Source organism: Copidosoma floridanum, unplaced genomic scaffold (genome assembly GCF_036245765.1).
Source record: "Copidosoma floridanum isolate Cflo_tuat_1 unplaced genomic scaffold, Cflo_Japanese_pri ptg000025l, whole genome shotgun sequence".
Classification (NCBI taxonomy): domain Eukaryota; kingdom Metazoa; phylum Arthropoda; class Insecta; order Hymenoptera; family Encyrtidae; genus Copidosoma; species Copidosoma floridanum.
The window spans coordinates 4,057,071-4,198,754 of NW_028321902.1; the positions used below are offsets into that span (position 1 = coordinate 4,057,071).

The 141,684-nt window shown below is 40.1% G+C and overlaps 11 protein-coding genes across 19 annotated transcripts; 6 read left to right on the forward strand and 5 right to left on the reverse strand.

Moving 5' to 3' along the window:
• Positions 1 to 1,647: 1,647 nt before the first annotated feature.
• Positions 1,648 to 50,580, reverse strand: Axn (protein axin). 6 transcript variants are annotated; one of them, XM_089595246.1, is made up of 12 exons: positions 49,948 to 50,580; positions 6,817 to 6,972; positions 6,127 to 6,733; positions 5,648 to 6,048; positions 5,352 to 5,553; positions 4,987 to 5,154; positions 4,282 to 4,560; positions 3,846 to 4,196; positions 3,526 to 3,734; positions 3,117 to 3,436; positions 2,676 to 3,025; positions 1,648 to 2,584 (listed from the first exon to the last, which is right to left on the reverse strand). In XM_089595246.1, the coding sequence occupies exons 2-12, from the start codon at positions 6,881 to 6,883 to the stop codon at positions 2,458 to 2,460; spliced, it is 3,081 nt and encodes a 1,026-aa protein (XP_089451372.1). In that variant the 5' UTR covers positions 6,884 to 6,972; positions 49,948 to 50,580; the 3' UTR covers positions 1,648 to 2,457. The 6 variants fall into 6 exon arrangements, with proteins under 6 accessions (XP_089451372.1, XP_089451371.1, XP_089451367.1 ...); XM_089595245.1 differs by having other exon boundaries at positions 3,526 to 4,196; XM_089595241.1 differs by having other exon boundaries at positions 3,526 to 4,196; positions 4,282 to 4,563.
• Positions 50,581 to 57,628: 7,048 nt separating this feature from the next.
• On the forward strand, positions 57,629 to 59,241 carry mRpL39 (mitochondrial ribosomal protein L39). The gene is made up of 3 exons (XM_014362305.2): positions 57,629 to 57,873; positions 57,952 to 58,452; positions 58,545 to 59,241. Exons 1-3 carry the CDS (start codon positions 57,860 to 57,862, stop codon positions 59,074 to 59,076), a joined length of 1,047 nt encoding a protein of 348 aa, XP_014217791.2. The 5' UTR covers positions 57,629 to 57,859; the 3' UTR covers positions 59,077 to 59,241.
• A 326-nt stretch (positions 59,242 to 59,567) lies between these two features.
• On the reverse strand, positions 59,568 to 61,316 carry LOC106640954 (uncharacterized). The gene is made up of 5 exons (XM_089595476.1): positions 61,111 to 61,316; positions 60,622 to 61,038; positions 60,175 to 60,536; positions 59,823 to 60,024; positions 59,568 to 59,736 (listed from the first exon to the last, which is right to left on the reverse strand). Exons 1-5 carry the CDS (start codon positions 61,314 to 61,316, stop codon positions 59,568 to 59,570), a joined length of 1,356 nt encoding a protein of 451 aa, XP_089451602.1.
• Positions 61,317 to 61,849: 533 nt separating this feature from the next.
• Positions 61,850 to 62,557, forward strand: LOC106646263 (centrosomal protein 20). Its single transcript, XM_014362306.2, has 3 exons — positions 61,850 to 61,941; positions 62,015 to 62,224; positions 62,335 to 62,557. The coding sequence occupies exons 1-3, from the start codon at positions 61,914 to 61,916 to the stop codon at positions 62,469 to 62,471; spliced, it is 375 nt and encodes a 124-aa protein (XP_014217792.1). The 5' UTR covers positions 61,850 to 61,913; the 3' UTR covers positions 62,472 to 62,557.
• On the reverse strand, positions 62,318 to 84,346 carry LOC106641006 (something that sticks like glue). Of its 3 annotated transcripts, none has more exons than XM_089595362.1 (19): positions 83,941 to 84,346; positions 82,654 to 82,839; positions 82,308 to 82,542; positions 81,983 to 82,222; positions 81,723 to 81,889; positions 81,281 to 81,640; positions 80,964 to 81,192; positions 80,560 to 80,731; positions 80,100 to 80,472; positions 79,257 to 79,298; positions 78,473 to 78,539; positions 78,075 to 78,380; positions 77,864 to 77,986; positions 77,444 to 77,773; positions 66,006 to 66,173; positions 64,537 to 65,785; positions 64,024 to 64,458; positions 63,320 to 63,949; positions 62,318 to 63,236 (listed from the first exon to the last, which is right to left on the reverse strand). In XM_089595362.1, exons 2-19 carry the CDS (start codon positions 82,817 to 82,819, stop codon positions 62,967 to 62,969), a joined length of 5,562 nt encoding a protein of 1,853 aa, XP_089451488.1. In that variant the 5' UTR covers positions 82,820 to 82,839; positions 83,941 to 84,346; the 3' UTR covers positions 62,318 to 62,966. The 3 variants fall into 3 exon arrangements, with proteins under 3 accessions (XP_089451488.1, XP_089451486.1, XP_089451487.1); XM_089595360.1 differs by having other exon boundaries at positions 80,560 to 80,782; XM_089595361.1 differs by lacking the exon at positions 79,257 to 79,298 and having other exon boundaries at positions 80,560 to 80,782.
• A 2,649-nt stretch (positions 84,347 to 86,995) lies between these two features.
• On the forward strand, positions 86,996 to 94,441 carry LOC106640955 (uncharacterized). The gene is made up of 3 exons (XM_089595477.1): positions 86,996 to 88,311; positions 90,661 to 91,505; positions 93,976 to 94,441. Exons 1-3 carry the CDS (start codon positions 87,061 to 87,063, stop codon positions 94,439 to 94,441), a joined length of 2,562 nt encoding a protein of 853 aa, XP_089451603.1. The 5' UTR covers positions 86,996 to 87,060.
• Positions 94,442 to 99,830: 5,389 nt separating this feature from the next.
• Positions 99,831 to 102,760, forward strand: LOC106640994 (lysosomal aspartic protease-like). Of its 2 annotated transcripts, XM_014355194.2 has the most exons (9): positions 99,831 to 100,035; positions 100,801 to 100,912; positions 101,021 to 101,144; positions 101,212 to 101,330; positions 101,416 to 101,618; positions 101,944 to 102,069; positions 102,135 to 102,294; positions 102,396 to 102,488; positions 102,570 to 102,760. In XM_014355194.2, exons 1-9 carry the CDS (start codon positions 99,971 to 99,973, stop codon positions 102,726 to 102,728), a joined length of 1,161 nt encoding a protein of 386 aa, XP_014210680.2. In that variant the 5' UTR covers positions 99,831 to 99,970; the 3' UTR covers positions 102,729 to 102,760. The 2 variants fall into 2 exon arrangements, with proteins under 2 accessions (XP_014210680.2, XP_089451394.1); XM_089595268.1 differs by lacking the exons at positions 99,831 to 100,035; positions 100,801 to 100,912 and having other exon boundaries at positions 101,027 to 101,144; positions 101,927 to 102,069.
• Positions 102,761 to 103,056: 296 nt separating this feature from the next.
• LOC106640993 (lysosomal aspartic protease) lies at positions 103,057 to 106,090 on the forward strand. The gene is made up of 8 exons (XM_014355193.3): positions 103,057 to 103,253; positions 104,359 to 104,606; positions 104,675 to 104,793; positions 104,861 to 105,060; positions 105,136 to 105,258; positions 105,344 to 105,491; positions 105,569 to 105,661; positions 105,761 to 106,090. The coding sequence occupies exons 1-8, from the start codon at positions 103,183 to 103,185 to the stop codon at positions 105,920 to 105,922; spliced, it is 1,164 nt and encodes a 387-aa protein (XP_014210679.2). The 5' UTR covers positions 103,057 to 103,182; the 3' UTR covers positions 105,923 to 106,090.
• A 163-nt stretch (positions 106,091 to 106,253) lies between these two features.
• On the reverse strand, positions 106,254 to 122,815 carry PHRF1 (PHD and ring finger domains 1). Its single transcript, XM_089595237.1, has 15 exons — positions 122,114 to 122,815; positions 120,569 to 120,738; positions 120,408 to 120,485; positions 120,261 to 120,315; positions 119,844 to 120,178; positions 119,475 to 119,761; positions 119,266 to 119,385; positions 118,809 to 119,214; positions 117,659 to 117,930; positions 108,597 to 116,592; positions 108,094 to 108,487; positions 107,865 to 107,962; positions 107,656 to 107,784; positions 107,366 to 107,493; positions 106,254 to 107,245 (listed from the first exon to the last, which is right to left on the reverse strand). The coding sequence occupies exons 2-15, from the start codon at positions 120,689 to 120,691 to the stop codon at positions 107,227 to 107,229; spliced, it is 10,440 nt and encodes a 3,479-aa protein (XP_089451363.1). The 5' UTR covers positions 120,692 to 120,738; positions 122,114 to 122,815; the 3' UTR covers positions 106,254 to 107,226.
• An 858-nt stretch (positions 122,816 to 123,673) lies between these two features.
• Positions 123,674 to 125,072, forward strand: RpS13 (ribosomal protein S13). The gene is made up of 3 exons (XM_014355157.2): positions 123,674 to 123,766; positions 124,288 to 124,415; positions 124,657 to 125,072. The coding sequence occupies exons 1-3, from the start codon at positions 123,744 to 123,746 to the stop codon at positions 124,959 to 124,961; spliced, it is 456 nt and encodes a 151-aa protein (XP_014210643.1). The 5' UTR covers positions 123,674 to 123,743; the 3' UTR covers positions 124,962 to 125,072.
• Positions 125,073 to 125,224: 152 nt separating this feature from the next.
• Positions 125,225 to 135,784, reverse strand: LOC106640979 (uncharacterized). The gene is made up of 14 exons (XM_089595248.1): positions 135,581 to 135,784; positions 135,290 to 135,435; positions 135,155 to 135,215; positions 134,900 to 135,082; positions 134,648 to 134,810; positions 134,322 to 134,565; positions 133,686 to 134,241; positions 133,200 to 133,609; positions 132,977 to 133,110; positions 127,547 to 127,692; positions 126,334 to 126,543; positions 125,984 to 126,258; positions 125,607 to 125,915; positions 125,225 to 125,518 (listed from the first exon to the last, which is right to left on the reverse strand). The coding sequence occupies exons 1-14, from the start codon at positions 135,663 to 135,665 to the stop codon at positions 125,432 to 125,434; spliced, it is 3,009 nt and encodes a 1,002-aa protein (XP_089451374.1). The 5' UTR covers positions 135,666 to 135,784; the 3' UTR covers positions 125,225 to 125,431.
• Positions 135,785 to 141,684: the final 5,900 nt, after the last annotated feature.

Here is a 141,684-nt window from a genome sequence, read left to right on the forward strand (position 1 = left end):
ATTCGTGATGATAATCAATGATGATCGAATTGCATTATTCGTCGTATAAAAAAGATCGAAACGAACAAAGAGAGAAAAAAATGACGTCGTTAATTACAAAAAAAAAAAGAAAAAAAAAGTGAACGAAAAAACGTTTGTTACAGTGTCTTTTATACGCAGCAGTCCGACGAGTTGGACCGTTTATTGTACACTCGAGTAATATTTTCTTTTTTTTTGCGCTTAGTGTAATATTTTGTACAATTAAGAACTCGAGAAAACGGAATCCTTTTGTTTATTAATTAATTTATTCATTTTTTGTACAAAATAATAATTATTAAAAAAAAAAAGAGAGAGTTGAAAACGTTATAATTTATATATGTAAATACATAACGTTTTGACGGAGCATCGACACACTCATCATCTTCATCACACACTCGCGCACATTTTTTCCATCGATGAAAGTCACTCGATCGTTTATTCGTTATAAGAAGTCTTTTTTTTTATATATATACCTTTATACAATCAACATATACGTCTTCTACTTAAAAATTCTCTTTTGTCTTCTTCGCTTTAAATAAAGGATTAGGCGCCTCGTTTTCGTTCGTCTTGTGCTTTAACTCTTTTTACTTTTATATAAAATAATACTAGATACAAAAGTCGTCGCAAGATATTATTATTCCCCGTTTATAAAAATCGTTTGACAAAGGAAAAAAAAACGTAATCATTTGGATCTGCAACCGAAAAATTCGAGCAAACGCACTCGGTAAAGCAAAGAGAACGCACATACACACATCCGCAGTTTGGGGTTCAAAGGTTCGACGGCTTACTGCACTATAAAGGCACAATCTTCCTTTTTTTTGTTTGCATTATTTTTTTATTTTTTCATTTTTTTTTTTTTTTGTCTCTTATCACACCTGGGATTTCCATCTAATAAAATTAAGCTTGAAGAGATGTCATAAATTTTTTATTTTATTGTTCAGCTGCTAGAGTCGGCGAATCAATTGTTTCATTCAATCATCCTTATTTTTCCCTTGTATTTTATAAAATCAATTTCAAAGCTGAGAGTACACTGAGTTTAAATAACGTTCAAAAAAATAACACCCCAGAGCCACATTTTTGTTTTTTTTGTTTTTTTGTTTTACGAAAAAAATCATTATTTTCTCTCCTGGAAAATGCGTATGTATACGGTATGTTACAATGTCCTTTTATTCCGACTAGGCTCATTAATGACGATATACGTGCCAGTCAGCTTTCGCGCATCGGTTCCTGACTCTTTCTTCTTTCCTTTTCTTGTCTCGTTTGGCGGGGCTTTATTTTTTACAAATTACGCACCCGAAAAACGAAAATACAAAAAAAAGCCGTGAATACACGAACATATAAATAATATATTATACACGTTATATAAAACTTAGATAATGTATATTTATATATATTATATACATAATATCGATGTGATATCTTTTATTACACAATTGTTCCATTCCTCATGATTTATTAAAATTCTATTTATTTTTTCGAAAAAAATTTACGGTCCACGGGCAGACCTACTTGATAAGGCGATTAACTACAGCTGGCTCTTTGTACAGTCGATTGGAGACGATATATATATATATATATATATATATATATATATATGTATTTATATATTTATAAATATTTTTTTTTCAATTCGTACGTATAAATTAGTCGTTAAAAAAGAGTGGCGTTAAACGCGCCTTTTGTTCAAGTCTTTCACACACAATGAAGAGGAAAAATTAAAAAATTAATCAAAAAAAGAGCGAAGAGACTTCGACTTTTTTTGGTTTTGCTTGATCCTTTCAAAGTTCTCAATATCTTTCTTTCACGGGTTAAAATTACAATATCTGCCTTTTTGTTTATTTCGTTGTATTTACATTACTGATTGAGGCCTACGCACAATTTCGGTGCTCATATTTTTTGCCAACCACGTATATCATTTTTACATTTAAAACTATACAGTCGATTGTCCGTAATGCTGAATTTTAAATAATTAAACGCTAAACAATTTTTTGTCACGTAAAAATACTTAATTAAAACAAAAAAACCTTAACGCATGACGTTGTTATTATGTACAAACAGTGGTGTTTCGCGATCAAATAATAATAAAAACAGTACAGCCGCGAAAAAAAATACTTCGCACCGAATCTGATTATCTCTCGTCTGTACTACACGCTCGTTTTTTTTTTTTTTTTTTTTTCTTTGAAAAAATAATTAAAAAAAAAACAATTGAGAAATCAAACAATGAATTCTGCGTACGTTTCTCACTCGATGTACATTAATTAGACCGTTGATCGCGGGCGTTCCTCTCGAAGGACCCTCGTATGGAAGCGCTTCGGAAAAGAATAGAGCGAGCTCCTCCTGGAGTCCACCGTCCTCTTTTTTTTTTTTTTTTTTTTTTCGTTTGTTCAAACAAAAATCGACGGTGAAGCATGTGTACAAAAATGGCAAGCGGCGATTACTTTATTCGAGAGCCTTCACCTGTGCCATTACTTTGCCCTCCCACAGCGGCAATACCTCGGCGTCGTCCGTTATCTCCTCCTGGATGACTTTCATGTCCAAGTCTTCGCACTCGGTTTTAAAGAAATATCTGCAACACACGTGGAAAAGAATCAATAAATATTCTGCTCAGCTTACTAGTCGTGAAATCAAATTGAAAAAAAAAAAGACGAGATCCCTACCTGTAGCTGCCTTTCTTCGGAAGGACGTCCTTGAACTGCTTGAGGGTGACGTTGTAACCGGGTATCTTGGTCCTGTAGGGCACCTTCTCCTCGCAAAAGCTGAACACAACGGTGGTGAACTCGCTCGGGGCGTCTTGTTTGCCCCGCCTGAGGGTCGACTGGCTCGACTGCATACACGACGACAAAGCCGGCTGCATCGGGGGCGGTGGCGGCTGCTGTTGCTGCAACTGCTGTTCGTAATCCGACAGCTGCTTCGTACTCGTGCTCGAACCCGGGTATCGCTGTCTATTTCGATTCTGTTCGTACTTCTCGTACTCGAGCCGTCTGCTCGCCTCTTCCAGCTGCGTTGGCTGTAACAACAATGGGCAAAAACGTTAACTTCGTTTTTTTTTTTTTTTTTGTTTGTTTTCTTGTAAAAATTGCGGTTACACGTGTACTCACAATGTGCGGTTGCGGAAGCAAAGGCATGCCTGGATCACCAACAAACGGTTGTTGGGGCGCGTTACTGAACTTCTTGCGGCTACTGCTGGGCTTGGCGCTAACAGCTATGCTGCCGCCCATCGACGCGGCGTCCGCCTTACACCCGGCCACGGCGCCGTCCGTTTCTTTCAGCCAATTGAGCAGCCGGCTGTTGTTCTCCTTGAAGCCGGCCGGCGGCGCGTCGCTCACCACCGACACTCCGCTGTCCGTCAGTTCGGTCATCGACTTTTTCGTCGCCGACGAGCGCGCCGCGTCCAACCTTCGATACCTCGGATCTTGGCCTGAAATCCAAAATAAAAGCGTTAGTTTTCTTTATTTTTTCCATGGCGCACGCAACAATCAGAAACGGGACGTCGGTGTCGCTCTCTACCTTGGAGGTACAGATCCTGCTTGTGGAGCGAATCGGCGTAATCCGAGGGCACGGATTTGCTCTTGGGTATGTGGTGCGAGCCCAACGAGCTCATACTGCCAGCTGCGTGTAGCTCGCCCGCCTCCGGGAAATCATGTACGTTACCACTGTCCCCGGAGAAGGTCGAGAACACGTCCTTCTCTTTGCGCTGGCTCCTATAAACCGGTGGCCTCGGCGTCGCTCCCGCCATCGACATCTGCTGGTGCATCTGCATCTGGCTAGTCATCATCTGCTGCTGGAGCTGCTGCTGCTGCTGCTGCTGTTGATGATGTTGTTGCTGCTGCTGCTGCTGCTGTTGCTGTTGTTGTTGTTGTTGCTGCTGTTGTTGTTGTTGTTGTTGTTGTTGCAGGCGGCGACACTTGTCGGGGGATCTTGGCCGGGGTGACGAGAGCTTGGGTGAACGCGAGGGCGTTAGGTCCGACCAGACGCGCGAGACGTGCTGGTCGAGGATGGCCTGGTCGCTGTCCTCCTCGAGCTGCAGCTTCTCGCGCAGAGCGTCGGCGAAGTTGCGCGACTGGAGCCCACCCGTGCTGCCGCTGCCCATACTCATGCAGCTGCTCGACAGTTGCTGGTGCTGCTGTTGGTGGTGAATCGACACGCTGTTCAAGCTCGAGCTGTCGCACATGCTATCGCTACAAGGGTAACAAAAAAACACGGACGATCGTAATTAGCTCGTGAGCATGAACCGTGAAGGATTGCATAAGGGTAAAAACGTACTTGTGGCTCATGGGCGGTTCGACTTCTCTGAGCTTGTGCACGAGCTTCTCGTGCTTCTCCCTCTCCACCTGCAGGCGTTTCAGCTTTTCGATCAGTAGATTGGCGAAAACCTCGGGCTTCATCGGCTGGGTCTGCTCGCGGGACAACTTTTGCGTTCGTTGCACGAAATTGTCTTGGGGCATCGCGTCCCGGTTCATCGTTGCCGATCTCTTCATCTGCTGGTACTGCTTGGCGTACTGTTTGCGCGTGGTCGGTCGTCTTGACATCGATGCGCTGTCGCTGCTGTTGGCCGGATTGATAAACACACTTATGAGATTCACGAACTGCTTTTCTTTTCATCCCCAAGTTGACGGTACTTTTTTTATTTATTTTTTTTTCATTACACTCGTATTGGGACTTGAATTTTTTTTTCCATCAACAATAAAAAGTTGGGTTTTACACGAAACCAAACACACATAAAGGATAAAAAACAAACAAACGAAATGTCACGTTTGTGCTAACCATAATGTTTTTACCTGTCAACTTGGGATTCAAGTATACGTTACATGATGTATTTTGTTTTGTTTGGACATTGAGACATCCATGCAAGACATAATCATAAAGTGACAAAAAAACGTCAAGCATTGATAAATACATCAAAGTAAGGATGTAGAATGAAAAAAAAAAAAAAAAAAAAAAAACCAAATGAAAATGATAAAAACTTACAGAGACGCGTCGGTGAGCGAGAGATTATCAGACTCGGTGCGAGCGTCGCTGCTCAAGCTCTGGAGTTCCGAGTCCTGTCTCGAGACCGGATTGTACGAGCAATATTGGGCGCGCGGTCTCGTTGGCACCGACGCGTGATAGGGACTAGCTCCGTGTTGCAGGTAAACGCTACACTCGCCACGTCGCACAGTAACAACAATCACAAACAAGAACGTAACGACGGCGGGTGCAAGCGGTAGGTGCAGTGTGACACAACGATCAACAACATGAACAAAACAACAACAAAAAAAAGGAGAAAAACAAATGAAAAAAACGAAATTTTAGGGGCTGAGTGGCTCAGGCAGAAGGTGCAGGATGATACATACCCAGCATAGGCCTCGGGCTTTGGCCTGACTCTGACGTCGAGAGCCCGGTACTGCTGCGTGGCCATGAGTATGTCTTTGGTCAGTCTCATCTCCGCCTTGGCAAAATCTTGGCTCACCGGCATCGCCGAGCTCTCGCTTCGACTTTCCGACGACGCTTGCTGCTGGTGATGAAGGTGATGCTGTTGCTGTGACGAGAGCTCACCTAAAAAAAAAAAATCAAACAATTATAAACCATAATGATCGGTAAATGAGCACAAGAAAAAAAAAAAAAAAAAAAAAAAAAAAGCAAAACTCACTGTCTTCGTGTAAAGTGGGCAGCAAGCTGGACGCGCACGACAACGAGGGCTCGTCCGGCGAGCTCGGGCACTCGTTGTTGTTGTCCGCACCACCGGCACTACTGGCGACGTCCTCGTTGCCGAGCTCGCGGTCCTTCGTGGACGACGACAACGACACCGAGGACCTGCCAATAGCGGCGTTTTGCTCGGCGCACTGGCAATTGCGCACGTACTGGAGGTAAACGTCCGAGCGCAGGAAGTTTCGATAAGCCGTCTCCTCGAGTAGACGCTCGATCTCCCGCTGGGCTTGCTCGAACATGCCCTGGTTGAAGCGCTTCTCAGCGCGAGCCTCCAGGTAGCGTTGCGTCACCTCCTTGCGCAACTCTTCCGGCAGTAATTCTAGCTTCGATTTCTGGAAGAACCTACGACAACCGATGGAAACGACCACATACATACAGTTGGTCCAAACGATGTTGACGGAGGGTAGGCTGGCAACTCACCTTCTGTAAAGGACCTTGTAGAGAGTCTGGAGTTTTTTGGGATCCCGCTCCTCTTTGAGACCCTCGCAGGCGAACCAGAACGACAGGGCCTGGTTGTCGCCCTCCTGCTGCAGGTAGTGGTTGAAGAGCTGGTGGCCCCGGTTGTCCTCGAGCAGGGCGCGCAAACTTCGCGTCCATTGCAGACACGCCAACGACGAGGCCGACGATGGCGTGCCGCTACTCGTCGCCTCGTCTTTTCCCTTGTTGTCGACCACACAACCGACCTCCATGACGACTGGCTGTTGCTGATGGTGTTTGACACTTGGCCTACCGCCGTTGACGTCGTCGTCGTCGTCAGCGGCAGCGTAGCAGCAGCCACGACCCTCCAGCTCGAAACCCAATGGGGCTGAGTTACTACTGCTGCTGGCCGAGACGATGAAGCTCGTCGTTTTGTGATTGGCATCGCAGCTCGTGCGCCTCGACTGCTGCAGCTGTTGTTGTTGTTGTTGTTGTTGTTGTTGTTGTTGTTGTTGCAGTTGCGATACAGGCGCATCCGGATGTTGTCGATTGTTGCTGATGCCGGACAACGACTGCTGACACCTGCCTTGGTAACCACCCCTTTCCTCGCCTGTGGGCACCAGCAAACACAAATTTCGTGAGAATTAGCTTCGGGGATGGAGAGTTGGGAGGGTTGGTGTTATTTATACTCACCAGGAACAGGGGGCCTGGGAGAGTTCTCGTTGAAACAGCGCGATTCGGATGGTCGAGGTCCACTCATTCTATTTATCGCGACTTGCGCGTGATCCTTGCCTGTCTGTGCTGAATTTCGATAAACGGCGCCACTTACAGGACATGGCTAATCTGAACCTGCAACAAAAAATCAAGAAATGGATCTTTAGTTTTGCCCTGGCTCATGTCTATTTGGTGTGACCAATCGAGTTGGTTGTAATCAATGAATGGTTTATTTGTGCATCGTTTGATTTATACATCAATTTATTTTAGGATCCTGTGTATACATTTAGGCTAACAATTACATATCATATCAAGACTATTTGATTGAAATGCCCAGTCGTTTATACTCAAGAGCTGATAAACTTGATACTTTTCACACAAGTCAAAAAGTTGCTGCAATATTAAACCTCCAACTTCCAAATCCAAGTGTAAGAACCAAAAGAATGAGTATAATCAACCATCAACAATGGAAATTCATCATAAAAAGGAGCTTCCTGCATCCAACAATGAATAAAAAGTCCCTTCACTCCGACATAAATCCATACAGCTACATGAATTCATCAGAAAACGAGTGAGTGCTATGATGGCTGTTCTACGCAGAAGCATGGATAACAAAGAGAGAAGGAGAGTACAGCTTCAGGCCTTCGATCGATGGAGCTGGACTCCCAGAGCAATGGCTTCGGGGGCTGACTTGCACACCCAATTATGGAAGCCAGAGAGAAAGAGAGAGAGAGACCATTTTTCTCACGAAGGAGGAGCATGAGTATACCAAAAAAAGAAAGGGGGTGTAGTACAGGGTACAGCTCTCTGGTGGGTAGTGCCACTGCTGCTGCGCATCTACAGCCTTCTCCTGGGCTTGTTTCACATCATCTTACCCCCACAAGTTCCTGCTCTGGCATACTGCACTGCGCAGCAGCCTTTGTGGTTTCCCTGTGATATTGATCGAAGGCTTCGAAGAGAGAGAAAGACCCAGGCTTCAAATGTTGCTGCTGCTATGCTTCCACACAGAAAAATCAAGCTGCCATTGTATTGATGGCTGAACTAACATGGGCATTAATAATTTCTTGTTTTTTTTTTTTTTTCTAAGGTAAGGGTGCATGAAATGAGAAAAAAAATACACACACACATGTATATGTATGTATACAGGAGTGCATTATCCTGGAAAGGTAAAAGATCCTATTGTTCTCTCAATAGGCTGGCTATTGTTAGCGGTAAGCCTATAGAAATATGATTTCATAACTGGAACACATAGTATGGTGGACTCAATGAATGTTAAAAGTTAAATGCCTTTTCACAAAAAGTAGGGTCAAATCATTGTAAATATTTTTTATTTGCTCTAATGATAATAATTTCTGTTATTAAAAAACATAACTATACATATAAAAAAACAAAAAAAAAGGACAAAGAAAAATAATCAGCCAAGGTCTCAGCTCAAGCTTCTGTTGAAGAATCTTAATTAAAAAAAGCATGTAAAAAGGTACAATTGTTGAGAATTAAATTTTCACACACTAATAAATAACTTGAAAAGATGAGAATACAAGTGTATATTAATTAAAAAAGTCACAGCTAAGTAACAATAATAAAAAAAAAAAAATTACTCTTACTCCTCTCTATTTCAATTCTATGCTTCAAACGGCACAGTAGTGCAAATTAAGAAGTGAAAGGGAACTCATCCAAGCTCTCATGTTTTGAAATTTGATCCAAGCGTGTCTAAATGAGTATAAAAAAGAGAGGAGGAAAGGAAAAATCCAAGTACAAGCAGGGGGTAAGAGTGAAAAAAAGAAAGACAGCAAGCCACACATATGAAAAGCTGTCATAATGAATCATCTCAGTTCAGTGCATTCATACCTGAAGACTGAGGGAGGCTCTTCTAGAGCCACTGGTGTACATACCATTTTTGTGCCGCAGATGCCCCGTAGGGTAGATTTTGGAATTCTTTTTTCTACTAACACAGCAATCCCCTATTATTATTATCTCAAGTGAAACTATTATTAATAAAGAATATGATACAGCATACAATAAATGTTCTTTAATGTAGAAGTACAAGAGTAACTGACTATGGTAGAGAGTACAAGAGCAAACTGAGCCGAATGAACAGACTGTGTGCTCTCAGCGTCCTGGCCAGGACTGATGCTGGATCGATGAACACATACAACATTGGGGCGGTAGCAGCATTTGGAGGAGGGGTTGATATACCCAGGACTCCCAACCACTTGCAATATGCCAGCAGAGAATTCTACGCTGGTTGGCCAGCTAGCAGCTTGGGCTGGATTGTACACACTACCCCTTGCACAGCCCTTTTTTTTTTTACTCTGCTACACATTATTATTCATACCTAGCTCAAGTACTCTGTCAAGATTGAAAAAAAAAAAAAAAAAAAGCTTCAGACGTTGGTTCAAGTTTGTCCAAATAAGATTGTTACTACAACTAGATACAAGGTAAATGAAATCAAATAAAGCACATTTATAAAATATATTTATTAGATTTGTAAAAATAGAGTTTTACTTTGTGACAAAGTGAGCTATTGTTTGTCCACAATAGCCTGTGATTTTACATCTATGTGATTTTTTTTCTTATAAAGCAAAAGAAAACATGATTCAAAGCATTATGTGCTCTCTTACTATTGATTGATGGTGAATAAAAGAGCTGATGGGTATTCTTGCGATAAAGAAAATGAATGTGTACTACATGGAGTTTTACGGAGGCTTATTCCTCTCCAAACCTTCACAATGAACTTTTGTAACTGACAGCTCACACACTTGTAAAAACAAATTGAAATGATCTACACCACTTATTTAACACTTTAATGTAGTACACATCTTATCTCTCAATTGTATTATCTTGAAGGAATGTCAAAATCAAAATAAATAAGCTTCAACTTTCAACAACTGTCACTGGTAGCAAACACAAAAAAACGTTACATTCTGAAAAAGAATGTACATAATATTAAAATAACCGTAAATGAACGCATGTAACCAAAAGGTAAATAAATAAACTGAAAAGAAAAAAAATTTTATGCACAAAGATGACTTAACCTCAAAACTGTGCAGTTGGGTGGACTCACGTGGTAAAGCCGCAGCCACAACACAATGCGCATGCGAGGATGCGAGAGAGATACCCCAATAGATAAGTTGATAAAAATAAAATTGCGATGAAAATAATCAAATTACACACTGTCAAAGTAAGAAATTCGGCACTTTTTAATGACATAAGTGTATTATCTTTTAATTAAATACAAAATGATAATAAAAGGGTACAGTTTTGAGGGAAAAAGTAAAATAAATTACTGACTGGGAGAGAGGAAAGGGTGGAGGTAAGAAAATAGGTTGGAGATATAGGACATAGAAGCTTTATGAGGATGAGGACTGTTTTGAGTTAATATTAAGATTTATAGCATGATAACTTCTAGTGCTGGAACCAAATTTTACTTGAATTATGAAAAAAAGAGTAAGTACAAGATGACGTTGAATTCTATACAAATGGTTTGTTGTATAAAGTAAAAGATACAAAATTGTAATTTCGAAAAATAAAAAACAGAGTAGCTGCTAGGCTACTTTTTTGTTTATATTTCTCTTCATTCATTATAATCTCTTTTGTGTTGGCGGCGCCGATTGTTTCAGCCAAAGTGTCAGAGTATAATGTCCAGATGCAGAGAGAGAAAAAGACACACCCCAAAAGAGATATTGCAAGAGGAATAAAAAAAGGTAACGCGTTAATTAGAGAGCTTAAACTTTCCTGCAGCTTAGCGTTCAAAGGCTTTCACGAGTTTTCAATCGAGTACACTTAATTAGGACGCCTTTTTGCTAGGTTCCCTTTCCGTGACTCGTAGCTTTTCAAAAGGACTTTTGAGATGTCGAGGTTATGATAATTTTTGGAGGACTTGAAGAAGGTGCTCTTCTATCAAAGGTACGTTATTTATCGCTTATTATTTATTCAAAACTATTATGATCATCGAGTATACTAGTAGTATATTAGTTTTATTAATAAGTATTTCGACTTGGCAACTGATTGGGAGTTGATGTCTGAAAGCTACAAGCCCAAAAGAGGGTGGTGTGTGGTGAGGAAGACTTGTGTATACACAATACACATGACGATACCAAAGGACGTTTTCCATAAAACGCAAACACATAAAAATAGCCGGTATCCTCGTAAAATGCAAAAAAAAAAGAAAAAAAGAATGACAATCAAGTAGGTACACATAATATCTATCCGAGGCCGACATCACCGCGAAGAGAAGAAGAAACCAGATTTCGTCGGCGTCTGACTTTTTCCTCGCCTGAGCGCGCGTTAAGTCGCCGTAAAAAACGATTATCGGACCCTCTCGCCCAAAAAAAAAAAAAAAAACCACGTACAGAAATCCCATATTCGCATATACGTGCTTGGCGGAGGGGAAAAAAATGTATTCGTGGTAAAAGTTGGATATGAAAGATAGAAAAGACGCGTGTGGCATTTCTCAAGGGTGGCGGAGCGAATATTTGCGCGAAATACTGCAAATCGCTCATAAACGTGCGTGTACGTGCTCGCTCGGGCGTATACATATATAACACGAAAGGGGGGGGGTTGCAGAATCGTCCTATGGACTGTGTTTTTGTCGAAGAATTTTTATTGAATTTCACCGGTGCTCTCTCCGCGAGCGCAGCCGAGATGATGAAAAATATTGCAGGAAAAATGCATTTGTCGATTCTGTAATGGAACCTAGTTTTTTGTCGTACGTACTTTTTTTGAAAAATTCGTACGTGTAGGGTGTGTACAAAATATCAGTTGATAAAACACCGAAAATCCCAAAGTTAGCATGACATCTTGTACCGCCATCACTCGACGGAAGCTCGAAAACTCGGCCCTTTTCATACCCTGACAATGGTATACAAGTTTGCGGGGGGTGCGCGCGAAACTGCCAGCAAGTATGTGCCATTGAGGCATGAGCAACGACGGATGCACTCCTTTGCTCGTCGAGTGCTCGATAATGCACGCGCCTTGAGATAAGGTGGTTCTTGGTGTAGTACAAGCACCGACTGTCGAAAGCAGTTTCCTTTTACCGACTGTTATTTCTAGGATCGATCAAACAGGACGAACTCGCCGGTTATTGATTTTATTTGCTATTACAGTTTTGCTTTATATTAACGTAACAAACAAGTTTATGATGTATACAAATCATTCATTGTATTTTCTCTCGTAATTCGAATTTTATTTAAATTCTGCATGATTTTTTTTTATTTCTTTAAATACTTCTTAAAGCATCAACTATGGTCATTTTAGAAATTACTTAACATTGAATGATTGTTCATAAGAAATGTGATGAATGATAAGGGAAGCTTAGTAGAAGGGATTAAAGAAAACCTCGCAGAAATGGAAGTTTAACGTATAATTACAAAAAAAAATATTTTTATTCACTTACAAAGTACAACCCCAACATTCTTCAAATCATCCAACCAAATCTAATTGTATCAATTGTATAAATATCGATTAAAACTTAATGTCGAAGCAAACAATTAAAAACTGCAAAAAAAAAATAGCACACGGTTTAACGAAGTACTGCAATCAATCTTCATTTCATTTCCAGTCCAAAATTTAACCTCAATACAAAAAAAAAAAAAAACAAAAAAAAAAAAAAACCATGACCGTCTATTAGTTTAAAATATCCCTTTGGGGATTCTTATCATCGATAATTTACCCCGAAACTCTCAAAAAAAACCGCACTCCTTCCCCTCCCCTTCTTTCCTTCCTTCATTCTACCCGCAGAGCTATAAACATTATTTTCGTTTTCGCAACGAAAACGCAGCCGGCCGGCCGTTTATCTCGAATGCGGTTCGAAAGCACCTCTCCTCTGAATATATATATATATACAGAATATGGAAGAAAAGGAGGAGGAAGGCCCGCGCGTACATATATATATACACAACATACAGCATCTTGCAGAAAGAGAGAGAGATAGAGGCTGTCGAGCGGCATTCTTACATGGGGCTACTAGTTTTTCAGGGCACCGGCCTCTCCTCTTCTTCGTTCTCCTCCACCTCCTCCTTTTCTTCTATATGCCGCTCTTTTAGCGCTCCCTCTTGCACACACACACACACACACACACATCCTTCTCTTGCGGCTCGTCGTCGCCGACTTCCGTCTTCCTCTTTATACTTATATACTTGTACGATACACCGAGAACAGTCTCTCTCTCTCTCTCTCGCACTCTTATGTCCTGGCTGGCTATCTTTTATCGAGATACTTAAGTACAAAGCAACTGCTATATATAGAATGTGTGTGATTGTTACATCGCAACTCGTAGTCGGATCGACCGATTCGAGGAAACGACGGTTAAAGAAAAAGAAATCTCAGCTAACTTTGAATTCCATCTCTCCTTTTTTTTTTTTTTTTTGGGTTGGAACACTTTGAATAAAAAACGTTGTAAGGGCGCAATCGTCGAAACGCGCAAAAAGATAACTCATTGGTCTCATTAAGAGAGATGCAATATCACGAGTGTAGTCGTCATCACAGAAAGAGAGAGAGAGAGAGAGAGAGAGAGAGAGAGCGCGGGGCCTAATAATTACAGAAGCCCGTGTGTATATATGCTATAGATCAAACGGCGGCAGCACGCAGGAGAAGGAAGAAGAGGAGAGTTGAACCGGCCGGTAGGATAGATAATGAATGGAGGGAGGGCAAAAAGAGGCCGACAAATCAAAAGCGAAGAAGAAGAAGAGGGAATGCACCCTCGTGTTTTCGTATATATACTGTTAACTGATCGGACAGCCGACGGTGGTTTGAGCGAGAGAGTATATATAATATACAGCGGAGCAAAAAAAAATGAAGGAGCTATACATGGGGGGGGGGGAAAGAGGAGCGCCGGCAGTTGTGCATTGGCGACCATCTCTCGGCTCGACCAAAGGCACGTCGTCGGATTGTGTGCACCAGCTTATATTTGTATCGGAAAAAGGGATACGTGTAACATAATATAGTGGTGAATGATGATGGGCCGCAAAAAGTATTTGTTGCACTGATAATAATTGAGTCTTGTTTTCGCGTCGCTGCGCGCAATTGTTGTTCTGGTATATTCGAGGGTATATTCGCTTGTAATGGAACTAAAGGAAGGGGATAGATAAACAAAGCCGATTGTAGCTATGCGTATTACCAACAATATCAAAAACATAACTTAACAATGTCGAATGATTGTATAAATAATTTTGTCATAACTTCTTTGAGGTTATTCGATTCAGAATTCAATTGTACGTCCCATGTTGAAGAGTTGCACATACTTCGACACTTCCGAAGTCTTTCCATGTTAATTACAAGAGCAAATTCTCAAGTTTGGGCCCGACAGGTGTCGACAGCATTCTAGATGTCACCAATGGCGCTGTACTATGGACAAAAGGCGTAACTTTCATGCGAACGGAGGATGCTTTGATCTTGTACTTTAGTGCTCTCTAACGTATATATCTGTACCACCAATAAGATTCACGAGCTCGATATTATAATCAATTGTATCGCTCGAGAATTAACTATGGGAAAAAAACTTATTTTTGTTGTTTCAGAAAACCGCTATTTGTGGTAAGCCAAGATACGAGCTAGGATTCCGTTGTCTTCCCTTATTGACCAAAGATAAAAACCAGACGATAAGAATACACCCGCAAGAGACTAATCCTCTCTTCGTGCCATTGTTTATCCAAGAAATGAAAAAAAAAAAGACACAGTAAATATATGCATATAAGAAATAGGAAGAGCACCAGCGTCTGTTCTTTCTTCCTCTTTTATCCGTGGCTATATAATATATATTATATACTCTCAGAGCCACAGGTTTAGTTGGTGTGTGTGTGTGTGTGTGCCGCCGACTCGAAAAAGAAATCCGTTGCGCCGCTCTCCTCCGAAAAAGTATATATATATATATTAGGTACAGCCTGCACTGTCGGGCAACCAACAGGTATAAGTCTGTGTTGTGAGCGCGCCGGAGGAGAGGCAAGCGCGAGAGAGTCGGTAGAGAACAGAGGGAAGTGAGCTAAGCGAGGGAAGAGAGAGAGAGAGAGAGAGAGGAGCCGGGAGAGTGACGGAGACGAATAAACAGGATCGGAGAGAGGGAAAGGAAGTTAGAGAAAAACATAGAGGAATGAGGAGGAGGAGGAGGAGGGTAAAAAAATAAGAGATATACGAAAGGTAAGAGGGGGAGAGAACTGGATGTATATAGGCATGAGCTGCGGCCTGGCGGCGGCGCCGCTTGATGTGCGCCGGATCCGTAATTACAGGTTTTCGGAACGCCTTGCGCTCTCTCTCTCTCTGTACCCGAGAGGAGAAAGACGGACGCAGCTAGTGGCCTTCCCTTCGCCGCCTGCTATATATGCTACGGGTGTCCAAGATGCACTCTGTATATACCTACGTTCGTCGCTTCGATTTGCTTTGGTATAATATACATTTGGCACGGAATTTTACACACGTAGCAAAGATGAGAGAAGGAAAGAGATTTTATGAAGAGTAGCGTAAAATTTTCCGTCACGTAATTATTGGAGGAAAAAAAAAAAAAAAAAAGAGGGTCTGTGTGGAGGATTGTGATGTATATTGGGGGTTGTTCAGGGTTATGGTTGGAAAGTTTAGGAGGGAAGGGGAGAGATACCAGTGCTTTTGTTGAAAAATGTGATTTAGGGTGTCTCGAACCGAGGACGATTGTTTCGACCACAGTGCTCTAACTGTGCCTTACACCGTGAGGTCGACTGGTGATCATTGGGAGGGTTGTTTCCTTTTTAGGTAATATTATTTTTACACCGGGTGTTGGGAGAATCAATTTGAAGGTTGGTATTGTCGCAATAGATGTAGAGGAATAAAAAAAAAAAAAACAAGAAAACTAGAGTAAACAAAATAGCCGAGTGAGAAAATGAAAAAAAAAAAAAAAAAAAAAAAAAAGGAAAAGAGAGAAAAAAAAAAAAAACGAAAGTTTGGAAATAATAGGTATCTGTGGTTGGCTATGGATGAAGGAAGGCCGATGCACCGGAGGAGGCATAGTCAGACTTCAAGACCACCCGATGCATGAAAAGAGAGCCGCCGCCGCTCACGAATGCAGGATGTGCAGCTGGAAAGAAAAGAGGCTCCAGCCGCGGCGTGCAGCTCTTCTGAACGTTACCGTGAGCCGGCGCGTGATGGATGGACAAAACATACGATTGACACAAGGAGAGGAGGGGGGGGAGGGAGGATCTCTACCTTTTTCTTCTTTTGCTTCGTCAACCGTCGATTCCTCATGCATACAATGTTTTTAAGGGACACACGAGCAAGCGCCTCTTGTGTATCTACTTATATACATGTATACGTGTCAGCAAAGTTTGCACGCTTACGTTTTTGTATAAACAGTCATCGTTGACGTTATTGTATGTAAAAATGTCTTGAATTTCAGTTTCAGTCAACTTCTTATCAAGGGAAGGTACGTTTGTACATCGGCAAATTCATTAGGAAGAAACATAATTAACAAAAATTGCTCTGAAAAAAATTTGCAAATCTTTGTGAAGTGCTTGGGCATTAAAAATCCTGAAATCCATAACGAACGTGAAATTTCGGGAATACTGTATGCGTGGTCCTCGGAGTTTTGTATTTTCCCTTTCCTCCTTCGCCCATCTTTTTAATTCACCCTACCCCTCGTACATATTGGGTCCCTTGGAACATTTTTCTGTTTTTATTTTCATTCAAAGTCGGAAATAAAAATTAAAAAAAACACGCAACGTGACTGCATTGCTTAAAGGCGGAGCAACCGATCAAAGAGGAAATAAACAGTAATGATCCCCGTGGGCTTTGAGTTTTTTTTTTTTTTTTTTTTTTTTTCATGCTAACTTTTTGAGTTATTTACCAAAGTTTAATTAAACGTGAAAATACGTAAGTTTTGGATCCTCGTAGGCTTTGATGGTTCATGTATCTACATTCCGTTCGACAAGTTCAATTACACCTTGGTTACCGAATCTCTAGTCACGAAGTTTCACAAAAGAAAAAAATGCCGAATAGTCCGTAATGAACAAAAGAATAAAAGCCCCCCTCCCCCCCCCCCCCCGAGTTCAACTGGCCAAAATTCACCATAACATGACTTCCAAGCTCCAAGAAGAGTAGACCCGCAGGAAAACCCGCTGGGCGAGTCAACGCGGGGGGATTTTCTTCTCCCCGTCGAGACGACGATAAATAACCGTATGATCGCAGCCTAGAATCCACCGTCCGCTCGTGTTTCCCCGTAATCCGTTGCGGCCCATTTCTTCGAGTGAAGCTCTCCTCGTCGCGGCCTCGCACATGTATATAATATGAAGCAAGCGAGAAGGAGATAGAAGACAAGGTGAAGGTCGAATTTCCAGGAAGGACCACGAATACAGGAGAGAACGAAATACTGTGGTGCATATACCTGGCGCACGTACATATATACGTGTACACACGCGCGCGCGTGCTGCTTTTTTTTTTCCTCCCTCTTGCGTCGTATACGTTGGGCCCTTTTTCTTCTTCTCTTTCGGGTTCTCCTCCCGTGCCTTTTTGGATCGAGATTCAGCGTAACAGGAGCTCCAAGCTCGACACTTTTTATCAGAGGGCCCCGTTACCACGCTACGCACGAGTATACCACATAAAAACCTGTAAGCGTATGTAAAAAGGAAGACAAAAAAAAAAAAAAAAAAAACGATTCAGCTCTAGAATGTTTATCGTTGCTATTGTACGCGTATATATCCGAGGTTTCTACGTATCACTATAGGAGGACTTCTCGGAGTTTGCAGGCTAGAAATAGAATGCAGTGCGCGTGGCTTAAAAGAAGTTCATTCAATGAAGGATGTAGTGTTAAGGATTTGGCGATCGATGATTTAGGAGGAATGCCATTATTTTCCAAAAATTCAAAGGGAAGGACGATATGCCGAAAATCCTTCAAACGAAACAACGGTCCCTTAATCTTTAACCCGCGGCACTTGTAAACGGGTTAAGCACGCCCGTTCGGGAAAACTCGTGCACTTTTCATGCCGATGAAATTCCTTTAAGCGGGACTTCAAACGAAATTCCTCCGACGTTTTTAGCCACCAAACGATATCTTTATACGCGCCTCCCTCTATTCGCGAGGAGTTGAACAAACTCAAGGGCTTTGTTGGCTATAAGTGGGTGTTGCAAATTTTTTGTTGTCCACAAACAAATTGGATGAACAAGAAATTAAATAACCGAGTGTCAAGGTTAACGTTGACGTTCTTAAAATAGCATTGAGGAAAAGTGCCGTCTGCGAGTGAAAAGCGTGACTGGAGTTTAGAAGTGTATAGACACGACGCCGGTGGACTTGTATATGGAACCGTCGACCGGAAGTTACGGGGGGTGCTAAGGAAATCTATTTACGACTCCAGTCCACATAATAGACGTTGAAATTGGTTTTCCTCCAATGAATTAGACGTGGAAATCATTCACAAGAATATTTGATTTCGTTAAATAAACCACCATAATGTACACTCTACAGCGCAACCCCACTTCTTCTCCCTTAATCTCTCGTGATCCTTTGAAGCGTGAGGAGGGGAAGAAGAGGGAGCTCCAGCCACTCCCCTTTCGCATTTAAATTCTCTTCAGACGCGAGCGACCTCTTGTCATCTAATTAGACTGTAATCGTGGACAAATAACACACACATATATATATGTATAAATCCGTGAGACCGGCCTTTCTTTTGTACAACTCCTTTTCTTCTTGTGTTTTCGCTGTTCGCACATGTACGCGTACCAAACATCTCTCTTTATAACGCTTTTCATTGTTTACACCCGCACTCGGGAATTCGTACAGATACCCGCTGGAGATAAGACTTTTGGTATCCAGTTTTAGTCCTGAGTTATGGTTTTTATTGTTCGAAGATAAAAGAAAACCCTTGAACGCGTATACACGTGTACCCGAGAAGGTAAATAAAAGAGCCGGGGCGCCGCGGTAAAAGCTCAAAGGGAACTCTGTACACACACTCTTTAGGTAGTATCTTACGATTGAAGCCCTGCCAGCGGTTTGATTGCCGTTTCTCGAAAAACTTACCTCGCATTCATCCTCCTCTCAAACGATAATTCTTATTCCATCAACTCGACGTAAGAATTTTTTTTTTTTTTTTTTCTTCGAGAGAAAATTCCTTGTTTCCGACTTCTCACGTGGTACTATTTTTTCTTATAAAAATCAGTCTCTGAATTTGTCTCGGTATACAACGTTTCAAAAATGTAAAAACATTTTCAAGACTTGGATATAACGCATACGCGAGCGCGCGGTGATAGATGAAAGCTGATGGCGCGACGCCAAAAGCATATACACGCACATTCGAGAGAGTTGCCTCTCACATAATATATACATACGTATGTAGCATGCAAGAGCAGACGTTCGAGCAAAAAAAAATATATGTATATATATATGTATATATACACGTGCACAGGGGAGACCGTATAGGAGGAAACCACACCAACAACACACCACCCACATGGGCCTAATCCGCGAGAGAGATCTCCCGAGGAGAAGGTCTCTCGAAAATATTTGGACGTACCGGGATGTTTTTAGCCCACGCGTAAAAGGTTGTAATACGCGGATTTTGCCTGGTTATATCGCGGCGCATCTATTCCCTATTCATGAAACGTACGTATAAGCGTTAGAGAGAGAAAGAGGGAGGATATATAATGCAGGGTACAAAAATGTAAGATGGCAAACGCGAGATAGGCGCAACTCCTTTCCACCGCCCGGAGAGAGAGAGAGAGAGAGAGAGGGAGAATAGATGGGTATAGAGGTCTCTTTTCAGAAATATTTTAATTTTCGGGCGAAAATCCGTTATCGGGGAAAGACCGAGAGCGCGGTGCTTAGAAAACGGTGACGAACCGTATGGAGAAGTTTTTTGTTTGTTTTTTTTCCAACTGTACTCGCGCCAATGTTAGGTTGGTCGTTTTACTGGTATGTAGGGACGGATGTGCGGATGGGCTTATCACGGTGGCAAAAACTGGCATGAAATTTTTCCAAACGTGTGAGGGAATTCTCTGTGAAAAAAAAAAAAAACTAGTCTAAATCGGGCCACTGCTGTTTTACGGTTAAAATTTTCATTTTAGTTCTTTTCTTTCTTACAGGTTTGGTATTGTTTAAAGAATAATCAAAGGGGATAATGGTGATGTTTCGTTTTCTTCAAAAATCATTCTAACAATTGTGCGATATTTGCTTGTATCACTGCAAACAACAAATCCAAATTTCAGAGGGTTGAGGCACATAATTTGCGAAAAATCAAATAGCAAAGATGCTTAATTTTCTACAGAATCATACAAAAAAGATACATGTAAAAAATAACCATAACATTAATGAAGCCTAGCCTTATATCGTTTTAAAATTCATCGACTCAGTTGAAGTTCTCGACAAGTTATTTTTCAAGTTTACTAAGTACACTCACGATAACCACCTTTGTTAAAAGTACAGTATTGACAAGGCAGTGACTCAACTTTTGTGATAAGTTTCATCCATTGAAAGAGTGGTAAATCTATCTATTAATATCGATTTGGAGGGTACCAAGAGAGCAAACAACCCTTTTCTCGCTTACGTAACTCCTTTTAACCAAAGGACGTATTTATCAGCGTCAGTTCATTATGTTTTATCCCCCCTAGAAGCACGAGAATACAGAAAATTTACGAGCACCACGCGAAACTGGTGCGTTGATGTAGTACGTCCACTAAGACTCGACAAAATCACGAGACAAGATACCTTACAAGTTCACCAACTAATGTGCAAGATTAAAGCTACACGCGCGCAACAGATCAGAGAGAGAGAGATAGAGAAAAGGGACGAGAAATCACAAAGTGTTCTCCAAATAGATTGAATTCACGCTGCGATGTAGCCCCCATTCGAAATTCGCGTTTCGGAAGGTGTTGGTCGCGGTAACCGAACAGGAAGTCATAAATAAACTCGCGAGCTTTTGAAATTTGAATACACGACGCTTGAAAAGTAACGAGGAAGAAAAAATACGCGCGGACAATCGAGCGACGTTTCCACTTGAACGTCAAAACGAGAGTGCAGCGGAAGAAAAAAAAGAGGCAGAGAAAAAGAGAGAGAGAGAGAGAGAGAGAAGAAAAAAAAGCGAGAGAAAGGAGTAACAAGTGTAGTAGGATACGTCCGCACGACCAGCGCCGAAAACAAGTCTGCTAACTGTCAAAGGAAAAATCACAGCCTCTCGAAAGTGCCGTGTGTTTTCCTCCCTTTTACGTCACCGTTTGCCGCCGCGGTTGCACAGAGAGACCGCGATTATGTAGGTACATAATTATATACGTATATGCATACACATTGAAAACGCGCGCACTTGTCTCCGTGATACACTCGAAGTAGTGCTCGCGCTCGTGTTTAACCATTGGGGCAAAAGTCGGCGTCGTCGCCAAGTCACCGAAAGGGAGAGAGAGAGAGGCAGTCAAAGGCTCTCCTGCCGACGTTTTCCTCTTGTGATGTTGTACGTCTGTATACATGTATATGTATGACGAGTCCCTCCTGGCGCCGACGACCGGCCGACGACTTTCCCCGCGCGTGCTTTATACACATGTATATACCTATACGCGTGCGTTTTACTCCACGCGACTTCCCAAGTGAGTTGGTCCGCGTGATCCTTGTCAGCAAAACTCTCAGATCTTTTTTTTTTTTTTTTAATCCCTTTAATTTAATTTCAAAAGAGAAAGAGAGCTTGGTGTCTTTTACTGCGGAAAATTCTGTTTCTGTATGGATTTTTTTTTTTTGGATACTTTTTCACATTCCTAAGATAAATAATCATTTATAAGTAACCAAGATTTAGATGTCTGTGTGGAATGAAAAAGTGGAACCGAACCAAAGTTTTCGTGACAACATGTGTATTGATGAAGTACATAATTTTTTGCGACCACTTGGTACGATTTGGTCATGCTGTATATTCTAATGTACGTAATTATCTAGACAAAAGTAGATTTAAGTACAAGAGAACTGGATTGTACCAAAATGAGAATCAAATGTTCGCAAACAAATCTATGTGGTATGATGGCATGAAGGACAGGAACAAGCCTAAAGCAGTAATATTATAACTTTTGGAATATCGAACAGAAAATTGCATACAATTGTTCATAAAAATAAGGAATAGTCTCACAGATTTAATTTTATCATTAGATGTGTCTAATATGTAAGTTGTTTTATTTGTGGCAGAACCCGGGGTTTTTTGTTATAGTAGTATACATAAATGAATAAGGTCTTTATGAATGTAAGTAAGTAGGTGTTTGACAGTACTCCGTAAACCAAATCGGCTGCCTGGACTATTTAAGCCGAGCAATTTAAAAATACATCAAAAAGAATCAACGACTCGTTTACCGAACCATAGTCTTATATAATTTTGACAAAAAAAAAAAAAAAACGTTCTATTTGAAAGAACATAAATTCACGTAACGGTTATACAAATCCACCTTAAACTTAAAATAACACGCCACTACGTGTAGGTCCAGATCGAGTTTCCCAATTTCATTCAAATCCCCAAAATTATGCGTATCATATCCAAAACGTGGCCACTTTCCAAAATCTCATTCATGCCACGCAGACGGTGAGCCTTACAGCTCGCTCCATAAAGTTTCATGAATGGCCGTACACCCGCAGCTTGCAACAATAATACAACACGAGCAGCATCGCTCATCACGGTATTACAAAGAGAGAGAGAGAGCAAGTGAGCGGAGGAGTCATACGTGCAAAGCCAACGGGGTAAGCAGTAAAAAAAAAAAAAAAAAAAAAAAAGACGAGGCCAACTTCAAAGTCAGGCCGAGGCAGCGGCTGCGTATACATGTGCTCGAGACCGAGAGCTCACGCTGTGCCAGCGCACATATACATAAACGCGGTTATCGCGTCCGGCTAAGGCGAGTGACTTACACGCACGTATACATATATATATATACACATCCCAAAGATGGAGCGAGAGAGGCACGCTGGAGGAGAGCGAATCTTTCAAAGAAAACTTCTGAAGAACCCGCGTGCACCGAGCTCTTGCTTGCTCTCTCTCTCTTTTTTTTGTTCCACTCCTTCTTCGGTCTCCTCTCTCGAGCTGCAAGGCCAGGGACGTGATAAACACGCTTGGTGCCTTGCCCTCCCTTCACCCACCTCCCTACCTTTGTGCGTTTTTTCTCTTATCACTGTTTCTCAAGTTTTTGTTTTAACCAAGTCTTTTTTTTTTCTTTTTTTTTTTTTTTTTTTTCATTTCGAAAAGCTCTCCGATGATCGTAAACGTAGAAATAAAATCAAGTTGGTAAAATCATCTCTTTTTACTATACCTACACCCAACAGTTGTGCAGGTTAATTAAAGAACACGAGTGAATTTATATTAGGATCGTCAAGTGTTTTTAAACATCAAAGGATGTTTCGTGTTGTGTACGTATAAGAGTCGTCCGAAACTCGCATAAATCGATGTGTCAGATCAAAGTATGCACGAGCCAAGGCATTGAATAAGCCTTTTTGAAAAATTAAATGCCGACAGTTGGAGGACGGTTGGCGTTCTCTTAGAACAAAAGACAGGAAAACATTAATAGTAGATGAAAGCTCTTTTGTAGAAAGAGAGAGCACTGAACGAACGCACGAAGATTACGTATATGTGTACAACAACTCGTGTACGGCAAACATGCATGTCTAAGGAGAGACACATAAATTGTCGTGAACCGCGCGTTTGTGTTCATATGATAGTGTAGCACACACATATCGCGCAGATTGTAGTCTGAAAGTTCCTTGTAGATCTTGCAGACCCTATGACCTATTATTGCGGCCGTCTAATGAATTACTTAGAGGAAATGGATCGCCGAGCCTGGGTCTTATTAATTACGTTTGTCGGCGCCAGAAGAGGGCAAAGCTCTATCATCGAGTCCCTTTGATGTGAGCTCATAAAAAATTTAATGCGATTGCACACGACTCTGTACACACCAAAGTGATGAGAGGCGCACACCAAACACTTGTCGGCATTGATTGGCTAACTGCGTGTTTGCGTATTGTAAATTCTGGATTCTCATTCAATCGAAACGTGTGAACTTTAGGAAATGAAATTAGTTAATTTTTTAAACCTTCAACGGAGATCCTCCTCTTCAATTTCAACTAATTTTCTCATATGTAATAGAATATCAAAGCGCAAGTCCATGTAAAGGAAATACTTAATGAGAGGAGAAGAAGAAAAAAAAAATGCTGTTTATCAGTACCTCTTTTTCTTCCTTAGACTCATGAGTGCCGAGCGGTTGCATATTCGAGATATAAAACCATTAGTGGAGCACTAATGCAGGCCTTTCAGCTCGAGTGAGTTGGATCAAAGCGATCTGCCGCTCCCCACTCATGGGAAACATGTTTGGCCAAGCAGCACCAGCACCTAACCTCACTTATTTCTTTTTTTATTCGGCTCACTCGTTTTTTTTTTTTTTTTTTTTCTTCAAATATACTTGAACAATATTCCTTCAGCACACAGAAACTTTATAAATTGATCACTCAATTTTCTTCACAAAAAAAATCACAGATCATTACATTCTCCGTTAACACAATTCACTTCACTCCGAAGAAACATTCTATAGTTACAACGTAAAACAGCGTCAAGTAACAATAGTAGCCACGACAACAAACATCACAAAAATAGTCGGTAAGTTTTCATCCGCGGAAAATGTTATAAAGGATCTGCACACTATACGAGCAGACACTGCGACGATTTTTCCCCGACTGAAAGAGGGGAACCCCCATGCACCCCACTGGAGAAGAAACTAAACTCGTGGCGCTAGTATCGCTCATTAGCTTTTCCCGAAAATCGAGGGTTGTAATCCCCATCAACTGCCGAATGGTGGTGATGTCGGTGGGGGAATTGGCGGTGGATTTCAAAGAAGGCGGCACCGTACACTACAAGCTATTTACGTTTCTTCGAAGAGGCGCGAAGCGAAAAGAGAGAAAGAGTATATAGAATAATGGTTCAAGCTGTGTAAGTATCCCTTATAACGTTCACTGCGTGCGTGTCGGTATACACGAAGAGAAGCTTTACGGGGCTTCTATAAACTTTGCCTATATACAACGACCGGCCTACGCTGTGATCGCACCGCAACTGAGTCCGCATCAGGAACAACCAGTGACCATAAGCGCTCTCCGGAGAACCAGCTGTCGTTTCCCTTTCTCCCCTTCCCCTGTTCTCTTTCCTTGTGGTGAAGTAGCGTTCGAACGGAGCGGCAGCAGCTCTTCAGCTACATATCACACAAGTGTGCGCGCACACACACATATAAACGCGTTGAGCCAAGTCCTCTCACTCGCTCTTATTATCTTCTTCTTCCTCCCTTCGGGTCAGTCTTTCTCTTTCTTGCTCTTGTTCGCTCACCGTCTGTTTTTCCTCCTCGTCATTCTGAGAGAGAGAGAGAACGAAACTGCCTTGTCCTTTTTCTCTCTTCCTCTCAGGCATCCTTGGTCGTCGGACCCTTAGATGCCGAATTTCAAGCAACGAACGAAGAAAAAAGAAGCCGAAGAACCGTGTGTTGCCGCCGCTCTTGGGGATTCTTACACATAGGGGCAACGAAAGATCTTTTTCTCGCTCTTTCACTTGAATTCACTACCGCTGATCTTCCAAGGTATACAGATATATTATATACTCTGGCAATGGAGAACGAGATTCCTTGGCTTGTATACACGAAGCTTTTGGGTCTATACGGTTCTCAAAACTCATGCTGCGCAGCGGCCACACGAAGGTTTAAACCTTATAATAGTTCCGGGACTTTTAAAAAAGTTATGCGATCGGAATGTCGGGAATTCAGTTGGAATCGGTGAAAGATTCGCATATTATGACCGATTGCGATTCGTGGGCAAATTTTCATCACATTCTGAAGGGGATGGAAGGTTGCGACCATGAACTATTGGTTTTGTTTTTAAGGAATTTAAAAAAATATATTATTTATTTGTTTTCCAATGTGTTGTTTAATTTACAATAAACTATTTTTTGAACGTACACTGTTGCAGTGACATTACATATAATACCCCTGAGACAACCCATATCGATTGACTGAGCTATCAATATTTAATCGGTATCGAACAGTCCGCGATGAGACGTTGCATGCGTTCTTGGAAACCTATTTCCTCTCGTATTAAATTGTACTTCTGCTTATTCGCAATAAGTATGTAAAGCACATTGTGTGGCCTTTCCTATTATGATATAGTATTCTAGACGTCTTTCGTCCACTTTATATCCATACAAAAACACGCTAAAGTAGTATATCGTAATAATACTCTGCGACGTAGTTGCGTAATCGCCCTCATCGTCGTCGTCGGCACCACCAAAGAGAGTATAGTGGTAGCAGCAGCAGTAGTAGTAGGGTAAAAAAAGGCAAAGCCGCAATTAACGAAATTAAAAAAAAAGAAAAAAAAAAAAAAAAAACAGGGACAACGAGAAAGAGGTGGAGAGCATACATACAAATTCCGAGAATATTGTACGAGCATGTGTGTTTGTGTGAGTGTGATGATGAACGGCGTCAAAAAGGCCGCCGTCGCCACCAGTAAAGAGAGTGGGAGAGGAGTCGCGGAAAAACCAATATGTATATATACTCATATGTATGTGAACGAATATGTACTCGGATGATCAATGGGTCGGCGACTCGACGCGTGAGTGAAACATGTATGTGTGTGCTTATAGTCAGCAACCAACACGAGTTGCAATTAGCCGCTCGTATTATTACGTACCCGGCTTATACATACATATTTGTACAAGTACGCGAAGCACATAATATGCTGATTGTTTTTACATGTGAGTGACTCGTCCGCCGCATGTCCATTCATATATGAGCTTTCCATGAGAAAATCGTTAGCGACGCGTGCATGGCAGACGACTAAGTGTATAATATTATAGTTGGATGTTTTTTCATGACGTCGTCGTTGTCGTGTGAGAAACTCTGGGGGCGCTGTTTGTGATGGTTAATCATTTTTTTTTTTTCTCATTGATGCGTTGTACAGTTAGCGCCAACTGATGTACATCTAACTTGAAAGAAAAAGACATGTTAATTAACGTTATTCTGCTGTACTTTTTTTTTTTTATATTTGTATACTTTAACCGATTTATCGTCGTATAATCTACGCAGTTTGTGATGTCCTTTGATGTTCCAGCTTTCGTGCGAGCCCCGTAAAATTTCGGTACAAATAATCACAACTGCACTACGAGCAACTGTCTCTTTGACGCTGTACGGCAACGACGTCAAAGTGGTGCATCCGAAAAAAAAAGCCAAAAATAGCCTTATCCGTCACCGACGTATACGTATCCACTGTATTGTGAGTCACACAAAAAGGGCTCACCTGTCAGTGTCAACGACTACAGCTGAATTGCGCGAAAAAAAGCCTCCATGTGTATACACATTTACTTACAAACAGACTTTTAAAAAGAAATTCGATTTTAATTCAAGCTTCAGAGTACTGCTGTACTAGCTGAAAAGGGAGATCGAGCATGTGCACCCCCCTGCCTGGCCCTCCACGATAAGGGAAGAGAAAAAAAGAAGCATCTCATCTCCTGTTGGAGACATTCAATCTGGCCAACGGCTTCGGCCTTTTTACTCTTCAGACGAGACGTCCACGTGGATACACCTGGTGTAGTGCATGCCGAGGTCACAGTGTGCGCTGTCACGTTGGGAGGCAAAGGAAGGGTCACAACAGAGACACCAAAGGTTTCGTGCCGCTCCAGGTGGATTAATTACGACTATGTCAAGTGCCTGGGTGAATCGGCAGTAGAGACGACCCACAGACTGCTGTCTTACCTTCGTACTAAGTATACTGCCTTTCTTATTTTCTGTCTCTCAACGGCACAAACTAGAACATCCAGAAGCTGTGAATCTCTTTTATTTCCCTCCAACCTCCCTACGTTACACAACTGCATCGTCGCTCCTACGCGCGATTGTTTACTCAGAGAGCGACGTAATTTTTTAGATTTGTCGAAAAGTACTCCGTAAATTTTGCGATTTTTATTTACCTTTTATTATAAATTACAATTTTCCTAACTCAAGTTTGCAGGGCTTACAGTGCCGCAATGTATATCAAGCGTTGTACATTTAGAATCACCCGCAGCATAAAACTTAAATCGTCTCGATAATGAGCATTAGATATTCCATTTGTTGAAATATACAATGTTGTTACTGCGTTATACTTCGAGTATCACAATTTGTTTTTTTGAAAAAGAAAAAAAATTAACATGACGCAGTCGTTGATTTTTTGTACTCCAGCAGCAATCATCGTCATCATCATCACCAGCCAAGTTTACAAGTATATAGGAGAAGGAGAAAAAAAAACAATCATTTTGCACAAGAACCCATACATCAAAAGGTTCAGCCAAGCGGCAATAACTCAATTTAAGCGTTCACACCGTGCACCCTAAACAACGCACTTCTACTACTACTATTCTCTGCTTGAAAAAAGAAGAAGCAAAGGCCACACCAGGCTATACGCCTATATAACACTCTGCCCCCGCATCCATGGTATCTACCTCTCGTGTGTGCTCGTGAGTCCTTAATCGTCCCAGCAAAAAACTAAAAGCGTGTAATAACCCACCGGCATCCTTACAGCCTATACGAGCCATACGTCATTCGAGCTTGCCGAGAGAGAAACAAAATATAGGAAATATACAACCGATATCCGAGGGATGGAAGAGAACACCAGCTAAGTAAGAAAAAAAAAAGATAGATAAAGGGGAAGAAGGGAACAAATAATCCGCAACGATTTCGCTCGAACGTTGGTATAATATGTGTTCTTGATGGCTGGCCGGGCAGCAGCGGTTAATCCGTTAATAATTAGCTCAAACGAATTCCGGATGTCGTGCGCTCTCTCCTGTATAATACGTATATGTGTGTGTACATTGCTCGCGCCGCGCGGTGCGCCGGTGGTACATAGCGGCAAACATCAAAAGAGCAGAGAGAGAGCGCACGTAGTATAGTGGCTGGATGTCGGTCCCTCCCCCTCGCACACCACCTCCCGTATATATATATACACCTTTTGAGCGCCGCTTTTGCTCAGGGCTATTGTCCGAGCGGAAAAAGTTGCCCGAGCAAAATAAGAGAGGGGCGTCAAGTCGCACACTGCATATTATGTTATGTATGGTGTATTGAGTCGTTCGAAACTTTTGCGCGCACCGCCAACGTTATAAATACATCTGTGTGTTTGTGTGTATATGTATATAAACTTTCTCGAGCGAACGTATATAAATATATAAGCGAGAAAGGGAGGGAGAGAGAGAGAGAGACAATAAGTGCAACGTGTCTGTATATATTGTAAGAAAGAAAAAAAAAAAGCGATGAGTGATTGTAGAGCCGATAAAACGCTTTCATATGTACCGGCGCCAGAGCGATGGTGTTGAATTAAAAAAAAAAAAAAAAAAAAATGACCGATAGGTGTATAATGCAAACGCCCCTCGATAAACAACTTCTGTAGTATACTTATATGCCCGGTAGTTATACAGTACGCACATGACTATTACGCACATTTTTACATAGCGTCAGGGAAAAAAAAGAAAAAAAGAAAAAAAAAAATTGATAACAAACAAACACTCGAACCAAATGATCGAAAAAAAAAAAGTGTGTGTATATAGGTATGTATTAAATGTTGGTGATAGCGCACGTGCACTTATGGAGCGAGTGCGAGAGAGAAAATGCGCACACGGCAATGAAGAGAAAGGGAGGGGAAGGAGGAGGTTGCGCGTTTTTCCTTTGATCTCGCCGACGCAGCACGCGATCCGCTGTACATGTACACATATACATACACACACGCCAAATTCTCTCCGGCAGCTTACACATTATACGTATATACACAGATAAACCACAGAGAGAGAGAGAGAGCGGCAGTCATAGCCGTGGGCAAAAGCAACACGCTCTCTGTATATGCCTCGTATGTATATATGTATATAAATTCAGCGCAACATCGGGGCCGATTTAATGCTCGCTCGCCCCGTATAATAAACACCGCGTCGGCGGCCCCCCCCCTCCCTCTCGCTCTTACTGCAAGCCAGAAAGCGCTCTAAGTTGCCTATAATTTTTCCCCCTCGCGTAAAATTATATGTTAATGCGAGAGAGCGAGCAAGAGAGAGAAAAACGAGGCGAGCCGTATGGACTACTAATGGCGTCGTTCGTTAACGGGACCCGGAGCCAGACGACTATACGGCGACTGTACATGCGCTATCAAAGGTGTGTTATACCTGTATGTATAGGTATACACATGCGGGAGAGAGATTTATGTATATATACTACTCTCCCGAGATGTGGGTTTACTTAGGGGATATATACAGTATAGGGATGTACTTTTTACCATTGTCAAAGAAGTTTATTCAATTATCGCTGTTGGAGATACCACGGTGTCTGTGTGGGTATATAGGTATAATTTTTCTTCATATAAAATTTCCGCTTATACACCGTATGTACACTCTTGCCTTGATTAAACCATATCGAGTCATTTCGCCCCCGATAATACGTCAATTACAAATTATAACGTATAGTTGCCAACCCCTGTCTTATTGCGCAAACATGTAATACACTTCCCGATCGATACATCGGTATGTTTAACATCGCATGTGTGTTACCACGACGTATGCGTATAGAGCTTTTGGTATACCTTCATTGTTACTTCATACATTTTGTACACGAGTGCAGCACAAGATCTATACACACACACACTCCCTAAGGAAAAATATTACACCCAACGGCAATGATAATAATAACTATTAACCCGACAGCGACATCGTGCGCTTACCTTTGAAGTCCCCGAAATCAAATTCACGATAAGCGTCTACGTAAATACATATATATATATACACATACACTTGCAGCCCGTCTCATGTGGATGCATGCATATATATGTATACCCACAAACAAACATCCTCCTCGAAATCACTATCAGACCCGGCACGCCATAAAATCTTGAGAAAAGAGAAAAATTTTTATGGCTACGCGCACAGACACACGCGGCGTACAAGGCCTAATACAATTTTTCGAGCTGTAAATCAATCAGAGTCGCGCTGCGGCTTTGTGTGCCCGCTCTCTCGCCGATAGCGGATCTCTCTCTCTCTCTCTCTTTCGCCAGACACGCTGAATAGAAACAAAACAAACAAAAAATCTAGCCATAGGCGCACAACCAAAACGTGACAATGCGGAATCTCTACCCGAAAGTTTATCATTGGAATTAATTGCCGTCGCGGTCGCGCGCCCACGTGTATCTCAATGAATGACTGAACGAGGAAAAAAAAACAAATTTTACGCTCCCTCTCCTACCCTTTGACTCTATAAAGTTTTCTTAGAAACGCGGTGATGGAGCATTTACCGCACGAGGATCGCAAAATTAATTAGTTTGATCTTTAACTTTATATTTCTATAATTTCGTCTTTCATCCGGCTTTGCCCACTTCCCGTACTTATCGTAAGTGGGACCAAAGTAGTAAAATCCCATTTGGGACACAGTTACACCGTAACAACTATGTGTGTTCTCCAGTAGATAGGGTAATTCGATAAATAAAGTTGAATAATAGAATGCACCATTCTACCGAAAAGTTGTGAAGTTACTCATCCATTCTGCTCCCAAATTCTGATTCTAATACTTTGGAACCGACGCAAGAAGGTGTGTCTCAGTTGGTGTCAGAAGTGGAACCAAAGATTGAATTCCACTCTTGATACCATTTTTAGCTGGTAGTCTATTTTGCTGAAGCTACTGATTGGGCATATATTCTAATTTTAATACTTTGGAACCGACGCAAGAAGGTGTGTCTCAGTTGGTGTCAGAAGTGGAACCAAAGGGATTGAATTTCACTTGTGACACCTTTTGTAAGGTAAGAGAGCTGCATTAAGTTCTTATATATGGAGCCAAACAACCAAATCAGCTATTCTGTCTGAAACGAGAACTAGCCAACTCCTTACTTGCGAGGTTTTGCATCAATCGCTTGACCGCGGCTGTCTTATATTAACTGTAGTTGCGAACCTGAAAATCAATTACAACAAATCAATGGTTAGTGCTCAGTGCCCTCCATTCTTTCGGACTGTTATCTAAATGTAGTCAGTAAAAATTCAAACACACCCGTCCACATTAAAATAAGAAACAGAACAGCAAAAGAAGCAAACTGAAAACGAATAGAGAATCACTCGATCCCGAGTATATGAGGAAGAAAAGAGTCTAGGATCCTCATCCCCCCCATTACAGGCTATGGTCTCTCGGATTATTTGTCGTTTGATACCGATCCTCTCGAATCGAGGAAAAAAATAAAGAAACAGAATAGAGGAGAAGACAGCCGAGAGGAGGTCGAAGAAAACTTCCTCGAGAAGAAGAAGAAGCTAGCTTGGTATTATACTTAATACGTACACGCGCGTGTCGGAAGAGGTAAGAGAGAACGACCGTCATCATCAGCAGCAGCAGGCAGAAGAAGGAGCGGATGAAGTAGGTGGGGCACAGCATGGCAAGAGAGAGAGAGCGAAAGAGGAGGGAAGAAGGGAAGCGAGGACACCGAGTAAATTTCAAAGGAGTTCTTTGATGATTTCCGCCGTGCACGGGGCTCTCTCTCTCTCTCTTTTGCTGTGCCGTGCAGCTATTGCGAGATCTTGATAAGTCCCGGCATTATATGTCGGTACGCCGTACGAACTCGGTACGAACATATAGGTATATATAATCGGGTCTCCGGCTATATGTGTTGTATCATATGTGTGTGTGTTCCGTGACCAAACCAGTTTTCGAGAGACGCTCGCTCGCGTAATTAAATGCATCAGAGGAAGAGAGAGAGGGAGGTTCTCTGGGGGCTGTAAACGTTCGGAGGAAAAATCGGCCGGCGAAAATCAAAGGGAAAATGTGAAATTAATGACAGAGAGGAGAGCTATACACGCGTATATATACGTACGCGCGTTTAATATACATTACGTTCGGATGGACACGGACAGCTGCGCTGCAGTGAGTATCATCCATATGTACATGTATATAATGGGTAACAGGTGAATCAGTCCTATGCGTGTCGCGGTCGCGGATCTGAAGCCGCATCAAACGGTGGACTGCATAGTACAGAGATAAGACGATAACGGAGCTTGATGATATTAGGTGTGTGTTAATGTATACGTTTGCGGTTTATCCGGTGCACGTGTGTTTATATTTATGTATGGAACTGAGGGAGGAGGAAGAGGAAAAGTACCGCAGTGGGGAGAGAGGGTTGAACTTCAATCGCAGATCGTAGCGCTACTACTTCCTTATATAAGTACTCGTTGTGTGCAAGTGTATTAAGCACCATCAGTGCGGCTGAACGGAGCGTAATAATTCGGGACTGTTGAGGGCTCTATGTATTGTAGACGACAAGTAATAAAAGTTTACGAATTTATTACTAAATCCAAGTATCGTGGTTACACTGATGTCCGTATTTTAATAAAACGAAGGTGCCACCATAACCTCAATAAGCCAGTACCATAACCTCAAATTGTAGTATTAAAGCAGAATAAACTGGTATTTCCCGTAAAATGACACAAATACGATGTTGATGATGGTTAATGACATCTTCACGTACTTTACTTTATGAGTTTATTGTAATGATCGTTACATTTATTTACGTCTGGTGGCTTGAAATAGTCAATAGTAGATCGACACCTCAAAAGACCCGAAATTACGTACGTATTTTCTTCTCTATAGGTTCTCTAATCGCTTTTCTTTACCCCTAAGAACTTGCAAAGAGCGAATACCAATGCGACAAAAAAAAAAAAAAAAAAAAAAAAAAAAAAAAAAAAAAAAAAAAGAAAATTCGAAGTATGGAAAGGAGGGAAGGCAAAAATCGCAAGTTTAATCTTGTAAAATTTAAGTGGTGAGCGAGAAGGAGGAGGAGGATGTATCATTTGACCGAGCGTGGGTTTTGGACTTTTGAAGTTAAGAAATGGTAGAAGGAATAATGATAATAACGAAAGAAAGAAAGAAGAAGGGGGGGAAAAAAAACGAGGAGACGCAAAGCTGTCGCCGATGCGGGGCCTAATGAATTATTAATAAACTTACCGGGACGACGAGGTGGGCCGAGAGGGGAGGGATACACACGATCTTTTTAATGATGCCGGCGTATAATCTTTGGACTCTCTCTCGTGCTCACTGGTACATATAAAAGATACGTTATCTCTCTCGTTTTATATTTTTTAAGTGGTTGATTAGTTGCGGTCGGTTCTCTTGGTTAATTTTTTTTTTATTTTTTTTTTTTTCATCCCTTTTCGATATTAGATCTGTCATTGAATGTATCGGTCGGACGGAAAAAGCCCATGGGTCTCGCGCTCCCGCATAATTACCCGTTCAAGCTCACCCACTAGAGCCCCCGTGGTACCTATAGACGATCACGTTATTATCCCCTTCATTTTGCAAAACGATGCAATTAAAATCTTTAAGTAAGTCATTTTGTCTTAGATTATCGTCTCTTGACGCACAGATGTCACAGGGGAAGGGAAAACTGTTACATCGTGGGACGGGCATTACACACTTACCCATTGGCGCCACACGGAAACAGAAGAGACATTCGTCAAAACCGTGCGGCACCACGACAACAACAATAACAACGCCGCCGAGTTTGGTCGTACATGAGCCATAAAGTCCTCACGAAAATCGCAGTCACTTAAAACACGCACACACACACACACACACACACAGCTTTTGTTACGCGGGACCGGTGGGACAGATTATATGTATGAAAGAGGAGCGACAGGCCCCTCGAGATTTCTTAATTCCTTGGATCTCGCCGCCCTGGGACTATATACTTTATGTGTACAAGTATATACCATAAAGAACATCGTCCCTCTCCCCCTTTCCCTGCCTTACGGAGATGACGTAAAATCTTTTCTTACGCGGCCCATTTTGCAACCTAAACATATTTCGTTCCGGGGTCACTCGAGTCAACAACGTATACCAACGGCGGCAGCCTTCATTTGTCAAACTGCCTAAATATACAGGGTCGTCGCCGTCGTGGGCCTTATGCGATGTATATAGGTCGAGGAGTGGGGAGGGGAGGGGTTGGGAAAATGCGACCTAATCAGCGACAAATTGAAGGTTCCAGCATTAAGTGGGTTCGTATGTACAGCAGAAGGGACGGAGGACAAAAGTGCGTCTGTGTCGGCAAAGAAAAAAGAGAAAAGTACGCTTGAAAAAAAGAGAGAGAGAGAACAATGGGGCCAATGGGAAAGAGCGACGACACTGTATATACCAAAAGGTGGACAGACAGAGAGAGAGAGAGGGAGGAAAAAGTCGGGGTGCGCGCGCGCGCGTCTCCCTTTTATCTCTGCCGCCTTTCTGATTCACTTCACGCGTATTTACACCCAGAGAGACAAAGGGTGGGGTGGGGGGGAGTAGGCTGCTACTCCACCCAACCCCCCCTTTATCTCTCACTCACAGGGGTCAAGACCTGGTAAACACGATTTTGCCGTTGCAGCCGTCATTTCTCGGGGAGGAGGGTGTTGCGGATGAAGGGAAAAACGCCGCCGATGCCGGATATGTATGCTGGGACTGTTGGTTATCAATGTATATATACGCGGTAGTGCAGCTGCTCGTGTACACACACAAAACTCGTTAGGGTAGCTCGAGTTTTACGTTTTTTCCAACAGACAGCAGCTGAGGAGAGTATACTTGTGTCAATTAAGAGCCTCGATGACGTGCTGAGAATGATTTATCGATGGTTAAGTGTTTTTTTTTTCTTTGGAGCACTTTTGCGAGAAAACGAAGAATAAATTAGAGGGGGTACACGGGGTGATGCGAGAGGGTTGGATTAGAAAGTATGCAAGAAAATTGTGGTGGGACGAGATTTGAAAGGAGAATCATTTGAAGTAATAGTAAAGTTTATTTTTCCTCGGACGTTTAGAGCGATACTGTGTATACGAAGAGATGGGGGTTTCGATTTGAATAAGGTATAGCGTAAGGAAGGGAGGGGGGGTGCCGTTGGGTTCGTAGCTCCGTGACGGCGCGCAGTTATATTGGATTGATAAGAGGATCGTGGGAGGCGTTTTTGATGTTTTGAAATTTGATTATTGTGCTTTGGGTGAGGAGAGTGGGCTTTTGCGTGTGTACAAAGTAAATTTGAGGGTTGCGAGAAGGCGTAGATACTCTGCGTTTAAATGGATCATGCTGCTGGAGGGGTTTTTTTTTTTTTAGCTTCAGATGGATACTCGTGTTTGGACAACGAGTTTGGTGATTTGATTAATTTTTGGGGCTTTGGGTGTACCGATGGAAAGGCAAGTTTGATAAAATTTACTTTGTGGAACGGTACAATAGCTACGTGATTCAATTGGCACAAAGTATTGTTTATTGCCATTTGCTTTTTTTTACTGGTTTTTTTCATTCGGATTTTATTTTTAGTTTTGTTACTTTTAAGGTGCTGTCATAAACTTTTTTTTATTTGTATACTTGGAAAATTAGAATTTATTTATTTACCTTTTTTTTTTTAATATTGAAAAAAAAATTTTTTTTAACAAATTTATGTTGAGGCTACTGTAAGACACGGTGAGACAAGTTTTTAAAATATCTTGTCTCGATCTCGGTAGTCTGCATCTTAGTTTGAAAATATTTCGAGACAAAATTTTTTTTATTTTACGTCGAAAAATCTTGGTACTATCATTCAAACGATATCACACTTTTGTATCGGTATAGTATTTTCAGAGCTGCAAAAGCCTAAATAGTGATCGAAACATTACATCCATGACAAATTTCTGCAATAGTGCATTTATTTATCATTTTATGATATTGATCAATTATTTACAAAATTTTATAAATAACATTTATTGTTACAAGTATATAAGTCAAATTTGATAAAGATTGTACGTTGTAGAAAACAAAAAACAATTATTTAGTTTTTTCAGAAATTATAATTAGTTTTAATCAACCTCTCGAAATGTACATTTGATACTTCAAATAGAAAAATTATATACTCTCGAACAAAACAAGTAATATGAGGATAAAAATAAAAATGAAAAAACAATAATTAATACGGCCGAATAAGTGAAATAAATAATTTTAAAAAAGGTTAAAAACTAAATTTTATTTTTGAATAAGAAAGATATAAGATTAGTTTTAATAATTGGAAGGAAACCATAAAAAAAGCAAATATGTAGCGTAAATGTCCCAATTGTTATATTTTATTTTAATTTTTCTTAATGAATCAAAAAATACCGCCACCCACTTTTTCAGCATCGATCCTTGAAACACGTGAAATCATCGCTTACGCGGTAAAAACAATTTTTTTTGTTGTCCCTCGCTTGGAAAAAAAAAAAAAAGTCTTCAGAGCCACCTATAACGAAAAAAAGCGCCAGTCTGAAATTCCGTACGTCGATTAACGTAATTGCACTGGAGATAAGACATTAACGCTTTCGCGCGTTGTCGCCGCCGGTGACACTTTAAACCGTATACACATACGAGCGCACACACCAACTTATCCCTGCAAGTGCTGTGCCGCGCACATAAAGGTCAAAGCCGCCTTTGTAGACTTTGCCGCCGCCGTCGTCGCGTACATGTAATCGTGACTCACGTGGAATATCATGATTGTTTGATCGGCTCGGGTGCAAAGAAAGAAAAAAAAAGGGTAGGTTTTTCTCTTTCTCCCTCAAAGAGGAGGGCGACGGAGAAAAACAGTCTCCGGCGAGGGAAAAAAAAAAAAGGGAGACGAGACGACGATAGACGCAGATCAAAGGACACAAAGATATCGCGAGCGGAGAAAAGAGAATAGAGGCGCAAGCACGGCACCTCTTACAATGAGGAGACTCGCGCTCTGTTATTGTTGTTTTTTTTTTTTTCTCTTTTGCACTACTTACGTGTGCGCGTATAATGTATATGTGTGTGAGCGTTGGTTTTATTTTTTTCCTATTATTTCGGCCCTTTCTATCTTTAGTTTCTTCCTTTCTCTTCGCGAGCGCGTGTACGCCTTTCTCCTTCTTTTTTTTTATTTCGTCGCTCCACGAGGATTGTTTGTTTCAATGCCCCGGCGATTTTTTTTCTTCCTTTTCGTCCGACACTTGCGTATGTGCCTGTACTTTTTTTTATTTTTCCCTCCCTCCCTTCCTCGAGAACCGGCACTTATAAAACTTCCAATTAAAAATAATACACGAGGTTTCTCGCGTTCGTCGCTTCAATTCGTCTGTTATTATTTATGTACATTTTTTTTTTTTTTTTTTTTTCTTATTGAAACTTTGGCTTCTTTGTCGGAGAAACTTCGAAAATATATATTTTTTTTTTTTCATAGAAACTCTTTTGACTCAAAAGCATGGTTTTTTTTTTTTATTATTCCGACAATTTAGAGAACCGCAAAAATTTTCGAAAACCACAACACCATTGTGAGTACGAATGAAAAAAAAAAAAAAAAATTCTGCCGGTCTTGCGAAACACGAAAAATAAATTATCTACTTCCCCACACCTGTCGCGTCGTTTTATTGTGTTGGTATTTCGAAAATTCCCAACACGAAAAAAAAAAAAAAAAAAAAAAAAAAAAAACATTAAACCGTCCAGATGTTTTTCCCAAGGAAAAAAGCCGCCTCTTCCGATCCTTCCCTTTTCCGCTTCCATACCTCACCTTCACATTTTTCTCTCTCCGTTTCTATATCATATATATATATATACATGCACTCTTGCCTCGAGACTTCCGTTTGATGTTTATCTCCGCGCAAAAGCAGTAGCAGCTAAAAAGGCAGCCAAAGGCCGGCGGTGCAGCTTTCGCGAAAGGATTTCCCGTGGCAATAAAATCTCTTGCACCGCGCGGCCGAGCCTTTATGTCGGCCGCGGCGGCGTGTCTGGACTCTTTTTACCTTTTTTTTTTTTTTAACGAGCGGTACAAAATATCACAGGATCGATATGCAGAGGAGCGTTTATTAGCTCAACCGTGATGCGATGATGTTTTTTTTTCCCCCTTTCATATCATCGTATAGATCGCCGTGTCTATATAACCAAACTCTTCGTCCGAGAGCTGAGCAAAAAAGAACAAAAATTTCTCCTTTACCAGACCCTCTATATAGCCCCGTTCTCGCAGGGCCTGACCTTGAGTATATATGAGTAGTGGAGCTCCGTATACGCTTTATTCTATTTCTCGTAAAGCATAAAATTTTTCTTCTTACCCCCTCTTTTTCCCCCTCTCTCTGCTCTAGGTTCTTTTAATTGCGCGTGATTATCATATATACAAACACGCGCAATGGTCCTTCCCTTTTTTTTTTTTTTTTTTTTTTTGTAAGCAAAAAGTTCATACAGGCACGCGTTATTGTTCGTATATATGCACGTCTCGCGGCTCGATTTTTCGTAATTAAAATTTCTCGCGTTTTAATTACACACAGGAGGATAAAGGAAACTTTTCCGGGAAAATAATAATAATAAAATAAATAATGATGACTCGGAGCAAACGAGGGACTTTGCATTGTTGCACGTATAGGTGCGAGCGCATCAAGTGGCACTTTGCGACCTTATATAGGTCTGGAGAGGGAGGGTGAAAGATGCTGCGCGGAGTTTCTCGTTTTCATATACATGTAAGCAGAGGGGTTTGGCTATTTGGCTGGTAAATGTTTCGGGAGGGTCCCGTGATGTATAGTATACCACTTTTGTGCCCCACTGCCGCGTCATTGTGCCATACATGCACCTTTCGTTCGATTTGTTCCTTTGTGCGTGTGCATTTACGCTCACGCGATACCTTACCCCCTTTTTTTTGCACCACTGCGTTTGGCTTGGATTGGCACTTTGCGTGTAGTATATGCTTCCAAGCTATCTTACACAATTTTTTACATCCATAACTACTTCCATTGGTAAGAAAAAATGTTACTGAGGTAAGTACTATTAATCGTGTATGCTAAGATTAATTGTCAAGTATTTTAAATCGAACGTTTAAATAATGTTTTTCAGATCTGTGTTATGACAAATAATAAAAAAAAAATATTTTTTTTCTCGCGTATAAACACTTGCAGCGAAAAAAAAAAAAATTAAAAAAAGTGTCCTTATGCGTATGATTCGTTTGTATAAAATTCTAATTACAACGTAATGAAAAGTATATCGATCCTTCAACATCATCGAGAGTATCCAATTCACGCGACTGAAGTACGAGTACTTGTCAAAAGTTATTATATACACAGAGAAATCCTATACGTGTGCGACTCCTTGGCACTTTTTGAAACCGCCGTAAAGAAAGTAATCGACGTTCCCACGTCTTCTCCCTCTCATATACACGTATTTTCCAACGGTGCAATGATAATAAAAAACATAAAAAAAACTATACAAACGAAAAAAAAAGAAACCCGACGAGAGACAAAAGGGCGGGGGGCGGGGGGAGGGACCAAAGAGAAAAAGCCGCAAACAGCTGCGCTTCACAACATATTACGGAAGGAGGCGAGTGCGCATATATAGGTACATATAAGAAAATATAGAAACGCGTTGTACAGCAGCAGCGGAACCGTGTTCCTCTTTGGTCCGAAAAGTGATGCGCACCTATACATTCACACGCGTCTGGCGCACTGCAAGCTCGCTAATATCATTCGCAAAGAGAGATAGGATGAAGGGAGTCCGTCTCGCCGCACAACGCACACGTGTTTCTGCATACGCATCCTCACGGGTGCGTATATATATATAGACTATTATGTATATCCTTGGCGTGGGTTGAACTCCCATTACTATATTACCAGCCCCCCCCCCCAACTGTGTACCAATGTGGTTTCAACGATGAACGCGTCATTCATAATATCATATTATCTCTCTATTACCTTTTAATATGCGATTTTCGGAAAAATTGTATAATGTCGATTCTCGAAGGAAAAAAAAAAGGAATTCCAAAAACACGTGGTTATTATTCCGTGGACGCGTCGTGAGATGAGAAAAACGTGGAGGGAAAGCGAAACGCGGGCTAGACCGTACAATCGAAGATGACTCGCACGAGGGAAAAAAAAAAAAAATAGCCGGGCTCCCTCGAGGAAAACCATATACAGCTCTTCCACACCACCGAGCATACATATATGTATGCGCTCGGAAGGGAGGAGGAAACGAGTTTCGCGCAGATGCCGCGAGAGATTCCTGCGAGGCAGTACTTCCCCCTTGGGAGAGGTATAAAAGCCGGAATTCCCTCCCGACTCTATTTCTAGGTCGGACGATTTGTCGGGCCGTGAAAAGTGTCCGTTTTCATAATACCTCCCCGACCTTTCGATTATTCCCAATAACTACCCGACATTCCGCCGTAAAACCCAAGGGTGCCTCAATAAAAACCCCCGAGGCTTTGTTTGTGCCTACGTGTATAATATGTACACGACTTTGGAAATCCTTTCCGAATGACTTTGAAGTGAAATTTGCAAAAAGAGCATCATCCAACAACAACAGTGTGAACTTGTCTCATTAAAAAAGGTTGCACCCGTAAATGGAAGGATTGGAAAAAAAAAAACAAAACAAAAAAAAACCAAGAAACATTGCAAATTCCGCGGGGCAAGTTGCGCGAACTCATGCGCGTCTCCTCCTCGTACACCCAAGGAGAAATTTCTCTTGCGGCTAACGACGAGGACGACGTATTCCCGTCTTCTTCGGGGGATTCCAGTATGGCTGCCAATTAGCTGAAACTCGCTGAAATTGCTCTTAATTAAGGCACTCTCCCGCGGCCAGAAGGCGGAAGATAAAATGCTTCGCGCGGCGTTTTTACTCTCCCCCCCCCCTCACTCCTCCAGTACACCGTCCATTCATCCGTTTTTGCTCTCTCCCTCTGTCGGATCATTTGATGTTCCGCCGCGCTCTCGTGTGTGTGTTTATAATATGCCTTCCAGGTGAATTTTTGCCGTCTCTTTATTGCTCCTCGCCGAACGTCCGATTTAGTTTTACCGATCAACTTTGCCTCTACCCCCCCTCCCCCCCCCCACGGCAAATTTCTATTTCGTCCCGCATCGGTATCCCTTTGCGATTTCCCTACGTATAAACGTCGCAATCCAATTTAACCATACGCATGCGTGTCTTCTACCCGAGCGCGTGTTATTTATGGTAATGGGTTTCAAATGTATATATTTGATTAGGCCACGCTTGTCTTCCGCGCCAAATGCGATCTGTTTCTTTCTTTCGAATAAAAGCTTGGATTTCGTAACCATCGGAAATTTTGATAATCCCCGGGTTTACGAGTCCTTCGTTCGTAAAAAAAAAAAAAAAAAAAAAAAATCCTTGAGGTTTATAGGTGATACCTCCTTTACAAGTGTTTGATTGGCTGACGTTGAGTCACGTGGTGTCGATTAAGTGGAAATTTTTATTGTACCTTAACTTTGGAGAATATTATTTGAACAACGAAAGATAAAAAAAATGTTATAAGTTTGCGTATGGTGAATTAATCATTGGATTTGAGCTCAATTCCGAAACAGCGCCCCCACTGAGCAACTTGGGAACGATTGGTTTTTAATAAAAAAGGACAGTACTTTGTATTACAATGTATCAAAAGGGCTTGATACATGCGTGTATAGGTTTGTTTGGGGGTGTTTAAATTTTTCTCCATGTTTACATGCATATATGATACATAGTACTGTCCTTTTCTATTAAAAATCAATCGTTCTGAAGTTCCTCAGTGGGGGCGCTGTTTCGGAATTGCGCTCGAGGCCAATAAAGTATCGTCATAGATGTATTTCATAAGTTTTAATGCAATTGATCGAGAAAAATAAATGAAATACGTAAAATTTCGATGCCTATTCTATGGAATTCGATTTTTGTGATAAAAATAAAAAAAAATAAAAACTGAATGGAAAAAAACACGACTTTTAGCCAGTATTATTAAAAAATCAAGAGCGACAGTTCGAGTCCGCTCGAATCCAGGTAAACACCAATAACCAGGGGAACGGCAATATGCGGTACACTTGACATTCGACAACAATCGGAAAACTCTCGACCTTTCACTCGAACAAAAGCCACCGGCGTTGAGCACTTGTCGCGTCCTGATCAATTATTATACCTGTCTCATCGGAAAAAAAGGTAGTGGCCGATGAAAAACGGGAAACTGACGGTACCCAAAGGAATTCGAGAAGCACCGAAGCGGGTGACATTCGAATAGAGAAAGAACGGGAGATCGAACGTACACACACACGTGTGCGTGGAGATAAAGAGCCACAGGCGAATCCGTTCGTACATGGCAGAGTGCACTCAACAGTTTCCAGACACTTAGAGGCTCAAGCGCTTCGGGATCGGTTAAAGGGACACCGACAGGGACGAGGAGCAAGGCCTAATATGAAGGGACAAAAAAAACCGGGGGGGCAATACTTGTGTGCACACACACGGGCTTGTATAAGGAAAGGGGTTTGGCGCTTTGCATCAATAGCCTGCAGTGAGTTTAATTCAGCGCGGCAGCCGAGGGGAAAGGAAACAATGAGAGGAAAAAGAAACAAAAAGAATGGCAGAGGCGCTGTTTCGTATTGAAGACCAAATCTGTGTTGTGACGGGCTCTTCGAGGGGGGTATAGGTCGCTCTTTGCTTTTCGAGTCCATAATCCGTTTTTCCCCTCTTTTTTTTAATGTACTGCACCCATGCACACGCGTGACTTTTCTCTCTTCTTTTATTCGAGAGAATTAACGCGTGGCATGCACCAAATCCCTAGGAAGAGTGTACAGTCAAGTGTCGCGGTGAGTGTGCGCGTGTAGATGCGGGAGGTCTTAATTTAGAACCAGTGCGCACGAGGCAACAACTCCCTGCGCTTCTTCTTCGTCTTCACGCGGACTTCAGAAGTTTCTGTCGCGCGACCGAGGGACTCTAAAAATAGACGAAGATCACTCCTTTCGGCTTTTGCTGTATAACGGGACGCATGTCCCCACGCGTGTGGTAAGAATATAATGTGCATACATGTTTGGTGAACTAAAGTGTCGGGTGCATTGGTAACGACTTCAGGATGCGATCGTAATGCCATGGGATTCCGTTTCACAAACGACGTCTGGCCAAAGTTTCAATTTAGGCGTTGAAAATTCAATTTTTAATCGTGTACCTTTCACTGTAAATCCAAGCATGTTCAATTACACGTTTAAAGTGTGTGATTAAAATTTTTGATTTTTATGAAACACATCAGATAATAGTTACAAGGACAACCAAATCTATGGTGCACCAAGTGATTAACCAGTTCTATTAAACTGGACACATTTGAATGGGAATAACCAATGACGGAAAGCTGTGGAGTGAGAAAACTTGGATGTCACAGATTCGACACGCTCACAAGTGTGTAAAATCTGTGGCAGAACTATTTTTCTCTCTACAGCCTTCTTATGTCAATCTTTGATGAAAAAAATTGAATTATGATAAAGACTATGGTGGTATCATCAACGTGTAGTCCTCAATTGAACCAGGATGAAACGAAGAAGTTCATTTCGCCGAAATTCCGCGGTAGGGGTTAAAAATAACGTGGTTCATTATTCCGCGGGTCATGTCACTGCACGCGCAGACTAACGACGAGAGAAAAATACCAAAAATACCTACCACCATGCGCGTGTACACACGGTACAGAAAAGCAAGTGCTTTTGAAGTCCCGCCAAACTAGACTATTAGTGCACGTCACTCCGACATTGCCCCCCTGTATGGAGTATACCCGTGAATAGACTCATGAACCTGAAATTGGCGGCCAGAGTTAGCGGCCAGCCAGGGGCGAATAGGTGGTGTCAAGGGGCCCCGTACCTTAACAAAATGAGAAAAATAAAAACCAGCCGCCGCTCAGAGCGACTATTAACGATATTTGATAAATATTTTAACTTTATTCAATGCCAGAAAATGGCAAATAATAAGGTTATAAACAAATTATCCAAACATGTAAATATCACTTTACTATGTAAAATCGTTTATAACTTGGCCCAGCATGATCCCAGAACCTTGAAATTCAACACACGTTCTCTTGTAATGACATATAATTAGCAAGTTTTATAACCAACACGGGTGAAAAAATATTTAAAAAGTTAGTAACAAATTAAACAGGCAAAATATCGATTTTTAGAGAAAAATCGGCTATAACTTGGCCCAGCATGATCCCAGACCCTTGAAATTCAACACACGTACTCTTCTAATGACATATAATTAGCAAGTTTTATAACCAACACGGGTGAAAAAATATTTAAAAAGTTAGTAACAAATTAAACAGGCAAAATATCGATTTTTAGTGAAAAATCGGTTAAAACTTGTCCCAGCATTATTCCAAGCACTTAAAATTAAATACACGTACTCTTTTTATATCATACAATTAACACATATTATCTACAACACGTATGAGAAGTCATTTAAAACGTCATAAACGAAGTAAGTCGGTATAATATGGATTTTCACTAAAAAATTGGCTATAACTCGGCCCAGTATGATCTAGACTTTTGAAATTAAAAATACATATTGAATTATTGTTATATTATAGAACATATAAAGGCTAACGGGCGTGAAAAGTTATTTTGAATTATATAAATCATCTAAATGGGAAAAATTATCGATTTTCAGACAAAAAATTGACAATCCCTTGGCCCATCTCAATTTCAGATTCAATATTTTGCCTGTATAATTTGTTTATAACTTTTTAAATATTTTTTCACCCGTGTTGGCCATAATGTTTGCTAATCATATGTCAAGAGTACGTGTGTTGAATTTCAAGGGTCTGGGATCATGCTGGGCCAAGTTATAGCCGATTTTCCACTAAAAATCGATATTTTGACTGTTTAATTTCTTTATAATAAATATTTTTTCACCCGTGTTGGCCATAATGTTTGCTAATCATATGTCAAGAGTACGTGTGTTGAATTTCAAGTGTCTGAAATCATGCTGGGCCAAGTTATAAACGATTTTACATAGTAAAGTGACATTTACATGTTTGGATAATTTGTTTATAACCTTCTTACTTGCCATATTCTGGCATTGAATAAAGTTAAAATATTCATCAAATATCGTTAATAGTAGCTCTGAGCGGCGGCTGGTTTTTATTTTCCTCATTTTGTTAAGGTACGGGGCCCCTTGACACCACCTATTCGCCCCTGGCTGGCCGCCAATTTCAGGTTCATAATAGACTCGACGTCACATACATCAAAAGTCCACTAAAAATCGCGAAACCAAACAATTAATATCCTTTATCGATATGAATCCGCTACCTCCACCCGCTTGCGACATCACCAACTATTAACGGGAGAACCCTCGGCGTTGCAATCAGCCCTCAAACCCACTCGCGAAAACCAATCATTACATACAAAGCCGATGGGAGTCTCTCGTGCATATTGTGCATTAACTTAGTTTATCAGCTTCAGCTCCCACAGATATGATATAAAGGGGGTGGGGAACAGAGCAATAATAGACGTTTGATCGGTACAACATACGCGGACGCAACAGCTCTCTAGCCGGAGCGTTTGATACCCATCGCTATGTATATATACATGCACAATGTGCTCGATGCTTTTGCCTTCCATCTCTGTGTCTCTTTCTACCGGCGGTTAGAGCGCTACTCCCTCGGGCGAGGGAGAGACAGACAAGCCGCCACTTTCGCATCATCCTTTCATTGTGGACGATATCAAAGCCATACCGACGCTCGAGATTTCTCCTCCGGCCCTCCCCGATTCACTTATGCCTTCCCCCCTTCTTCCAGCTTCTTCTTCATCTAGAACCCCCTTTAGATCTTTCCTTGTGCGTGTGTGTGTGTGTGCACTCTTTACGCGCTTTTTTCTCTCTATCTCTCTACCTTTACGATAAACTTTCTACTTACGCGCGCTCTTTTGGCTTATAAGCGGCCTTGCCTCCTCCTTTTTGATCTCTGTGAATGGCCCCTCTTCTCGACAATTGGGTTGATTTTTGAGCGCAGTGTGTGACAATTTACTTTGGTCGTTGTACTCGTTTTCTTCCTTTCGAAAGCTTTGATCGATTGAATCGTGTGTGGGTCGAGTGGAATTGGATCATCTTCTTGTTTATACATTCGATCATCCTGTTGACCAGAATGTTCCCTCGAAGTGTCCAACACATGGGTCTCGTCTTCATTTATTTTCCATAAATCCCTTTATTTGCTGCCCCGCATCGTGAAAATAAAAAAAAAAAAACTCCCAAACATATTCGTCCATCCATCTAGAACGAAGCTTACTGCACTTTAACCGTGTAGGTATCGGTTGAGGAGTATTTGCTTTGACCTCGGGCCGCATCAAAGAGGCGACGAGGCTTCTCCCTCGTGTGTACTCCGCATATTATGCCATGCGCACTGGGGACACATTGAGCTTGGCGACAAAGTGCATTCAAATTTATGGCCGAACCAACTGACACAGACAGAGAGCGAGAGTTGACGTGCGTAGATCGGTAGCATATAGCAGGTCGGTTTAAACGACACCTCTGGAGTCTTTGTGTCCCGTCCGATAGCGCGTCTGCCGTTACTCTCGTAATCACTGCGGAAATCAAAGATGCCGAAGTCAGATGCAATCTTCGCGTTCGATACGTTCTTTGGTTGTAAATCAAGTCTTTTGACGGAGGACTGGAGCACAAAAAGTTCAAAGAGTGCGCCGCTGTTCAATAACCGGGTGTTGGAGGGGTTATCCGTTGTAAGGAAAAACGAAGCCAGAAGAGCGTGAAAATCACCGCGACGACGTGCCCCCCTCCTCCGACAAAAGAAGCCACGGCTGTACGTGGACTGTTTTCCTCGCTGCCTGCTGGCGAGGATGTCCCGACTCGCGGGGCGGCTTCCTCGTCCGTCTTCAAACGATTTTCCACGTTCCTCCAGAGATAAAAGGAAAAAAAAAAGATGCGGCTACGGTCGAGCTACGGTGTATACCTGTGGACAACAGTGGCCGCGGTCTTTTTACAATATCCGAACAGATATATATCGGGGCTGGTACGTATATATAGGTACGGTTGTACCAGCAACGGGAGCATCATCACAAGGCCCGCATATGATTCCCGGGGATCGGTAGTGCATGTGTATATATTATATACGGAACGAGGCGGGGGCACGGATAATGCCATTAGGGCTTAAAGAGACCTTAACCTAACCGTTAGTTTATTGGCGTGAAGGAGTCGCCGAGCGTATCTACATCAAAGGCCGCCACCGCTTCCGAGGCTCTCGTATACGTACTCACACATTATACCTCGAGCACCCGCCTACCTCCACCCCCTTTCGCTCTTGTATATGTGTGTGCGCGCTACCGCTGGGCCCCCCTTGCTCTCCTCCTCCTCCTCCTTCTGGCTCGACGTGTTTCGCTCAATTTTTTTTCCTTCCTCGCTTCGTTCCTTTACCTCTTGCCGCCTGCGTGTATGGTGTACACGCTCTCTCCTCCTCCTCCTCCTCCTCCTCCTCGGACTTATATTTATCCTGATCTGTTCTCTTCTTGTTCGATGCCTCTCCGTCCGCGAACTCGCGGCTTCTTGTTTTTCCTATCAACGATGTTGCCCGGCCCTTTGAGTAAAAATGGACCATATCGAAGGATTGTGGACCTGTCCTAATAGTGGCCGTGGAGGATGAAACGGATGGTACGCTTGAAAATCTACTTTTTACGAATGATAGTAATTGCCTTTCTGGAAGGAACGAAAATAAGGTGGGAGAGAGAGAGGACAGCAGCGTGCAAGCGAGCGAGCGGATTGTTTGATTTCGAAGCGCAGGCCGAGTGATGTGAGCCGAAAGGAAAGGAATGGAGGAACAAAATGCTGGCAGCAGCAATAGCCGGACGAAGGAGGAGGCGAAGGGAGAGAGGCAGACCCTCTCCGCTTGGGCCCGACGAAGACGGAAAAAGACGACACGACAAGCTGACACAGAAAGTGAATTTAGTGAATGATAGAGGAACGAAGGGACGGAGGAGAGGAACGGGGGGAAGAAAAAAAAAAAAAAGATATCTTGAAACATAAACTCTCGAGACGCGCTCGCTAGGAGCGCCAAATCGCATGAATGCTCGTGGAAAACAACTTCGTAATGGTTTTTGGATTCCTTCTTCCTCTCCTCCTTCTCTCATCTTTCTGTCTCGGTAAATTAAACGGGGGGGGGGTGGTACAATCGTTTCTTGGCGCCGCGAATTTCTTCAAAGAAAAGTTGTTTCTCGTTTGTTTATGCTCGTTCTTACGTATATCAAACGAGTACAGAGATACTGTGCAAAGATCCGCCAAGAGGATAACTCGAATTAAAAAGCAAACATAAAGAATCGACGATTATTACATTGATCTCACAGATATAGAGGCGTTTGAAGAATGATGATTAACACAAACTACTATGATATCATAAAGATGTATGCGTGCACATCACAAAATGAATTTTTAAACAAAAATATGGAATTTGATGCGTTTCCAAATAACGAGGAGGTTAACATTATTTATTGCAGTATTTCATCCATCTTAAGTAAAAATTGAGTAAACAAGGATATGGCGCCAAAGATATTACAAACTTGGCACGAAAAAGACAAATTGTGGATCTCAATTCATTATATTTTTAACTACTTTCTGAACACGATACAAAAACAACATACTAATCCAAACCACATGGTTTTAAGATTGTCATATTTTTCGTTTCTTTGCTACCTTGGACTATAGACGGACATTACGATTTTGTTAAGTTTAAACCATCGTAATATTTGAAGAATAGCTTCATCTCTTGTGAATAAAATTAACTTTCTTACTTTCGTTGAATAATCATCATACATATTTCAAGTTCAAGAACTTTTCATCAACTACGGTTATGTGGTCACAATTGATCATCCTTTATGATCAATAACGCAATTACGCTGAGCTTAAATGGAGTAAAATCATTGAACTTTCATCATATAAGAGCTATGAATGAACTTTACGTTTGTAACGGTGCTGAATAGTACGGTGTAAATGTGTATGCAAGTACCAACTGTAAATCTTGTATTGTATTATTTCAGAGGTGTACGACAAACAATTATCTACATCGATAATGTGAAGTTTCAAATAGCTCACATAAAACTTGTCAATAAAATTGCTTCAACAATCATACCTTGACTTACAACGATTTACTTAAATGGTATTTCCAGCAAACTCTAAACGGGCCTCGATGTAGAAACGTTTTCAACGTTAGAGCTTGTAAGGGAAAGAAATATTTTAAAGCTTGTTCAAGCATGGCGTTGCAGTTTCTTTACTCGACAATACGGTGCTAGGTAAGCTTATTCCCAAGTCACAAGGTGGATCAAAGGCGAAACCAGAGAGACGAGAGGATGACCAGCCAAGCGAGCTCCGTCAGCAAGCAAGGTTATGAATATTGCTCTCTCTCTCTCCTCTCTGCCTCTCTGGTGAGATAAGCCTCGGAGCCGTCAAAGAGCTAGCTGTATATGTACATTATTATATACTCACCCTTTCGATGCTTCCCGATGGCACCAGTTATAATCCAGTGGAGCTCTCCCTTCTTTCGCGCGCTCTTGTCTCCTTATGTTCTCTCCCTTACTGCAGCAGCCGTCTGACTGCTTATCCTTTCTCTTCAAAGCCCCATCAATTTCGCACCACCTCACTCTTTAACCACCCCGTCAGTCGGTTGTACACACTTTTTTCTTCTTCTTCTTCTTCCCTTCCACCTCGCGCGACCAAGAGTCCCGAGATTGCGTATTATCCGGCACAAACCGAGGGTGTATCGTCGGGGCTCGGACCTCTCCAGGGCACGGAGTCGAATAAACGTTGCCGACGGCGCCGGCGTTGCTGCTGCTGCTTTTTCAGTCGAGCCCCCGCGTCCATGTCCTATCGGCCGCTAGTTACCCTTTCCTCTCCTGACTCAGCCGTTGGATGAACCCTCCGCCGGCTTCGCGATCTCGCGGCTGAGGGCGGCAGCTTCGTAAAATCCTCATTAAAATGACTCCGCGCCTTCTCACTCGTACCTCTCATACTCCCGTGCCGCCGTAATAAAATGTGGTGGTATGGTCGCGCTGCCGTATATCCTCCCAAGTTTTTTTAACCCCAGCGCCAAGGGAATGAAAACCCTTCTCTCTCTTCTCCCTCCCCCTTTTTTTTTGCCCTTTTTTACGCGTACACAAGCGACAAAGAGGTGGGGGGATTCTCCGAATCGACTGTATCGGGAAATACGTGGCTGCCACTCTCGTTGTTTTCCTTCCGCGAATAGGTACACCGCCGTTTGCTGCTTCAAGTCCCTCCACGTGCCACCGTTTGTTCTCTTCCCGCACCGCAAATCCACACACACGTTGACACAGAGACACATGCACAGTCACACGAGCGCGCTTATACCACTCCGTCTCTTGATCTATCTCTCTCCGATCTTCTATCTCGAATCTCTCTTTGATCTGTTCACGGTCCTCCTATCATTGGCATTTCTCTCTCTCTTTACTCCAGAACACTCAGTCCCTTGTGATCTGTTGCGCGAGGCGCTTACAGCGATTAATATATAAGGCACCAGTGGCCGCGGTTCCATGAGCAGCGACGGCTATACTTTCTTAGGCGTTCGCCATTCGGCGGCGGCACTCTTTCTCTCTTGAGGGTGCGACACGAGATCTGTTGTGGAATTCCAACGAGAGAGGAGTCGAAGCTGCCGAGTACTCCCGCGGGAGCGCTTTCTTCCGTCCCATTGCCAAAACTCGCGGACACGTTACTATAATACTCTTCTACAAATTCACTTGCCGATGGATGAGTCGTTCTTCAAACAAAAAAATTAAAAAATAGCCTTCCTTGGCTGTGACGGTGACAACAAGACACGCATACACGTACACCCGAGAAAACGCTCGCCTACACGCACAGGACGCACCGCTTTGAGTGTATGTGTCCTGCTTTACAAGCTCTCGCGGCTCGCAGCAGTGTTTCTCTATCTCAGTCCCTACACAGCGGCAGTATATGCGAGCACATCATGTGTATATATACAAGCTTCGCGAAGGAACGGAACGGCGGAGGCGCGAGCAGCGGCGCTCTCTCTCCTCCTCGGTGGCGCGGGTACCACACAGACTGTTTTTTCGCTCTCGCGAATAGACGGCTAGCGCGCGCTCGACGCGCCAGACGTTGCGATAGAGGAAAAGAGTGCAAGAGAGAAGGTGAGAGCTATAAAAAGAAGGTATGGCAAGAGCGAGATAGAGTAAAAGAGCTGAAAGGAGAAAGAGGGAGCGAGGAGGGTACAACACACACACACGATATTATTGTGCGAGGAGTGCAGGCAAGCGACCTCCAGTGGCCGCAGCTCTGAACTCCTGCGAGCCCACTTCTCTCATTATTGCCTGTCTTGTTCCTTCTCGTGTACCCTATCCCTCTTTTTTAATGCAGACGCGTTTGGTGGTGCACGGTGTGTACGCGTGCAGCGAATCAGCCATACAGATTCCGCAGCTCAAAGGTTAGGTGCCCGAGAAAGAGCAGTTAATCATTGCTAACACCATGCGTTTCTTTTGTACTATTGATATATGGACTGTTTTTAACAAAAATTTTTACCCAATTGTACTTAAAACTTCAATTTAGAAGTAGTACTTGGTTAGGTATAAGTATACAAGACTTGAAAGAAGTTGAAGCATAAATCTGTGCTAACCATTACACAACCATCGAATTAATTTTTAATCCATTCATAAGAATAAATCTGACGGAACACTTAACGGAGCTCCGAACGTCACAACCTATTGCTCGACAACATTGTAAAATGTCTCAAATAGCCTGGAGCCGGTTTTTTCCTCCCTACCAATGTAAAGAGCCGGCGTTCCTTTGTAAAACTGCAGGAACCACAGGAAAAAAGATAAACAACGCAGCAGGCAGAGGCTTCCTCAAACAGCCAAATATTTCAAACTGTCACTTACACCGACAATATGTTCCGGCGTGTATCGCCCAAGGCCACCCATCGCTCGACGACCGCAGGATGGTTGCATATACATGGACACTTGCTTAACGGATAAAGGCATTGATTACTTCCAACGACACCGGGGGGGGGGGGGGTGCGAAAGAGAGAAAACAGTCGAGTGTCAGTGAGGGAAATCTCTTCGCTCTGCCGTCTCTTTCGTACATACCTTTTAATCTCCGCTGCATCCTTCTCGCTTTCGATCTTTTGAACTTTGGGGCTCAGCCCCTCGCTCAAAGCCTATCGTGAACAAAAACTGGATACAACTAATTAGAGCTACTAATAGGTGCTTTTTATTACATCTCTTGCGCGCGCGACACACAAATATATTGCAGAGGATGAGTTCCTTTGAAATTCAAGTGATGTCTAAGCAACAGCTGCTTCTTAACGTGCAATTTTCACGTTCAACGAAAAAAAACGGCTTCCTAGTGCGCTCAGCAACATAAAAAAAGCACTTTTCTGTGAACTCCTCAAATTAAAACAAAATCGCTCTATTACGCAAAAGCGAGGAGCGTCAATTCGCGGGCTTCAATCGTGTTTACCTGCGTAAACAACTTAACAATGCGCACACTTCAAAGGCCCGGGGGAAAGCAAAAAATTTTAAAAAAAAACCAAACGAGGACAAGGAATGATGAAAAACGAAAATGCAACTTCTACTTTCGAAATCAAAAACGATGTCTCGCATCTAGGTCTACTATATATAAACACACTTCTGCCTCCACCTTTATCGTTGCGAATTTTCCCCACTCTCGTGTCTGCAGAGCTATAAGAGAGAGAGAGAGAGAGCTCACCTTCGCTTCAACTTCGCGAAGTCACTTTTCCTTTGATCTCCACCGCCCGCAATGACTCTTTGATCTCTGTTTCGGCTGCCGCATACGCTCCACGTGCAGCATGCGCGCAACCTGCTGGCGTCTGTCTGTATATTACGTTTGGCTTCGCGACCATCCGACAATCCTTGGTGGATCATCCTCCGGAGGCGATCCCTCTCTCTCTCTGTGCCCTCGTTTTGAATCAACGGTAAACGAGGCCGGTCTAACATAAAGAAGAAACGATTCCAAAAGTGAGGTGATACAAGCCCTCTTTTTTTTTTTTTTTCTCTTCTTCCCCCAGTTTGTCTGTTGTCGCACACACGTACATATCGGAGGTGGTACTTTTTACCGAGGAGGAGGCGGTGGAGAGCAGTGTTTCTTTAAGCTCAGTTCGCGCCTCGCGACAATGCCTTTGAGTTCCCAGTCGTCGCCGCCACCGTTGTAACTCCGAGGCCTATTCTCTCTCTCATGTATACGTTACACCCCCCATTTTGCCATCTGTCGCGCTCTTTTCCTTTGATCCAGGGGAAAAAAGAGTAAGGAGCGCGAGAGGGTGGGGGGTAGACAGAGATAGGCCGACCCTGATAGGCACGTTTTCAGTCACCTTTCGAGAGTTGAATGGCACTCGAGGCTGTCGGCGACGCCGACGCTCAGTGCGCTTGAATTCGAATTTCGCGCCTCCCCCTCCGACTACTCTCTCTCTTCTTCTGCTTTTTGCCATAATACCCTTCGTGGCTTGGATAATCGAGTGTATTCGTTATTATTGCCTGCAATGACGACTTGGTTTTTCCCTTTAACGTGCGGCTCGCTGTGCGATAATTTTTCTCAACACCCCCTCTCCCCCACACATACACACACCCCTTCTCCCTCTACTCTTTTTTTTCAAAGCACGTGACTCGCAAGTTTGTGTCTTTTTTTCATGATAATAAAACTAAAATCGGTTTTTGTCCCTAATGAGCCGTTCGCTCAACGTTTGTACAATGAAAAGTGTCATTTCAAGCAAGAATGAGCATTGTCCGTCCAAAGCGTTACTAATTTATATACATAATATAATGTGAGTTGATTCCCTCAAGATTGGAAGTATAATGTTATACCTGAAGGAAATAAATAAAGATATACAAATATTACAATGAAACGAAGGGGCTGAGGAAAAAAATAAACTAAAAGTAAAGATGTCTCATGAAAAATTTTTCGCACCCGCCCATGGGCGTTCGCAAAGGGAAGCAGAAGCAAAAAGCGATAAGCAAGCAACAATCAGCGGGTCTCTGAAAAGTCGCTCTTATATATATAAAAGAAGAAGGGCGAAAGAGGTGCTTCCTTTAAACCTTGGTATCTGTCGGGCACAAAGGGCCCCCCGAATACTTCTTTAAAAGAGAAAGAGGAGAAATTGCTCCCGACAAAGGGACGGGGACAGTAAAAAAAAGTGAGCCAACAGCGACGGAAAAGAAGAAGAGGAAGAAGCACACCACCTGACACCGTCGTCGGCTTCGTGATGCTACTCTGAAGTTCCGTCTGAGACGTGGTGTTGATGAGTGTGTACTTCATGGACACCCAAGTGTGTGTGTATGAAAAAAAAAAAAAAAAAAAAAAAAGGAGCTGTGCCCCTTTTTTTTCTTCCTCGCGTGCAACGCCACCTATAGTGTACTATATATGTGTACATGGCCTCAAGGCACCAATCACCAATATTCTGTAATAACGCAGCTGCCGCCTCTGCGCGCAAAGTAAGCCACTTCGCTCAAAGATCGTCATCACGAGCTGGAACCGGTTGTGTCGTGCGAGTCCTCGGGTATTTGCACGTCGATGTAGATTACACGCTATTCTTCCAAGGGGGGAAATGGGGGCGGTCGGGGGGAGGGCTTTTAAACATTACTTCAGAGCCAAAGTGAATTTCGCTCCGAGGGCATAGTTCTGTACAGTAATTTTCTGTAAGTGTACAAATTAAAAAAAAAAAAAAGAAAAAAAATTAAACAACAAAAGACGATTTTCAACACGAATAACGCATCGAGGGGGTGTCCGTGTGGGTATAATTTCATCACTCGCCGACGAAAAACTTTGATCGTGGGTAACTGAATATTATACCCCCTGAATATCGGCGATGAAATCCCCCTTTTCCCTTGGCCCCCCAGGGGGGTTTCGATAAAAGCCACACGTGTCCCTCGGGTATATTTTTCCTCTTCCAACGCATTGGATCCGGCAAAACAGGGAAAACCAGCATCAAAGAATCCAACACCGCCTTACACCCCCTCCCCGTGCCTGTGGGTGACTCGACAGATGCTAGAGTATGCGTGTATCGAAAGAATCGCCGGGGTGAAATCGAAGAATCACACGATGCATTAAAACGCGTGAAGCGAGAGGGGGAAAAGCGCTCTCTGCGGAGGAGAGAGACCGCCCAGATCGCGCGCGCCGAGTCCCGCGGGTGTTATTTCTTTCCTTTGCGTTTTGTGCTTTTTTTTTTTTTTTTTTTTTTTTTTTTTTTTTTTTTTTTTTTTTTTTTTTTTCATTTGGGGGCTACTTCCCCTTTTGTCGCTAATTGAACGGCGTTTTTCAAACAAAGACCAGAGGATGCTTGCGGGCCCCCCCGGCGTTGTCGCTGCTGTTCCGCGCATCACACCGACCTTTTCCTTTATTTTCCTTCTTTTTTGTTGTTGTTATTTCATTCTTAGTTTTTATGTTGTGAACTCCTGGTGCGCGGGTCGTTGTAATATCTTGTAAGGGCGCTTGGATTGCGAGGTTTTAGGGTTACTTATTCACAATACCACCTATATCCCTTTTTCGAAAGGTGGTGCACGTTGGCATATATGTATATAGGTATTTATGTATACATAAATATACAAGTCTGTCCGTGCATGTGTTTAAAAGGGGGGCAAAGGGGGGACACATACAAGCCGCACTCTCGGTTGACGTGCTATAATTTTTCGGTGGGAGGATAGAGAGAGAGAGAGAGAGGAGCGGTGGTGGTGGTAGTGTGTAATAACTGTAATTAAATTAATTTCGCGCGTAATTACTTTATAAAGCATTGTTATTATTTTTGGCTTGAATGTGTTTTTCTCTCTTCTTCTTGCGTGTCTTATCTCTTTCTCTCTTGGTCTTTCTTCTTCTAGCCGCGCGTGCTTTTGCGGTTCGCGCGCGTAATTACAAGGCAAGCTTGCGAGCGAACGCGCGCGCGAGGAGAACGTGTATACCATATAATGTGTAATGTAATGCTACTTTTTTTCCAACTTACGCGATGAGCATCGACGACGACGTGTTTTTTTTTTTTTTTTTTTTTTTTTTTTTTTTTTTTTTTTTTTGAAAAGTGAAATTGTTTTATCGCTTGGCTGCCTTTGGTTTAAAAGGAAATTTAAATATTGATTGATTTTGTGTAAGTGTATATATCCCTCGGATTGCTTTTATTTTTAAATACAAAACTGAGACGTATTGTAATATTTCGTTTAAATATTTTCAATGGTTTACAATATAGAAATAAAAATAAATGGATAGTGACTGCCATCAGTCGTAAACAGAAGTAAAGTATATTAATTTCAAGTGCTTAAAAGATGAATAATTATAGAATATTTTTTGTTTTTTAATGCAGACGGACTTTTGATCAGAGAATTGTTTCTTTTTTTTTTACTATTGGGGAGACTTTTAGATTTTACTCTTGTAGCTATAATTCCAAATCATTTTTTCAAACTCAGGGTCTTTTTTGTACTTTAATTGTTGATTAAAATATCAACGACAATGTCTGCGACAAAATCAAGAAAAAGTATACTTACAGTTTTTAAACTGAATAAAAAAATTTATACTAAAAAGTGTAAATTTTTAAACATTACTTAGAGACAGAGATCTTTAATTACCCCAGATTTGGGTTCGATACAAGAGGACTTACAATATATTACTAGAACATAAACCAATTTTATTCCATTGAATACCAATGTAAAAGTAATTACAATTTTACAAATTATTTGCACAAATTTTTTATATAAATATATAAGAAATAGTTTAATCATCGTGATTATTACCTATTATTGTAATAATATTGCAAATTAATGTATATATAGACATCTCCAGAATTTTTCGATTCCTTCTTGTAATATTGAGTGACTTTTTAATGAATAATTATGACAAATAAGAGCAATATTATGAATGTATTTTGCTACGCCATTACTTTAAAAAGATGAGTATTGGATAAAATTATATACATATAGAGTTATATGCAAAACACTACAATAATTAATAGTGTGTAACTTTTTATTATTCTAATTCGATTTTTAATTGAAAAAAAAAATCTTTAGTCAGCCACCCCCGTTTACCGACTGAGACGAAATTTACCATACGAGTGAAACTACAAGCAACCCAGACATGAACCACAACTCCGAAACCTATTACCACTCGCAAACTTTATTACCAACATTAGTGTTATTGTTGTGGTGTGTGGTCTGCCTAAACATTGTTTTTTTTTCTCTCCACGGTCTATCACATAGTGTTTTCCTCCCCCCTAATGATTCAATAGTTTTGCAACTTTGTTTACTTTTATATAGTCTAACAGCAGGTGAATTTGTCCTTCTGAAACAATAATGCGAAACATTATGTCAGCCGATTGTTCTACTGACTGATAAAAGTATTTTATATAACCTCCAAGCTGCGGTAGACAAGTGTTTTTTTTGAGATGATGATCCAAGGGTATTTAGTTGACTATCATTGACCGATTTCAAAAATAAACTAATTGGTAATGAAAATGTGTCTTCTTTTTGTTTTTAGGTTCAGAAGTGTATGTCGTCTCGGACTCAGGGTCCAGCCACAGGTGCAGCCGCGCCGCTTCTCCAGCAAAGATGCGAGCAACACTGGCACGTCAATCAAAGCAGAATGGAGGAAACGAAGGAACATTATATTCGACAACGAGGTGGGCCGATTGCAGCACGAGTTGGGCAGAGTGGAGAAGATAATGGTGAAGTTCCAACCAACCTCGGAAGAGGACAAAGTCATTGAAATGGCTATGAACAAGAGTCTGTCTACGCCGAGTGATTGTGCCAAGCACGTGTCGGATGATACATACCAGTATGGTGCCATAGCACTGGTCAACGGACAGCCCTGGGACATGAACAGACCCCTGGAACAGAACTGCGATCTTAAGATATTGACCATGAGGATGCCTGAGCAGCTACCGTCCGTCAACTCTGCTTTCTGGCGCACCTGTTCGTTTTTGCTGGGGGCCATGATCGAGTCTTCTTTCAAAGATCACATACAGCTGTACCTTCACAGGTAAGAGTCTTTAAAAGTTCATCCAAAATGTTATGGCTCAAACACTATGTCTTATCAATTTCAATACATTGTAATTTTACTGAATTTTTCAGCTTTCCAAGGCCAAACGTTAAATCCGGTAGTTACGTGCACGACGCAGTTATAGATCTACCTGACTGGAAACCAACAGCCGCGGAAATGCGTGCTTTGTCAGCGCAGTTCGTTAAATTGACAAATGACGCTCTGCCCTTGGAAAGGCTCGAAGTCACGGAATCCTTGGCTCTTGACATGTTCCAGGATAATCCTTACAAAAGTAAACAGATACCGGAAATCGCTAAATTGAATGATGGCAAAGTGATTTTGTATCGAGCGGGTGATCACATCGACATCAGCAAAGGGCCCATGGTAGGCCATACGAGCATCATTGGAAAAACGACCATTGCTGCTGTACACAAGATTCAGTCCGACGAGGTGGATAGGATGTACCGCTTTCAGGGTATATCTGTAGCAAGAGGCACGCACATCAATCACTTTGTCTTCAGTATCCTGGAAGACAGAGCCAAAAATCTCAACGAATCCGTGTGGGTGCCACAGAAACTGCACGTCGAGGCTGAGGAAAGAACCAGCATAGCTGCGAAAAATTAAGAGATTCGAGTGCCGAGAGACACGTGTAAATAAACTTGTGCATTAGATGGATGGTGGAGATCTTAGCTTACGACATTTGTACTGTTTAATCGTCGATATCGAGGAAAAAGACAAATATAAGTATATCATTGAGCAAATAAAGAGATTTTTTAAAACTTGATAAAATTTATTTCTCTGCTTTTTCTCACCTCATTGTCGCCCTTTGTAATATTTTTGTGTATAGAAGTTTCAGTTTGGTTGAGAGAAAAATAAATAAATATAGTTAAAAATACAAATACGTAATAAAACGTTAAAGACGGTCTACCAAGTTATAGTCTTCATCTCGCGAGCGGTAGATTTACAAAAGTAAAAAAAATAATATACGTCAGTCAAACAAATGTAATAAAACGTCGATGTACAAACTTAGTTTAGAAAAAAAAAGAAAATATGGCAAAATGGTTTAAAATCGTAAAATCGAGATAAAGTGACAAAAAAAATGGTAATTTAATGTCTCATTGGAATCTAAGGCGTCGGTGGTTTCTCAGCTCCCAGACAAAAAAGCCGGGTAGCCTATTGGATACGGACGCTGGACAGGATATTGTGAGCCTCAGGTACATTTGTGCTTGTCGATGCTTGCTCGTCACTACTGCATCGTCAATGTTGTCGCATTTCAACAGCGGCCTGTATAAAAAAAAAAAAAAAAAAAAAAAATTGTATTGATAATTTTTGTTTTCTTTACCGTATTTTAAGAACTCTTTATTTCTTACCTCACGGAAAGAGGAGCGAGCTCCGGCGAACACTTGAGCTCGACGTTGATCACAAGATCGTAGCATGGCTTGTCCTCCGGCACCTTCTTCTGCATCCTATCCCTCGCCGAATTCTTCCTCCAAGAGTCAATGATTTTACTATCGTACGCGTACTCGTTCATGTTACCGTAATAATAAAAACGGCCCCCGCACTCGCCGTACCCTACAGGATCAATCGAAACAGCAAGTCCCAAAAACGTTTCATCAAAATTATTTTACTGACCAACAACAACAATATTGATTAAAAAATCCATGTCCAAATCGCTCGTATTTCATGGTTAAAGAAGAAAAAAAAAAGCTTCAAAATACGTACCAGAGTAGGTAGAGCAGGGCAGCTGCCTGGGTGGCGGCAGGGCGTTGGAACTGAAGAACAATTCCCTGTCGTAGTGTTTTCTCTCGAGGTGGTGCTCGTTGATGATCCCGACGAGCCTCCTCAGCCTCAAGTACATGAACCTCTGTTGGTCCCTCCACGAGTCCTCGGTGGCGTTTTTCTGCTCGTCCGGCGCCTCGAGGCACGTAAACCAAGCTCGTCGAAGCACGTATCGAACCTTCATGCTCACCGCCGCCGTGCCCGGGTCGCTCCGCTGCCCCGACAACCGACAGCTCAGCAACTCCCTGCCTATCAAAAGGCAGTCCAGCACGTCGACAGCCTTGCAACCGGAGATCAGGGTGCTCCTGCAACGCGCCATCGAAACACACGCACCCTCGAAACCATCGAAACAATGATTTCGGCCCCAGTAAAAAAAAAAAAAACACGCACTTGTTCACCCTGCGCTCGGACACCTTCTCAAAGTAATTCATGAAGGTCTTGCACGTGAGCGAGAACTCGGCGATCCTCCGCGCCGGCCCGTCCATGCTGATCAAGCACCCTGGCCTCGTCACCGCGTCCTCCAGCATCTCGTCGAGGTCGTCCAGAATCGCCCCCCCGTAGAAACACAACCTGCCAAACGACCGCTCCCCCGTTGGGTGGGTGTAACGCCAGCAACACGCCTTCAGCAGGTCAAACTGAGACTGGACCACGTCGAGGCAGTCGTGCACCCTGCCGAAGAGCGCGCGGTCGAACTCGCGCTTCGACGACACGGACAGGGCGTCCGTTTGCTCGAGAGCCGCGCGGATTCGGGGACCGGCCGAGAGAAAGGCGCCGTTAAGAATTGCCGTGGCCACCGCCGAGCACTTCCTGCGGACCGGCAAGTGATGTATATATACTTTGGCGTATATAGGCTGATGTGCGTGCACTGTTTCGACTTACTTCGAAACGAGCCGCACCGAGCCGGCGATTTCCTTGTACGTTAGAAAGCGAAGCACCATCTCGAGCATCTCCGGGGGTAGCTCGTCGAAGATGCGCTGGGGAGCGGTTCTTCGGGCGTGTTTCGTCTTCTCCTTGGAGGTCGGCCGGGATTGGGATGGCGAGAAAAACGACGGTCTGCGTCGCTTTCGCTCCGACCGCCGGATCATTTTGCGCTCTTTTCTGTACTTCGGAGCAATGGTAGAAACTGTAACGTTCGATGCCTCTGCGATTGCGTTGGGGCTTGTTTCGAATAAAGTATTGTTTTTTTTTTTTTTTTTTTTTTTTTTTTCTGTCTTCGCGAAAATCAACTGGTTTGCGGGCACATTCTTTCGATCGAAGCACTCGGTGGGTTAACTATGTTCCTTTTTTTCTCTTTCTCTCCGAAAGCGATCGGTGTACGACAACAAGACACGAGAGTTTTGGTTAAATCGGCAGTTTGGTTGTTGACGTTTGAGGATCTCTCGGTTAAACAAAAAGCGATCTCAATAGAAATTGAGGTTGTTTGAACGTTAAAACGCTCCGAAATTCGAATAACGGAAATATCGCCAAACAGGCATTGTAGAACTGACAAAATAAGATATATTTACGATAGTTCTTGAGAAAAAATCGCATGTGTTTGAGATTTCCCGCGTTTACCCATATATACGTTGTAGCTTTCGGGTAACGTTAGGTAGTTTGTTGTTGTTGTTGACTACCGGTGGCGGTTGCTCCAAAACACGCCGACAGCTGCGTTGTCCGTTTAAGTACAATCATAAGTGTTTACTATGGCTACTGGAAAGGAGTTGATAGATGGTACGGGTGTTTGTTCATATTTTTGATATTGTTTGTTCACGCAATTAAATTTACCGTGAAAATTTTGTTGAAGCTGTGAGAAATTCGTTGGAAGCTGATGGGGAACTCAGTAGGATGAAGGCTGAGATGAGAACAAAGGTGATGAAACTACTTGAGGGCTCACACAAGTCCAGTAGATCGAGTCAGCCGAAATCACCGCACGAAGTCTTGATCCTCAATGAACTCATCAGGGAGTATCTAGATTGGATGGGATACAAGTACACGTCGAGCATACTTGTTTCAGGTGATGTTTATAATGTATATGTATATGCATTTCAAGTGACTAATAAGCCCACTGTTCTTTGATTTTTATAATTTTTTTTATTAATTTTTTTTTTTCTTTTTTCAATACAGAGAGTGACCTGTCCAAGCAGCCCCTGGATCGTACTTTCATCACTAAAGAATTGGGAGCTGTGGAGACTGAAAAGACAAAAGAGTTGCCGTTGTTATTTTGTTTGGTTGAAACTATTAAAGAAATCCAGAATGCGTGAAAGGCACGGAATTTCCCGAAAATTGATGGTTAATCGTTGTAAAATTTTAATGTACAAATATTGAAACGATACGTACGAAAGATGTTTTTAAGATTACATTAGACATATATTATTTTAATATATATATTTATATATATATATTTTTTTTTTCATTTTTTTTTGTTTTTTCTTTTTAATAATAAAATTACATGTAAACCGCACTCCACTGAATAGTTAGTGCCGCGGAACGTCTTGCGCGTGTAATTTGCGTATTAACTGCATTTTTAATCACTGTTCAACGTATTATACAAATTAAAGAGAAGCACACGTACACATACACATTCTCTTTTTTTTCTCGATTAAAAGTCTATTGCATCAAATGCACAACACAACACACGTGCATCCGCCCGTCATAAAACCTGTTTTAAAGAATTTTTATGCATCTACTGAAGTGAGCTCAGGGAGCAAATGACTCGAAGGGGATACTTTGGGCTCGGTATGGTGCACCTAGTATCGTCATTTGTGCTTAGACTTCTTTTTGCTCTTTGACTTCTTGCTCTTGCTCTTGGACTTTTTCTTCTTACGATGCTTCTCCTCCTCCGAACTCGAGTCCGACGAGTCTGAGTAAGCGTCCGAGTCTGAGGTACTGTCGTTTCGACGAGCCTTGCGCTTCTTGCGCTTCTTGTGTTTGCGTTTCTTCTTTCGGTGAGACTCCACCGAACTGTCGCTCTCGGACGACGAGCTATCCGTACTGCTCGAGTCATCGTCCTCTGAGCTGCTAGGCAACTGTGAAACGGAAAAAAAATTATTTTCTTTCTAGTTTTCCAAAGGTCTCGCGTGCCAAAAACAAAATTTTCATGAAAACTCACCTTAGCCTTCTTCTTAGACGGTTTCTCAGCGTCAACGTTGATGATACTATCGTCAATCTTGGCGCGCTTGGTAGCCACGCGCGTGGCCATGTCATCATCGGAGTCAGAATCCGAGGCCGAGTAGTCGGGCTCGAAGTTAGCCTCGTCGAGGCTCCTCTTCTTATCTGGCACCAATTTAGGATTCCTCCTTTGCCTCTTGTGCCCCTCGGCCGCGGTATTACCCATGTCCACCGAATTGCTTATCGTCACGGACACCGTCTCCTTGCCCTTATCCTTGTCATTCTCCGCAGCTGGCTTGTCTTTGGCCGGCGTTTCCTTGTCCTTTTGCTTGCTCCGACGTTCACTGCTACGTCCGCGCTTGTGCTTCTTGTCCTTGCGACGCTTGCGCTCGCGCGACTTGCTACGGCTTTGGTGCTCCTTCTTGCGCTTTTTCGCCTCGTCTCGGATCTTCCTGTCTCGCTTGCGCTCCTCTTTTTCGTTGTTTTCGTCCTCATGCTTTTCCTTATCCTTCTCTTTGACTCGCTGATGTTGCTGCTGCTGCTTGAAAGACGCCGGTGGCTGCGGAGGTGTGCGCGTTATGCGCTCCGTCTTGCGCGTCATCTCTGACCTATCGTGGATTCTCACGGATTCCTAAACCACAAAAACGTTTGGTTTATAGTTGGAAAAAAAAAAAAAAAAATTGCATTATCCACCAAAAGAAATACCTCAACTACCATCGAGTCAGGCTTCGACCTGTCCCTCTTCCTGCGGTCTTCGACGTAAACCTTGCGCTCAGGGTTGGGTATGAGGGGCGCGTTCTCGATCGACAGGGATATCCTTCTGTCTTTGGCGATCCTTGGTGATCTTCCGCTCTTGGGCGTGATCTCACCCTTGGTAGTGACGGTATCGATGCGCCGCTGCTCGACAACACACTTTATGTTGGCCATCTTCGCCTCGTCCTCGACCTTGTCACCTAGGCGCTCCTTCACCGACAACCGAGTGGGTGACACCTGCAAGCTACCCTTGAACTTTGAGCGCTCCAGCTTCGACGACTTCTTCAGGGGCTCCGACGAAATGAGCTCGACGTTGCGCTGGTTCTTGTCAACATTGATCGTCACGTTGACGCTCTTACGCGAAGGTTCGACCTCGGACTCGAGGATCTGCGGAATCATCCCGATTATTATGCATAAACATCAACAAAAACTCAAGCTAATGACAAAAAAAGAAATGAACCTTACCTTGGGCTCTGGATTCTGATAGAGGATCTTCCTACTGTCGCTGATCTTCTTGATCTCGATAGGCCTGATGGCATTGATGGCCTTCTGGAAGATGGCGTTCTCGGCCCTCTTGAGCACCTCGGTCGTAACAATCTTCGTGCTCTTGCTATCGTCCGCCTCGGGCGGCTCCTTCTCGGGCGTATTGGCGCTGTCGTCCAACTTCTCGGCGTTCTCGTCTCTCTCCCATTTAGACAGTTCGGGCAGAGGCGCCAGGAACTCCTCTTTCTTCGGCGAACCAACGCTCGCCGCTTTCTCCTCGAACTCGATATCCTCCTTGCCACCTTCGACGGGCTCCGGAGCAGCTTCACTGCTCTCTTCAGGCTGGACCACCGCAGGCGCAGTAGTAGCAGTCGTGGTGGTGGTGATTTCTGTGTCGTCTACCACGCCAGCGTAGAGACTTTCCGAGACCTGTTTCACCTGCTCGGGCTCGGTGGCTTGGCTGTCCGGCTCGGCGACCGGCTGCTGGGGCGACTTCTCTCCAAGCTTAGTCTCAGGCGGCTGCAGCTGAGCTTCTTCCAAAGGTTTGACATCGGGGACGGTCACTTCAACTTTCGGCTCGTCCACGGGCTCGGTTTTCACCACCACCTTCTCCGGCAGAGCTACTGGTGGTGGTGGTGGTGGTAGTGGTGCTGCTGCTACTACTACCGGCGTGGTTGTGACCTTCGCACTAGCTACCACGGGTGGCTGATGATTCGTCGTCGCCTCGTCTCCGGACTGTGGCTCCTCCTTGACTTTGACTTTCACGGGCAGGGTCGTGGTCGTGGAGGAACTGACGACGGCCGAGGCTGCTGCTGCCGCCGCCGCGGCTGCTGCTGCTGCTGCTACTGCGGCTGCCGCCTCCTTTTGTATGAGGGCCTGTTTCTTCTCCTTCTTCTTTTTCTTCTTCTTCTCTTTCTCGTCGCTGTCCTTCTTCTTTTTCTTCTCCTTGATCTTCTTTTCTTTCTTGCGCTCGTCGGGTTTGCCGTCATCGTGGTCTTTATCCTTTTTGCCACGCGAGCGATCGGGGGTGGAGTCCTTGGGGTCTATGTACTTGGAGGTGTTGTACGGGCTGGAGCTGTGCTTGCTGTGCTTGTGATCCGATGCCCGTCTATCGTACCGATCGTGGCGGTGTTTGTCCTTGTCGAAGTCGTAGTCGCGCTCGCGCCTGTCACGCTCGCCACGGCTACTGCGGGTTTTGTCATCTCGGTGTCGGTCGCGATCATCTTTGTACCTAAAACCGAGGGAAGGGTGGATGAGATTCAGTTGTTCTCAGTTCGACTGTGAAACCATTAATGAAGAAGCCGGATCGAAACATCAAAGTTTGAGGGGTTGAATGAACCAAGATACTCATGGAGAGAACATTAAAGTGGATAATATCGATATGTAGTCACGTTAAACAATTTCATCGGCTTTATATAGGTTAGGTGACGTTAGATTCTGCTAGTATGTACCTGTCTGCCTCCTTGTCCTTGGGAGATGTTCGATCTTTGACCAAATTGGGTCTCTCGACGTGATCGACACCAGGAGGCGGTAGATCGTAGTATCCTTCGGTGCCGGGTGGGGCGACATCGTCAAACTTTTTGAAACGAGCCGGTTGCTGGCCGGGCGGTCCAGGATACCTGTCGGCAAACAAGCAACGATACATAGGTTAGGACTGAAGTTTTACTTCAGTAGCCAAATAATACACCCAACGAGCGCTTCGTTTGTGAACGTGAAAGAAGAGACAGAGGGTTTTGATGGTGCCAGAGTTGACCAAGAAGCGCAGAAGATGTGGGATCCATCGTTGAGAGGTGGTTAAAGTTACGAGCAGGGACACTATACATGCATACGCGGAGCAGAACCCACTTGAGATCGGTCAATGTTTTGTTTTGATTTTTTTTTTTTTCAGGGGCTCATTGTTTATAGGTATTCTTTTAGCAGAAGAGCATTAGTGATAATTAGGATCATTACGTTGACGTAAGATAAATTTAAATATTGAACACATTTCGTTATAAATTTTATTGGTATAATCAAAATATTTATCGGATCTAAGTTAAAATTAAGACTATAGTAATAATGTATAATAATTAAAACATTCGATACGGTAGTGATTGGTTAAATATTAACAAAGAGAACTTTTATAGCGTGCAATTCACGACGAATCGGAATAAATATTTTTTAAAACCCAATAAATGGTATACTCGTTGAGCTTATGATTTGAAATTTTTCAATTTAATGCCGTATAACAGTTTCAAAAAATTTAAAACCGTAGGTTTTGCGGTGCAAAATGATAACTAATATCGCGATTAAAATTTACGTATAGTAAAAATCTTTAAACCGCGACTTCAATTTCAATAACTCACACGTTTATAGTTTTCATGTTAACCGCACTATTTTGCTATTTATTGAATTTTAAAACCATCTAATCATTGCAATGAAAAATATATGTTTGTTATGTATTATTTAAGACATCCACAGCTGAAAATGGAAGCAACCCCGTGTCAATGTCGAACTCCAAATCCAGAGTGGTGAATCCATCTGTTTTTCTTATGATCTTGAGGTATCATTGGATGCTTTATCAAGAATTTTGACAAAACTTGTTTTAATAAACATATATTTTATGATCAAGATTGGTGAATCAGTACATCATAGAATGAGACACAAAAACAGACAGCACAAGGACAGTACAACAAATTATTAAATAAATAAAATAAACTAGACTTATATGTAAACAAACACGTAAATACTTGCGGAAATCGATGCCTTCCTAAACACTCAAGGATCGACAATTATCCGCAATTATCGCATAAAAGTACATGGTATCACAGATTACTCTTCAATTTTGAACTTCTTAATTGATTGACGCATAAAATTAATATAATAACTAGATAGGAAAAACGAGGCATATTCACATAACACAATAATTTTAGATGATAAAAAATTATATAAACGCAATTCGAAAAATGTATCACACTGCTTTGTTTTATTTGATTTTCATACACCGTAATAAAATAAATATTACAAACGCTAATGACGGTTCACTTTAAGTAATCGTTGAATTTATGCATACTCCTGTAAAATACGTAAGTCACATCTGCTACACTTACCACCAGAGAAAGAAATTCCACTGTTTATTATTTTTTAGTTCATATACAGCTTTCGAGTTATTAATTATTTTATAGTTATTCATTATTCACTAGTCACTATTTTTAAAGTTACATTATCTCACAACCAACATGAGAAAATTTTCGCGTTTAATAAACAAACGAAATTTTCTAAATATATAATTCTTTCACTGTACACTTCACATCTTAAAATGTCAGATTTTATTAGGTAAAAAAAATTTATTTTTACCAATAAAGTCAACTTCCTCGCCCATTTCAAAGCAGGACCTAAATTATTTCAACACAAAAATAATAATAATAATTTTCATGTTAACTGTGCAGACCACAAATGACTATATTTAGATTGACAAGATTATTGTTTAAATAATGTTTTGACAGAAAAAAACTTTTTCAAGTGCTCCGGTGTTAAAAATGTAAATTTTTACCATAAATTTTTCTGACCACGAATAAATCTAAAATATAAAATTTTTCAATATGCAAAGCTTATTTTTTAATGATGTATGATCTCCATACCATTAAAATGTATACCAGTCAACTAAATCTTACTTGAAGGAATAACTTAAAACGCTGTATAAAAAAAAGTATTATTTAATAATGAAAATGGACGTACGAATATACACAGATGGCAGAATTTATGCAAATAAATTTGAACCATTTAATAAATAAAATAAAGCTTACTACGTATACATAAATATTTTAATGAAGGCAAAAATTTACTCTATTTTTCAATATTCAGATTAGCGTTTGATCCAACCGCAGCACTTGATGTTTCGTCTCGGACAAAAGCACCACAGATACTGCAGCAGTCAACCCACATGTACGGTTGATTTCAGGACCCCTACGCGATTCATCATTATATTTTTAAAAACTGTGTAATACATATCAAAAATAAATTGTATGTATGATTCGCGTTTTATATTTATGTAGGACAAGTGTCGTATCATCGTTTTAAGTACAATTAAAACGTACGTAAGGTCATGTATAAAAAATAATAGTTATTCGTAGTCTACAACATAATTGTTAAATAATTTGTGAAAAGTTTCGACTAGAAAATAAAAAAAAATTCATTTTTTTAAAACTAGGAGTGCCTAAATTAATGTATCTGCTTGTTCTGTAACAAGCATAGGTAATACATAATACAGTACCATAAAACAATTTTATTCAAATTTTTACCCTTAAAAGTTATTAAAAACCTTTTTGTTAAAGAAAATCGTATCCATCGTAACTGAGGGGAATTATAAAATTACAAAACAATCATACGTTAAGCGTGTCTTCTTTTATAATTAATCAAAATTATAATTTAGTTTTTTTTCTAGTTTTAAGGAATCAAACTAATTAAATACCGTTCTGAATCATTTTAAACTTTTTATAATTAATTTTAATGAGACGGATTTTTGTAAGCCCCAACAAAATAATAAACCACACAATTTGTCTTAACAAATGGCACATCAAACAAATAAAAAAAGCTTGACAATCTTTTAAGACAGGGAAAGTTTATATGCTGCTGAATAATTGTTTGTTCAATTAAAAACGACTTTCATTGCTTGTATTGAGTATGTAGATTTTTTGTTGGCAGTATTACAGAATAAAATTAAAAAAAATAAATAAATAAAATAACGCGTGCACTATAACTATTACATTGCAAGTCAAGCTCAGACCCTTGATAATAAGGTTATAAACATTACCTAATAAAAATCTTAATATATTGTGCATATATTTGAATGGAAAAAATTTATTTTCTCTATGTTTCAATATTCAGATTAGCGTTTGATCCAACCGCAGCACTTGATGTTTCGTCTCGGACAAAAGCACCACAGATACTGCAGCAGTCAACCCACATGTACGGTTGATTTCAGGACCCCTACGCGATTCATCATTATATTTTTAAAAACTGTGTAATACATATCAAAAATAAATTGTATGTATGATCCGCGTTTTATGTTTATGTAGGACAAGTGGATAAATTTGTGAAAAAAATATGCCGTAACATGTAAGACACGGCTTATTACCATCGACTAAAGTGTCGTTAAAACGTACATTAAGTAAAAAGAACTGCAGTGTTTTTAAATTAACAAGATGACATAATATGTCAAAAAATTACTAAAAAATGTTAACTACTGTGAATCAAATTTGGTTTATTTCAAACGATTTTTGTTATTTTTTAGCTAAGGGGGCACCTGTAGGAATTTACAATCAGTTTTCCTTGGCATATAAATAAACAAAGCGATAAATAGAATTTACGTAAGGTTTTAAGATTTCTAGTTGAAATACTATAATATATGGTTGACAATGAAATAACAGTACGGTTGTTTGCAAAGGTAAATATAATAGTTGTACTTCCGTAATTTTATTACATTCTTTGGCCACGATGATTAAAAAGAAATTCATCAAAAAAAAATTCAAATCATAGTACTATTCGAATTTTTCGTTCAAAAAACTGTAAGAACAAAAAAATATGATTAAATAAGCATTTGATACTGTATATTTTTAACGAAAAAAGGAAAAAAAGATATGACTAAACCACGTTTTTAAAATACAAGGTTTTCAATTTTCATATGAGCTTTTTTTGCAAAGAAGTCAATATTTCACACATTAAGTAATTCACAACATTGCTTAGCGGCCCTTATTATTATTTTGTAAGGAATAAAACAACCATTGTAAGTTGCAATTTAAGGTGCCTCAATTTTAAATTGAAGATCTTAAAAATGCAATGAGACATTAAGAAGTTGTTTATGACTTTTGTTACACATAACAATGTCAAGTATAAGGTGTGGTTGGCGAGGTGAGATCCTCCCACAGAGAATAATCAATTTCAGATATAATTTGTAAGAAAAAGAATATTAATGCCCCTATTGTGAATACAAATCGCAATTTAAGAAACCTCATATGCAATTCTGAACTTATTGATATACAGAGCACTGTACAAGCCAACATGAGGTTTTATGGAACTACGTGCTTTTATGTTATGATTATTACATTTTGGATAAAAGTGATCATATTCAATTGTTGCGTTTTCTAGAGAAAAAAAACACTACATCTTAAATTTACAGTCATATTGTCTGTCGAGTTGTTTTGAATATCTGTCAACTAAGCACTTTTCAAAATGAAAAGAATTGCTGTTGATCATTTAGGACAGCCTATTGAAAAGAATAGGTGAATGGGCATACAGAACATAGAAAAAGGCGAAAAAGATACAGTAATTAAATATGCGTTAGTTCTTGCTGTCTGCGAAAAATTGTCAATTAGTCCCACATTATGTTATGAAGTATTTGCTAGCACACATATTTTTAACATTGTTTATAGAATTCATCAATATGTTAAAGGAATAAACAATCCTATTACTACTTCTGCTCGCATTAATAAAATGAGACTAATGAAACAAGAGTTTTTTGTGAAAGGAAATAAGTATCTTCTTACATGTGATGAAATGGAAGTTCTTTGGGCAAAAGTTTTAATGGAAATTACTCGCTTAAAAGCTGTTGATGCTGCTAAAAGACAAGAAAGGATTGAATTTATTTCAAAAGCACACACTATTATGTGTTTGTTGCAATTATTCAGAGAGAGAATGAGAGAACTTCAAATAGGCCCTGACTCTTGGACACATACAAAGAAAGAAGGTGTTTCCCAAATAATTTATGTTTCAACATATGGAATTCCTCCTCAATATTGTCATTTTCTATCTGGTGTTTCTTGGGATGTTGGTGTGCGTAGCACTTTATCAAAATTTACTTCAGGTATCTGCCAATTAGCATTATTATCTCGTCAAGGTCCTGAATCTATAAAATACGCTAGAAAAAACAAAATTGCAGTAGATAGAGCATATAGTTTTATTCCCTCAATAGGTACTATATCAGAATTTGTTATGAAAAATTCTCCTTCAACTAACGCTCCTATTGTAAGAAATATTGTGCACATTGCTTATATTGTTGGGGATAGACATAAAAGAAAATCTTCACTTCTTTTTTGTGCCTTTTTTAAAGCTTGTGTTGATATTACTGGTAATGAATCAATGGAAATGGAAGCAGCAGGCCCTTCTACATTAGACAGATTCTTAAAAGTATATGTATTTATAATATTAGGATTTTCTAACAAAACTTCTTTTGTTATGTACCGCGATTTCATGAAAGAATTGATAATTCCGCCTGATAATAAAAATGTAACGGCACAGCTTGTCTTTCATGCTTCTTTTGGAACACACGGAGAAGACCATGGAATCTTGTCAAAGATGTCTAAACGTAAGACATGGATCAAAAGGGGCGAGGTTCCTGAAAGACATTTTGCTTATCTTAAAGAATGCGAAGAGACGGTAATTTATCCCTCTATAAAAATTGGGTACTACTCAAAAATGATATTAGCAAACCAGACAAAAATTGTTGGACAAAGTAATGAAGTAATGGGATCTTTTGAAGTTTTTTCTGGTTATCTTTTCAAAAACATAACAGAAGAGCATAAGAAATTTGTTTTTGGGAAACAATATTAACAATAACAATGTAATACCCGATGATGCATCTTCTATCATTAGATATTTAGAAGCAGCAATAAGAAAGACTCTTGATGATTTGAATAACGAAGAAACTAAAAATGGAATGCTTTTGTTTGGTACTACTGTCTGGCGTAAGCTTTTAGGCGCTAGCTTTGAGAAGGATGTGAATGGTGATGAAACGGATTTGCGATTTAATGAGACAAATGTCTGCTTTTGGTCTAATTAATAAAGCGTTTTTATTTATGAAAGCAGTTAGTTGTATCAAATCGGTCTGAAGAAAATTGTTTATTTATTGCGTTTTCGAAGTTTATGTTTTAAAATTATAATTTCTTCGGAAAAACTATCTTATGAAAAGCTCGGGAGAATTTCAATTCAAAGGTTGAATGGAAGATTTATAGCAAAGTGTTCCATTATATCTACACAATAGTTCAAATGATACAAGGACGAGAAATAGAGCAAAGAATTCAAGTTTTTTCTTTTTCGTTCACTTAGGATCTGAGTTATGTTAAAAGCATAGTTATAAAGGTTTAATAATTTCCTCAAAATACAGAGAATGCAGTGAACTTTTTGCACAAGTATTTATTTTTAGTGTCTCGGGAATATACGTAAATGTATGTATGTTTATCGAAATGCAAATCAATTATATAAGATTTTGTGAAAATTGTAATTTAACTAGTTAGAATTATGGTTAGAACAGTGAAAATTATCATGCTGGAACAAAAAGTTTTAAAAAGATCGGTTGATAAATTTTACTTTCCCGCATAGAAATTTTTAATTTTCGAATCATAATTTTAACTGTTAAAACAATAATTTTTACTATTTAAAATAATTATTTTTTTCTTTTTTGCCGATTAGTATCCGATTTACTGTGCGGAATGGTAATTTTTGCTAGAATTTCTGTACAATTTTTTTTCTCTCTCAGTGATAAAAAAACTATTTCAACCTCCAAGTTTTTAATAAGAGATTCGTTTTTTAATAAATAATATGAAAAAATATAAGTACCAAACCCAACAGAAATGATGATTGTATATGCGTGTTGTCAACCCTAATTATTACGCTTTATACGAATTTTTGCATAAAAAATAAGCAAAACAATATTTTATACCCGAAAATGTCTAAACATGCAAAGCAAACTTTATTTTTACGAATAGAGAGGATAGCTTGTATTCAAATAATAGGTGATTCATTAACAAATGTTTTTGATAAGGGATTTGAGAAAAATTTAAGTTTTTTGATATTGAAGTCTTATTTGTTAACAGTTAAAAATAAGTTTTCTTGTGATGATCTCATCGAAATTCACAAAAATCAAACAATGACTAATAAACAAAAAACTGAAAAATTTTAATGCTTTCTCGTTAAAAAAATAATTTTTAATATTGTAAATAAAGACGTAATACTCGTTCATTTTTTAACTAAACTTCATTTTTCATCGATACAAAGATTCTTTTGCAAAGAAACTACAGTCTGGGAACAAAAATTGTATTGATTAGCGAAAAACCTTGACACTAACTTCCTACTTGTAATAATAAGACTACCATTGCTAACATGATTAGCAAAATTTTCACTAAGTGATCAAACAGCGGTATTTGTATTTGGCACTAACCATAAAAAACATTTTAGGGATCTCCTCTACATTAGAAAAAATTAAAAAACGCTATTTTTGAGGTGAGGTTGCAACTTGACAATAAGGCAGCAACACTAGTAAATTTTATACTGTAGCTTCGTAAATTAAAACATTATAAATAAAATAATTTTAGGTCGAGTTTATAATAACAATTGTAGTTATTGGAAATTTCAACAAAAATCATTTGGAGCTTTTTAATATCAATGTGTGGTGCCTCAAGTGTTTCACGAAGAGAAAAATTATTGTAGCGCTCTACGGCAAGGGCAACATCAAATTTAATGTATATTTTATGATTAACATTGTGGTAAAACTTACCGAACCGTGTAGAAAAAATTTATGTGATCGTCATGGCATCCCAACATCACCGCAATTTATGGTAAAATTTCCCGTGGCCAATTCATCTTTGTGAGTTTGTCATTCATGCATTCATGTCATTGTTCCAAAAAAATATTGACACAAATTATTCAACATTTTTTGAAAGGGCCCAATATCTACAGACGAATATGTTTTTGCTTAATCCAGACCCTACAGCTACAAAACATATGCATTTTGAAGTGTAGAATTTCAGGACATCTCGTGGTTTAAACACATGCAGATCTAGGACAAATTTTGTTTGATTTATGAATAAAATAATATAAATAAAACCACTGCCCACATTCAGTTGACAAAACAAAAATTTTTTTCAACTCAACGACTCAATCCAAGTAGAATTTTTTCTTTTCGTATGGGTAAGTAAGTAAGCTGCGATGTAGCAATATAGATGTTAAGTATATTCTCTACATTAGATACGTTAACGTATATATTGTTGTACTAAAATACCGCATCCCAGTTGACACAATATCCTACAAATCCCAACACAAGTGAAACACCGAAAAAATTTTAATCAAGCGAAGATAATTTATCTCACTCACTCGTAAAAAAATAAACATACAAATAAAAATTGATTCTTCTATTACGTTATTAAGGTATAAAAAGTAATTTTGAATCCTACATTAATTTCATTATTTGGAGCGGCGTTGGCTCAGTGGTAAGCGTGCTTGCTACTGATACAACGCTGTTCTAGGGGTCGTGGGTTCGATTCCCGGTGAGTGCAGATTTTTTCAAAAAACTGTTTTCACCGGAAAAAGTTCCTATGTAACCCCGGCTGTTTCGGGGCGGGTTTTTCCGTGGAATTTTTCTTCAGAGTAATTCCAGGGTTTTTTCCTTGCTCCACAGGTCTTCGGGCCTGGGTGAATGCGAAACAGTGTTAGGGCCTAATAGGTAGGGATTAGTGGGCCCGATGCCAGGCAGGGATCGCCGGCCTTACTGGCGAGGAGTGGCCCCTGAAACATGGGGCTTCTCCGGGGATGCTAATTAGCCTGATTTTGATGCTTCGGACCCAGGCTATACAGTGGCGAGTTGACCCAACGACTGGGCCAATAGGCTGTCGCGGTAACCCGATATATAAAAAAAAAAAAAAAAAAAATTGCATTATTTTAAGTTCTATTATAATCCGGGATTCGGGTGTCACTTTTGAGTGTCCTGAAATTGGTTAGTCTACCTTGTCATTGACCCGTTGAAAATTTAATTTTTCCTATTTTGTAACGATTCCTGCACTTGAATGAATAATGTAGATTGCATAATGATCCAACAACTATGTGGAGAAAAGAACTACAGTAATCGTAGAAAATTTTACGGTAAAAATTATTCTGAAAAAAGGATGAAAATTATAAAATCTACTGTAGGTCTGTTCTCTACTTACATGATGAATAATGAAATTTTTCGAATGATCGGCAATTTTTTTTTTTTCAATTTCTAGACCATGTACATATTATAGAAGAGCAGTTTTAAACTCTTACCTGATAATCGGGAAGTTGGAAAGAAATGATTCCATTGCGCCGCTAAACGGAGATGAAAAAACATGCAGAAATAGTCCTTATTAAAAAACTTTTTAAAATGCAATTTAAAAAAAATCAACTATGAATTTGTTAGTTTTCGTTTGCATTTCAAGGAGTTTGATAATAAGTGAAAAGCAATAAATCGTCACAGATGAAAAAAAAATTGTGGCTGATAGTTACTTGGATCCCAGCTATAGTTGAAGACGATGAAATTGGTGAAACAAGATATTATGAAGCAGAATGAGTATGACTTTTAATTATGAGGAAAGAGTAATGTGATACACATTCACGCTTGAAAAAAGACGCTTCAGCTTCTTTCTTTAATGAATTACAATGAATCGATGTTTACAAAATGGAGAAATATGCACGTGAATACTTTCACAGTTTCAGTTAGCACTGGTCACTTATTTTTGTAGTCTCGCAATCCATTGAACAACTTGCTTCGTGGTCTTGCGGTTTCTTCTCATTTCTCGCGTATAAGTAAGTAGATTTTCGCGTTTTTTATTATTATCATTATCATCATCATTATTATTATTATTACTGTTGTTTTTTCTTAAACTATAGCAGTGTGATACATTTTAGTTGCGATAACGTGGTTTTTTTTCCTCGTTGTCGTATACGCATTTTTACATATAGGAAAAAACAATTTCAGTCTTATTGTTGTACTCTTAAGATAACGAAGGTATTGTGTGTATCTCAAGATGGTAAGACAATGTTTTATGCCTTGTATATTTGGTTTATTCGAGTAAAATATTTTTGTCTACTCTAATATCACAGTAGGCGTGTTGTTGAAATATATTCATTATAAATAAGCAGTATTAAAAACAAACCTTCAATAGCTCAACAATTTTTTAAAAATAATATAACAATCTTACTTTCATCAGGTAAACCATGTGTTTATGTTGGTATAAACCTTTTAACTGTATATTTTTTTCATATAAAAATATTGTGGGTATAAATAGCCTCAAATCACCTGAAGGACTAGATTATTCATCATAAAAAATAGTACATTACGTACTTGGGACAGAAAATGAATTAGCCATCGCTCGTGTTGCTGATGGGCCCACGAGCAGTGGTATTTATTTTCTGACTGTGGTGCGTATATGTTTTTTGCATACACACGCAAAAAAGTGCGTGTTTTACTGAATTTTGAAATTGTATGATGATGGCATACAAGCACAGAAAACACCAACTTTCAGCGACGGTGTGCAAAGAAAAAATTTTCAATTAGAAACTTCAACGCAATAAAAAATATTACAAGTATAAAATGAAAATCAGGTGCGCTTTGCATGTTAAAACTCTTATAAATTCACATATTAAGAGAGTATAACAGTAAAATTATAAAAAATACTGTAAGGTACAAGACGTTTTGTTGCTAATTCAGTTTCACCATTGGTACTCAGACATTAGGCTCAACTGACGTGAAATACTTTTTTTTTTTTTCGTTGCATTATCGCTTTACTTACTGAGATCGATCAACTCGTATTATTTTGTCTTTTGGTATAAAACAAAATAAAGATTGTAAAATTCTGAAAATACCGATGAATAAAAAGTTTGAAAACTAGCGTTAATTCAAAGATAAAATTACCATTCATAAAATTTCAACAGAATACTCTGTTCATACCATAACTCGAGATTCGTCAAATATGATTAGTTTTTTAACACATGTGTTGCAGTAAATAACTTGTTAAGTGTAGGCATACATGTAAAACCAGTCTCTATTCATTTCAACTATCGTACACTTACGTAGATAGGCACGTATGGTCGCTCGAGTATAAAATTACTTATGTATCCAAAATACCTGTTATATGATTCATAATAGTCTTTCCTGTCCATCGGTGGTGGTGGCGGTTGTCCTGGTACAATAACGGCTGGAGGTACGCTAGTCTGAACACCGACGGGCGGACCCGCCGGCGGTCCGATCATGCCCGGAGGCGGTGGCAGCAGTGGTGAAGAAGCAGCCGGTGGTCCACGACTCGAGGCTGGGTAACGGGGCGCTCGATCGACTCGGGACTCGCGATACGAGGACCCGTAGTCGTGCGGTGCTGGCACTGCTGTGTCATTATAGTAACTACCGTAGGTCTCGCGCGAGCGCCGCCGCTCCCTGCCGCGTTCACGCTCTTTGTGATACCTGAAAAATACCAATTTTCGTTTGATGCCGTACAATCATAGCAAAAAAATATTAGTATTTAGTGCAACTATCATACGAAGGATAAATTACCTTGGTGGCGAGCGAGCCGGTGAGCGGTAAGAAGGCACGTCACGTTTTTTGCCTCTGCGATCGCGATCTCTGTCACGAGGAAGAGATCCTCTTGGCGACTGACTTCGAGAATACGATCGGGATCTATAAAGAGTCAAAACTCGCATGTCAATACTACACACGACGATGGAGCATACAATCAAATGAGTCTTTAATGTTGCCTTGAACTTACCGACTGAGCGAGAAACTTCCGCTACGTGACCTTCTGGACTTTTTAGGAGTGCGGCTACGCGCCCTGTGAGACGACGGAGGCGGTGAGCGCGAGACGCGTCTCTTAGGGATTGGTGAGCGCGATCGACTAGCTCGCGATGACGGTGAGCCACGACGGCCGAAGGAACGAGACCGCGAGCGCGAGTAGCTCCGTGGCGAGCGCGATATCGACCGCGTGCGTTTTCGGTGCTTGCCCAAGCGCCGATCGCGCTCATCTTTCTCGCGTAGCATCCGCTGGAATACCTCGAGTGGGTCGTCTATTATTCCGCTGTTGAACAAAACGAGGAGAGACTCGAGTTAGCATATTTTTTTACACATGTCACTTTTCAAGAGTTGCAAAAATTCACGAGGTACACTTACCCTTGAGCGCCGTTGTGCATGTTTCGTCCCATACCTGGAGGCAAAGGTTGCATACCCCTGTATCCCACTGCAAAATGATACAAAAAATAATTACAAATGCACGTTTTTACATACAAAAAGTTGAACATAAAGACAATTAAGACTTCTTATTTGTTAACCTTTGTGGGTTTGAACAATAGCAAATTTGATTGGAACAAAAAAAAAAAAAGAAAAACAACTAAGAAACAAAAAAAAAAAAACAAGAAAGATTTCTTTACAGTGAATGCATAAGCAAAATACAGCTATTAGTTCAGAATAACAATGTTGTGATTATTAGCTTTGCGACTATTTCGACACAAGTCAAGTTAGTAGTAGTAATACTAATAGTTGCAATTAAATTTAAAACAAACGTATATTAAAGCTAGTGAATAATTAATTTCTAAACGAGCTGTTTATTTTTCACTGTACAGCTAGAGTAAAAAGAATTCGTCCTTGTTTCTTTTATCTACGTAAAACTAATGTAGAGTACTTTATAAACTTTTTCTTTTATATTTTGTATTTCATGCATAAGATAAAGATTACCGCTACCTATGTTATAACGATTCTCTAACATTCACACATAGGCCAATGCTATATGTAACTTAAATTGTTTAATACTATAATAAGATTACACGTTGTTTGCGTGAAATTTAATACAAATAACAGAGAAAAAATTTATAATTTTCTTGCCATATAAGAAGCCTTGTGTGGACACATTAACGACACTTGAACACAAATTTATAAATTTTATAAAGAAAATAAGAACCTTGTAAATCCCATTTTGATCGTATCTGTGACCTGAACCCTCCTGTTTGTCATTAAAACAAAAAAAAAAAAAGGAAAAAAATTCCTTGCATTAATACCCAGAGCTACTTTTGTAAACCTTGAGTGCTTTAAACAGTGTTTGAAAAAATGATCGTGTAAAAGCGTTTCACATGATACATTTTTTTTTTGCCAAAACAGATGGAAAAATTATTTTTGTCATGGATTTTACTCAAACTGTACAGTCTATATACATTTTGAAATTTAATGACGAAGTTAAGGTCAACCGATAAGTATCTTCAAAGATTAGAAATAGAGTAAAATATCATTCTAGTTAATACATTTGAAAGAGCTATTTTTTTTCAAGTAGAAAATACGATATTAGATAACAACCGCATCATATTTCTTCACTTTTCGGTTTACCTTTTTACTTATGTGGCTACCAAGAATTTTTAGTAAAATTATCAACTAATCTAACTTAGTTTGTAATGTTAAGCAGTTTTTGTAAGGTTATACTTTTTTATTCAATACTACTTATTCTCGTCAACCACTAAAAAGAGATATTGCATGGTATACGTATACTGTCAATGCTATTTAAGGTGCTGTAACTACAGATTATTAAAAGAGTAACGGCTGAGGGTGTATAAATTACATGCAATCTTGCCAACACCATTACGTATCATGTAAAAATTATGTATATTAAATCCTTAATAAATAGCATGGTCAGCATTTATTGTTATCTTGAATCAATCAAAGACAAAATAAAAGGATAAAATCGAACCCGAAAAATCAAATCAAAGTATGTATGTTGCAAGGGAGCAAATAAAAAACCACAATATCGACTTACTTCCATGCATTCCGCGCATCGGTCTTGGCATGTACGCCCTGGGCTGTGGAGGACGATAGCCTGGCGGCTGATAAGGCAGTCTACCAGTATCGTACCGCGAGACCGGAGGGGGTGGCCCTGATGGATGGGGGACGTAGCCGTGACCGGCAGGTGGTGGAAGAGGTGGGGGTTGTTGATGAGGAGGATACATGGGCATACGCGGCCCTTGCATGTACGGATCAGGTAGGAGTCCCGGGGGAACAGCCGACGGTGGAGGACCCGGCTGGGGTAGTGCGTTGTAGACCGACGATGGCGGCACACCTCGGTCATCAGTCGGTGGATATGGCATCATGCCTGGCTGGTGACTTGGCGGATGCAGGTGTGGCTCGTCGACCTTCAAATTAAAGTAAACGAAAAAAACCATTATTGATTGGTAGTTTTGGATAGTGAAATTTCGTGAGCTGTGATTTAAAATATTTACAGTGGGAGTGCCAGCTCGGTCTTCCACTGAGCGCCGCAGGTTAGGATCGTAATGCATCGACGGGTGGTAGCGGCTCTCCCCTGCCATGTGACCTTGGTAGCCTTTAGGACCAGACGTCAGGTGCATCGAGTAATCAGGATGCTGAGAATTCCTAGGTGAAAGAGAGCGCCTCCTATTACCAGGCCTCATATTAGTATCCATTCTTGCATGATAGGTTATATTTCTGCAATTAAATAAGGTAAACCTGCCGGTCAATGCCCTAACGTTTCCCTACACGGCTCCTCTCAACAGAAATCGTTATCTTTGGAGACAAGTATTACGATGATACGACAAATTCATGCACGAGCTACTCTACCATCTAATCTACAGAAATGAATATTTGTATTGCAATAGTAAGTGCTCACTTGTCCCTGTGATTATCACGGCTGAAGCTCCTACGCCGTTTCTTTGAGTATCTCCCGTACTCGTCATCTCTGGTTTCGGTGCTGGATTCGCGATCGTTCCACGATCTATCGGAAGAGTGCTTTGGTAGTAAGGGTGGCTCAGTTCCGGGAGGAGGTGGCACTTCAGCTTCTTCTGCTCCAGTAAGTTTTGTCATGCTGTCAGTGGCCACATCAGCCTCAACTTCAGGTTCTTAATAAAATAAAAAAAAAAATGCAAGTTATTGTCGACATTCAATATCATTGTCCATCTGATCCAAACCGAGTTAAAGGAGACTGACCAGTTGTTGCTTTCTCGTATGAGGGTGATGCTTTACCAACAGGTTTGTCAGCTTCCTTCACCTCAGTCTCTGTGTGAGAAGCAGCGGCCCCGGAAGCTGGTGTCGCCGCCGATGTTGAGGGCGCCACAGTTAGCTTCTCCGATATCGAGGGCTCCGACACCATAAGTCGCCTCGAAATTTGCATCATAAGCATCATTGGGCGCCTATACGCCGATCGTTTTGCATAGCCAGTTTGATTTTTAAAATTCATAACTGCATTGCGAAGGTAGCGATTGGGAATCAAAGAGTCTGGCGACACATCCTTCTCTCCACAGTCTGGGCATAAGGGTACATCTAAATCAAGTAGGTACGTACGTATACCTGAAAAATTTAGAAAAGCATGTTATAATGCAGTAAAGCGAAAGTTGAAGACATTAAAATTAGACGACTCAAAGATATTTACATTCGTCACAAAATGAGTTACCACAACATGGTATCATGACAGTATCTGTAAGAAGATCCTTGCAAATAGTGCAAACGAGATCTTCAGGAATTTTCGTCTTTTTAACAACAGGCTCAGGATTGTGTGAAAACGGAGGCTTTTCCTTCTTGCCTTCTTTGTAGGCTTGACTAAAAATAAATAAATAAATAAATAACAATTTAAAAACTAGGTTGTCTAGATTAAATTGTTTTTAAAAAAAAATTTGTAATTCTGATCCTTACTGATCGATAGCAGGTACGGCATAAGTTCCACCTGGAGTCATCATTGCGCCGGGAACTGATGGTCCCGCAACTGGGACCATAAAACTTCTAGGAATACCTGTGCTCTTTTTTATCTCCACTGGCTCTTGATTCGAGCTTAGAGGACAATTTTTAATCCAATGACCTGGCTGGTGACACTTGTAACAGCGATAATTAGGAGGTACCTCACCAGTTTGATTAGAACCACGAATTTTCATGTAACTAAAAAAAAAGTTCCACAACTGTTAACTAGAAATGTTAAAAAAAAATCTAACGAAAAAACATGTATGTCGAAAGAAAAACTTACTTGGAAGGATCATAATCTTGGGTCGACTGGGTCATCATCGCCCGGATCTTGTCTTCCTCGGATCCATCCAACCTGGTAAGGTCAACTGACTTTGAAATAGAACTCTCATCTTTAGATGTGTTTAATGTCGGTGCTTCTGCCCTGTCCCAATTATGCTTCTTCTGTATAGTCAATGGTACTCTAGCAACTATTAAACTTGTATTCTTGGCGATTAAAGCGTTGTCATCTGTATAATCTGAGAAAGTATTGATTTTCGATTGTAAAACATAACTTTTTATTATAACACACGATTTAAATCAATAGAAGGCTCGAAAAAATAAATATTTTATGGCTAAATAGTGCTTACCTTGTTTAGTTTGGGCATTGGTAATCTGCAGGTCAAAGTCTGTGTTCTTGCCAATACGCTTTTGATGGAAAATGGCTTTTTTGAGATCAGCTACAGAAATATGCAGTCCATCGAATGATACTGTGTCATAATCCAAAGTGGATTTAAATTTATAATGTACGGACATATTTGGCGTGCAACGCTACTCTGAAATATAAAAAAAAAAAAAAAAAAAAGAAAAAATTTTATTATAAATTTTCATAGGGTAGATATTAGCCATTTTTTTTTTTTAATGTTGTGTTGATAATTGACTTGAGAGATATTTCAAACACGAATATTTCTCAAATATTGCTTTACGATAAAAACCAGTATTGAAAGAATTTACTACCTTAACAATGTAATCAGTCATAAGTTTTGTTAAAATAAAAAACCATTTTCATCAAAAAAGTATTTTACCATGCTTCTTTACAACTACTATTTGTTGGGTGGTTTAGCAATACCAAATCAGACAAAGAGTTTCTACAAAAAAAAAAAATTCTAGAATCTAATGAAAAGCAGAAAAAATACATGTACAAACTTAGGTTTCAAATAATTATACACTGTAAAGCAGAGAACAAAGTGTAATCGATAATGGATGATGAAAGCATATGCTTAATGTAGCTAGTTTCCAGATTATTTCAACATTTAGATAAAATGAGTATTTAGTTTTAATAGTCTAGTGATTAAGCCATTTGAAATATTGAACAAAGAAAAGTAAAAGCGACTTTTATCAGTCTTAGCAATGTGGCCTATTAAAGAGTCGTTTATACCTGTTTATCGTCCTCACTTATCTAGTTTAAGCAATATCTAAATTACCTTATTCCAAAAAATTTAATATACTTCAAATTCCAATTGCTTATCTGTACTTAGCAACGGAAAATGAAATTCATTTTTTTTTTAACAAAAACACATTCCATGCCATTACCAAGTAACCAACAGACCAATACATATATTATAACGTTGATCAAGCTCCATTATTTTCAACACACGACGCAACTTACAATTCTCTGAGGATACCGCATATTTAACATTAGATGCAAACAACTATTCTTTTTCAGAGCCTCCATTTTTCAGGCATGTCTCATGTGCTGTATAGGATACGCGCACCCTGCACCGAGCACCAAGTCATCCATACGGCCGAACGCAAATGAATGAAAAAAATCACGGATCAGAGCATCAACACCCAGGAAGTAAAGGTGAATACAACTTAGAGGGAGCGAAAAAAAAAGGCAAATGTGATAAGCATGCACAATGATAATGGTTACTTACGAAGATACACATCGATGTACTCCAGATACTCCCAGCATCCTCAGATGCTGCTGCGATCTACTCTACGACGACGGGCTGCACTATACACACTGATATACCATAAGCGAAATAATGATGGTACACGATATAGAAGGAATATTACATATATATATATATAGGGACGCGCGCAAGAACGTCGTCGTCTTGCTTTACACGGTGTATACTGCGCTGTTTATATTTATTATAAAAATATAACAAGTTGAGTGTTCAACGAGAGAAAATAGTGAGAGAGGGGCGTAATTTTCTCGACTGGACTAACTCTCGGAGTTTACCTTTTAGGATTTTGGATACAAATATATAAGCAACTGCTGACAATTTCAACCGGCACGTAAATGGTGAGTGAAACTCTCGATGTGAGGTGAGAACGGTACACCGCTTGCCTTTATATACACACGCTTTCGAAGCAAAGATGGCGTCGAATCACGGCTGCAACGAAGAGATTCGAGATTCGAGATTCGAGGTTTTGAAGACCAATGGGATCGCAGTCTTCCGTGGAGAGTCGAAATAAAGGTGGCGCCACTGAAGCCCGCGAATATTCGAGTTTGGTATTTTTATGCAAGTCCTCTCTCCTCGATGTGTATTGAAGCGTTCGATTCGATTGTCATTGTTAGGTTTTTTGTTAAGTTGAGCACTCTTTTTTGCCGATTTAATTTTTAAAAGCTTCATGTTTTTATATTTTTATGAATTGACAGTAAATATGTACACTAGCCTGAACTTGGCGAGTGAGGTAAGTTTGGAAAAAGGAGCCCAACACTCGCAATATTTTATTCCTTTTTTTTTGTTTCCTCCCACAAGTGTATAAAAGCACATTGATCAAAAATAAATAAAAATAGTGCTTAAAAAGGCCAACGGCGACAGAAACGATGGCTCTTCAAATCTTTAATTTTTTTTTTTTTTTTTTTTTTTTTCCTTCTGATGAAAGATTCGATTTGAAAGGAATTCAGCCGATGGAAAATCAGGTTATCATCGTTATTCTACAGTTATGACTCTACGTTGATCTTTTGAAACGTCCTAACCAAAAGGGACGCAATGGAGGATTCGATGAAATGAAAGAAGGACGAAATAATATGAAGGTATCACAGGGTACGTTGTTTTTCAGTCGAAAGGAGCATGTGATAAAAAATTTTAAGAGCGACCGAAGGGTTACGTGTAACATGTATTTAAATACATAATATTTGTCGCGTAGTTAACAAGCCGTAGATGAGTTTCACGCTGCAGAACGTCAGTGAAACCCGTTGGGGCCATTTTTTTTTCTTCATTGGTGGTGGTAAAACATAAAAGCACTAATTGGACATTCGTAAATAGGTGTATTAAAGAAATATATTACATGTACGCAGTATGATGAAACTGCGTGACGTATCTTCTAATTATATATTTTCTGAATTCCAGTAGATTTTGTCGATGATTTCTTGTTTAAAATGAATATTTTTTTTTAACGTAGGATAAATTAGCTTTGTTCGAAAAAAACAACAATAATTATTGGTAGTTTTCGTCAGATAATGCCATCGTCTCTTGGGCTGTATATATATTGCAGACGTGAGACAGCCGTGGTGCAATATGGTACTTACGTGGCAAATCCTATTCTTCCTACCTATTGGGCACACTAGCCTCTCGAAAACGCTGAAAGATAGGCCCAGAGACTATGGCACGTCTCTGACAAGAAATACTATTTTTTTTTCATTATACAGAATTTTTTTTCAATGTATCGTATTTTTTTATTTTTTTTTATTTTATCACCTAGTCTAATGACAACGATAGTAGCTCATCAAAAAAAGTATTCTAATATTTCGAGCAGATGCTGTTAATAAAATAAAAAATTTTTTTTGAATAAAAAAAAAAATCGTTTCAGACAAAGATCTTTTGTAAAGGAACAATAACATTTTTTTTGTAAATGTGGAACACATTGAAGACTCTTTCGAGTTACGAACTCATGTATACATGCTTTGTACAACATGTAAGTTTTTCATCAAATTTTTCTAGAACACTTCACAAGTTTGATAGTATAAATAGTTTTAATTTTTTCGATGCTACGCCGCATAATGGCTATTGTCAGGCCAACGTTGCCTAGAAGCACCACGTCGAAACATTCCGACGATACGTGCACAGCAAACAGCCATTAATATGCCATTAACATTTTTTGGCTTACTGTCGACAGGCACAGAAATCACCTCATCTGTTATAGTGTCAAAAGTAGCTTTTCAGCATTAAATTGTTCACGTCGACGTTTTTCACCCAAAGTTTCAATATATTGTAACAATATTCCTCTTTGTAGTGGTATGCAATATTATAGTACAAAGTCTATTTTTTACAAGTTTCCATAATAATAAGTGAAAATAAATTCACGAGTTCATCAAAAGGCAACGCCTATTACACCAGAGACAAAATTAAATAGAAATACTAAACCGGACACAGCGTGTATTTGGACAAGACAATAAATATTTATCAACATCCATTGGTTTAAAATCTAGACGCAGAAATAGTAATTTTTTATTTTCAATTAAAATAACCTGCTATAACTGTAAAAAACACAATAAATACCTCGGAATGCAATAAATACTCAGGGTATATTGTGTCACGTGGATTTTCTACATCGACATTTCTTTTCATCACATTCTTACATTTGATATAACAGAGTTTTTATTAATTTAGCTGTTTTGAGGTTGTACGACTAACCATTGAATATTTACTCTTTCCGGAACCGTCAAAGATCCCCTTAGACATTTTTGTTAGTACGTAATTATATACATTACACATGAAATTAAGTTTTACGTTACTACATAAGCAGTAAGATCAAGAAAATAATACTCCACCCAGTACGTTAACAGCAAAAATTAAAAATATATGAACGTATCATTTCGTCGTTATACTTTCCGTTAAAATAATTGATTTTTCTGTTCTATTTATAGACAAAAAAGCAACGCGTCCAGTTCCTCAACAATAAATGACAGTTACTGGAGTAAAAGAACTGGGGACAACGAAGCTACCAATAAGATTATAAAAATTTTTTCTTCGTGTTTGTCACACATCGAAGTCCAATTATTTATCATCTGTTCAAGGGCCATTATTGACGAAAATCCAACCATGAGATCAGCACTGAAGAGCACCTGTACGAGACTTTGCGAGATCTGTGGTAAATTATCTGCTAATCTTACAGATTTTAAAGAGCACCAACTCGTTCACACGGGCGAGAGGCCTTTTGAGTGCTCAATTTGTTTACAAACGTTTAATCGAAAAATGACCCTTATAAGACACAAACAAACTCACATGGGGAAAAAACCCTTCAAATGCGCAGATTGTTCTAAAACATTTGGGCAAAAAGATACTATCATACGACACATACGGACTGTTCACACAGAGGAGAAACCCTTTGAGTGCATAGTATGTAAAAAAAGTTTTAAATCTTCAGTTAACCTCTCAACGCACATGGGAACCCACACGAGCAAAAAACCCTTCAAGTGCTCAGAATGTCTTAAATCATTTCGCCAAAAAGGTAATCTCGGGAGGCACATGCGAACCCACACAGAGGAAAAACCCTATAAGTGCACAGATTGTCCAAAATATTTCAGCCAAAAAGGCAATCTCAGGATACACATCCGAAGCCACACAGGGGAAAAACCTTTTGAGTGCCCAACGTGTCAAAAAGATTTTGCATCATCTTCTTACCTCAAAAAACACATGATGACTCACACGGGCGAGAAACCCTTCGAGTGCTCAACTTGTTCTAAAACATTTAACCGAAAAACTAATCTCGTTTTACACATACGGACGCACACAGGGGAAAGACCCTACAAGTGCTCGGTATGCCAAAAAGGTTTCATATCTCATAGTAATATCACAAAGCACATGTGGACCCATACAGGGGAAAAACCCTATAAATGCGCAAATTGTCCAAAATCTTTCGGACTAAAAAGCAGTCTCACTATTCATATGCGAACCCACACTGGCATACCTTACGGTACTTGTACCATCTGCCAAAAACCATTTAGGAACTCGAGTAATTTTATAGTACATATGCGGATCCACACGGGGGAGCGACCCTACAAGTGCTCGGTATGTCAAAAAGGTTTTATATCTTCTGGTTCACTCGCAGATCACATGCGGACCCATACCGGGGAAAAACCCTATAAGTGTGCAAATTGTCTAAAATCTTTTGGGCAAAAAGGTACTCTTAAAATTCACATGCGCATCCACACAGGCATACCTTACGGTATTTGTACCATCTGCCAAAAGCCATTTAGGCACGCGAATAGTCTTAAAAATCATATGAGGACCCATACGAGGAAAAAACCTTCGAGAGGATCCAGTAAAAAAAACCAAAAACAGATGATGTCCGTAAGTAATTAGTTTTGTTCACAGAAGCACCACCACCATTGAAGCTACTTTGCGCGGCCCGAGATACTGTACTGTTTACTGTAGGGTAGTCTCGGTTAGTTGGCGCTTATGTGTTAAAAAACAAGTAAAACAATGTATTTACGTATAACAGCGTATAATCCTATTTTTCCTATGTGTTACCGTAAACCAACCTTTTAATTTAAGCTCAATTATTGTATTTTTCTTTCAAACCTTTAAATCTAAGTCTGTGTATGTTGATCTTCATCATTGAATAAACGCTATTTAAAAAATAAAAAATAGTTTTCTTTTATGTAGGTCCGTGGGCTCCCTGTACAACAAATCCCCAGCGCCAACTTGTGGCTGGATGGTGAGTCCACGTGGTTACGAGAATACATTGAGTTGCTACACAAGTAGTATAGCATGGTTGCCCAAAGTCAATAATTTTTTTCGTTAATAATAAGATCTTTTTTAATAGTGTGATCATCTTCATAATAATCTCTAATTTTTTAACTTTACTATGGTATTTTTTTTCAGCACGAGATTTATGGCTATACAGCACATGTTAGTAATACTAAGTACGCTCTATCTATATCTATCTCTCTCACGCACTTTACTGACACGTGCCATGTAGCTTATGCGTACAAGCCACAAAGGTTTATACATCTTATTAACTCAACTCAACTTAGTAAAGCAAAATCTCATGCTGAAAAAAATTTCATAGTAAAGTTAAGGAATTAGAGATTCTTGTTGAGATGATCAAACTATTAAAAAGGAGCTTATTATTAACGAAAAAAAGGATTGACTTTAGGACATTATGTTATTCCATGTATCTCAACCATGTTTTTCTAAAAAATTTTACTTGTAGATAATACGTTGAATTATGTTTGTATCATCGTATAATTTGGTGTTCAAGTTAAGAATAGGTTTAATACTACATACAATTTTATTTTTTCGATGATACAACACATAATGACTTTTGTCAGGCCAACGTTGCCAAGAAGCACCACGTCCAAACTTTCTGACTATACATACGTCTTAGAGTCATTATTGTACTATTAACATTTTTCAGCTTACTGTGGACGGATATAGAAATAACGTCATATATTGTAGTATCAGTAACATTTGAGCCTTAAATTGTACACCTTGACGTTTTTCATTTATCCACGATACGAAAAATTTGAAACATTGTGACGATATTCCTCTTTGTAGTGGTATGCAATATAATATTACAAAGCTTATTTTTTACACAAGTTTCCATAATAATAAGTCAAAATAAATTCACGAGTTCATCAAAAGGCAACGCCTATTACACCAGAGACAAAATTAAATAGAAATACTAAACCGGACACAGCGTGTATTTGGACAAGACAATAAATATTTATCAACATCCATTGGTTTAAAATCTAGACGCAGAAATAGTAATTTTTTATTTTCAATTAAAATAACCTGCTGTGATTGTACAAAACACAGTAAATACCTTGAAATGCAAAAAATACCCAGAGTATGTTGTAACACGTAGATTTTCTACATTGCCATTTCTTTCTTTTTACATTTTACATTTTATACTATAGAGTTACGATAAGTTTAGCTTTTACTGAGATTGTAGAACTAATCGTTGAACATTTACTCTTTTGTAATCGACAGAACAGAAGGACTTTGCTTTTACTTATATGAACTGATAAAGATTCACTTGGGCATTTCCATTAGGACGTAATTATATGCATTACACATGAAATTAAGTTTTACGCTATACTACATAAGCAGTAGGAACAAGAAAATAGTACTCCATCCAATACGTCTAACAGCAAAAATTAAAAATATATGAACGTATAAATTCGTTGTTATACTTTCCGTTAAAATAATTGATTTTTCTGTTCTATTTATAGACAAAAAAGCAACGTGTCCAGTTCCTCAACAATAAATGACAGTTACTGGAGTAAAAGAACTGGGGACAACAAAGCTACCACTAAGATTATAGAAACTTTCTCTTCGTGTTTACCACACATCGAAGTCCAATTATTTATCAACTGTACAGGGGCCATTATTAACGGAAATCCAATCATGACATCAGCACTGAAAAACACTTGTACGAGACTTTGCGAGGTCTGTGGTAAAACGTTTGCCAAAATTGCACATTTTAAATCGCACCAACTTATTCACACGGGCGAGAGGCCTTTTGAGTGCTCAATTTGTTTACAAACGTTTAGTCGAAAAACTGATCTCGTATGTCACATACGGATTCATACAGGAGAGCGTCCCTATAGGTGCTCGGTATGTCGAATAGGTTTTAAATTTTCCAGTAACCTCACAAAACACATGAGGATCCATACAGAAAAAAAATCGTTTAAGTGCACAGATTGTCCAAAATCTTTTAGTCTAAAAACCAATCTCAGGAGGCACATGCGCGTCCACACTGGCATACCTTATGGTAATTGTACTATATGCCAAAGGCCATTCACTGACCCGAGCAGTCTTAGAGTGCATATGAGGATCCATACAGGAGAGAAACCTTACACATGCTCCGCATGTCAAAAGGGTTTTACATCTTCCAGTGACCTCACACAGCACATGCGGACCCATACAGGGGAAAAACCCTATAAGTGTGCAGATTGTTCAGAATCTTTTAGTCTAAAAACCAATCTCAGGAGGCACATGCGCATCCACACTGGCATACCTTATGGGCCCTGTTTAATCTGCCAACAACCATTCACTGACCCAAGCAGTCTTAAAGTGCACATGAGGACCCATACAGGCGAACGACCCTACAAGTGCTCGGTATGTCAAAAGGGTTTTTCATCTTCTAGTAAAGTCTTAAACCACATGTGGACCCACACAGGGGAAAAACCCTATAAATGCACAGATTGTCCAGAATCTTTCATCCAGAAAAAACATCTAACAACTCATATGCGTGTCCACACCGGCATACCTTGCGGGAATTGTCCCATTTGCCAAAGGCCATTCATGGACATGGGTAATCTTAAAAGGCACATAAAGACCCATACGGGGGAAAAACCCCATAAATGTCCAGATTGTCCAAAATCTTTTGGACTAAAAAGCAATCTCAAGAGACACGTGCGTGTCCATACCGGTGTACCTTCTTCTCATTGTGCCATCTGCCAAAGGCCATTCACCGACGCGAGTAATCTTAAAAGGCATATGAGGACCCACACGAGCGAGGGTTCTTCGAGTTCTTAGTATGTCAAAAAAGTTTTGGCCAAATTAGTTGTATCAAGAGCCATTAATTAATAGATATAAGGAAGCATAGGCAAATAATAATAATATAAATTGATGAATTAAAAAGGTACATTTCCTATTTTCTACAAAAACATTTTTCAAATCTGCACTTCAAACAATAATACATGTCAATTAAAATATCTTTAATGGAAAATTGTGACACCAAAACGCAAATGATATACATGCTTGGGTTCCATAAATAAAACAATGTATTGACTTGTAATAGCGTGAATTATATTTTACCTGTAAGTGACAGTGATCTTAAACAAATTTTTTAATTTTAGCTAATTTCTTTTACATTTTCATACAAATTTTTAAATGTAAGTCCATGTAAATCTTCATAATTGAATAAACACTATTTAAAAAATAAATAAATGGAAGCAGAGTTTATATTTACACGCTTACCCTTCGAGTACCAATTTCTTTAGTAACCAATGCGGTAGTAAACAAAAAAGTTCGTAAAAAGGCCTCTTGAGTCCGTACATACATTGATATAGAACTTTAAAAAAATCCTGTTTTTGTCTCCAGATTTTTTAATACAATTGAGGACAAAAACGGGATACTCTTTGTGTATTTTGTCATTAAAATAAAGTAAATACTAGCAAATAGTACTATTTTTATCATAAGCTCGTAAAAAAACGGTACGTAACTTGTAAATAGTAGTTTTCATCGGATAAGTGCCATCGTCTCCGGGGCTATTTTGCGGCCCAAGGGACCTGCGAAGCAGGGCCCGAGGGACGTAAGGTAGCCACGGAGCGATGGCGCTTCTGTGGCGAATGCTATTTTTGCCACGGAGGGCACACCAGCCTCTCAAAAACGCCCGAGGTAGGAAAAAAATATTTTTGCACTCTGGAAAAAAAAAATATATAATCGATGTTCCTAGTATCATACGGATTTCATGTCATTAAAAGTTATCTTAGAATTTTCCGGAAAATAGCTGTTATGAAAAAATAAATTAGTAGCAGACTAGGGTGTTTAGTAAAAAAATTTGGAAATTTTTTTTTTTACAGTATGTGATAAAAGCTCTTATTTGAAATGCTTTGAAAACTCTTTTAAGTTACCCACAAATTTGAAAGTTTTTCATCAAATTTTTTAGAAAACTTAGTAGGTTTAATAGTAAAGATATTTTCAATTTTTAATAATACGGCGCATAATGGCTTTTGTCAGGCCAACGTTGCCAAGAAGCACCACGTCCAAACTTTCCGACTATACATACGGCTTACAGTCATTATTATACTATTAAAATTTTGTAGCTTACTGTAGACGAATACAGAAGTAACATTATAGATTTTCGTGTCAGTAGCATTTAAGCATTAAATTGTATACGTTGACGTTTTTCATTCATCTACGATACGAAAAATTCCAATACAGGTATTGTATCGATATTCCTTTTTCTAGTGGTATGGAATATAATATTACAAAGTCTATTTTTTACTTAAGTTTCCACAATAATCAGTCAAAATAAATTTATTAGTTCGTGAAGGTGCAAAGCAACATCTATTTTATTAGAGACAATATTAAATAGAATTTTACACCAGATATTTGCAGTAAGTTTAACTTTTCCAAAGGTTGTAAAACTCATCTTTGAACATTTATTCGATTGTAATTAATGGAACAGAGGGATATTGCATTTCCTTCCATGATTTGTTGAAGATCACCTTAGACATTTCCATCGTCATGTACTTAAAGTGTACATAAAATCCAATTTCACACTATTATAAAAACATTGAAAATAATAAAATAGTACACTTTAAAGATATTTAACAGTACATTTTAAAAATGTATCAACGTATAAATTCGTTATTATACTTTCCGTTAGAATAATTGATTTTTCTGCTCTATTTGCAGACAAAAAAGCAACGCGTCCAGTTCCTCAACAATAAATGACAGTTACTGGAGTAAAAGAACTGGGGACAACAAAGCTACCACTAAGATTATAGAAACTTTCTCTTCGTGTTTACCACACATCGAAGTCCAATTATTTATCAACTGTTCAGGGGCCATTATTAACGAAAATCCAACCATGAGATCAGCACTGAAGAGCACCAGTACGAAACTTTGCGAGATCTGCGGTAAATTATCTGCTAATCTTACAGATTTTAAAGAGCACCAACTAGTTCACACGGGCGAGAGGCCGTTCGAGTGCTCAATTTGTTCTAAAACGTTTCGTCGAAAACTAACCCTTATAAGACACAAACAAACTCACATGGGGACAAAACCCTTCAAATGCTCAGATTGTTCTAAAACATTTAGTCGAAAAGATTATCTCGCACATCACATACGGTCTCACACAGGAGCGAAACCCTTTGAGTGCATAATATGTGAAAAAAGTTTTACATTATTTTCTAACCTCACAAAGCACATACGGAGTCACACAGGGGAGAGACTCTATAAGTGCTCAGTATGTCAAAAAGGTTTTACATTTTCCAGTACCCTCACACAGCACATGCGAACCCACACGAGGGACAAACCCCTTGAGTGCTTAGTATGTCATAAATCTTTCAAGTATTACAGTGAGCGCACAAAGCACATGAAAATCCACTCAGGCAAGAAACCCTTCGAGTGCTCAACTTGTTCTAAAACATTTAGTCGAAAATCCAGTCTCATAATGCACATACGGACTCACACAGAGGAAAAACCCTATAAGTGCACAGATTGTCCAAAATATTTCAGCCAAAAAGGCAATCTCAGGATACACATCCGAAGCCACACAGGGGAAAAACCTTTTGAGTGCCCAACGTGTCAAAAAGATTTTGCATCATCTTCTAACCTCAAAAAACACATGATGACTCACACGGGCGAGAAACCCTTCGAGTGCTCAACTTGTTCTAAAAAATTTAGTCGAAAATCCAGTCTCACAATGCACATACGGACTCACCTTAGAGACATGGTATGAATTGGACACATAAGAATTGTACACTTTATAATTTAACTCAAACAATTCGATAGAAATCGTTGCACACAAAGATATTTTGATTACTTATAAAAATAATAATTTTCCACGCATTTAATGTACACAATTTTTTTTAACACAACAAAAGAGAAATAGTTGTAGTTGTATACAAACTTTTTGTACACAATCAGTGTTAATCAATAAGTATTTTGTACACATATTGTTTTTACACAGTATTAATACTATATTACTTTTTTTACACATAACTAAAAACCAAATTTACAGCATTGCATTTATTGTACACAAACTTTTTGTACACAATTACTATGAACTAATAAATATATTGTACACATATTATTTGTACACAATATAAATATTATTTGATTTTTTTGTACACATATAAAAAAAAAAAAAATTACAGAACTACACTAATTACACACAATCTTTGTGTATACTACTTTTATACATACCACATTTACTACTTATATGTAAATTTATGATAGGTTTTTTTTTATAGCAACAGGGTAAAAAAAAATTTTGTTTCATGATAACTGATTATGTCACTGAGAAAGCCCACCAATCAGCCATGTTATAAGGGTGAGGTTTAGATTGGACACATAAAAATTGTACACACAATAATTGTATACAAACCTTTCGTGATATTTTTTGTACACAATGAATTTTCAGTTGTTTACAAAATGTTTATTTAAAACAATTATTGTCCACAGCTTTATTGTACACAAATAATACATGTATTAAATTTTATTGTTGTACACAAATTTTACAATTCTATTTTTGTCCACAAATTAAATAATGATATAGTATTTAATAATGTAGAAGTTGTACGCATCTGGTAAGTTGAATTTTTTCAATGATGCATAAGTTGTACGCATATGGTAAGTTAAATTTGTTCATACAAAAACTTTTTATTGAAGCCTTGCACCATAATATGCCGTTGTATATACAACATTTTGCAGGTTGTTATTCCATAAAAAACATTTCATTCTCAAAATATCAATAACAGTTAATGATTCTAGGTGATAGATAGGCTTCTAATCCATAAAAAATTAAAGGTTAGGAGAATTCATTAAGTATTTACCAACGGATCATAGCGTTTAAGAGCGAGATAAGTGCCAGGAGTACTTACTATCTCTACAACTTACGTTCATTTTTATTATGACGATGGGCATTTAAATCTCATGGAAGTTTAAATAAAGAAGTACTTGGAGAAGCAACTAATTGAGACATATCATGCAAGATACTACAAATACTCTGTAGTTGCATATAACTATCCATGATAAAAAAGATGTTTTCTTGAGGGGTGTTTCTTGCGTATGTTTGTCAGATTGTTCAGTGCACGATAGTAGAAAATTGTCCATACACCTAACATCAATCATAAATTATAGACCGTGTCCCTTATTACCTATTTTGGTGACATTGTTGACTTGAAGCAACCACTGATCTTATAATTGAATAAGCATTAAGACACATACGATTAACGTTTGTATCGGTTGACACATTCTACTGAATTACTCAAATACTGACATTCAATAACTGTTTTTACACTTTATTTCAGGAATATAAATGGATTATAAAAAAAAGACATTTATGCTTTTAATTCTTTTTAATCAACAATGCAAAATTAATATTAACACATCTTATGCAACTACTGCAGAATAACTGTATATCATTAACAAGAATTGTACAAAAAACAAATTTTTTAAAAATTTTGCAAATCATTTCTCTTTGTAAACTTTTTTTTGTCAATTTATTACTATCAAGTCATTCAATTCCACTGGAGCGCTGAAATAAAATGCATAATTTGATATTAAAACGTGATTTAACGGTATATAAGGTAAAAAATTTCTCATTACTTTATATCTGGCATCATTGCTCGGGGTTACCATGATATCACGATCTGTCTACAAAATGGACAGGTCATTCCGGTCTGTCTTCCCATTTTGTACCACTCATTAGCACACGTAGTGCCAAGTCTATGGCGGCAGGGTCTTAGTAGTTGAACATGCTTGTACTCAAAGCAGGAAACGCATTCTGTAACAAGTTTTTATTATAAAATATAAGTATAAATTCAAACAAAATTTTATTACATATGAGCTGCGCATTACACACTTAAAGTTATAAAGTCACTTCTATTTACCTTGAAACTTATGTAAATTTTATCCTGACTGACAAATCTGCTCGACGAGTTTTTTTTTCTTTTTTGGTGGCTCTACTTTCATAAAAAAAAAAAAAGTTTTATTATAACTTTATGTCATTACATTTCTATTACGTAAATAATGGAATCTAATAAGTTCAATGGTTGTTTTTACAAATTTATATGGTACCATTTTCATTTTCGCTATTTTTTTTTTTTTTTTTTTTTTTTTTTATTGGGTTACCGCGACAGCCTATTGGCCCAGTCGCCGGGGTCACCCACTCACCACCTATGTGTGGGGGTGTATTGCCACACCCATTAAATCTTCTCTTTAATTGATACCATACAAATCATACCATGGGCACAGTGGAAGTATCTCTGGTGTAACACACCTTGTCAGTTAAGCTGACACTCTCTGCACCGGGGGGAAGTGCATCGGGTCAACTCGCCACTGTATAGCCTGGGTCCGAAGCATCGAAATCGGGCTAATTAGCATCCCCGGAGAAGCCCCATGTTTCAGGGGCCATTCCTCGCCAGTAAGGCCGGCGATCCCTGCCTGGCATCGGGCCCACTAATCCCTACCTATTAGGCCCTAACACTGTTTCGCATTCACCCAGGCCCGAAGACCTGTGGAGCAAGGAAAAAACCCTGGAACTACTCTGAAGAAAAATTCCACGGAAAAACCCGCCCCGAAACAGCCGGGGTTACATAGGAACTTTTTCCGGTGAAAACAGTTTTTGAAAAAATCTGCATTCACCGGGAATCGAACCCACGACCCCTAGAACAGCGTTTTATCAGTAGCAAGCACGCTTACGACTGAGCCAACGCCGCTCCATTTTTGCTATTATTTATTTCTAAAGTTGGGATATCATGTTGAGGTGAAATTTGATTGGACGGTGGTTGAGTAATAGCTGCGGCCTGTGCATCTACTTCAGGTTCGTGAATGATAGGCTCTTCCACTTGTACATCTATACCTATCGCTGCATTACGTCGTTGAATTTGTTGCTCAAGTATGCCTTCAACTCGAAGAGCTCCACTTATTCCTGAATCTACCGGTAGCTGGACTGGCACTGCCACCTCAGCGTTTTCTAGGAGCTCTTGGATATCTCTAACTTCCAGTTTTTCATTGGCTTCTACACCTACATTATGCTGTTGATCCTCCTGAAGCCTACCCCTGACATGGGGAAATCTTCCTATTTCATGACCTAATGCAGGGTAAATCATAGCTTCGCCTTCTGTTACTGCTCCAAGATTATGATCATTGTCAGCATTCAGTAGATCGTTGACTTCAACAGCTGCATCACGTTGTTGATATATGTTGCAGAGGTCGAACTAGCGGGGGTTGGCCTGCATCACCTAGCTCAGGATCTTCGTTTTCTTGGTCATGGACAGCTTCTATTTCTTTGTTGACTTCTGCAGCTACCGCACGCAGCTGATGTTGCCGAGGCCTGCCCCTACCGCGGCGTACTCTGCCTTCTCTTGGAGCTAGCGGAAGTTGGGCTGCTTCATGAGGAATTAGTTCAGCTTCATGAATCAACATTGCATCTTGCACTAAAAATGACAATCAACATTGTTTTATTTTATGTATTCAAAATCGTACGCTAGTGATATTTTGAAATTAGTTTTGAAAACAATTTATGAATTTATTTTAATATTGTATTTGTATTTGTGTATTTAAATTTGGTGTGAATATCAGTACTATTAAGACAATTTTTTGTTCTCAATAAATAAAAGCAATTTGTTAAAATATGCTTCTACTAAATAATATTTTCCAATGAAATTTTAACTACTTTAAAACTCTACAAATTTTTGATAAACTTACAAATTAAGTGTCGCCTTCTCCTTTTAACTACTAATTCATTCTCGAATCGCCCACCTAAAAGTTATTAAAAATTTGTTGATATTATCAGCTCCAGTAAGAAAACATTGTTGAAACAAATAGTTTGTTGTAAAGCAGACAACGTATACCCGCTTCAGCTCGTAAGTGCAAATTGTTAACAAAAAATTGCACATCTTCCTCTAACTCGTCATTTTCAATTTGGTTTTCCACCTGATTTTCCAGCCCAACATCATTTTCGGATTCATCTCCACTTAAATCGGTCTCGTTTCCGGACTCATTTCTGTTCAAATCATTAGACTCCATGTTACTTGCATTATCAGTGCTACCACTTAAATCGGTCTCGTTTCCGGACTCATTTATGTTCAAATCATTTTCATCATTAGACTCCATGTTACTTGCATTATCAGTGCTAGCACTTAAGTGTAGATGAATCCGAAAATGATGTTGGGCTGGAAAATCTGTAGCATTCTTGACCGCTCAGCTATCGAAGACAAACATTCTAACTGAGTCATTAGCCATACATGAAGTGTTTAACCAGGTATGAGAGCTTTAATTAAAATTGGAAATTTTAATTCAAATTTTGTTGTTTTAATTATTTTCCAATGGAAGATTATTGTTTTAGTGTGTATTGCTCGGAATTCCGCTTTGGCCTTCTATACTTAAAGAGGATATATTTTATATTCTCTGGTAATATACAAGTTCTTTTTCATCAGAGCTTAGGTTACAAATATCTTTTTTTTTTTTTTATATTATAGTGTACTGACCTACTATGGGTATGTACACTGTCTTTATTCATTCAACATTTACATTGTCTTTTAACATGTCGTTTTCATCGTATCATTATACATTTCTCTCATTTTCGCTTGTCATTACATTTTCGTTCTTTATTATTCGCATATCATATCTTTTTTATCTCCCCAGTCACGCAGGACCGGTTATCGAGAGCTCGTCACAATTCTTTATTTTACAATCGCTTTTTTATTTTTCTTTTCATCTTAAAAACTAAATCTTTATCCTAAGTCGGTTTCATGAATTCGATATCTGCTCTGTTCCCCCACGACCGCCACTCGTGGACACGACTATACCTATATATACGGAAGGGGGCCAACCAATCAGAGGCGTGTAAGAGAGAGAAAGGTTGTACTGCTATTTGTCTTTTGTCTCTCTCATCTCGTCTCGCGGTCGGAGCATACAATGCTTCCTCCTTGTATATATTCTCTAAGGACTGGTGTAATATAAACTGCTGCTCGAAGCCAGCGAATCCGCAGCGAGAAAATAATATGCGCATCTCAAGTTTTGGCGATAAGTAGGTATGTATAAGTACGAATGGAAAAATATAAAATACGACGCGCACACAAGCATTGACAACTCTGGGGTTGTGGGAATCCCCGCTCGCATGGCTGTTTCATGGTATATAGTACTTTTCCATTAGTGCAATCCGAGCAGTTCATTAAGTTACACGCCTCTCTTTCGGAATCAATATTTTTCTCTATTTAATTGAGAGTTAATTTTATCCTATCAATTTCAATTTGGCATCATGAAGTGCATTAATTTCGCTGTGGTTTTTCTGATTTTTTTCACCACAGGGGAAGGAAGAATCGAGTGAGTAAAACATTTTTACTTCGGAATAAAATTATTAAGTGCAGCATTAAAATCATCATTCTTAACGCGTTGATTAATTTGTTGGGTTTGATTTTTTTTTTTTTTTTTTTGTCGGTAAATTGATTGTACACATTTTTTGTTTGTTTGTTTTTTTTTTTTTTTTTTTTTTAATTGGAGAGCCTCGTATTAAAAAAAAAAATTATCAAGAAACTAATTTTTACAATTTTTAAATTAATAAGGAATTTCGCGTATTTTAACATTACAATATATTATGGGTCACACAATGGATTCGTCTTAACGGCGATGAAATACGCAGCAATATCATATACACCTACACACACCCACACATACATAAAAACGCGTGCATATGAGGAAATCCACAAAAAATATACCATTTTTAATAAAAAAAATTCTTTTGAGGCGCACCTTCGAGATATAACTTGTTTTACTCGTAATGTCATCTATACTATGAAAAAAAAAGTTTTGAACGTGGGTTTCAAAATAGATATCATTTATACAGATATAATTTCAACACGTGAATCGCGGAAAAACGGAGTCACCCTCACTGAAACCCAAGTTCAAAACTTTTTTTTTCATAGTAGATAACATTACGAGTAAAATGAGCCCTATCTCGAAGGTACGCCTCAAAAGAATCTTTTTTTTATCAAAACGGGGATATTTTTTTGTAGATTTTCTCATACATACAGCAATAATCAAGTTAGAGCATTGACTTTATCAATTGTAACCGATACCTTCTTGTTGCAGAATGGATATATATAAAACAAAGCTGTCCCACGTAGGAAAGTTGAAGAAATACAAAGCTTCTCTGAACGATCCTTGGAAAAATGACTCCGTAGTGCTGTACAAATATTTAAACGTAAAAAAACATTGCGCCAATTTCTTCATCAGTTTATTCTTGATTAAAAAAAAAAAATTTCGATTCCCCGTCACTTTTTTGAGAGATTATCCATTATTTTCCATTCAGGGCGAGTACTACGGCCTCATAGGTGTTGGTTCACCATCGAAGCCATTCAAAGTGATCTTCGACACGACATGGGCCGACAGTTGGCTACCGTCCTCCCACTGCGACTGGACGGAAATCGTTTGCAGTGAGTTGACACATAAAACATACGAAATAGCAATAATTTTCATGACTTTGTACACCCAACTATGTAGAAATGCACAACCAGTACGACAGCTCGGCCTCGTCGTCGTACGTACCGAACGGCACGTTCGTCAAAATGAACAACTCGGAACTTTCTTTGGCGGGAATCTTATCAACCGACGTTTTTCGCGTAAGCCCCTTTTTTTTGGCCAACGTATATATATATATATATATATATTGTGTTGTCATAATCAGAAAAAAATTGTCCAAAACAGTTGGCACACGTCAAAGTTCAAAACCAAACGTTCCTGGAAGCCACGCACATATCGTTCCGGCCGTTCTGGCAGTACAGGGCCGACGGTATCATTGGCTTGGCCTACCAGGAACAATCGGGCTGGTCCGGCGTGATGCCCTTTTTTTACAACCTGGTCCGGCAAAAAGTCGTTACCGAGAACGTTTTTACGTTTTACATGAATCGGTATTGTCCGATCCACATTTTTTTACCACAATATTATATATGCGTTTCATAGATTTTTTTAAAAACTGTTTGTTCACTGTCCAAGCATAAAAAAATCAAGTTGACGTTTAAATATTACCAGTCCAATGCTTAACTGTCAATCTTCATTTTAGTCGTTATAAAAACTGTTGTTCATATAACGTCTGAAGAAGGTGGAACTGCCGTTACGTTTTTGTAACGAATAGCGTGAAGATTGACAGTTTGAATCATTAGTCTACTTAATATTTAATTAATAAAGTTAAGTTGCATTAATGTTGAAAAAAAAATAGCAGATTATTTTTTTCAGGGATGAAACTACCAATAAAGCCGGTAGGGTGATATTTGGGGGTACGCAAAGGCAAAACATAAAAGTCGATACCATGACGAATCTTACGGTCATCGAAAAGAAATTCTGGATGATCATGATGGACAGGTACATTTATATGACAATTATGGCAATTACGTGTATGTCAACTATTTTTTTTTGTTCGAGTACAGCGTGTTTGTCGAAAAAAATAAAACCCAAACGGTGCTTTGCGAAAAATGCAAGGCAATATTTGACTCGAGCTCGAACACCATAGTGGGACCCCCCGACGTTATTCAAAAATTGAACTGGCAGATGAACGCTAACTTCGTCCCTGTGTTGAACATGTACACGGTAATTATGTCTTGTATAATTATAGTGATGAATGTTATATACAACAGTTATTTGTATAAAGGTTTGGACGGTTGTTTAACTGAAATTATTATTTTCACAAGGTGAGTTGCCGACAGTACGGTAAATTGCCAACGGTACATTTCGTGCTCGACGGCAACGAGTTCATCATCCAGTCGAAATATTACGTGCAGCATGTGAGTGTTTTTTTTTTGTTTTGTTTTTTTTTTTTTCAATGAAAAAGAGAAAAGTTTCAATGAAATCGCATTAAATTCAAGCTTATATTGGAGAACGTCGAGGTGTGCTTGAGCCCATTCGTGCCAAGCACAAATCCCCGTCAAGATTATTGGGAACTCGGTGGTGCTTTCATGATGGAATTCTACACCGAATTCGATATGGACGCAAACGTCGTCAGAATTGCTCAGACCATTTTTTAAACAACCAAACGACTTGATTTGTATGATTTTTAATAAGCTTTTTTTATACTCAATAAAGTATTTTTTTGAACAAATCTCTCTCTTTGCATGGATTGGACAAGCTGTCGTCGCGGCGGCACATGAGAACGTACCCTACACTTTCCAAATTCCCTAAAATTTTACAACAAAATGTGTTTTAAGAAGATTAAAACAAAATATTTTTTTTATTTAATGATAGCAACAAAATTATTATAATAAAAAAGGGTGTAAGGCATAGATCACCTGATAGTGTTGCCTTGTGAATTGATCCAGTTGCTCTTACGTCACACGCGCACAAACGCACACATGTGCAACGTCTCCGCGAAGAGAGAGCTTCGAAAATATAAGTAGACTCCGCAGTACAACAAAAGTGAGAGCACAGTCGACAGCAGGTCGTTTTCTCTGTTTTGAAATTGCTTTTTCGTAGCTCCCCAGGATGCTGCTGCGACTCGTCGCCTTGACGAACCTCTGCCTATGCCTCGTCCTCGCCACTCCGAACTTGATCAGGTGAGCTTTAGTTTTTTTCTATTTTTTTTTTCCTATTTTGTCTTCTAAAAACGCCATTGCTCTTTCTCCGGTTCTTCTCTCCCTTCAAAATACGCAGCGTCACACAACGTATAGGTATAAAAATAAGTTTGCACTTCTTGGCTGCAATTTATATACTTTCTCTCGTAAGTACACTAATTAAAATAAATTGAAGTACGCTATTGAAGGAAATATCAATCGATGGGCTTTTAACCATAATGTAACGCAACACTGGAGATATTATCGTTTGGTGAATTGTTTTTGTTTTGTCATTGTATATGTCATTCGATAAAGTTCAAGCGATAAGAGTTGTGCTTTCAAATATATAATTGAATTAGGAAATTTGGTGCTGATTGAATAAACCAACGATGCAAAATAAATGCTGAAAAAGACACGGGTCTTTAATTGTGTTAATCTGTTAACAATTTAAAAAATTTTTATGTATAGAATATCATGACATTAAGGCATAGAGTGATTCACCCAATATTTATTATTGAGACGAATTTATTTAAATTAATTACCAAAATTAGGGTACGATTTCTCGTCTCGATGAATTTATTAACAAAATACCGGGCATATAAAATAAGCCGATTGTGCTAACAGAAATTTTTTTTTCTTTAACATAAAAAAAAAAAAAACAAAAAAACGTTACATACATATACTCTTTAGACAGCCGGCTGTGTTTTTCAAAATGACCTCGGCACAAAAGTTGTCACGAAATAATCTGTTTACTTTATACATCATTATATTTTTTTAGCTTCTTTTGTTCTTGGTTGTATCACCTTTTTCTCATTCTATTTTCAGTATCATGTTTAAATGCACCACAAATGAATAATTCCTTTGTCTGGATTATATAGGTACTTGAAAATGTATGACGATTTACAAAACCTTTGATCTCTTGATACCCAAGTACTATGAAACATGACTCACTGCTTGATAACATGTATATCTTTAGTTGGGCATATATATTTATCAACATATTTTTTTTTCATTTTAAAATTCATATGCCACAAGTCTCGCTGTATCAATTGTTTACTGCTCATTAATAATATCAATTGAATGCTTTAACGGCGAAATTATTTTACAGAGTTCCTGTGAAAAAATATGAAAGTCCAAGGAGATATTTATCAAGTGTAGGAACCGAGCTCCATCAGGTAAAACTGCGTTATGGCTTGGGCCCGGTACCGGAGCCACTGTCTAATTACTTGGATGCCCAGTACTATGGACAAATCAGTATAGGAACGCCTCCGCAGAACTTTACCGTCATCTTCGACACTGGATCTTCAAATCTGTGGGTCCCATCAAAGAAGTGCCACTATATCAACATTGCTTGCCGTCAGTAATTTTGTTTAATACGCTTGTAATAATAATGATATCAATAAGAATCAACTTTTTTTTTACAGTATTACACCACAAGTATGACTGTACAAAATCAAGCAGTTACAAAGTTAACGGGACCAAGTTTGACATTCGTTATGGCTCAGGAAGTCTCTCTGGATTTTTGTCCACTGATTCCGTTCAGGTATGCTTTTGTAAGAGAAATACATTGACTTATTTTACGAATCAAATTTTTCATGCATAAATTCTAGATTGGTGGAACCAGCGTGAAAGATGTCACTTTTGCTGAGGCCATGAGCGAGCCTGGATTAGCTTTCGTCGCAGCCAAATTTGATGGTATCATGGGTATGGCTTACAACGCAATTGCCGTTGACGGTGTCACACCTGTGTTTTACAAAATGGTTCAGCAGAACCTAGTGCCCCAGCCTGTGTTCAGTTTCTACTTGAACAGGTATAATCTCACCACATTTAAGATAAAAGTCACCAGCAGTGTAAAGAGAATGTAAGAAATTAAATTTGTAAATAGAAATCCAGATGCTCCGATTGGTGGAGAGATGATTCTGGGAGGATCTGATCCTAATTATTATAAAGGTGACTTCACTTACGTTCCTGTCTCACGCAAAGCTTACTGGCAGTTCAAGATGGACAAGTGAGCATTTTTTTTTTTTTTTTTTCTACAACTCAAAACAAGGTGGGTACTTTACACGATACTAATGGAATTTTAATTTGTTTAGGATTCAAGTTAATGACAAGACATTCTGTCAGAATGGTTGTGAAGCTATTGCTGATACTGGCACTTCTCTCATTGCTGGACCCGTAGACGAAGTCAAACGGATCAATAGCGCGATTGGTGCCACTCCAATTGTTGGTGGAGAGTCTATTGTATGCAAAAAAAATTTTGTTTCTGCTTTTCCAAATTTTTTTCCATTTTACCTATATAAACTATTACCGAATTGCAGGTCAGCTGCGATGCTATTCCCAAGTTGCCTGTCATTGATTTTGTAGTTGGTGGAAAGTCATTTTCTTTGAAGGGCGAGGAATACGTACTTAAGGTACTTAACTGATCAAACTCTTTTGTTGGCCTTGTAATAAACATCTATCGTAAAAATGAGATCATTGTGTGGATAAAAAAAATTGTTTTTCACTTTCAGGTCACTCAATTTGGCAAGACCATCTGCCTGAGTGGGTTCATGGGTATTGACATTCCTCCACCAAATGGTCCGCTGTGGATTCTGGGTGATGTTTTCATTGGGCGTTATTACACCGAATTTGACATGGGAAATGATCGTATTGGTTTTGCCGATGTCAAATGAGAAATTAATTCTTGAGATTAAAAACCATCAATTTTCTTTTATAAATGCTACTGATGAGTTTTGTTGTATACACATATAGATTGTAAGACAACTGTGATGAATAAAAATAAGAAAATGTAAGAAAAATGTAAAGACTTTAATGCAAATAATAAAAATAATTTACTAAGTAAAAAAGTCGTATCGTAAGTTTTTTAATTAGTATAAAATCTACGGGTTCAATGGAATGTTAAAAAACAAAAAAACTAACGCAAGTTAAGAACGAAAGGAAATTAGCATTTTAAACATTAATTTTTGCGCTTTTGAGGAACAAATTACACAAGCACAGTACCAATTATGTTTATGAATTAATTTATTCAAAGGTTTTTCTTATACACAGATAAACGTTGTTTATCAATAGTTTTGTCGCATTCACAGTATAAAAACAGAAAAAAATAGTGATCACTTCACCATCAACTTAGCGATGTTAGATCGTCTCATCTAATTACACAACAGGTTTTTCTTGCGGCTTGAAAAATTACGACCAAACTATCATGTACTAATAATAAAAATTTCTAAATTTTTTATACGCACATATATGTATACTAGAATGCAAATATTTTGCCAGGTTTTTTCAAAATTTTTTTTTTTCTTTTTTTTTGTATATTCCAATTAAGTTACGTTTACTACAAAAAAATTCATACTATAATATATTTACGTTGCAATCAAACTTTAAAACATTCGAATAAAAAAAAGATTGCTTTTATAAAACAGTTCATACATTGTTTCCATGTATAGTAATCAATTTTGTATTCATCATCTTTCTCCTTAAACTTAATGATTTATATTACATAATCTCGCCTACATCTAACAAAATGTTTCTAACAAAAAAAAAAAAAAAAAAAATTAATCATGAAATAAACAATTTCACCGTTTTCAATTTAAATGAATTGTGAATTACTTAATTTTCTATAAATAGTCACAAGTAATCTAACACTTGAGATTAAATAAAAATATTGCGCTTATATTCAAATATGTTTTTTTTTTTTTTTTTTCTTTTCAAGTATATACATACAATACACATTGTTCACTCGATGTTTCATTATTTTGATATCGCACAGATTCCTTCAACTAATTCTTGCTTTTCAATTATTTTCGTTCGTACCATCATAAAAAGAACGAACAAAATTCACTTACCACGCACGTACGCACTCGACATCACGGGCAAGATCTCTCGTGGCTTTATCGATCAACATCTAATAATTAATCTATAGACATGCGGCAGTAGAGTCTAACTCAACGATACGCTGGGCTTACTCTCCGAGTGATCAACTCCACAAGTTTTTCCTACACAACAGAAAATACACGTGCTCATGAAAAACATCCGGGGTATACTTATTCAATTAAACGTTGTACTTCGCGTAAAAGATAAAATTTCGTTAAATGATATAATTTGTGAAAACTTACACAGGTTTCTTGAACGACAGCAGAGGATTTCCACCTGTTTTTCTCTTGGAGCGAACTCTCTTGACATAGGCTTCAATGAGGGTGGCAATTTTCTTCGGGTTTATCTCACCAGACTTGTTATGACATATCTGAAAGTACAATTACGCGACTCGATCAATAATCAACAGAATCCCGAATAATGTTTTCAGACTACGTTGCGCAGCGATTAGTAAATTTTTCTTAAAAAAAAAAAAAAAAACAGCGAACAAACTTATGATTGACGGGATACTACACCAGAAAAAATATATTACCTTTGGAACGGCCTTCCTCATGATGTCCTTGTATTCCTCCTTCGTGACGTGTTTCTTCGTGTAGTGTGGCTTCAGCACCAGTTTAACCTCCTCGACAACTCTCTCTTGACGGTTGAGCTTCTTCAAAAACTATAAGGAACACAAAAAATTTGCATAAATTTCGTAAAACATTTTTTTACAGTACAATAATGAATAAGGGGATAATTCACCTTGTCTTTGACTTGCATTTCGACAGCGGAGCTTGGAAGATCGTCCAATATTTGTAGTTGATTCTCGTCCATCCTGACGCCGATTTTCGAGTGCGTGCCTGCAACGAAACGTTTTCATTTGCAATTTCATCGTGCAGTAAAATAGCTTTGATAATAAATTGAAAAATCCCAGACGACTCCAGACCCCTACAAAGCTGTAAAAAAAGAAAAAGAAAAAAAAAAACATTACCCTTTTTCTTCTTTTCAGCGGGCTTCTTGACCGTACTGCTCCTGGTCTTCATAGACTTGTGAACGATGGGCGAAGCATCAAAGAGCGAATCGAACGGATCCTTCTTCTCCTGGGTCTTGCGTATCTTGTTCGACAACGCTAGGTTGGGCGAACTGTTGAAAGCCGGACTCGGGGGGTCGAACAGACCGTCGCTCAAGCTCGAGGTGGGCGAATACGGTGACGAGTTGTCGACGTTGTTGTCGTTGCTCACGTCAATGTTGGCGTCGCTGCCGTTTTGGCCCAGCAACGAGATGTTCAGCTTGGACAGCTTGGCTATGCGGGTAAGGGCGGCTGGCTTCGCCGTAGCTCCTAACGAGTTCCCAAAGATGTTGGGCAGTGTTGGCCTAGGTTGCTGCTGTTTTTTTTTTTTTTTTTTTTTTCCAAACATACAAAAATAGCGTGCATTTTTGATCGATCAATCATCAGCTTGTATAAGACAGCGAAACTTGAAAAGCAATACTCACTTGCAAAATGGTCCTGGGCCCGACGAGCTGCGAGGCGGCGCTGAAGAGGTTGCTCCTCTGCACGGCAGCCGCAACGGTGGCCAAGACGGGATTGATGGCGGGGAAGGCATTGACCTGCGTGACCGTCTGGGACTGCGTTTGTAGCGTCTGGGACTGAGTGGTGGTTTGTATGGCGTTCGGAGGCGGCACCGTGGGCGACGTGCTGCCATTGGCCTCGGCCAAATCAGCCAGCGGTGGGGTACCGGACCTCGGCGAGGGCCTTTTTATCGTGACCATGGAGATGATCTTGGGCTTGTCGGAGGCCGGTTTGGGCGGCGGCTGCTCGGGCTCGGCCTGCAACTCGGCCGACACGTTGGCCTGAGACTCGGAGTCGTTGGGCTCGGGTGGCGACTCGGCGCCCGTCGGCATCATCAGGCTCTCGTCCGCGTTGTTGTCCTCTTGACTGTTGGGTTCCGGAGTGGGAGACCTCGACTTGGTTGGGTCGAAGGGATCGTAGGCATCCGGCGAATCCGGTGGCGAACTCGGCGGCTCGGGCGGCGTGTTCGGGCCCACCTTGATCCTCGCAGCCTCAAGCTCCTCTTGGGCACGTAGCCCGAGCTCCTCCTCTACCCTCTCGTCCATCAACTCCTCCATCTCGGCGATCTCTTGCTCGCGCTCCTCGGCCATTCTGAGCGCCTGCTCCTCCGTTTCTTCCTCGGCCTCCTCGTCGTCCTCCTCCATTAGGGGATTTATTATCGCGGGCCTGAGATTGCTCGACTTGTTGGTTAATGAAAACTTGACCTGCGGCTCCGGCGGCGTCTTCGGGCCCTGTTGGAACGTCGGATCCGGCCTGGCTGGCGTCAACGACTCTGGAGCTTCTCCCTCGGGTGTGCCTATTTCCTGTTGCTCCTCGGCATCAGCTGCAGCTACCACCGCCGCGGAAGCGGCAGCAGCAGTAGCAGTAGCGGCAGCATTAGTGGCAGCCGCCGCAGCCACCGCGGCAGTCTGCTTGTCCTCGTCGTCGCTGAGGACGATAATGTCGCGGGGCGAGGGCGTCTGCTCGCGGAAGGGCGACTGGTCGAGATCGATGACCGCCATGGGCTTCTTCGAGGCCGCGATTTCCGCCGCCTTGGACTTTTTCTTCTCCTTCTTCTTCGTCACTTTGATCGGTGGCGGGGTTTTGGCTTTGTCCTTGGTCCTGTCCTTCCTCGACTTCTTCGCCGGTGGCAACTGCACCTGCTGCGACGGATCCAGCTGCAAGGGCTCGCGCCGTCTACGCTTGACTGGTGGTAACAGGGGTATCGTCTCGGGTAGTTCCGGTAATCCAGTACTCGGCGCCTGGGTCTCGTTCTCCTTGTTGAAGCACACGCTCACGAGTATATTGTCACCGCTGGCAAAGACCTCCTTCGAGGGTGGCGGACTTCTGCCCTTCTTGCCCTTGCGCTTCTTCTCGGCCTCCTTGGCCTTGCGCGCCGCCTTTTCTCGCTTCTCTTGCTTCTTCTTCTTCTTGATTGCCTCCTTGTTCGTCAGTATCACCTTGAGGTTCTTCGGCGGCACGTTGACGCTGTTCAACAAACTCAGCTGGGTATTGGGCGAGGCCCACTGGTGCCCGACCAGAGCCTCGGGTCTCAGCAACGAGGGTGGCGTCTTGGAGCGCGAGCGTGACCACGTCTGGGGCCAGTGTCCAACACTCCCGCCGACACCGGCACCACCAACCCAGGTCGGTCCAGCTGCAGCGGCCGCCGCGGCTTCTCTGGCGTAGGCTCTCTCGGCAGCCAGGGCTTTGTCAGCCGCGACTAACTGTTGATGGTGGTGGTGGTGTTCCCAGTGTTCGCGGCGCGCCTCGAGCGAGCGACTCCTGGAGCGCGATCTGGACCGCGAGGCGCCCTTTGAGCGCTTGGAGTGCTTCTTCTCGCGTTTCTTTTGGCTCTTGGAGCGGGAGCGCTTGCTACGCGCCCGGGCCCGGGATCGCGAGCGCTCCGCGTGCTGCTGCTTTTTCTTCTCCTTCCTGCGGGAGCGCGAGTGCGAGCTCGAGCGGGACCTGGAGCGCGACCTCGCCGGGCGTTTCTTCGACGCGGACCTGCGGCTCTTCCGCTGGGCTCTCGGGCTGACGCTGACCCGCCTGCCACGGGGCGATCTGCTGCGGCTCCTGCTCCTGCCACGGCCGCGCGACGTTGAGCGCTTCCTCTGCTTGGCGCGTCTCTGAGCGCGCGGTGATACCGAACGTCTGCGCGTCGTCGGTGGTGGCGAGTAGCTTCGCGACCTCCGTCGCGGGGACCAAGACCTCGACCTGCTGCGCGACACCTGGACCCGGGTCGCCCTGGTTCGGGTGGTCGGCGGTGGGCTGTAAGAACGGCTCTGTCTGCGAGTGTAGGACAGCGAGCGCTCGCGGGACAAACTGAGCGAGCGACTGGCCGAGCTGTCGCGGATGTCCCGGCCGTACTCATCCTTGCGCGGGCGGGGCTTTTCGGTGACGAGTTTGCGGACGTCGTAGCGCGGCAGCTCCTTGCGCTTCTCCTTCTTCTTGGCCGCCGAGTCCTTCTTCTTCTTCGACTTGGATGGGTCCTTGGACTTGGAGCGCTTCTCGCGGTACTGGCGCTCCCGCGAGGACGCCCTCTGTTGTTTCTTCCACACGGTCACCAGGTTGTTGTCCAGGATGTTCTCCTTGTTGCGCTCGACTTCCTTGCTGCTCGCGAGGCTCTTGTCGCGCTTGTCCTTTTTGCGCTTGCGTTTCGTCTCTTCCTCCTGCTGCTGTTGCTGAAGCAACAGGAGCTCCTTGGCTTTGATGGCGGCGAGGGCTTGCTGTTGGAGCTGGATCTCGTGTTGTTGTCTTCTGGATAGCCTGTCGCGGTCGTCGGGTATCTCGCCCTCTTCGACGTCCTTGTCCCGGTGGCGCATGTTCAACAGAGCCAGCTCGTCCTCGAAGTTCATGGCCTCGTCCGTCTCGGAGATGGCCTCGGTGCCCAGACCGGCGTAAGCAGCCGGGGTCCTTATACCGTCGAGGCCGTCGCTAATCCTGTCCCTGGCCGGGGTGATGGGTTCCAAACCGCTGTCGAGCAGTCCCGAGGTCGAGCGAGCCGCCGACTTGCTGCGCCCGCGTTTTCTCATCGGGACGAATTCGACGTCCGACTCCCAGTCTGCCGTGTTGGGCCGCTTGGTGCGCTTGGGCCTTGGTGGGGTGGGTGACGCGTGGGACTCCTTCGGCGACGCTTCGAGCTGGAAGCCCTCCTGGTCGAGGCTGCTCAGGAAGTTGGCAGCCGCCTTCTCCGCAAAGTCCACGCTGTCCAGGTCGATGATCTCGGACTTGTCGGCCGCTTCGACCGTCAGCTGCACGTGGTCCTCCTCCTCCTCATCCTCCTCCTCCTCTCGGACCTCGACTGGTTTCTCCGCCTCTTTTTCGGGCTCCGACTCGTCTGCCGCCTCTTCCAGTTCCTTCATTTCTGCTGCCATCGCTGCCCCGTCCTCCTCCTCCTTCTCGTCGTCCTCTTGTTCTCCGCCGCGCACCTCGTCGACGGTTTCTTTCGACGTGTCGAGCAAAGAATCGTCGCCGAGTTTACCCGGTACCTCGTCCTTCTCCATATCAACAAAGTAATTCTTGTCCTGGGACTCAGCGTCCGACATGTCCATCGACTTGACACTCGTGTCGTCCGCGTGTTTCTCGTGCTCGACTTCATCCAGTTGTTTCCTGCTCGCTCGCTCCTCCAACGCAGCGGCAACAACATCCTCGTCGTCTTCGTCTTCCCTGTCGTCCTCTCTGTCCGTGCCTTCGTCCTCCCTCTCGGGGAGCAGGCTTTCCTTTTCGAGCGCAGTGTGCTCGTCCGACTCCGAGGCCTCGAGGGGGCCGATAATATCCTTGATGAGCTCGGCCTCGCACGACTTTTCTATTTCCTCGAACAGACTGTTTACGCTCTCAACGAGGTTCAAGGCCGGCATAGCCGTGGCCACGGTGATATCGACCTTCTCGGAGCGACTGGCGAGTTCGTTCTCCTCCTCCTCGGCGTCGCTGGCCGTGCCGGGTGGTATGTCGAAGTCGGTCTCCTCGATGTGCTTCTCGGCAATCTCTGAGGCCGTGGGCACGTCCATCTCGTCGGGATCGATCTCGTTGAGCTTCTGGCCGAGGGTCTGTTGGATCTCGTCGAGGTCGATGTTGATCTGCTTGGCGGCCTTGGCCTCCTTAGCCTCGCCCCCGTCCTTCCTACCCTCGTGCTCGGGACTGCTCTCGAGCAGGTTGATGGGACTCTCCTTCCTCACCTCGATCGTCTCGATGTCCGAGTCTTCGGAACTGGCCATCCCCGCCGGCTTGATATCCCAGCCCGAACGCGGCTTGTCGTGGTGGCGCGAGCTCTTGTGCTTGCTACCCTTCGACTCCTTCTTCTCCTCGTACTTTGAACTCTTGCTCGACTTGCTCGACTTTTTCTCCTCGTACTTGCTGCTCTTCTTGTCCTTCTCGCTGTACTTGCTCGACTTGCTCGAGCTCTCCTTCCGCTTATCCTTCTCCTTGTCCTTGTCCCGGTGCTTATCCTTCTCCTTTTCCCTGTCTCTATCTTTCTCCTTCTCCTTATCCCTGTCCCGTTCCTTTTCCTTGTCCCGGCTCTTCTCCTTGTTCTCCCGCTCCTCCTTCTCCCTCTCCTTTTCCTTCTCCTCGCGCTCTTTCTCCAAATCCAGGGTCATGCGCGATATCTCCCCCTCGTCCATGTCGTCGTACAAACTGACCTTGTTCAGCCTACTGAGGTTCCCGATCTTAAAGGTGATCTTGCCCCTACTGTCCAACTGTATCTTACCCGCGGTCTTGTTCAAGCTCTGGCGTTCCTTTTGCACCGCGTCGAGATACTGCGACGACTCGGCCTCGGTAAGATCGCCAGGCTGCACCTCGCCCACCGCTGCCTCCTCTTCCTGCTGTTGTTGCTCTGCCTCCTTCGACTGCGGTTCGTCGCCCGTTTTCTTCTTAGCCTCGGCTGTTTCCTTCAGCGACGTCGACCGCGAGCGTTTCCTGGTGCCCTTGTTCTTCGGCCCGATGACCGGGGTCTCTTCCTCCTCGGCCTCGTCCTCGCCCTCGGCGTGCTCACCCTCCGTGTCCTCCGAGTCGTCGTCCTCGTCCTCGTCGCTGGACGATGGCAGGGCTCTGTCCTCGTCGTCGCCCAGTATGCTCGGTGGCAGGGGGGGCGGCTCGAGCGGCACCTCCGAGCTCTCCTCGGCCTCGAGCTGCAGCTCGTCGATCGGCGGCAACGGCGGCGGCTCCAGGGGCTTCGAAATATCCGGCTGGACCACCAGTGGGGGCGGAGGCTCCCGCGGAGGTGGGGGCTGCATGAGGGTCGGCGGTTGCATCGGGTGTGGGGGCTGCTGCTGCTGCATCATGGGCTGCATGATCGTGGGGACCAGTGGCATCATCATTTGCTGGTGTTGTTGGTGCATCATCGGCTGGTGCATCATCTGCATGGAGGGCGGTGGCATCTGCATGGAGGGCGGTGGCATGGAGGGCGGTGGCATAGATACCGAGTGAATGATGGGCGGTGGACGAGTCAATTGGGGTGTCTCGACCAAGCCGGGAGTGTCGAGTCTCGGGGGCATGGGTGGCGGCTCGAGGGGCGGCGGGGAGCCGGCCGTGCTTTCGAGATCGTCCACCGGTGGCATGGGTGGCGGCTCGAGGGGCGGTGGCGAGCCAGCCGCGCTCTCGAGGTCGTCCATGGGCGGCATGGGCGGTGGTTGGAGCGGGGGTGGAGAACCAGCGGCGCTCTCGAGGTCGTCAATGAGGGGCATGGGCGGCGGCTCGAGGGGCGGCGGTGAGCCAGCCGCGCTCTCGAGGTCGTCTATGAGGGGCATGGGTGGCGGCTGGAGCGGCTCCGGGCTGCCGGCTTTGCTTCGCGCATCGTCCTCGAACATGTCCAGTGGCAAAGGTGGGGGAGCCAAGGGCGGCGGCGAGCCTGGAGTGCTCTCCAAATCGTCCATCGGGGGCATGGGTGGAGGCTCCAGTGGCTGGACGACCCTCGAGGAAGAGGACGACGGCGGTTTTGGCTTGCCAACCGTGTCCGGGGGCTGCATTTGCGAGGACATTTCTTGCTCGGTGTGCCTGGCCACGTCTATCGTTTCCGAGGAGTAAATCGAGAAGTTGGGACAATCGTCGTCGTCGTCGTCTTCATCTTCGTCATCGTCGTAGGCCGTCAATCTTATCCTCGGCACAACTACCTTGCTCTTGGCCTTGTTCTCCTCTTCCTTCATCTGTTTATTCTTCTCTTTCTTTTTGTCCCTTTCTTTTCCCCGGCGCTCCTTCTCCTCGTCCTCCTCGTCGTCCTCGTCATCTTCGTCCCTCCGGCCGTCCTCGGACATCATGTCGGATTCCATGTTGAACCCGGGGAAACCGAAAATCGAGGGCGGAGGCTCGAGGGGCCTCTGGGACGACGATTTGCCCTTGCCGCTCTCGGCCGGGCCGCTGCTCTTCTCGATGTCCCTCGAGCTCGGGAAATCATCGTCGCCCATTTGGGACATGTTGTCCCCCATCTGTGACATGTTGTCTCCCATGACCGACATGTTGTCTCCCATGATGGACATGTTGTCGCCCATAATCGACTCGTTGTCGTCCGCCTTCAGTCCCGGGAAGCAAGACAGTCCGGGCGGCGGCTTCAGGGGCTGAAGCTGGGAGCCACCCGCGTCTTTCTCCTGCCGCTGAGCTTTGAACTTGTTGTGCGAGTGATGGGTGTCGTCGCCGTCGCTATCGCTGTCGTCATCGGCATCGGCGAACGGATCGTACTGTTCGGCCTGTGGGCCCGATCTACCACCAGGAGGTGCGGTGGGTTTCGCTCGAGGGGTCTCCTCTTTGGGATTGTCGTCGATGACGAGGTCCTCGCGATCACTGTCCCCACCCCTCTCGCTGTCCTCGTAGTCCATCATACCACTAGGAGGCTCGGGTGGCGGTGCCAGGCTCTCCTCCTCGTTTCGTGCATTTTGCTTGGCAGCCTCGCGACCTGGAAACCCGCTCTCCTCCTCGCTGCTGGCGGTGCGTGTGTCTCTGTCGCTGCTCCAGTTGATGGCGCCACTGGAGTCGTTGTCCATGCGCCTGGGCTCGCTATTTTGGGCAAAGGGCGCGGTCATTCTGAGAGCCAAAGGTGGCGCAGGCGGGGGCAGAAGGCCAGCAAAATTGCCGGACATCCTGCCGGGCCCTGGACGCTGGAATTGGTCTTGGAAGTGAGCACCGGGTGGTCGGAAATCGTGGGTGCCCACCGGACCGGGTGGCTGGCTCATAAACTGGTTATGTGGCGGCGGTGGGCCAGGTGGGAAGCGGTTATTGCGAAAATTCGGCGGAGGATTGCGCGAACGGTAGGGCGACTGTTGTTGTTGCTGTTGCTGCTGCTGCTGCTGTTGCGGCAATTGCTGGGGCATGTTTCGATGGTCGTAGCTGTAGTTCGGCCCACCGGTCGAGTAATCCTGGGGAACGTTGCTCGAACCGCCGTAACTGTGACGGTCACCACCACCACCACCACCACCACCACCTCCTCCTCCGCCACTGTAGTTGTTACCGCTACCACCGTAGCTGTGACGAGAGGAGTTGTAGTTGCCGCTACTCTGATTGCCGGCCCCTCGGTTGGCTCCGCCACCACTACCCCCGCTGCCGCGCGAACTATTGTACATCGGGGCCTGTTGCCTCATACTGTTGGGATCGACGTTGTTCAGATCTAGGGGTCTATTGGCACTACGTAGGGGGGACCTGTCGTTGTCGTGTTTCGACCCGAGGGGACTTTTGTTGGCGTTTTTGTTGTTGTTGTCGTCGGTTCGTTTGGGTTTGTCAATGTGCAGGGAGCCGTCGGATTTAAGAGTGACCTTGGACTTCTTCGAGTGCCAAATCTCCTGGCTGCTGAGGATGCTGTCGACGATGCTTACCGAGTGGGCGGGTGCAGGGGCCATGAGGGCGCTTTTGTGCGCCAGCCGTCGTCTCGCGGCCGTCATGAGGGACAGCCGACTGGTGCGGGATAGCAAACTCGGGCCGTCGCCAAGCTCTACCTCGTCTTCGTGATCGTCGTCCGACCTAGATTGCAGGGAACAAACAGAGACATGTTTTTTCTTCTTCTTTTTTTTTTTTTTTTTTTTTTTCTTTTTTTTTTGTGATGCTCAGCGCACGCGAGTCGCATCTCTTAAGGTATCGATAGCTCATCTCCCTCAAAGAGATCATTTTTAAGTAAATGACCTCTTTTCGGGTGATCTCGATGTTAAACATATACATTTCATACATATCATTTTTGACGAGTCGATTTTTAACGAATATTACCTCATTCCAGAACAATGTGTATTGAGCGCAATAAACCTATCGTTAACTAATGCTAGCCGTTCATTTTGTAAGACTTATCTTTGGATTATTCATTCGTTTGTTTGTACTGTGTGTATTTTGTTCCTCAATATCGTAAGGTTGTTCAATTTTTACCCAACCACACCACACATATTTGTTAATCTTCTGCAAGATTCTCTTTTACTATCCTGCGATAATTAATTTCATTCGTTTGTACGCAATATCGTTTTGCATGTAGTTGTGTGCATCAAGAATCTTACATTTTTTGTTGTTTTTACACACTTGTAAGATGAAATGTGCGAGGAAGCAAAGGTATTTTGGTAATGAATTTTCACTAGAAAATTCGACATCTTAACATTATTGAAATGACGAAATTATATAGGAAACAGAACATAGAGATGCTGAGATTTGTTGGCTTTCTTCCTGTGAATTAAAAATGCGATCAGCGCCTTTTTGCAGTTGGTAATGTTGTACAAATCATTTACGAGTAAAACAGAAAAAAAAGAGAAAAATTTTCAGTCATAAATTTAAAAAGTGTCATGTCAAACTTTGATCCTATGCGTATTTTTTGGGATATTGATAAACGTACAAATTTGTTCAACTACAGAGTATGTCGGGAGAGTTTCAAAAGGGTACACATTGTACCAAAGTTTGTCGTAATTAACAAAGATCGTAGCGACCAACAAATGACAGCAACCTCTCTAGAAGATAGATGCAGCCAAAAAGAAGAGAGGAATGACTACAACTGAGGAGTATTAACAAAGGAGGAAAAAAAAAAAAAAAAATTCATTTGAAACAAACGACTCACCCAGGTGGACTGTAGTCAATGCCAAGGCCACTGCCGAAAAGGCTGACCTGCGGGATGCCAGCTTGATGACGAGAAGTTACAAGGGCAATGTTTGAGTTTGTCAATGAGTTAATGTCGTTCTTCAAGGTGGACCTATATTGGATGGCGCCTCCGCTACCAAGACTTGGTTTGCTCTTGTTTAGGGTTCGAAGTTGAGATGCTATACCACGCTTGGCGGTTTTAATGGATGCGGCGACTGAGGCTACGGTGCGAGCACGACGTTTCTTGAGCTTCTGAAAAATAAAAGAATTTTTCATGTTAAATTGAACATTGAACTTTTTTGTTAGTATTATGGAAATAATAAAAAAAAGTGTTATTTAAAAGAAGTTCATTCAAACTAGAAATATAATTTTTTTTTTTTATTTCTTATCATTATTGTTATATTTCAGAACTAAAGAGAAAAATGCAGCATATTTTCTTTGAAATTGAAATGACTTTGATAATTTTTTCATAAATTTAAGTGAATCATGAGCTTTCTCTCATTAATCAAACAAGATAATTTTGCAACTAATTTCAAAAGAAAAAAAGCCAAATACATCTGTAGATTGTATAACTTTATTTACAATTTTAAATTGAATTACAAGATTTATAAAAATGAGTCGAAATTGTCTAAAATCAGACAAACGAAAATTCACAACCATTTATCTTGCAACCCATAGCACTCAGAGGCTTTGTTATTTCTACATCTAATTGAGTTTCCAAACGAATGATTAGTAGTAAAAGTTAGTTTGTAAGTAAAACAATAATGTATACATTCGAAAGTTAGATTATTAAAACCACTGTCAATAATGGCTGTAGATATTTGGTGAAGGAAATAGCAACAGTGAGTGTAAAATTACAAAGTTTTCGGATTTCTATTTACAAATATGTTTTATGATTCATTGGGTCAAGTTGTGGAGTAGATGTCGTATCAAAAACGTTTGGTATGATTGTTACTGGTTTCATTTCAAGGTTTATAAAAGTAAAAAGTAGAGAGCTAGCGAAATTACTAGTCAAAAATGAAAAAAAAAAAAAAAAAAACCTTTGCAAAAATTTCCAACCCCTTCAAAACCCCGAAATCAAAACAAATTCTCCATCTCTTTTAATCTTCGTAATCGCTAATCTTAAGTACCTTGCGCTTCTTCCTTCTCCTCGAGGGCGCAGCGCCACTGGTCGACGGTATAGTCTTGATACACGTCACCACTTCTCCATCCGAATTCATTTCAGAAACTGTCACTTCCCTCAACTGGCTCCTTTTGGGCCTGCTGGTCTTCTTTTTCCTTTTGGTCTTCCTCTTTCTTTTTTTGCGCGTCGTTGTTTTCGCGACGCGACGACGGCTACGTGATACACTACTACTTGTGCCCGAGGTCGAGGGCCCGGGCCTCGGCGACGCGTCTCTCGCGTCATCATCGGACGACACGATAAATCCGGACAGCTGAGCGGCGCGACGCGTCATCCGCACGGCCCGCACGTTCGCGCGGATACGCTCCGCTTGTCTCGTGCGCGGCAGCAGGTTTGCAGTACGGCGACGGGGTCTGCTGTTAACAGCGGCGGCGACGCCGTTTTCGAGGGCGGCTTGGTAAACCTGCGAGCGGCCGAACGCATGACCGAGACGACGTGCTTCTTCCATTATGTCTGGCAGCTCGTCTGCGTCGATTTCGATCTGAAACAATAAACCAGTGTCGTGTCGCTTCGATAGTTTTTTTTCTCTGTATTTCATTATTACATTGACAATTTCAACGTTACAATTGGCCCATATTACAACAAAAAGGGAACGATTCATTTTGGAGCCTCATACAATACAAATAAATGGGTACAACTAAACAGATCGTGAAGAGATTCACTTACATCCTCAGCTTCGTTCGTGTCGTGTCGCGAGCACTCAGGGCAGTACCAACTCTCTTCCACTGGGACTTCTTCCAGTGGTGGGTCGAGACACTCAAGGTGATAGCCCAAGTCACAGCCATCGCACAAAAGCATTCTATCCTCACGATCGCACTGCTCGCAGACTTCACAGAACGTTGGATCCTCTTGCACCACGTTTTCTGTCGAAGATCTTACCTCCACTGGAACATATCTTATGATCTGAAAATTTTACATGAAAAGGTTAACTATTTTATCAAACCAAATTCGATTAACGGTACATTTGTGATTTTTTAATGCTTGCCTTGCCGCCAATTTTAGTTCTGACATTTATAACATCAAAGCTCTGCCGATCAACAGGACAGGTATTGACGTTTTTGCTCCATTCAATGATACAATCGATACAGAAGCAGTGATCGCAAACTGCCGGATTGCCGATCTCCTGCTTGCGAAAGGAGTGCAGACAGATCGGGCATTTATCCGACTCACCGTCACTAGACTCTGAGGAACTATCGGGTTGTTTTTTGCTTGGTGTTTTCTTGCACTTGGGCTTAGCACACGCTGCAGCACCAGCTTCTTCTGGGATATCTTCATCCATGCTCTCCCAGTCAGACTGCCACTCATCTGAGGTTTCTCCATCTGTTGTGATTATTCAAATACTAGCTGAGTACTTTTCCTATATCATCAGTATGCAATGCAAGCAATTTCATAAATAGCTTACCGACATCCATGGATGAACTGCTATCATAGCTAGACTCATCTTCAATGTCTAATTTCTGAAATTTTTATTTGAAATACATCATTTGTAACTTTGGTAACTGACATACTTTTAGTATTGTTATAAGAAAAAATATGAGGATTGTCAAACCTTTTTCTGTTTCCTCTGTACTGGGCGTAATGGAACATCACTGTCCTCATCTATGGAATCTTCTTCACTAATGATTCTCTGGAAATAAATAAACATTTTTTAGGATCACGGTGTATCAGGTGAAATTAATTTTTTTTTAATAAACTGATGAGTTTACTTACACCCACTTTCTTTTTTACGCAGGTTGTGTTGATGGAAGAATCATCACTACTGTCACTATCATCTGAAACAATTTTTGGCTTTGGCCTCTTGGAGGGCCTCATCATTTCTTCGTCACTTGACATGATGGGCTAGTACATTGATTATTTCCAATGAAGCATTATTTCTACATCTGTAAATACATAATGCATAATGTAAATAAATTGCAATTTTGGTTAAACTATATATTGCATAGGGAAAAACGATGCATGTCATGTGTATGGATAATTTAAGATAGGTGTGGTAGAAATTCGTACAAAGTAAAAAAGTAGAAACATGAGTCGTCTTTCTTTGTACAAACTTACATCTATTTAAGGGTATAAGACTACGTTTATGGTTAATACATATATTACATAATTTAAAGTTAGCTAAATTCAAAACAACTATGAAAATGATGCTGTCGCTGTAGTACAGACTTGCTACTTAATATTTGTACAGTTTTGGCATGAATATTTTAACAAATCATCCCTAAGGAAATAAAGGTAACATATAACATGGAAGCACAAACCGACACGCCAACCTATGACTTTTACTATCTGCTACCTCAATGAATACAACACTGATCCACTCACTCATCACTAAATTATTTTCACTGCAAAAAAAAACACTCGCCATTAACTAAAGTAGGTACAGGGAAAAACCAAACAATTCCCAATCCTATAAAAGAAGCTTCACTTTCAACCAGCGTGCAGACAGATATATGCAAAATTCACCCAGCCCACCTCTCTTACTCCTGAAACAGCTATCAGACACTCCAAACCTGATGAACCTTCCACCGTCACAATTCGCTCAAAAAACAAAATTGCTTGTAACGTTGAAGTACAAAACCGGAAGAAAAAAAAAAACATAGGACTCAATTGTTAACGCACTTGCTCCAAATGCAAATTGTGCATGCACTCACGTATAGACTGCCAAGGGGGGTGGGGGCAAGAAGGGTGTAAGGAACACGCGTATATATGGGTACAGTACCTAAAACACACATGTATACGCCAAAGAGCTAATGCATTATATACACAAGAGGAAGGGAAAAAGAGCAAAGGGGTGAGAGCCTCGAGGAGAGCTAGCGCGTCCCCGTGGCGCGCGTTTTTCCATCATCGTGCATATACAGCTCGTCAACCGAAAATATATGAGAGTATCGTATTAGCTCTTGGACAGAATCCACGGATTGCAAAAGATGAATTAGCGTCGCCCACGTAAGAAAGACACCTTTTACCTACCTAGGGATTCCTTAACCTGCAACGTATGGAGTTTCAGGACGAGGAGATGATGTAAAGGTGTACGAACATGCGCTGACGGTTAGGAACCTAGAGCCCGTAACACTCCTGCTTTGCTTGATGTAAACGCGTAAGCTGGCAATACACACACACACACACACACTGTTGCTGCCTATATGTGTATACACGGTATACATGTATTCGGAGTACTGTTACTACTGTTGCAATGTAACAGTTATATAGTTAGGGTGCGGGGAGAAAAAATCACACCAGCTCCCTGATTCGCTCTCTCACCGATTCCTTCTTCCAGGCTAGACTCTGCTTCCTATGTAGAGCACCTTTACCCAGCCTAAGGTAGCCTCCTCGTCGACGTCGGCGACATGGCTGATGGATATATAGAGGCGCTCCCTCACTCTGAGCAGAAGGACTACAATATCGACGTTGCACACAACACCGCGTTTGTTGTACCGTTTTTTTTTTTTTATCTTTTTTTTTAACTACCACTGTTTTACATGTAAGTTTGTAACACCACGATATATACTTGCGAAGGGCACAACTCCTTTTGAAGTTTTTGGCCGATGTGTTCTTGGATTGATTCCTGAGCCGCGCGTCGACCCTCGACCCTCGACTCTCGAGCCAAATGCAAAATTACAAAGAGCGCGTGTGAGGGAGACACACACGAGGAAGGCTGAATGCAATGTTCAATTTATAACCTCCAGCGGCTATAATTCCTCCGTGACGGATATCATTGTTCTCTTTCGATTTTTTCTTCTTCTATGACTTAAATACTACGTGCCCTCCTCCTTCTCGTTACTCCGGCTTACATACTTGTACGGTCAACTGATGGCTTTTGGCGAGAGCGCGTCATGTAATTCACGGAATTTCGTCCAGTCTATTGGAAAACTAATTTTTTTTTTTGATCCACTACTTATACCTAATGACAGTTAATTTAGCTTCCTTCAAGAATAATTATGGCTTACTCGAGTGAATCCCCGATTCCCCGGTGGTAATTTTCGTCTTGGATGGGAGAGAGCAACCAGCCATGTTGAAAAAAAAAAGTTTCTTTCCGAACTTCCGAAGCTCCCATTGGTCGTTTCTTCGGATTTCTACTCACCGATTGGCTAGTCAAATTGAGCTACACAAACGAGAGCACACCACCTTTGTGTGGGTGAAGTCGTTTCGATCGAATATCGAAATAAACGAAAAAAAAATAAATACAAATGCTCTTATTTAACACGTATACATATGTGGTTTTTTAAACAAATAATTAAGAAAAATCGCATGATAGTGATCTTAGAACATTGCCTTTTGGTTGAAATCTCATGGGGTCTGATCACGAATTCACTGTAATGTGTATTAACGCTATTTTAGTTTAATTTTTTTTGCAAATAATATTGCAATGAATTCAAATCCGTAAACTATAGGCAAAAAATATACCTTTGACATCAAAGTATTGCATTAAAAGTGGCATAAGAAACAAATGCGTTGGAATTGCAATTGGTAAAAGGCACATTAAAAATTTACTAAAATTTATTTCATGTAAAAAAAAAAAATTCTAAACTGTTAATAAATCCGTACCATTACCAATGTAAATAGTTTAGTTCAGTGATTAATAATCGTTTTTTAACCAACACGTGATGTGATATTAATAAACAATAACTCAACTAATCAATCCTGATCTGTTGATGATTTATATTCTTGCAAAAGTCATTAGCACATTGAAGCACAGAATTATATTTTCGTTAAAAACACAAGAGCGCGCCAAAATTTCAAAACCTCGAGGTCGAATCTCGAACGCGAACGAACAAGAGCGGCCAACTTCATTCTCTCGCTTTTTTTCTAGAATCTCTCGAGTTCCAAAAAGTGACGCAGGGCGAGAGGGAAGTGTTGGCTTGTGCTCTTTTGGTTAAATAAAACCGCAGCCATGGGTCGCATGCACGCACCTGGGTATGTAAAATAACGCCGTTTTCGCCAATTTTTCGTTCAATCAACAGTTTTGCGCGATCAATGCATTTGTCGTTTTTTTTTCGTACACTCCAACGGTTCCAATCTCAATTATGAGTCCGTAAATCGACGGTATTTTCGCGGTTAGAATTTTGACTTTCCGACCATGTGTTTAGCATCGCATTGTGTACGCTTCTTTTGCAGCATTGGCGGTGGTGGTTTTCGTTACTTTTTAAAACAATATCATTTTTTTATTAGATTCTCGATCGTAAATTATGTTTCTGACGAAAAAACTGTTTATCGATTTGTGGAAAGTTCGTTCGTGTTGAGATGACTTTTTAAGGTTATATTTTGATGAGTTGGTACTGTTGATTTGAATTTTTTTTTTATCATGTAGTTCAAGTAGTCACACCAAACAGAAACATTTATATCTTAATTATTCTGAATGTAAACTACACTGATTATTTACTACATTTAGGTAAAAATTTGTTCAAAGATTTTATCTTTTATTTTGCTTATTTCAGTAAGGGTATCTCCCAGTCAGCACTTCCCTACAGAAGGAGTGTGCCAACTTGGTTGAAGCTTTCTCCGGATGAGTGCAAAGAGCTTATCTACAAACTAGCAAAGAAAGGATTGTCTCCGTCAAAAATCGGTAAGTTCTTAGGTTTTTGAATACAACTTAAATTTAAAGCAAGTTACCAGCTGAGTTGCAATTTATTTAGATTGCTTCTCTTCCTTAAAATTTGCAAGAATAAACTTTGTTGACTTTTGAGGTAATTTTGGAGCAACTTGCCCAAATTAGTATTAGGGAGTCATCAACAATGTTAAATTTAATTAATCACCTTGAAATTGAAAGTTGGTCTGGATATTAAACTCATTTATTAAAATTTCAGGTGTCATCCTTCGTGATTCACATGGAGTTGCTCAGGTGCGCTTCCGTACCGGCAACAAGATCCTGAGGATCGTCAAGAGTATGGGTCTTGCTCCTGATATTCCCGAAGACTTGTATCATCTGATCAAAAAGGCTGTTGCCATTCGCAAACATTTGGAGCGTAACCGCAAAGACAAAGACAGTAAATTCCGTCTCATTCTTGTTGAATCGAGAATCCACAGATTAGCCAGGTACTACAAGCTCAAGGGTGTTCTAGTACCCACATGGAAGTACGAAAGTTCCACCGCTAGCGCGCTTGTAGCTTAATTTTATATTTTTTAAATTCAATAAACATTAAAAATATACATATAATCAAACAATCTTGATTCATTTGTACATCTCCTTTTATCTGTTTGTGTAATAAAGTTGATTAATTTACTAGACGTTGTTTTACTTGATGCAAACATCAACTGCAAAACTTGATTTCATGAATTGTAACATAAGTTTACTTAATTTGCATGAAGCGAAATCATACTTGAAGTCGAGCGTAATTTTTATTTGGAGGTACGAAATAAATGAGATTCAGTTACTTTATACATAAAATTTATTATTTATTTTTACAAGAGCATTAATTATAACTTAATAATTGTGCTGTACAGTAATAATTAATACACCAAAGTGTTTAAATATTATATATTATACATAATGTTACGCGCTATTACAAAATAGTAAAATTACAGTTTTTTACTTTTTATATACAAAAATCAACGCGATCGTGGGCATGGAATAAAGCTCAATTAATCTTTATAGTTCTTCTGGGCCCTCTGCCATTTTGCCACCATACTCGACATTTCCTTTTGCTTCTTACCTATTCCAGTCTTCATCTGAAAATATACGAATCAATGTTTGAAATTCATCAAAAAGTGACAATATTTGGCTGTATCTCGGCAGCGTTAACATGTGAAATATTACCTTCTTCTTTTTCTTCTCCTTCATCGCCTCCAAAAGGACAGCATCGACCTCTGTATGAGGTACTTGAGGTACAGGCGAGGGTACATTGGCTATAGCCTCAATTCTTTCTCTTTCAGTCTCAGCTGTATGTTCGATTGATGCTATATCACTATAAAAAGAATTGAGGGCTGACCCCATGGATGATTCTTGGGTCATCTTGACCGGTGGCTTGGCAATCACCTGGTTGTTTTCATACACCCTAGCATACTCGGCTGCGACCATGAACTGCACTGCTTCCTGTCCCGTCAATCTTGCTGCCACCAAGGCTTGCTGTAACCAAGAAAAATTATCAATTCCAATACTGTAAACACTTTCTATGACACATGGTCCATACTTACATTGTGCAAATGCTGATGATAAGCCGAATTATAATGCACCAGCTGACCCTGCATTAGTGCAGTATGGTGGTGATGATGGTGATGCTGTAAAAGGGGTATACCGGCTGCAGCCGCGGCACCAGCCAAAGTAGCCGCATAGATCGGGTTGGTCTGTTGTGCTCCGTACAGAACACCAGCTTCAAGAGCTGATGCTGGCAATGTGTACGCGACCTCGGGAGAATCGACTCCAGGTGGTAGAGGCTCGAGTCCCATTTTGGGATCTTTTGAATCTTCGTCTGCATGTACAGAAAAAACTTGGAGTAATTTTTTTTTCTTACCAAAAATTAATCATTTAGTATATATACACTTACGTTCAGAACGCTCGGGACTATTCTTGCGTTTCTTTCCTTGTTTGAGATCCTCGGCAAAAATACGTGGAGGTGGTGGCGGACTGGGGCTCGATATTTTGGGCGGAGGTGGTGGAGGTATCGGGTTACTCGGCTCGGGTGGAGGCTGTGGCTTGGTCTCCTGCTGATTCTTACCGCTACTTGTGGTCATCGTCGCGGCTTGCGCGCTCATCTCTGTTATCCGACAGTTTCAATTTTATTTTAATTTGTTGTAAAGCTGTTTAAAATTGACATCAATGCGATGTACATCGGAATATAAAAAAATTTAAGAAAATTTCTAGATTCTGCATGAAATTTTTTCAGCGTCTCAATTTAAAACATTTTTATTTTGCTATGAATTTCATTGCTTTGATGATCGTAAAAATAGAGGATTGTACATAGAATTAAGGTTTTCTCACCACAGTACAAGTATTGCAAAAAACTAATTGTTTTTTTAAATAATAAATTTTTCGTAAATAGTTGATAATAATTTATTTAATATACTATTTTTTTCATGCCCATACGAAATGAGTAATTTATATCTTTAAATATTTATTTTACCTTCTTGATTAAAAAAACTATTTAGTAAAAAAAAAAAAAAAAAATCTAGTCACATTTTTAAATTGTTTGAAATTTTCGTCACTTATTTCAGCTCAAAATTCTTTAAATAATATATTTTCCATTTTTAAATAATAAAGTTATATTATAATTGATAAGCATAGCGATTTTTTGACTTTTTAATTTAAAAAATTTCTTGACTAAAAAGTAATTATGTTGGAAATTATCAAGAAATATTTATTTTACTCACAACTTTGATAAAAGAGTACAGCAATTATTCTTTCATTTTTCACACATTTATTTATTAAACTACTCGTAAATTTAATGCATTTTTAAAAATCACGTAATAAATTTAGCTATTTGATAATAAAAAAAAAAAAAAGGCTTGACTATTAAAGAACGACAAATAATTATAAAATACTGCAGATCAAACAGGAGATTTTGGATATGTAATGATTGTAATAAATCAAAGCTGCAGATCTATTCGTAAAATTCATGGTTATTTTCGATCAAATAACGATAATTTTTTTTAAATCAAAACGTAGTCTTGCGGATGTAACGAAAAATTGTCTCTTTGAAAATACCGCATTAAATTAAAACTATTTAAAAAAATGTTAACAAAAACAATGGGAAAACTCACCAATAATGGGCGTCTCTTCGTGCTCAGGTGGTGGTGGTGTGGTACACAGGTCCATTTCCTCGGTGCCACCAGCGATGTCAGTCACGGGATAGGTCCATTGGGCTTCACCAGTCGATACGTTCCGGTAATAGTAGCGTTTATGCGACCTACACAGCGCAGTGGTGCCCGAGCACAACCCAACAGAAACAAAACAAAGGACTACATGAGAGCACAACTGACAATTCGTCGTAAAAAAAAAATAGTTAATTTTAATGTAGTTTTTGGATGGAGGTTTACAAAAAAAAAAAAAAAAAAAAAAAAAAAAAAAACTTTCATTAATTGTACACATAATTGTTGCGATGCCGGTGAGTAAAAGTTTTTTTTCTTTTTTTTTTTTTTTTTCTAATATGATTCAACAGATTACATGAAGTTTTTGAATAACATAATTATACAAAATAACAATAGTAGTATCTTTAAGAGGATTTTCGGTACAATATTGCCAGTAAGTCGTTCAAGGCCATTTTTGCACCCCTACCTGCTTAGTTAGTCTTCGAGTCCTCCTGTAAAGAAAATTAATTTTTTTTTTTTTTTTTTTTTTTTTTTTTTTCTCAAGAAAAGTCTGCGGACTGAGAATTCCTTAATGAAAGAATTTTATTCTGTCTCGGGAAAAATCTTGAAAACACGGATCCGGATACAGTTTGTTTCCCTCTTGGGTATTTCTTCCAGCATTGGTTGATTTTTAGAAAAAAAATGTTCTTCTGTTTTTGGTTATTCCCATTTGTGTCAGAAAAAAATTGAAACACAAAGCCGCTGAGTAACGTTTTTTTTTTTTTTTAATTGAAGCAATAAAAATAAAAAATAAAAATTAGCGAACGAAAATTCAAGTTGTCAGTCTCGTCAGAACAGTGATGCGTAGCCATTGTTTTATTAAAATCTGATTAAATTTATTTTTTTTTTTAAAGGGCTATTTTGTCGTTGTGTTTTTGTTTCCCTGACAATGACGAAAAGGATTAATTAAAAGATTGGGCAAACAGCAGATTTTTTTGTGTATTGCATTTTATTATTATTTTACAAAAATACAAATTATTTGTATGATAAAAAAACAAAGTCGAAAACGATACTTTAGAAAATTTTTATTAACATTTACTATTACGATTGTCATCTTTTAGGAAACTCACAATTGCGTAACTTCGAACCCCGAAATTTATCACGAAAATTTCGTTACGATTCACACGTTTAATCATTTGGATATTGTATCGCATAAAATGAAGAAAAATGTTGCAATTATTTTAGTGAACTCATTGGATCATCCATTTGTCAATGTTTTATCGACATGTCGACCATAATTATAAAACATAACAATTAAAATAATAATAATTTTTTTAGCTTCTCGGAAAATACAATTTAGGTTTATGTAATAGCTTAACAAAACGGCAATGAAAAATTGAGATTACCGACGTATGTAGCAGGTGGAGGGAAGGGAAATATAGTTACACATGATCAAATCGCCCAATATTTCAATTTCAACATACACTGTTGGTTTTCGTAACGAGTAATTTATTGACGTCTAAATTTGGATCAGAGTGGAAAGAAAAAAAAAAAAAAAAAAGGTTTTGTGTAAGAAGAGTATACTTACATTATTTGATAAATTTAAATCCAAATTTTTTATCAATATCAATATTTTTATTTTCGTATAAGATTTATTTATTCAGTTTTTTTGTTCACATCATGATCTTATGGTAACTTGTATAAATCAAATTCAAAATTGTGAAATCAATAATCATTAACTAGCAATTGTTTCATATCTACAAATTTTATTACCATTAGAAGTAAACGCGTTCCACGTGCAAGCAATTTAAAATCAAAACGTTTATTAATTAATTTTTTTTTATTTAAGAACGAGATAAAATAATTTATAATATTGAAATTGTAAAATAATTCATGCACTCATCTCACACTAACAGTTTTCTCTACTTACTAAATAAAATTTATATACTTTCAACAAGTATAATTTATTATTAATTTCTTATAAAAAAAATTTTTTTTTATTAATTATGAGAGGCGTCACACGCCATTCAAATAAAAATTTCGTAAATTGTACTGTATCCTGGCAGTGATAATCACCTATATTTTTCCTCCCTCCATTCGAGTGCATTAGACGAAATTTATTGTCCACAGACAAGCCTCGTAACTTATTATTTTGAACAATAGATAAAATATCAGTTGCCCTTTACCTGTGGGTGTTTGGTATTGATAGCACAGTATTTAACGCCATTTCACTTTATCTGACTCAATTTAAACTTTTTTGATTCAATATATTTAATTGTAATTTTTTAGATGAAAATTTCTGCCGAGGGATTTTAAAAATTTGACACGCCGGAAGAGGAATACGATCTCATGAGAATAATTTTATGTAAATTGCGTACCGGTAATCTAACTAAAAATGACACGGTACACGTCAAGAGCGTATAATTATATTAATTTTTTAAACAATTAGTTGGTCAACTTTATTCACAACGTTTTCCATTTGACAGAGACATGATCACGTTATTCTCGTCACCAAAAGTGGCAAGGAAAACATCCTTATCAGGACTTCCTACAAGAGGCAATGACATTTTCATCAACATCCACGAGAGCATAATATATGGTAAGTGGATGGAACAAAAAATCAAAGCCAATGCCTATCTTTACTTGCGACTGCAATAATCAACTACGCGAGAAAAAATATTTAACTAATGTTTCATCCTTCGAGAGTTGAAATTTGTGACAAAGTGATTACTTCAATGAGTGGATTATATATGTATACTTGGTTTGTTTGCGAATTTGCACTTTTTTTTGCATAACGAGGTGGCATTTACCACGAAACATTGCATGGTTGTGAATAAACTTTAAACACGTCCACCTGCGCATATATTCATGATACATGCCCAAAGCCCCCAAGAAGATCACGGAAAATTTTATTCTAATTGTGCAATATTTACTTATGCAAATACACCAAGTATGTGGTGACGAAATATATAGGTAAAGACAGGGATTTTTTTTTTTTTTTTTTTTGTAGGCGCATTAAATTTCAATGGGTCATTGAGCGCAAATGGTGATGACGATAATGGTAAAACTGTGGTGTTAAATATATTTAATACTCATCAATGGATGTAATTTTACGAATTTGTCCATTCATGGAAAGTAATAGAGCTTTTATGGTTTATTATAAATTGCATCAATGTCTTTTTTTTTTTTTTTTTTTTTTTTTTTTAGTATATGACTAATTTTTATCGGTTATTAGAAGGGTGGGAGATTAAAAAAGGCACCCTAACTGAATAACAGGGGTTATTTCGTGCACACACACAAAACCTTTCTGTTACGAAACAGATAAAGAATTCAATATCCAAATCATTGGTGCAAATCCAATTCATGGCCCGATGAACCGATAGCCCGAAAATCGTCAGAAGCAATGAGTTGCGGAAAATTCATAAAAGCTGCAAAATACGTATCTCATGGACACAGTGATATAGCCTTGATTTATAGGTTTTATGCCCTACTAAATTTAAAATCAGAATATTTAAGTGAAAATATCCCGAAAATTGAGACTTTGTTTCTTTCAACTGATAGTATCATTCGGCATTACAAACAACGAACTATTTTAATATTCGCTGCTTGTGTTATGATTGTTTGATTATTTATTTAAATCAATTAAATATGATTATCATTAAGTTTTTTCTATTCGAATTTTACGTTCTGCCGGTCAGTATTTTTCAACGTTAAGCGACAACTTGTAATGCATTAAAATAGCACAATGATGATACTTTGCGGGGATAACGATAAAAATCATCGCTTACCAAAGCCGATTTTAATGACATCACAAAGAACTTTCAATTTTGAACTCATGACATCAGCGACTAATGAATTAAATTAAAAATTTGATGTTGTACTTTTGTTTTCGTGTTTAGAGCATGAAAAATAAAAATGTAAAATTAATAATGCAACCGTTGAGCAGTAGGCTCATTTTGTGCTGTTTCTGAAGGTGACATGATCCTTAAAAATAAATTTAAAAATCTGATATTTTAAAGTTTTAAATGAAATGCTTATTTCCAATTGATTGTATAAAGTTTCCTGATGGGTAGAATATAATTAAAATTATTTGTTCATGGGTCATTCAGAAGCATTTGTTTAAAAAGTTGGTTTTCAAGGTAAGGGTTTTAGGGAAACTCATAATTATGTAATTTCTGGTCTTAAAATTAACAATGTTCAGCAATGGATTAGAGTTGAATGGAATCATGGATAAAAATATATTTAGATCATCCAATGATATTGATAAATTTGATTAATCTTGTACTCACGTAACATAATGAGATTTTAATACAGGAGTAGAAAAGTCTCTTGAAGTTAATTATTACGACTTGCTTATGAATTTCCTTAAAATTTAAGATGATAACGTAATAAAAGCTTATTGTTTATTCGAAAAAAGTGGTACTACAAAAATATTTAACACTTGTTTTCCCCACTCAACTGTTAAACACTATAAAAACCAGCTTCCGCGCGTCGTTATACCTATAACAGCCAAGATAAATTATAAATCTCGAAAAAAAGGAACGCACTTACTTTGCGGTTTTAAGCTGACTTCATTTCTATTTATCCTGTGTTGAATGTACATTCGTAAGTACTTCAAACAAAAGTCACACTCGCTCGCACTTTTTTGTCTATTATTATTTTACAGTAGGAAAAAAAGCTGCTGTACATACACTTGTTTTTAAAAGTCGAGTTGACAGATCCCTGGCTTCGTTTGATGATAATAATAGTCCAGCTATTTCTCTGACTTGCGGTGATATTGATAAAAAATTGATTTTTCGTTTCCACATTGGAAACTGGTTTATTTCTCCGTGATGGACAAAACAGATGATATAATTTGTTTAAAATCGTGAATAAGCGTGCATGCGCTGTGCTTGATACATTTTAAGTTGACTAGAATATTTTTAAAACAAAATTATAGCTAACAATAACAATAAAAATAAAACTCTGCAACTATTTACGCGTTACGAAAAAGACAATACGCAATTTAAATAAATAAGTTTACCGATGGATTCATCGAAACGTCACCAATGCACAGTTATTCACATTCAACAAATTACTACATACATTTTTTCCAGTCGCAATTAAACAACGCATAGGACAAAAAAAAAGCAGTAAAAGAAAAAACAGTTGATAAAGAAGTGGAGATAAGAAAAAGGATGAGCGATAATAACGAAAAGGTACGAAATAAAATCAAGTTAATTACAAAAACCTAGATGACTAGATAAAAATTTTTTTCGAGAACCACGTGTGTTTTGGCAAACGTGTCGAGAGAACAAGTAATTCAATAATCACGTGAAAACCGAGACAAGACGGAGCGAGTCTCGGTGGTACATAGGTAAATGAGCCGATCGTTTTATAAAGCATTGCTGTAGGATACCATACCTATCCCACTGACACTCCCATCCGGGTGGTGCGGCTGTTTGTTCAAGCCTCGTGAGCTCGCTGGCCGTTCCCACTAGCCAGTTGCGCAGATATTCCTCCTGCAGTACACCGGCTTCCCAGGCGCACATCAACGTCTGCAAGATTCATATGTTTTTTTTTTCAGTATTTGTTGGTAACTTTTTGTACTTTAATCAAGAATAAAAAAGGTAAAGGCAGTACAAACCTGTATTTGAATAGCCATGATTTGAACAGCGGATGCTGGTGAACTTCCTTCGGACAGGAACCTCAGCTTCTCCATTATGGGTTCGGTCAACTGCTTCACCTCGGTTTTCTCTGCTTCACTGCTTTCTTTCGGCTTACTAGTACTGTTAGCACCATTGTCACTACCATTGCTAACATTGTTACCACTGGTGCTCTCTTCCGTACTTTTTACAAAGGCTATGCCCGGCTTTTTGCTCGCCGGCACTGCATCCGACTCTGTCTTGCCACTCTCGGCTTCAGGCGAATTTCTGTTTTCGTCCTTTGAAAACCCAAAACCACGACGTTCCGAGGGGTCTGTCGAGCTCACTTGTACTGGACCGCTGGAACTAGGCTCTTCTTTGGCCTCTGGCTCTTTACTTTTGATTGGAGCAACTGTAAACCAAGAGAGGAAACGTTTAAAATACATCACAAGTTATTTTTTAAAACATTCGCATGTTCGAGTACAAACCGTCAAAAGCGATCCGTTTTTTTCTCTGAAAAGCCTTAGATGGGACATCAATGCTATCTAAAAACTTGTTAGCTTTCGACTCTAGACCCTCCTCTGGTTTTTCCTCGACATTACTTTGACTATCCGTACTGGCGTTCTCAATCTTGGGCTCGGACTGCGTCGAATCTGTATTCCTGTAGTCATATATTCTGAGTGAACCAACATTAGTATCGATCTTTTTGGCAATGCCGTCACTCTGACTATCCGTTGGCGGCAACTGTTCAGATATTGGAAACAGAGGCTTAGCTGATTTACGACTGCTACTGGGTTCGTCTTCGCCCTCGGAGTCATCTTCGTAACCTGGTACAAGAGACAGTTTTATCCTTTTTTTAGATTTGTCGGTTAAATCTGACGTGGGCGGTTTTGGTGGCGTGTGACTACGATCTTCCCTCGACGAGTTTGACTTTTCGTCGTTTTCACAGGTTTGCAAGAGCTTTGCTTGGCTCTTTAGCCTCTTGAGTATATCGTCATCGTCTTTGACGTCGGCTTTCTTTTGTGTTTTGGTTCGTGGAACATTCTGCAAATAATTCTGGTGTCACTATCACTGTCGCTTGAAAACTTCAAATTCAATATCGTTATTGGTCGACCATGTCTTACCTGAGATAATCGATCACTCAATTTCTCTTTATTCTGCGGTCCGTAATTTAATGGAGCTACTGGAGGCGGTGCAGGTCCCATCAGTGCCCTGGGTTCTTTCGACTCTGAACTATGTGACGATGATTTTCCAGGTTTTGTTGACGATTTTTTAAGACAAGATTTTTGCTTCTGTGGCTCTTCTTGCTCGCTCTCTTCTTCGGATTCGCTTTCGTCATTACCAAATGACGTTATCATTTCGATTTTACTGAAACGACAAAGGCAACTTGTTAAAGGAATGTAAATTTGACGGTAATCATCCGAAAAAAAAACGATTTATATTTTAGTACCCGTCATCAAAAGAGTCATCTTTGCTGAAAGGTACTTTAAAACAGTCTGTTTTGGGCGATTTGGCCGGCTTGTTGACAATGCCAGCTTGCCTATTTCTGTTTCTAACTACCACGTCCTTAGGTATCATGCCCTCTGGAATATTGCTCTGCGAAGATTGCGGATCTGTAACGAGCACCAAACAAATACTGTCATGAGCAACCAACATAACCTACCAAAAATAATCCATACAGACTCAACGAGTGGATACTTGCATTTACTCGGTGGAGCATTCGGCCACTGTGGAATGTGAGAAGCATGAGGTGCAGCAGGAGTTTCCCTCTCGTTCTTTTCGTGTAGTGCTTTCAGCTCCGCCGGTATTTCCCAGGTGACCTGGTTGGTCTCTGTATGCCAATAGTACGGATACCCAGTCTGCTCGTCGAAACACTCTTGCCAGTCTGGAGCAAAATTAAATTTAAAAAAATGTATCTATAAAACCGACATATGAAGCAAACATTCAGTACACTCACAAGAGCCAGGATGAGACATGTTTTTGTTCTTCAAACCGTCGTGAGATATGGACTGTATCTCCTGAAAAAGGAATCCATCGATTTAGTATACAAGCAATGCAAGTGCACAGAGTCAATCAATAGCCAAAGTTTCACCTTGAAAAAATCGTCGACTTTATCGTTCAACACACGTGCTCTCGGTCTGTTGTCCTCCTCGGCTTCGCTGTCCGAGTTGTAGTGTCCCACGAGATTTGTCAACGGGTTGTTACTCGGCAATCCATTTTGCGTCTGCCCTGCGTTACCTAACACACAACCAAATTTGCATTAATTGCACCGATTTTTATCGACATTGCTCCAAAAAAAAAATAACAGAAAAAACAACACCAAAAAAGGTGACATAAGAGAGAGCGCTGGTGTGAAAAAAAAAAAAAATATATTTGTACTCACGCTCGTTGGGCCATCTTCGCCTGTGCGAGTCGGCGACGCTATCACCGTTGATATTCAACACCGGCTTTCTTTGCCTTCGCTTCATCGCTCTTTGCACTAACAAATTTTCTTTACTTCCTGTATGTAAATTGACAATACGCTAATGAACATTAATACTTTGTAACGCGGCAGCCGCGGCACTTGCACGGCTTCATTTGATAACGGAGCAGCGCTACAGCGCTAGTAGTCTATAGCACACGACACATATATATTTTGTGTGCTCCCCTCCGAGTCTCGTTCTCTCTGTCTCTCTTTCGCAATCATCAATTTTTTCTCTCTCTTTCTTTCTCTCAACTGTTGCGGTTGCCGCGACTACTATAGCGCCGAAGAGCCTGTGCAACAACAAATGAGGGGGCAGAAGTTGAAACTAAAACTAGTCCCATTTTACGTGTTCGAAAAAAAAAAAAAATAATAATTTTGCGCCATTTTGGATTTTGCAATCAATGTAATGGAGCGCCATGCGGCAATAACTGGAACTAAAATTGGAGGAGGATTCTGTTTTGGCGCTTTTGATAGCTCGAAAAACATGGAAATCATATAATTATGTTATTGTTTACGTTTTTTTTTTTTTGTTTTTTTATTTTTTGTTTGAGTTTAAAATGTGTCAAGTTTTTTTTTTGACGTCCTTGAATATCCGAGTTTCAGTAAATTCAACTCAGAGTAAGATGGAGTTCTTCAAAGATGTTTCAATATTTTAAATTTAGAGCTGCCAAATGTCCTGACTTTTAAAATTTGCGTTGCAAAGTGCCCTAAAAAAACTAAGAGACGCCCCTCGTGTTTCAAATTTTACTTTAATATATAACTTGCTCTTATATTTACTTTCAATAGCTGTTGACTCATTACAGGTATGTACACAAAATCAAAACAAAGACTACTTGCCTGTACAATTTAATGTTTTTTTTTTTTTGCTCATTTGTACTTTGTTCAGTTATTTGAAATATACATTTTTTGCTGAAAATTTAGTGCAAATTTTGTTATAACAATAAATAATAAAACAAATTACACGAGAAAAAAAGTCAAAATAATTGAAAGAGTAATTAAAAAGTTGACTTAAATAAATTTTTACTATCTGATATAAAAAAAGTTGTTCTCTGTATATTTTGCAGTAAATAATAAAGAATTAAAAAAAATTGTTCGGGAAAAACAATGATTTTCATATCGGAAAATTTTGTTTTTACACGTACTGTTCGGAAATTCGTAAAATAATTAAGTCCAAGACTGTAATTTCCAAAATACAAACAGATTTGTCATCGCCAATTTGTTAAATCCAAAAAATCAAAACTTCACGTAAAAATTGTAAAATGGTAATGTATCAAATAATTTTCAATGAATGCAATAAAACATGATTAGTTAAGGTTTTTTTTTGCATCATTTCAATCATTGACACGATCACAAAAAATATGTAATGCTTTACGCAGAATAATTTTATAAAAATATTTAAAAAAAAAAGCTTACGTCAATAACAAAAATATATGTTTTCAGATTTTTTCACCCATAAATAACGACAAATTATTAAAATACACAACTTTTTCTGAAAATATCGACTTGCAAGATCAAATAAAATTGTTATAAAAAAAATTGTAGTACAAAAAATATTATAAAAAAAAATTGTCACATAAAAAATGTTATTAAAAAAAAAAGGACTTTTTTTTATATACTTTCTTTATCATATTTTTTCTCTATTTTTAGAAATTATGCATACGATATAATATTTGATGATCTCTAATAAAATTATAATTAAAAAATTATTTGGATTATACTTAAAATTTTTAATTTTAATTTACTTATACATCCGCAAGCAGATAATAAGTACTTACACATACGGTAATGAGCAATATATATATATAAACACGAGAATATATTTAGATAGTTGTATTTTTTATACAATAAATGTTTATAAAATCATAGAAAATAAATTTCGTTATAAAAATTTTTAGTACTAATTAAAATTAATTAATTAAATTTTATTTTCATCAATGTAACTTCTACGAATATATTAACACACAAATTTTTTAATCCACTCTTACTTTACAAGATACACACTTACTATTAAAATTTAAATGCAAAAATTTCTCGAAGCGCACAATAAGTATACGACATTCCGTACTGAAGGTAGGAAAAAAAAAAAAAAAAAAAAAATGTCCCTTATTCAAATAAAAATGTCGTTTATTCGAAAAGAAAAATCATTTCCTCGAGATAATACATTGCGATACCACGGCGCAGGTAATTTCTTTCTTCGGATTGAATATTGCGCGATAAATTACACAAGAGGTGGGAAACCCCGCGCGCTTTTGTGCAAACGTCACCATATACGTACATACACGATATTCTTTACGTAGTACGGATAGCGGATGGTATGTATATACGGAGCACTGCATTTTTGCCCGCGGGGCGCGAAGCACGTTGCTTTGCTATCGCGAGAGGGTTCGCGCCTTCGGGCGAAAGTGTAGTGCTTCGCACCCGTTATTCAACGGGATAGGGAGCTTCCCGCCGAGGGTGTCGAAGAGTATTATCTGGGCGATGATTTTTAATTTTCAACGAATACGATGGAAAATTCGTTTCAGTCCGGGTTTTTTTTTTTTTTTTTTTAATTACGTTATTTTCATTACTTTGCGGTTACAAAAAAAAAAAAAAAAATATGTAATTTTTTACAAATGAAAATGAAATGGCTAAATAAATGTATGTGATTTAAAAGATGCCGCATCACTGAGAGAAGAAAATGATAATAATTCCAGCAAAAATTCCACATAATAAATCGGATGCAAGCTGGCAAAAAAGGAAAAAATTATAATTTTTAATGGTAAATGTTGTCGTTTCAACAGTTAAAATTTAAGTTTTAATAGTAAAAATTATGGTAAAAAAAGTAAAAATTACCATGCTGAAATAATAAACCTTGAAAGGATCGGTTAATAAATTTTACATTCCCGCATGAAAATTTTTACTTTTCGAATCATAATTTTAACTGTTAAAACAATAATAATTGTTAATGTTAAAAAAAAAAAACTATTTCCTTTTTTGTCAACTTGTATCTGATTTACTGTGCGGAATGGTAATTTTTGCTGGAATTTATCTACAATTTTTATTATTTTTTTCTCTCAGTGGAGAAAAATAAATTAATAGTTTAAAGTCCCAGAACAAGAGAGAAAAAATTTTTAAAAATGAATATGTTTTAGATAACTTTTGGATTATATGTTAAATGCTTCAAATAGAGATGGAGTTCTAAGAATATTTCAAGTCGTGAGTCACTGAAATTGGACTACAGAACTCTGAGACATGATTAATTAAACACATTACTGAGAGAAATGGACCTTTTTTTTTAATAGTCATTAAACGTACTTGAGATACGTTAGTAAGAAGTATTTTTTATCTTCATCTTCGCAAGGAACCAAATTTGAGGTACTTGTAATTACAAAATTGGTTCATTAATTAATTGCCTTCTCTTCAAATTCTTATTATTCAGTCGTTAAAGAACGTTAGCATCTGAGCCGGTTGTATACTTTAATTTCTTTTAAACAAGATTGATTATGATTTATTACGAGACTGTGCTACGATAGTTTAAAATACTAGCAAAAAACGTGTTTCCAAAAAAAAATTTAGCAATTTTTGTGTCACGTCCTTCTTATGATTTTAATAAATTTCGATCTCTTGTGCATCGGCTAAAATTTTAAAACAAATTGTCGCGTGATCACGTCGATCTTCATCACATGAACCCAAAGCTCAAAACTATTTGTAGCTCTATTATTTTTAATCAAAATAATTTTCATAATAAACAGGCAATGTTACAACTAGATAAGAGTTTCTGCATTATTTTTTCTTTCTTTGTTTTTGTATTTCATTGAATTTTTCAACAACCATCACTGAAAAAAAAAAAAAAATTCGTCAATCCAAATAAACGTTTAATTCAAATAAATTTTTTTGTTTGCGTTCGAATAAACGTTCATTTGGATTAACGAAATTTTTTTGTTTTCCTTTAATCTAATGAGCGTTGTTTTCCAACATGATCATAATTCCCACCCCACCGGTAATTCCATTTCCTCCCAACCATCGCTCGAGAAATATCGCAAAATCATCCTTCTCGAACCCCCCAACCCTTTGGTCATATTCGAGTTCTTCCCCCCATACACCCCCCCAGAGCCCCCCAAAAACACCAGTACCCCCCCCATGCTTACAAATTGAGAATCATAAAGAAAAAAAAAAAAAAAAAAAAAAACAACATCCTCACGCAAAGGGCTCGTTAAATTCTTCAATCGCGTGTTCAACGATCGAGCGAAGGGTCACGTCGATAAAAAAAAAAAAAAAAAAAAATCTCTACCTAGCCCCCCCTTTTAGATTTTTGCCACTCAAAAACCCCATACAATATTAACGGCAATTTCTTCCAATTGTCAAAGTCCAACGAACGAACAAACACAAACGCGGTACGAAAAATCCGACGTATACGCATACACACACACTTACATGTACTTATGTATATAGGTACAGTTACAAAGCAATACAATACAATAATTCTCTATACCGACTTTCACTACCTCGCAAGTTCTCCATCTCATTCCCGTGGCAATATTGATCTCGGTACAGCTACGGAGCGGTATACCAGGGGCTGGGAGAGAGGGTGTCGGTCACCCCCTCCCCCCTTTTCTCTCCCCGAGAGGTGGGTAGGAGGACTTGGTAATGGTGGTACACACCCACCCACACACGCACAACCCTGTATATATAGAACCTTCGCAGGCAGGCAACACGTGACCCGCTGGTCCAGTCAGCATCGGACACCCCGAGTATATATTATATACATATAAAATGTAAGCTCCGTAGATATATATACATATATATATATACGACAACAATAACACCCCGCGTGCAATGCAGAGCCTATATACATGTACAGAGTAAGCCAGGGACCGAATCTATCGATGTATGAGCAAAAAAAAAAAAAAAAAAAAAAAAAAAGAAGGAGATGAAGCTCTCGGTGGTGCAGAGCGCCAAAGAAGAATGAAATGGAAAATGTATGTGCGGTACGTGCGCTGGCTTCTTTTGCCACCACCATCACCTCCTCTAAAGCTCGACAAAAAAAAATATATATATATATATAGGGAACAGAGCAGTGTGCGTATATAAGATGTGTGACTCGATATAACGGGCGTTCACTTAAGCGCGCTTAACGATTGGTATCAAGCGCGCGGGAAATGCTGTTGAAACTGGGTCGAAACCGCCCTTGAGAGGATACCGGGGGGGTTGTAACACTCACACACACACGCACATATGTATCCAAGGGTACAAACGCATAGATCGCAAAGGACAGTCGGAAAAACCTCCGATCGGGTGATGGATCAAATCGCGATATCGAGCGGATTTTTCCCATCCGCCCGAAAAAAATGAGCAAAAAAAAAAAAAAAGGAAGGAGGCGGTGGTACAGGCAGCGGCATCTCTCGAAAAGTTATATATATATATGTGAGCGCTGTACCAGAGAGAGATATGGAGAGAGTCAGGAGGACAGGAATATATCACACGGGGGGGAGGGGGGCTGGCGGAGCAGACAGGCGCGTATAAGGTCCTCCTCCCTCGCAGTAGTCCCGTGGCTCCGGCTACTGCTGCCTCCGCTGCGCTTATAGAGCTTTTTTCTCTCCGCGCACGCACACAATATATACATATAAATCGGGACTCTTTTTTTTTTTTTTTTTTTTTTTTTCTCGCCCCGCGTGCACAATTGTATTGTTTAGTAATACACCCTGTACGATTGACTGGTTTTCTTTTTTCCCCTTAGCTTTTGTATACACATATATTTTTATACGGTTACATTGGACAGAGCAATTTTTATTTTTTTTTTTTTCTGACGATTTCTTTTGGCTACTCTCATGGCTCGAGGGTGCACGCATGGGTAATGCACCATCGACGATACCAGAGCAACGATGGACAAGAAGAAGCGAAAGAGCGTGTGATCCGTGAATCGTGGCCGAGGGTGGACCGATCGTGGAAATTCGTCGTTTGAAAAGTCACAAAATGGACCATCGACACCGCTGCGGCTACGTTGATCCAGCGTATACACCCTGGTTCATCGTGTCGACGGTAAA

Bases quoted from the DNA above. Each gene is read 5' to 3' on its own strand.
- LOC106640994 (XM_014355194.2), top strand. From the start codon at position 99,971: ATGAAGTGCATTAATTTCGCTGTGGTTTTTCTGATTTTTTTCACCACA. The intron at 101,331-101,415 runs GTAAGCCCCTTT...TGTCCAAAACAG, and splicing joins TATCAACCGACGTTTTTCGC to TTGGCACACGTCAAAGTTCA. The intron at 102,489-102,569 runs GTGAGTGTTTTT...ATTAAATTCAAG, and splicing joins CGAAATATTACGTGCAGCAT to CTTATATTGGAGAACGTCGA.
- RpS13 (XM_014355157.2), top strand. From the start codon at position 123,744: ATGGGTCGCATGCACGCACCTGG. The intron at 123,767-124,287 runs GTATGTAAAATA...TGCTTATTTCAG, and splicing joins GGTCGCATGCACGCACCTGG to TAAGGGTATCTCCCAGTCAG. The intron at 124,416-124,656 runs GTAAGTTCTTAG...TTAAAATTTCAG, and splicing joins ATTGTCTCCGTCAAAAATCG to GTGTCATCCTTCGTGATTCA.
- LOC106641006 (XM_089595360.1), bottom strand. From the start codon at position 82,819: ATGTCCGTACATTATAAATTTAAATCCACTTTGGATTATGACACAGTA. The intron at 81,193-81,280 runs GTCAGTCTCCTT...TATTTTATTAAG, and splicing joins ATACGAGAAAGCAACAACTG to AACCTGAAGTTGAGGCTGAT. The intron at 63,950-64,023 runs GTATTTCTTTTG...TTTGTGGTTTAG, and splicing joins CTGACTCGATGGTAGTTGAG to GAATCCGTGAGAATCCACGA.
- Axn (XM_089595241.1), bottom strand. From the start codon at position 6,883: ATGAGTGGACCTCGACCATCCGAATCGCGCTGTTTCAACGAGAACTCT. The intron at 5,554-5,647 runs GTGAGTTTTGCT...TTTTTTTTTTAG, and splicing joins GCCCACTTTACACGAAGACA to GTGAGCTCTCGTCACAGCAA. The intron at 2,585-2,675 runs GTAGGGATCTCG...CGTGTGTTGCAG, and splicing joins CCGAAGAAAGGCAGCTACAG to ATATTTCTTTAAAACCGAGT.
- LOC106640993 (XM_014355193.3), top strand. From the start codon at position 103,183: ATGCTGCTGCGACTCGTCGCCTTGACGAACCTCTGCCTATGCCTCGTC. The intron at 103,254-104,358 runs GTGAGCTTTAGT...ATTATTTTACAG, and splicing joins GCCACTCCGAACTTGATCAG to AGTTCCTGTGAAAAAATATG. The intron at 104,607-104,674 runs GTCAGTAATTTT...TTTTTTTTACAG, and splicing joins CTATATCAACATTGCTTGCC to TATTACACCACAAGTATGAC.
- PHRF1 (XM_089595237.1), bottom strand. From the start codon at position 120,691: ATGTCAAGTGACGAAGAAATGATGAGGCCCTCCAAGAGGCCAAAGCCA. The intron at 116,593-117,658 runs GTGAGTCGTTTG...CCTGCAATCTAG, and splicing joins ATTGACTACAGTCCACCTGG to GTCGGACGACGATCACGAAG. The intron at 108,488-108,596 runs GTGAGTATTGCT...AAAAAAAAACAG, and splicing joins GGCCCAGGACCATTTTGCAA to CAGCAACCTAGGCCAACACT.
- LOC106646263 (XM_014362306.2), top strand. From the start codon at position 61,914: ATGGCTACTGGAAAGGAGTTGATAGATG. The intron at 61,942-62,014 runs GTACGGGTGTTT...ATTTTGTTGAAG, and splicing joins TGGAAAGGAGTTGATAGATG to CTGTGAGAAATTCGTTGGAA. The intron at 62,225-62,334 runs GTGATGTTTATA...TTTTCAATACAG, and splicing joins GTCGAGCATACTTGTTTCAG to AGAGTGACCTGTCCAAGCAG.
- LOC106640954 (XM_089595476.1), bottom strand. From the start codon at position 61,316: ATGATCCGGCGGTCGGAGCGAAAGCGACGCAGACCGTCGTTTTTCTCG. The intron at 61,039-61,110 runs GTAAGTCGAAAC...GCCGGTCCGCAG, and splicing joins TCGGTGCGGCTCGTTTCGAA to GAAGTGCTCGGCGGTGGCCA. The intron at 60,025-60,174 runs GTACGTATTTTG...TTGATCCTGTAG, and splicing joins GCCCTGCTCTACCTACTCTG to GGTACGGCGAGTGCGGGGGC.
- mRpL39 (XM_014362305.2), top strand. The intron at 58,453-58,544 runs GTAAGAGTCTTT...TGAATTTTTCAG, and splicing joins ATACAGCTGTACCTTCACAG to CTTTCCAAGGCCAAACGTTA.
- LOC106640979 (XM_089595248.1), bottom strand. From the start codon at position 135,665: ATGAAGCGAAGGCAAAGAAAGCCGGTGTTGAATATCAACGGTGATAGC. The intron at 135,083-135,154 runs GTGAGTGTACTG...ATTTTGCTCCAG, and splicing joins CATGTCTCATCCTGGCTCTT to ACTGGCAAGAGTGTTTCGAC. The intron at 133,111-133,199 runs GTTTGTACTGCC...TGAATCTTGCAG, and splicing joins TCATGGCTATTCAAATACAG to ACGTTGATGTGCGCCTGGGA.
- LOC106640955 (XM_089595477.1), top strand. From the start codon at position 87,061: ATGAGATCAGCACTGAAGAGCACCTGTACGAGACTTTGCGAGATCTGT. The intron at 88,312-90,660 runs GTAAGTAATTAG...AAATCGTTTAAG, and splicing joins ACCAAAAACAGATGATGTCC to TGCACAGATTGTCCAAAATC. The intron at 91,506-93,975 runs GTATGTCAAAAA...TACATTTTCCAG, and splicing joins GAGGGTTCTTCGAGTTCTTA to TACCCTCACACAGCACATGC.